The 121,896-nt window shown below is 39.0% G+C and overlaps 1 protein-coding gene across 3 annotated transcripts; it reads left to right on the top strand.

Annotated features, from left to right (window-relative positions):
- The first annotated feature begins 20,529 nt into the window (after positions 1–20,529).
- Positions 20,530–121,464, top strand: BICC1 (BicC family RNA binding protein 1). 3 transcript variants are annotated; one of them, XM_051800212.1, is made up of 21 exons: positions 20,530–20,601; positions 55,389–55,435; positions 70,473–70,542; positions 96,663–96,742; positions 97,908–98,066; positions 99,010–99,063; positions 100,047–100,241; positions 101,055–101,306; positions 102,928–103,059; positions 104,202–104,388; positions 105,789–105,947; positions 106,339–106,535; positions 106,825–106,966; positions 107,654–107,810; positions 109,209–109,374; positions 110,693–110,732; positions 111,395–111,549; positions 113,798–113,951; positions 116,503–116,663; positions 118,363–118,462; positions 119,923–121,464. In XM_051800212.1, exons 3-21 carry the CDS (start codon positions 70,476–70,478, stop codon positions 120,051–120,053), a joined length of 2,688 nt encoding a protein of 895 aa, XP_051656172.1. In that variant the 5' UTR covers positions 20,530–20,601; positions 55,389–55,435; positions 70,473–70,475; the 3' UTR covers positions 120,054–121,464. The 3 variants fall into 3 exon arrangements, with proteins under 3 accessions (XP_051656172.1, XP_051656170.1, XP_051656171.1); XM_051800210.1 differs by lacking the exon at positions 20,530–20,601 and adding an exon at positions 21,747–22,106; XM_051800211.1 differs by lacking the exon at positions 20,530–20,601 and adding an exon at positions 22,133–22,906.
- The last annotated feature ends 432 nt before the right edge of the window (positions 121,465–121,896 follow it).

Raw genomic sequence — 121,896 nt, forward strand, 5'->3', positions numbered from 1 at the left:
ACTCAGCCGTTCTTTTCTTTCAAAGCTGTTTGGCACCTTTAAAATTTTTTCTCTTCCCATTTGACTAGTCCTTGCCTATTGCAGTCTGACCATAAAATTTCCCAAGCCACATTTACCTACTTTCTTGTCTTCACGCTTTCAGCAGTCCTTGCTCAAGTTCCTTCAGTTGAGTCTGTCCTAAGCTGTCACCAGCTCTTCCCATCTGCTCCCCCCATCCTTGCTGAGTCTGAGTCACCCCAGAAGTGCAGACAGATCTCTTCATGGAGAACATCTCAAAAGCAATGCTTTGCTCTTGTGGATCATTAAATGTAAGTTGTCAACATTGTTATCAGGCCAAAGTATTTTTTCTGGTGTTCAGCAGTGGGTCCCAGCTTTTTTGTGTGCTTCCAGCTAATGTATCTCATCCTGTCACAGCCAAGATCGAAGGCCATGCACCTCTTCCCAATTTTTACAGAATTTCTACCACTCTCTCCACATGGGAAGTGGGGATCAGGATACCAAAAGCAGAGCAGACAAAACAGGTTTCATTACACATCCACTTCCCCTGCGGGTTCAGCCTCACAAATGCAAACTGGCACTGGTGAAATGAGGTGCTGGTGTCTGAAGCAGTGAAATAATAGAGCACAAGCTAAAGTCTGCCATTGTGCATGGCTCTTGGCCATATAGCAGTACAGAGAGAGGCTCTTCAGCATCACCTTCCAGGGTTTCACACAACTGCTACTGATACAAACTTGGAAATATAACCTAACAACAGTAATAATTGCTTTTTAAATTTATACACTTTGAAAGATGCTGCTGCCTAAAACCAGTGTAGAGGTTTCTGACACTGGGTTCAAGGACTGATGACATTTACGAGTTAATATTTAACTGACAACAAGAATAATCTATTTTGTCATTCCTTTTCTCTCCTGTATTTAACAGCCCATTTATTCATTCATTCCCTATTACTTCGAGTTTCCTAACAAATGTAAATACCCTTCAAATTGAATCTGGAAGGTTTTTAAGAAATTTTTCCCCATTTGCCCACATTGAGGGATGCACTCACAGCTTTAAGGAATTTTTTTTTCCCCCAGTTTCATCTTCGTATCTTTGCATGGTTATTTCTGTCTAATGCTTTCCTGCTTGGAAAACTCCCTTCTAGCTTAAGCAACATGTTAAGATAGTTCTGCTATTTTGGCCCCAGGTGCTGGAGGGAAATTCTTCTCATGGTTTGCTTTCAGACACAGAGTTGATGTTGGTTTAGATGTACACCCAGCACCCTCATTCTGGGCTCCATTATTATTAGCTGTTGGGTTTCGTGGGTAGAATTTAGGAACCACGAACACTGCAGTTAAACATCTTGGGCACATGTGGCTTTGCACAAGGCTTAAAATCTAATTTTGAAAGTCAAATAATATTAGCACTGACAGCAAGTCCAAGCCAATGGCCCCAAAATGCCAAAGGCTTTCAGGTGCTCTTAGAGCAACTGAAGCTCTCTGGTATTTAGAGAAAAAATGGATGACTTGGTAGCTGAGTAGTCATTCAGCAAAATAACCCACCCAGGCAAAACAAAATAGATGGTGTCTTTACGGATCAAGATGAACAAAAGATGCACAGCTGCTCATGAGTGTTACCTCTCCTGCACACGCTGGATTGAGAAATCAACAGCATAACAAAGCACAAACAGGGCAATGTGCTGCTCTTGCACAACAACAGGTATTTCCTAGGCAAGTCTGTCAAGGAATTTAAACAACAGCATCATAAAGAGCAGCTAAATTTACTAGAAGAGGCAAACAACAAGTACGTCTTGATCCTGCCTTGCATTCTTCCGCACAGAAACACGGTGTAATTCAAGGATGAGCCCAGAGGACACTGGGCTAACAACCACCCCTGCATGAGCCACTGTCGCTCCAGCATCCCCGGGATGCTGCCGGGAGCTGGCCGAGCATCCCAGGCAGCACATGGAATGCTGCGCTGCCGCCAGGTCTGCGGGCACGAGAGGGCACTGTCAGGCTGGATGAGAAGTGGGAAGAACTGACTTGATAAGGCTTATCAGGAGGAAATATTTCAGCAGATTTAACAAGTCGAGCATCTTTTTGATAATATTATGAGGCAGAATGGATGGAAGGAAAGTCCAAGGAGCTTACGTTTTATTTTCTTTTAGCCTTTCAAATCTTCCAAGTTTGAGGGGTTTTCATTTAAAATTACAGTGCAGAAAAAGTGACAGCCAAGGAACAATAAAAGGTAGGTACTTGCTGAAAGGACTGCATCAGCAGTGCTCCCACTGAGATGTTCAACACTGCCACTACTGATGGGACTAAAGCAGCTATAAAACAGAAAAATACTGTGGTGCTGAAGACAGTTACAGATTTCACAAAGTTAAAGTGGGGAGTGTTAGTTCAGGCACAAACTGCCCAGCAAGCTGTGATCCCCATGACAAGACCCTGTCCTCTCCTGTAGTGCCCTTATCCTGAGGGAGATTCTCTGCAATATTACTTCCCTGTCTCACCAGTTTAGAGATTCACCCCCTACCACAGCTGGATGTCCCATCTATGTATACTCTGGGGCATGGGACACAGCACAGTTTGACAGGGACTTGTTCCTTGGGGAACTTGGTCACTGACCTTGTAGCCCCTATGAGAGAGGAAGACAGGGACTAAGAGCCATCCCTAGAAAACTGCATCCCCTGACCTATGCTGCTTTTGCACTGAGGAAGGTTCTCTGGAATTCTGCTTCTCTACCTCAGATTTAAAAAAGCATTTGAACAAGGACAGCCTTGCCAGGGGGTAAGCACCAGAGGTTGCTGGGGTTTTTAGCAGGTATTGGTGTCAGTGACACAGGAAGCGCTTTGAGAAGGTGACCCAGGAGCTCAGTTTCAGAAGGTTTTTGTCAGACTCCTATGGTAATTTGCTCTGAAAGCAGAACCCAGTAGGAAGAGACCACGAGATGCCAGGGTGAAAGCAGAAGAAAACCATGAAGAATCAGAAGGTAATGAGGTTAAAATTGAGTTTGTTAGAAGCTTTCAAGGAAATAAAGGGCCCAAATTTGGCACCGAGCTCCCATTTTTGCAAGTCACCTACTCAGGAAGACTTTTTGCTTGGACAGACATTTCTCCAGAATGACCTTCATTTTCAGAAGGGCTCTGCAGGAGCCCTGATAAGGGCTGCCAGTGGGATACATCAGTCCTGGCTCTTCCTGCAGCATTTTCCAGGCACCAGCACCACAGTAGTAACTGATACCAATAATTTTTTCATTCTCTTCCCAGCAGCAAGAAGATTGTTCTTGACTGAGCTTCACTGCTGATTAATTTGTCTGACAGTCACTGCCAGCACATAAGCCCGCTAAACCCCCAGTATTCCTGTAGCTTGACTCACACAAATAGGAGAACTCAGCATGTTGTCTGTCCCAAACCTATGGTCCTAAGGAAATACCCAATCTGAGTCTCCTTTAGAGGCCTCTGAAAATAACCACATAGAGCACACTGTCAAGGTAATGTGCTGTTAGAGCTGGATCTCACATATAACAGATCCACTACATAAAAAACACCACAAAACCAAAGCAGGGGCTTGAGGCAAATAGTCAAAGTCTGGCTGTCCTGCTTTCCACTTTCCTCAGGGAAACATAGTTCAAAATCAGCCTAGCAACACTCAAAGTGGATCTACACAGCACAGCTGAGGTGGTACCACTTTTGAGGAAAATCACTGAGTTTAAAGACAGAAAGTACCAGTGTGGGGTCCCACACTTTTTGTGAAGGCAGGAGATGGCTTTAAAGATATTAAATGCATCCTTCTGTGACCTTATCTGACTCACCTAAGGCCACAGACATCACTAGAGAGCTTAAGGTCAGCTATTTGAGCTTCTCTCAGGTACAGGAGTGCAGAAAAAGATTTCCTGACGTGTCTCAATGGAGAGTTTCACAGATATACCTCTCAAACAGCTGAGGAGTACAGCTCACAACTTGTCTGGTTTCCTGGGCCTCACTAGTGAGGTAAGAAAGATTCAAGAAATGGATTGTTTAAAATATGCTGTCTGGTTGGAAAAGTTTTTGAATTCAACACTTCTCCTTGCAAATAACTGATAACACTGTATCACCTTAAGTAAATCTATAAGATTTATAGGTGGGAATCTATAAGGCCTCTTTTTGAAACCATCTTCATTTTAATAGATTTGTGCTCCAAATAATATATGTTGCACAGTGGTAGCTGCAGATATCAAGTTATCCCTGAACAATGTGTTAGCAGTGCTCTGGGCACTACTAGGGAAGGGAGCTAAAGCTCTCTCCACATACTCACCCAGACACACACATAAGACTCCTTAACAAATCTATGCTTTCAAATTGAACTTTTCTTGGAAGAAGTTTACCATGAGCAGGGACTGGATAAACTTGCCATAAAACATAAACATTGATACATTTCAGAAATAAAACAATCACAAAGACTGAAAAGAGTGGATGGGTCAGAGCTGTGTTTCCCACAATTTCAGGAGTTACAACATGCCCAGCACTGTTGATTCTCACTGTGTTTCCAGAACATTTGCAGCACTGTGATAAGGTTAGTAGAGTAGGACAAGCAGAACTATTACCATTCACTGCACTGGTGACAAGGGCTCATCTCCTAATGCTTCACACACTGAACCCCTATAATCACAGACTGAATTCCCTCTTTCCTTTTTCCATTCTTGATACATAGAAAGCAGTCATAAGCATGAACTACTTGACTTAACAGTATCTTAATGTTATGACTTGGGGCCAGTTTCATGACTTCTAAGCATTTGGAGTTGACAGTACTCATGACTGTAGCTTGTCAGCTGCAGATCATGAGGGACCATGAAAGAAAGAACAGTTTGCTTACAGTGACAATGAGGAAGCATCAAGATGCTTACTGGACATGGTGGAAAGTTTTAGCTTGGAGGACTCTTTGGCTTTTTTCACATAGAAGAGTCCCAACCCAAGAGGGAACCAACATTAAGCACTACAGTTGGTGATTAGTGCCTTTGAGGACAGACATCCACCCACAGAGAAGGATTCTTTTCTCCATCTACAACTCAAAGGACACACTGGGCTGACCTAACAAAAAGTTAAAATACTTCTATTCAAGCAGTTAGTTTCATAAGTGGGCCAAAACCTCTGGCTTTATTATGTGGTACAGTCCTCAAAGCCAGATTTTCAAAAGCATGTAGTGCCAGTTTCTCAGCTCAGACTGAGAACCCACAAATTGGCCAGACCATCAGCAGTGCTTTGCACATATTATCTCCTATTGGGACAAAATCCTTCCAAATCTGCCCATAACTCAGTGAAACCACAACAGTTACATCTGCAAACAATTTGGGCCACAATATTTTCTTCCCTGGTCATATTTATGCAAAGGAAAAAAGTGTTACTTTTACAGTGACTGTATTACCCTTGTCATTCACATGTACTGATGCTCAGCTTTTCTAGAACACCTGGGAGAAAGCAGCAAGGTGTTTCATTTGGGTTTTTTTCCCCTCCAGAAATAGAATATAATTACTTCACCTACAAAGAAGTAGTCAACTCTAACTCCGAAATAGAACTATTCTATAACTAAAGAGGAAATAATTCACTTTGAAATGAAATTTCTCTGTAAGTGATATCACAACTCCTACTCATGCAAATGGCTTTTGTTTGCAAGGGTAGTTATTCTTGATGAAAGGACTCAACAATGGAATTTAAAGGTGACTCAGAACATGAAAAAACTAAGTCTAGTTCTAAACAGGACATTAGAGTGGAAATCTTCAGTTCACTTTGTGTTGGGCACAGTCAGTTCTGACTAGAATAGCTGACAATTACATTATTCAATAGCCTTTTGAGCCTCAGAAATTGGCAGCAAACCTAATATTTCAGCTATTTGGATAAAACTGTTCCTTGTCTCTAGGGTATTGCTGTTTATTTGCCTCAACCCTAGTAATTCCTTCTTAACAGGTATTCAGGAAATGTGTGATAGCAGAATTGATCAGTCAAAGCATACCAAACATTCTTTTCCAGAGGATTGTGAAATAGTTCATTTAAGTAGTTCTTATGCAACATCCCTTTGGCCACACTGTCCCTCCCACCAGCTTCTTATAAGAACCATGGAATCACATCTCTTATTGTCCCACTACAGCTTCTTTCTCTACAGACTTGAGCAAAATATTCACATACACTTTTACGTCATTTAAAGCAGGAAGATACCTTCCCCACCCACTCTCCAAGGAAAGTATGTAAATTGTCATAGCAAGGCCCAGTGACATCCAATAGTAAAACTGTAAGCATGCTCATGTCCCACTGCTAAGGGAAATTTAAAGGTAAGTAAATGGAATTATAAAAATAGTCTAAAGACCAAATCTTAAGAAGGAAACCTGAAAGAATTAATTATAGCCTTCAGACAGGAAGGAGCCAGATCCCTGTGTTTAAGGGTTACTTGGGCAGGTAAAGAGACTGGCTTGCAGTCAGCTCCTGAGGACCTCTCCTGACTTTGTAGGGTTTCTGGCTCTGTTTGGGGTGGCAGACTCTTTCCCCTTGCACCAAACCCTCACCTGCTGCAGGGGGGTTCCTTCACACATCCCCCAGCACACCACCTGCCCCGTGGGGTGGATTCACTGTAGTGTCACCAGCTGTGCACACTCAGAGGCTCTGAAAAGGATGCAAAATGAGGGGCATTACTGCCACCTATCCATACTGCATTTCCCACATTCAGAGAGGCATCTCTCCATTTCCTGGAAGTCAGGCAGGACCATCAGATTGCAACACTGTGGCAAGAACACAAGGGGAAAAAAAAAAAAAAAAACAAACACAAAGCTAGGATCCCTATTTGAATTTTGTATTCCCAAGAGAAAGGGTGAACAGCATTTGGCCTTTTGGGAAATTATGGGTTACTGTCAGAACACAGCTTTGATTTAAGTTCTAGTTGGTTTGGTTCAGGCTTGTGTCCAAACCTTCTAAAAAACAGTTCAGTTAGAACACTTAAAGGAAGTAGTATAGGGTTTACAGCACTTTTTCCTTTAACAGTGAAATGTTTTGACTGGAAGCAATTTCAGTCAGGAGTCTTTTTTTTATTGTATGCATATTCAGGCCACAGGACTGACCCTGATGGGCTTAAGTGCAGTAATAAATGTTCTGGACACCCATTGTTTATTCCCACTTTAAAGTAACTGAAGAATTTTTACCATTAGGTGGCACCAGAGAATATTTGAACATTAACAGGAAGGACCTCTGCGATCTGGGATAGTCTTAGAGCTGATGTAACCACCAAATTAAAAAATAGTCATCTTCACTCTGCATATGAGCTCTTTAATTACTTGACAACAAGTGATACACAGCTCATTAGAAGGCAAGTTACAACTAAATCCATGATTTCTTAATTAGTAAGTGTTTTTTATTCTTAATCACACGTAAGTATTTAATGTGGAATTGAGATACAGTTTGGTTTAACTGAGATGAATGGCTTTGTAGTGTTTTATTTGTCTTACTGAAAAGAAAAATATATCTCTGTCCAGACAATTCCAAATGTGGGCTGTTAAAAAGAACCCTTTCAAGAGTTCTTGTGCATATCTGGTACAAATCCAGCTAGGTCTATGAATAATTTACCAGCTAATGAGCTCTTTTCTGTTTATGAAATAATACTCTTAAGAATAATAAGGCAGGACATAAGCAGTAGCCATATGTTTCTTCTCAAATTCCAGCCAGACAAATGACTTGAAAATTGCTGTTGCAAGAACTTCTAAAGCATATGGCTAAGTACAGGGAATTTGTTAACTTCTTGTGTCAGATCCAAGAGTTTCCAATTATCAACAAAAGATGGCATACCAACCCAATTACTCCTGATATATTCCAGTCAAGACAGATTCCAAGTAACCATAGCTGTGTGGGTGTATGTGGTTTGAAATAACAGGAATCACTGCAAATTTAGTGTAAATAAAAAAAGTAGGCCTACAGATCACATCCAGACAAATGTGTCCCAGTGTGCCAAATGTACTTTCAACAGGAAGCAGGAATTCTTAGGCATTCTACCAGCCCTGATTTCAAGCCACCATAAACTATTAGAGGTACGTTTACTTTCCAGCACTACAGAGAATTCCTGCAACAGCTTCTTTCATTTGTCAGAGGGGAAAATAAATACATGTGTCCTACATAAGAAAAATGAACCAAATAATTTTTCCTTTTTTTAAAATTATTAATTGCAGGTTACTTTTTAAGGCAACATCTTTGTCATGCTGGGCAAACATGAGGCTACAATTAACAGTCAGGACACTGGTACATCATGTACATTACTGACACACCTGACTAAGCAGCTGAGTCTGGTCTCAGGTTCTTACTCACGGCAGTGCTTAGCCCCAGACCCTGTGGACACAATGGCTTTTCATACTGTGCCTTCACCAAAGAATCTCCAGCCATTCTACTGGACAGAGCAATGGAAAAATAATTATATATTCAGAACAATGAACCAGAACTCATAAAACATCTAAGGACGAACCATGAGGAATGCATTTGTAGGCTAAAAAAATATTTCATATTCATACTGCAAAATTTATTCCATCATCTTGAGGGCTATATAAACTGTCAAGGATTATTCCCACTGTAGTAGGTCAGTGTGTCAACCCAGGTCAATGACAGCAAATTCTTCACTAAGTATTTTTCTGAGTTAATTTTTGTTTTAATCACACATCTCACAAGGAAGATAAAGGTCCACAGGTCGCTTCGTGCTGCATTTATGTTTGAATTCAGCATGTTGAAAGTTACGGCTTTGGTCCTTCATATTTAGCTTCCAACAACTCTGACTGCTCAAGGTTTAAGCCGTGGGTGGTAGTAAAACACACTAAAAGACAATTATCCATAGGCAAGCCAGTGACTGAGATGTTTGCCTTTTGGTCAGCCACAGCCCCGCAGGCACTTCTCAGACCCAGGTTCTCTTGGGTCACGTTGCTCAATCCCTCACCAGAGCAGAATTCTCTTACTACAGGACAGACCTCTTCCTTGCTCTGGTGAGAGTAATGCCTGACTAAAGCCTACTGGAATATCCCTGACAGGCCACTTGCTGAGGAAAAAGCCTGAAAGAAATCATGCCACTGGTGAAGGGAGAACAAAGAGCCCTGCAAAGCAGCAGTACTTGGGACAGTAGTGCAAAAAGCAGCCAGGGTTTTTTTTTATCTAAACACCTGATCTAATTAATGCATCATGAGAGAAAACAAGAGGTGAAAAATGACATTTTGTACCTGCCTAAATTTCTTTAGCTACAGTAGGAAGATTCAAAAAACCTCAAAGTCACTCTGAAATTTGCTATCTCCATGCATTCCAAGTGTAGATGACTGATGTATTTCTCCCAAACGCAAGATTAAAACTAAACTGTTGTTCCTTATCAGAGCAAATAATACCTGGCACTGTTCATAGGCATTTCCAATATTAACCCACCTGTAAACCAAAGAAAACATTTTCTCATAGCTCAGGAATCACAGTGCCATGGCAGCTCATTTCTAAAACACAGGAATGTTGCTTGTGAAACATAACCTGGTCTGAGCACATGGAGGTTTTCAATGATTAGCTATTGTTTTATCAGCTCCATGACAGAAAAGGATGAATTTTCACCAGGATGTTAATGGTATCTAACTGGCAATGCTTCCTCACCACCAGAATAAATATTAGCAGTGAATGTTTTCCTAAGTATCCTTATACCTTTTTTTCCTACTAAAATGTGGAAAAAGCATTCTAAAGTCTGTGCCACAAATCAAAACACCCACTTCTAAGTCAGCAACAATCCACCTGCCAAAACACTAGTCTCTGCTGCACATTAGGTTCCCCTTGTCAAACTTGGGCTCTCTCAGGCCTGCAATAACAGCAGTCAAATACAGATTTCTATCTTCTCCTTTTCATGTTACTTTTGGGGATTTCTCCCTGAAGTGCATTGTTTTACATGCCTCAGTTTGAAGTATGTGACTCCCTTCCAGCAGCATTTCAGTAGACACATGAATTCAATCACATAATTAAGCCACTGGTGGATTGTCTGTTGTACTGTATTTCTGGAGTGTTTCTGTGTATAATAATCCTTTCCATATATAATGATCATCCATCTTTCATTTTCTCTGACCCCAAGCCCTGTATGCCCTTTACCACTCCAGCACTGTTCAGTTTGTTACACAAAATGGGCTCAGGTACAGATTGGTTAGGTGAGCTTCATTTAGCACACAGCTTCCCTACAGAAGCCCTTGGACTGCAATATTACATGTAATAAATGAAAGCCCTCATCTCCCTGCTTTCTTACATCACTCTCCAAAATCAAAATGCTCTTCCTTAACTCCAGGTTCTTCTCAGACATGATGATTTTGTACAAGGGCACTGCTCTTGTTAGTTGAAATCACTGCTGTACCTCTCCAAATTGATTTAGTTCAATGGTCTCAGCCAGTGGTTTCGTACTACATATCAAAAGATTTGTCTCTCAAATATCCCAACAGTCAGATAAGACACACTTGGCCCATTTTAGTACAAAATGCAAAACATTCTTAGAGCAAAATGTGCAAAACTCCCACAACTATTTAGGTTAATAATTAAAAGGCCTTCCCCTAGGGTTAACCAAGTCAAGTTAGTTATTCATCTCACTTAAAAGTGCACATACTAGGACAAAAAAAAAAAAAAGAAGACTTTTTATTTTGCATTTCATCCATGCATAGCTGTGTATTATAACCACATGCAGAAGTGCACTATGCTTCCAGAGAAGTAAAGTATACTTTGGCATTTGTGACAGAGTGCAGCAAGCCACATACCTTGAAGCCATCCAAGCCTCTCAGATTGCTACAGAAGACATACCTGCATATCTCAAACTGCCCTGGTGACTGCACCAGTTTAAACACTATGGCATTCACAGAGAGTACATGCAAGCTGTACATATAACAATACATTTAAACAGTTACTTGCAATTCATTCCTCCTGTGTATACCTTTATACTTTATACCTGTGCTGGTAGTCCTAGCCACTTACTTCTCCAAACAATACTTGAAAAGCAAATTTGTTTTCATCCAAATATTGCTCATAGCTTTGCAGAAAGACTAAACCATAGGAGAAGGTAAGAAGGAGGGAAAACATTTCCAGGGGGCACAAAGAAATTAGGTGCTTGATTCCAATTGTAAATAAATCTAAGCTGACTGCCTAATTACATTGGTTTCCAAGAATCTTTTATTTAATGTATTCACCTGTACCAACTAAATCCATAAAGACAATAACTTAAACAGACTCCAACTTAGCATTTTAGATAATATACTCATCTCTTTTGCTGACAAAAAATTGCTTAGAAAAAAAAAACAACAACCAAAAAACAAGGCTCATGTGGTCAGTCTTACAAAAGATGACTACTTGATACCAGCCAACTGTAACATGTAGCTTCAGGAGAGAGACTAGTCACTGCCTTCATTAAGCAATAAACAGTGTTTTCATGACAAAACTAACTCTGCCCCCATGCCCCCATCTATAGGAATCAAACAACAACAAGAGAAAAGTAGCAGCTCCAGCTACAAAAAAAATACCAGTGTGCAAAACCAAATCCAAGGCAAAAAAATATGGGAGTCTGGAAGAATAATCAAAGATGATATCAGGACAAATAATTAGTAAGTGATTTTTTAAACTACTAGGACAAAGAAAGGCCACATTTGCCAAAAATACATTATGGCTTCAGTCAGCAGATGTAGCACATAATTATAGTAAGATAAGCCTTCAGCAAATTTCCACATAGCAACCTCATAAATAAACTAGAAAATTGTGTTCTGGACTAAGTGTCTAGAATGGGAATATACAACAGTTTGAAAGGTAAATTAAAAAAAACAAACAACCTTTAGTGTGTTTCACAAAAGAAAATATACTCACAGGCTGAATTAAGGTCATCAAACCCAGTCCCATGGTCAAAGCAGGGCCTATGAGATCAGGTTACTCACATCCTTACCAAGTTCTAATATCTTCAACAACACAAATCCCACCCTCCTGTGCAATGTTGCAGTAAGTGACCACCCTTAAGGTGATCATGTTCTAAATAAAATCCACTCAGGACTGTGACCACTACCCCCATCCTGTTATCAGCTGACTGCTTTTTTTTAAAAAAAAAAAAACAACAACAATGGCCATCCATCAGGCAGCCCTGCTATCTTCAGCCACTGGAGATTGTGCTGAGGGCAACACCAATTGTTCTGGAAAAACACCACTAAAAATAACTGTTTGAGTTTGGAAATCAATACTATCTTATGGCTTCGCTATTTTCCAGATGATTCTAAACTGACATAGAACTTCCTGGAATCTCGGGCTTTCCTCTTTGTAGTCCATTCATGCAGTAAAATAGCAAGCATTCCTACACAGTTAGTCTTGCTAACAACTGCATTTAGACATATTTTTGTTTAGAGCAATACAAAACATTTGCCCAGAAATAGTAACATTTTAAAAATCAGCACATTAGCAAATTGAGACTTATGTATTCATTAGGCAAACTGAAGAATGTACTTCCTGGTATTGCCAAAGAGCATTCATTACACTAAGATCTCTGGATCAAATCTTTATCTGTTACATGTGCAAAGTCATTTACTGTAACATGTCTGTGTGAAAATGTCCAAGAGCAAAATGGATGCCTGCATGTCCACTGAAGTTCTTGGCCATTTGCAATCACTAACCTGACAAAACACTATTACAGACTTGTTTTAGGAATGTAATTCAGTCATTTCAGTACTTCCTGTCTCTGCCTCTGTGGGCTAGTAAACTTGACTTCAACAGTTTGGTTATATTAACCTAGCTTTCCTTCCCATTACTATGATGTTTTTCTTTCTTCTGAGTACTATGAGTCATTTCCTTAAATCTTTGCTGGTTTGGCTGCAGCCTTTAGGATAGTAGGAACTGCCAATGCTCCTCTTCCACTTCTGGTTTTAATTCCACTGTGTGCTAGAACCACTTCTCTGCTACAGTGAAATTACCTAAGGTATTTTTGTTGAAATAATTAGATTTTCACCTGATGCAAATCATTCAAGTTCAGTTGTCAGCATATGTCAGCATATCCTGAGCCCCGTGTTCTGTTACCATTCTGATAAAGCCCTGTAGATGACAGGTTGTTTCTCCTGTTCAGAAATGTGGCTATCCCACTTCATTCTTTCATCCCTCCATTTGAACTGAGGGAACAAATGGAAAGAAGTCTTGATGCCTGATTATATAAAGTCCTCTGATGCATTTTGATGGCTCAGGGAATCCTCTATGTATTCCTAAGACCTGGGCAGAGAAAAACACCAAAAAAAAGGAAGAATATCAATACATGACATATTTGTTCTCCTGAAAGTGAACAATTTCTTCTGTTCATCTATTTCACTACAAGAACACACACAGAACTCCAGCCAATTCTTAAAAAATATATCCAGATGGAGAACACAGGTTTCCTGAGAGATAAAGCTCAAGATGATAGGTCCAGAAAAGACCAGGTAAAGGTGGTTTGTATCATCTCCAAACCACTTGGGCTCAAGACTCTTACCCCTACTAAAATGGTGCTTGTTGATAGAGGACTTCAGAAGACTTCATAAAAGTATAAGATACCAAATGACATTCTACAGTAAGTGTCTGCTTCACTGAAATGCAACAAAAGAGGAAAAGAATGACTGCTGAAATTACATCTGTATAAGACCAATATACTGATAAATTGGGCACTCTGGCCTCTAGGAACCTTCCCACTGGCACCAAGGGGAATAGTCCACATTTCCATTATCACAGGACCCAGCTGTAGTTACAAAGCCAGGGTGATCCTTCTCTTCCTCTCCCATTTACTCACGGCTGGGTTTGTCTCAGACAGAAACACACTGGAAAAACTAAGGTTACTCTCTTCCCAGTCAGGGCCCATGTTTAATATGCACATTAAAGTGAACTAGTTTTACCAAAAATTTAATCACAAAATAGCTTCTTGCCCTTGGTAGACACAACACTCCAAAAAGTAAGAAATCTTCCCCTCTCTCACTCCTAAATTGGATATTGAAATTATCAAATTACACAGCATTTCATCAAGTATGAGATCTGAAAGGAAACATGGCTGTTCTCCCACATCCTTACAATGTAATTTGTACAACTTAGCTACTGCTTTACACATAACTATACTTGACACTCAGAGATGCATTATGCTGGATTTAAGCTAACAGCTAGACAAATGGGGAATAAAAAGTATTGAGCAATGTGGTCTCCTAAATATTCTGCCTGCTCAGAATTACTATAGCAAAACCAAGTTTCTGTAGTGCAGAAACAAATCGTGCAAGAGAAAGATTATTTCCACTACCACCTTCCTTGGGCTTATGATGAGACAGCCCCCATGCCTCTCCCTGAGCACCTGGCATGTCTTCTCATAGGGAGAGGACAAGACTCTTCCTCTCACAGCCAGTTCTGTGTTAAAGTTCATGGACCTTTTATCTTCCTTCCTTTACCAGAGGTCATGTGTTTATTGTGTCTTTGAAAACAGCACAGAAAGTTCTTCAGATATCGTGTGGAACCAAAAACATCTAAGTTATTAAAAGTGTTAGGGGAAAATGGAATAAAAACTACAATGAGATCTCCTCAAGAGTAATTTTTTTTTCCTGTGTACTTCTATGGCACAAAGAAATATCAGATCTGCCCAACTCAACACATTCTCTTGGATAAAACCAATTCTTAAATTTCTAAAGGAAAAGTAAAGTAAAATCTCATTTTTTAAAATGACTTCTCATTACCTATATTTTGTTCAGTTACTTATACCTACTTAAAATAGACATCAGTGTTACTTTGGCAATAAATTATTGAAAGTTATGAAATAGCAGCATTTGACACTAGAGGAATAAGTGACTACACAAAGCAAAGGATATTGGAGAAACAGTTGACTGGCATTCAGATTGCAGCTCACAAGGTTCTTCTTTCTGATACCATGTCTCTATCATTTTGTGTTCCATGAAGCCTGACCTAAAATTCAGTATAGCCCTACTAACACCACCCCTAACCTTTCAGTCACAATTAGACAGTGTAAGTCTGCAGTACTACCCACTTGGAGCTGGGCTCCTTTCCAGAAATAGAGGACAGTCAGCTGATAAAGGGAATTTCTATAACAAGAGGGAAGTTTCTACCAGGCAGTAGCAAGGGCAGGACAACCCAGGAATGTGGGACAACAGCACATCACCCATCCTGAGGTAATCCCACCCTATCTCAATAGATCAGGAAGATGCTGATAACAAAGATGACCCACTGTGGTCCCTTCCAACCTCACCCATTCTGTGATTCTGCAACCCTACCAAGAGCCTCACACATAAGTCAATGCCAAACCATTAAGAACCATCCAGGGAGCCCATGAAGTAACAACAAGAAGCAGGACAGGAACAGAAACCACCTATCTTCAACACACCCCCAACATCCAACCAAGGCAGGGACAGAACAGAAGACTGAACCTCAGGGCAGCTCAAACCAGAAGTGACTGCTCAGGGCCAGGCTTAAATAGAGCTCCTGGGCCCAGGGGTGGGGTCTGTAAGTGGGGCCCCAGTGGGGCTGATCAGGGAAATTAAAGCCTATTAGCACTGAGAGCCCTGGCAGTGCAGGAGGGGTTACTGAGGGATGAGAGATGAGGGAAATAAAAACAAGTGTGTTTTAATTGCTAAATATACACAGGTGCTTTCTACAGCATAGTGACTCACAAGGTGCAAACAATTTTATAGTAATGAAATCAAGTATTAGACTTGTACGAAACAAAGCAAAACAAGAAGTCCTCCAATCCCACTTTTCTGTTTAATTTCTGATAGGTACCCATTGGTTGATCTCAGCAGCTGATAGCCTTCACTACTGAAGTGGCAATGCATTAATTACACCAGCCATTTCATGCAATATGAAAGCTTTGAGTGACTGAAGGTGCCTGTGCAGTGTAAAGGAGATTTTTTTCTTAGTTGAGACACTACTATAATAACTTAGTAAATCTTATTCACTAAGACAAACGGAAGAACAGATTTTTGAAATTAATCATTGTTGAATGCAGCATTTTAGCTATGCAGGATGCTAAGAATATACACTATATGTACCAATAATAGCAAATTAAAAACAAAATTAGAATATTTCTAATGAAGAAGGTTGATCCATTTAAAACCTGACTCCAAAAAGCACTTTTACCTATCTGTAATTTTATTTCCATTAGTTTAGGAATATAGAGGAAAACTCCTTAAGTGTATATTTGATTTAAATTGAAATACTAACTCACCTCAGCTCTAAACTTACATCAGAATTTATTTCAGATACCCTCTCCTTCAATAAAGACACTTTTCCTGTTTGCCATTTTAAATTTATTTGAATGAAATGGAAAGAATGAGAAATACCTAAAAATCATCTGTGAAGATTACAGTGGGGACATGGGCCTTTCAGAACTGGAATAATTTTTTTTTTTTTAGCCCAGGACAGTTTTTTCCAATGGCTTCTAAAGAAGAGAGAGCCTTTCTCGCTCTTTAGTAAGGAAGGAACATGGTTATCAATTTCATGATTTAGTATTTAGGTTACAAAGCAACTTTTCCTAATTGACAGACACATGGTGCAGTTCCTTTGACAGCAATGTAGGACATTACCTGACATGACAAAGATATTGCCAATGTAGGATTGTTGTTTTCAGTCTTTTAGGTTCTTTATAGTGCCATCTTCAATTCTAATTCATGTTGTTATTTATTAATTACTCCTCTTACAAATCAGGCAATATCAATATTTTTTAATAATTGGTAATATTTAAATCTCTCTTTATAGCTCTTTTCTAATTAGGTTTAGAATGTGAATTTATCACTTTGCTTCTGAGAGCCAAAAGAGACAGGCTGCACTCTTGCCAGAAAATGCCAGCGCAACTTCCAAGAGTGAAAATTCCTGGACTTCTGAGCCTCATACATTTGTTTCTAATTCTCCTAACATTTCAGCAAAGACAAGGTTCACACAGTCCATCTGTTGAAAAGTCTCCCAGAGATTAAGATGTTTAAAACTGCATGGCTATAATAAATAAGAGTGTATATATAAGGTTACACAGCACACTGAATGTTACCAAATGTTAACACCTTGTGTGTGATCAGCCAGACTTTTAAACAGAGATCCAATGGTTTTCTGTCAGGTTCACCAAGGCTGTATTTATTTCCCTGCTCATTCTCAAAACCATTAATGGCTTCCTTTAGAATTCTTTGGTGATGGGTGAGGTACCAGAAAACTGAAAAAGGTCAAATATAGTGACAAGTCTGTAAAAATGGCAGGAGAGGAACCAATAAATTGTAGCCTAGTCCATTTAACTTCATCTCCTGAGGGAAAAAAAAAAGTACAACACACATTGGGACAGGTGACTGGAATGGATAACCTAATAACAAGATACACAGCCAGTACAGATATGACAAGAATAAATCCTATCAGACTAATGTGCTACTATAGCAGACCAGGAATGGCTGCAGACAGGGAAGTAGCAGCAGAGGCCATACTTCAGGACTCCAGCAAACTTTAAACCCTATTTCCTGTAACATTCCCATAAAATATAGCAGAAATTGTCAGTCCATGACGTAATAAAGGTGAATAAGCATCTCCACACAGGGTTGTTATGACTATTTCACTGTGAAAATGGAAGGGTGTATAAAAATAGACAGATATTCTATTCTGGGCCCATATCTGTTCTGTGTTTCATTGATGATTGAAACTCCATGGAAAGAGTTTGTTGGAGACCAATGAGAAACAGGAGCTCTGAGAATGAGCTGAAAGCCTTAGGAGTGACTAGAATAATGAACAGAAAACTTAAGGGTTGATCAATACATGATAAAAGTATACACAAGCATAAAAGTTTGACAGAAAGAAGAAATAATCCATTCACTGTGTCCATGGTGGACAGGACAAGAACTAATGGTGTTAAGTTGCAGGAAGAATAATTCAAGTTACTTATTAAAGGGAAATAGTATTTCTGATCATAAGTGAAGCACAGGAATTTCCTAGAGAGGTCATGGAGACCTCATAATCAGACATTGTAAAGGAGTGGATAAACAAATATCTATGAGGAATGAACTCAGCACAGTTAGGAGATGAACTAGATGAACTTTTTGTGATCTCTTTCAGTCTTTTTTTATGGTTCCATGAGCCAGTATAGCTAAAAAGATGTTTAAGAATCTCTCTGCTCTTATGGTTAGGAAAAGAAATTATCTTGGGAATTTCTAAGGGTGGAAAAGTTTTTATAACAGCTATGGAGGATGTTTTATTTATTTGCTGCTGGGCCTTAAGTGCACAGTACTTTAGTACACAGTAGGCCACATTATATTATTCTGAGAAATTTAAGTTAATGGGACTCACTTGGGGAATATGGCATAACATCATGAAAGACAAAATATTATGGGCTCTTTCTTCTGCAAAATAGATGAATGCAATAAAGCCTTTCAAAACACCACCAGCATTAATTTTCACCAGCAATAAACCTCTCCCAAATAACGAAAATCAAATTCAGCACTTTGTCTAGAAAAGCATTTCTGGATACAACAGATGATTAAATACCCCATGTGCCTCCTTCTCTTTCCTCACCCTCATCTTGCAGCTTTCTGAACTGGCCTTTTAGCACATGGCTCCCACCTCAGAAAACTACAGAGAAGAGCACTTTGCTCATAAGGGTGCTGAGAAGCGGCTAAATTCAAGATCAAGAATAATAAATAAAGGCAAGCTCTGGAATTCAGACCGTGCTGTATTAATGATAAATTACACGGCACTACCATTCCATTTATAGGTAAATTCTACCTCTTGGGCTCAGGGAGTGCAGGCACATCCAGCCATCAGCTCCAAGCGTTGGCAGCAGCCCTAAGGTAGCCCCAAAGAGGTCTAATGGTGCTCTCTGCATGGTGACTGTCACTTCTTGTCCCCAGGGCCGAGGGCAGACCCACATCCTTTGCAGGAGACACCCTGTACTGCTCTCTATTTGGGGGCTTCGTGCAGTCCCAAAGAGACATGACTCCTTACAGTAGATCGACCAACTAATGGATCTCCTTTAGCTTGACAGCGGTTTTTTCACCCCAATAAATAAGATACAATAGACTCCGCAGATAGGCCGAGTAAGAGAATAAAATGCTCTCCTATTCAGTTATGCTTTTCCTGAGATTTGCAGATATTATGTGTGTGTGAGGTGAGGAAAAGGGACAGGATGAAAAAAAGAGGGAGAGAACATAGGAAAACAGACATGGTGCACCAAAATGAGAAAGATCCTGTTATTCTTTTCTTTGATCAAACTATTGGCCACAAAGAAATGGCCAATGTAAATTATATATGCCAAAGTCAACTTCAGCTGCTGTTCTTTATAGCCATTTGATCTTGTATCTGCCAACTTTTACCCATTTCCCCAATTTTATCCATATTTTATATTATATAGCCATTAAAAATGTGGTTTTCTACTTAATTCAAGTTTTCTGAGTAGCAGACATTGTATTCTTTCCTGCAATATATTAGATAAATAAAATGTCATTTATGCAACAGAAGTAATATTCTACTGAATATATGCTATCACTAATAACACCTAATCACCGAAACTTTTTAAACCATTTATATGGATTTAAATAAGAAATCAGAGTTTACTTCTTATTTTTAAGCTAAAACCACACCATGAAAGGGTCATTTTCAACGAATAAAAACAAAACTGTGGGCATTGTTATTTTTTTAAGAAGTCTTTGATTTATTATATTGTTTATATAGCTGCTGAAAAAAAATGGCTGCTGAGTTCAACCATAGCTAATTGATGAGAAAAAAGGTTTCTGTGGCAATATTACAGGAACTGATAAAATGCAAGGAAAGAGACCTCCTGGACCTCCTACACTGAGAATCTCTCACTAGTTTATGAGTGGAAAATACATAAATAATTATTTTGCTCGGAGGTGCTAAGCACCTGTAGCTGTCATGGACTGTAATTGGTGCTGTCAACACTCATAACTTCCAAACATTTGGATTGTGCGACTCATGGTCCTGGCATCTAGAAGACAGACAGCTCCAGCTGGTGCTGATCTGAGGTGAGGCAGCACACTTCACTGGATTTCAGGTTGTTTTGATAATGGACAATGTTCACTTTCCCATTTACAGAAAAAAAAAAAAAGAAAAGAAAAAAAAAAGGTGGTTGATATTTGTAAACTTTGGAACTGGGAAGGACTTTCACTCTTTCCTGGACTGTCCTACACACCTAAAGTGATATGTCACAATAAGCAAACTACTGAGAGAAAGGAAGATTGCACTGTTTTCATGACATATATTCATATTTTGTTCTAGTGTTTTTGACTTCAGATATTTTATTTCCCATGGTCATGAAAAGTATCAGAGGATCTTGTGAACAGTATGTTGCCTGCAAACTGCTGGCTACCATCCACAAAGGCTTTGAAACCACAAAGAGAATTAAATACTACAATTAAATTCTAGATGTCTCCACTGAGAAAGCCTCCCCGAGTGCACACAATGTTCGGAAATGGAACCGTGGGCGTTGTGGAATTCATACTGTCATGGAACTAAGTGGGAAATACGTGAAGACTCCATAAGCCAACCTCTGAACCTGTGTCAAAATGACTGCATGTTGAAATGGGACATGACACAGCTCCCATCTACCTGGAGTATCAGCATATCCCCTGATGGATTTTAACATCGTCCTTCAAGGTGGTGATAAATGTGAGGTGAGTTCACCATCACACCAGCTGTAATTTCTGTCTTGCTTTCCAGGGTGTGTATAGCAACGTGTTTTGGCCATCATAACTGCATGGATGCCCAAGTTCTGGAGAAGACAGACAACAGGCATCTGCAGTACTGCAAGTGAGGTGTGATGCTTTCAGGGTGGGATACCTTGTTGGGGTTCCAGGATCATCTTCTAGCAGACTGCTTTTCCACTGGAAAACAGCCATCAAAACAGAAAGCTTTTGTGGGAGCGTGTGACTGGCAGGGTAACTTCTTTTGTCAGAAAGGATTTCTCAGATTCAGGAGAAACAAGCTGGCTGACACCAGACAGACCCAAAGAGGTGTGAACTCTTCACCCTCGTCTCCCTGCTTCGGGCAGTCACCCTCGGGCAGCGATCGCTCTCCCGGGCAGTGTCCGGGTGCCGGAGCAGTGGAACAGCACTCAGGCCGGTGCGGCAGCTGGTGCTGATGTTTCCTCTACACTAGTGCGCGTTTCTGGGCTTAATCTGTTTGCCAAGTGCTATGAACTGCGCCGGTGTAAAATCCAGCCCCGGGCTTCTGGGTGCGGACTAATGTAGTTCGCTGGAAGGTGAGGGATGCCTAACCCAGCCTTTTGCGGTGCAGCACAAGGCACTTGGCCGTCATGAGGCTTCGAGTAGCGACCCGAGAGCCAGGTCCCTCCCCGTCGGGAGGGGATGTGCGAGCAGCAGCAGCTACAGCGTCTCCGGGACCTGCGGCAAAGCTCGGGCTCGCTCGTCCTCGCTGCCCACACCGTGGGTCGGCTTTGGGTTCGGTGTTACTCGGCACCGCCACCCGCCCGTCCTCCGCGCGATCGCTGCTGACCCTCGCTCGGGCGAGGGCTGGGAGCGGGGTTGGGTGCGGGGGACCGGCGGTAGCCGCGACCCCGGCCCGGCCACCCCGGGGCGGGGCGGTGCCGCTGGGGGCGGTGGCATCTCCCCTCCCTGCCCCTCCCTTCCCCTGTCCCTCCCCGCCCTCCTCCGGGGCCGCGGCGCTGCCCCTCCTGCCGGGGATATCCCCGGCCCCTCCCCGGCGGGCGGCGGCCCAATGGAGGTGGGGATGCTGTGCGGGCTGCGGGCGGGCTGGGGGCGCCGCCGAGCCGCGGACGCCGCCGGCCCGGGGCCGCGCACACTCGGCGGGGAGCCGGGGGCAGGGGCGGGCGGCGCCGGGGCTCGGGCGGGCGGCGGCGGCTGGGATGAGCCGGCGGCGCGGCTGTGGGGGCAGATAGCGACCCGCGGGGACGCGGCCGAGTGGGGCTCGGAGCGGCGGCGGCCGCCCGGCAGCGCCATGGCCGCGCAGCGCGACCCGCTGAGCGGGTACCTGCAGCAGCCGCTCTCCGACCCGGGCTCCAACAGCGAGCGCAGCGCCGACTCGCCCGCGCCCGGCTCCGAGGAGGACTCGGCCGGCCCGGCGCGGGCCCTGCACAGCCCCGAGTGGGGCGAGGAGCGATTCCGGGTGGACAGGAAGAAACTGGAGGCCATGCTCCAAGGTGAGGCGGGGAGCGGTGGCGGCGGTGCCCCGGGGGAGTCCGGGAGGGACACGAGGGGGCCCCGCACCCTCCGTGCCGTGTCCTGCCTCCCCCATCCCCGCCGGGGCGGGTCCGCCTCCTGTCACCCCTCCGGGCGCGGGACGCGGCCCTGGCTCGGCGGGAGCCCGCGGGCCGGTCCCGGCTCCGGGCGCTGTCGTGGCCAGGAGGAGGCGGCTCCTCGGCCCCCCATCCCCGGAGCGGAGCGGCTCCGTCCCCCCGGGTGTCCGGACGCCGCTCGGGGCCGGGCCTGGCCGGCGGCGCGGGTGGTGCCGCTGCCCGGCCCCGCCGGGGCTGCGGGTCGGAGGGTCCCGGTCTCTTCGAATTCCTTCTGTAAAAACGTAACATCCCGCTCGGGCAGGGCGGTTCGGGCTCTCGGCTTTCGAGGAACAGCTGCGTAGCGGGAAAAGACCTGTTGGAGCCGGGTGTCCTGGCCGGAGGAGCGGGGACGGCTCCGCAGAGCTTGACAGCGGCCGCCGCTGCCGCAGGACCGGCTCGGCCCTTGGCTCCGCTTTGTGGCTTTTTGTTTTTAGAAGTATTTTTTTCTTTCCTTGAGGCTGCATATTTTGTCCCAGTATGTTTTGAATTATCTGACTCTCAGTGAAAGTTACGTAGGCAACTTTTGACAAAACAAGAGTGGGCAGTTGCTGGTTTTGTTGCTAGAGCAGATAAATAGGTTTGAATCAGTTGCGGATGCTGCGAAGTGGGGTAATTCCCCCGGAGTGTTCCCTGCTGTCTGACCTCAGGAGCCCGTGAGAACGGAGGTGAGTTTCAGGTCTTGCAGTGTCAAATCTCAGGGTATGTTTGGATCAACAAGGAAAGGTGATGGTGATTTAAAGAAGGTGCACTTTCCTTTGGAACTGCTGTTTTGTAAACATTTAGTGTTACACTAACATGGTAACTCACGTATTTATGTATATTTCCAAAACAAATAAACCCTTGACAAATATTTCACTGGCGTGACACATGAAAGGCATTTCAGTCACTTACTGGAAGCTTTAGGTGCTCCTTCCTGAGCATCCCCTGCCAGGGCACCTGCCCTCCTCCTTCCAGCGGTGAGAGGCTGTGGGAGCCAGCTGGGGAACAGGGGCTGGTGAGTTGGGTTGGTCGCTGAAGAGCTGCGGTTTGACTTGGTGACTACAATGATTGGAATTTTTTTAATTGAGATTCTCTCTCCTGGGGGCGTGTTAATCTTTAATCAGCTAATACTTTAGCACTAGTAGAAAAAAAATCTCATTATGTAATGCAATAAAGAGAAAGGAATTTGGAGAAACAGAGCAGCATCAACTATTTATAAAGATGCGCTCATCAAAACTGTCCTAAAACCAAAACCACACGGGTATTTCTGTGTAAGAAGTGGTAGAAAAGGGTCAAAAGTTAGAGTTCTGTAAGAAGATGAAGGTTGCTTTAACTTTTTTTTCTAGTAGCTGAATAAATTTCCATTATCTCATCCCACACACAGTCCTTTCTTCTACTGCCTGGGGTAATAAGCATGCAGGGGTAAACAAAGCTCCCAAGCAGAATCCAAATACTCTATAGGTTGTGTCACCCAGCAGTAGCCAGTGTCAAAATGTGAGATTTTCTTTGCTCCTTTTAAAAATTTTATCTTACCTTTATAAGAGTGTAGTAAAAAGTCTATGATTGTTAGAGCACAGCAAGTAAATGCAAACAGATTGCTGTCTGCTTTTTGGAGAGAGGTTGCTGTATGTCCAGTCTAGAACACACGTGCTTCAGGTGATGGTTGGAGGAGTTTTTGCATCAGACAGTTATCCTTGTTGTGAAGGAAAGTTTATTTTGGACTCTGTAATAAGTGTTTTTGTGTGCAAACCTAAATTGCCTGGCTTATTGGTAATGAAAAACTGCTTATTAGGAAACATGAGGCAAACATAGTAGTTCTTTCTGTCAGAAAACTGAACTGTTTGTTAAACATTATCACTTTCTTGCAGTTTCCTCTCCGTACTTTACAAGTATTTATCTCATCTCTTGACTTCTTCCCAGATAGGTTTTAGTTATCCTTTTCTTGTACAATACTTCAAGCTCAAAATAGTGCTGCCAGGGAAAGAACGTCTTGAAGCCTGATCTGTGAGTGGTACCCAGAAATTCATAGTCAGTTATGGTGCCAATGACAAGCCAAACTTGATTGTATTTTTTAACTTCTCCCACCCCCTGTTCTCTTTTCTTTCTTTCTTTTTTTTTTTGTGTCCATCTTTTGGGAGTTGAAACTTTGACTCACCCTCATAGGAAAGGGACAATGGAAAGGAAGCAGTGTGCCATCTCCAGAAACTAATTTTTGTTAGGGAATTTGTAGGGTTGCATTCCCTATGGTTTCTAATACTAGAGCCTTCACTGGAAGCTCTTAAAAATGTATCGTGGAATAGAAACATGTCTGTAGTCCAAGCGGTGATGACCAGATTTCTTATTTCCAAAAGTTAGCCAATTTTTTTGCCTTTTACTTTTTTTAAATTCAGGCTGGTGTAAATACAGCTTCTTGGGTTCATATTAGATGCTTTACCAGCTACTAGAAAGCCTGTTTACATCTATGAAAGTTACTTTTTCAGTGATTAAAAAAACTATGATTTCTTCTAGTGATCACCACAGCTCTCTTATATTATGGAGGGGTGAGAACACATTGTCTTTAGTTCAGTTATCTTTAAAGCCAAATTTGAAACAGCATCTGTTGAAGAAACCTATCAGGAAATGTTCTCACTCTTGCTTGGGGTGCCTTGTTTTTTTTTTACTCATCAACATCTGTTGTTTACTGTGCTAATCATGAAATGCAAAAAACTATCGGGGAGGAAGGATATTAAGCAGCTCAGTTTTGGGCTTGGTGCTTCTGTTACTTTGTGGTTGCATTGCTGAATTTTATATGTGTTTCTGCTGTGCTTGTTTTCATCTTTCCTACCCTTGATAGTTTGTGGATGTTTTCCTGTTGGAGAAAGCTGATTTCAGGGAGACTCAGCTGGGCATAGCAGACTCCATGGCTCATGGGGGGGCTGGGACACAGAGTATCTGGAGTAAGTGCTGTAGGGTGACCCTGGGTAGCTCTCTTTCAAAGGAGAGGTGATGCAACAAGTTTGCTACAGTTGTATCTAAAGAAGAAGTCAAATCTGAATGGATGTGTCAGAAAATCTTGATTTGAGGGTGCTTCTGCTACTTTTTTTTTCCAGTTTGAAATAATTGTTTTAGTATATTTGCTGTTCTGTTTGGAATATCAGGAAAGGCAAAAGCTGTGGTAAAAACCTTGAAAATAAGAACGATTTTTTTTCTTGTGTCCAACTACTGTGTATGACTGTTTTATTACTTGCACAGAGATGTCTGGAATAGTGTTCCATAAGCAGATCTCAGTCTTTATAGTGGGGTGTAAGCTATCTTATGCTGCATGTCTTTATCAGAGTTTATTGGTGAACAGATCTTTTTAGAGTAACTTTTTTTTTTTTAAGCAAAATTGAGTAAAACAGATCAGGTGGTCTTCCCAGCAGTGACAGAAGATAGTATTTCATAGCAGTGCTATTAATTATAGCTGCTCTGCACAAATTCTGGTAAATGCTCAGGTGACTTAATATTGTGGGATGAATTACTTAGTGCATGTTTAAATGCCTGTTACCATAGCAGCTGAGTATTATTATAAAAATGCAAAACACTAAACTTAGGAAAGCTGCTCAAAAAGTAGAATCTAACAGCAAATGTTGCAGCAATCCGTAGGCTTAGACAAGTTGGCCATGAACACTGAAAAAAAAAAAAACAAACAAAAAAAAGCAACACCTTTTTTGCTTCCATGGTGTGTCTTATCCTTGGTTATAAAGTGTTATACCAGTTTTGCATTTCAAATAATTCTTTTTCTATGTCATGTTCTTGAACAGACATTGGAGGGGGTTTTTTTATGTGATGTGTGTACAGCACATGCTTAAATACTTTGTGACTTTGTAATTCACTATCACGCGATAGCAGTTTGGTATAAAAACAGATCCATGCTGTTTTTTAATAAGAGTCTAAATCTAGCAGCGGTGTGTGTACCATATTATATATGGCTCTTTCATTAAAAAAAACCAAACTGTGCCAGCTAAAATTCTGTTTTTCTTTGTTCTGTTTTGGATTTTTTTTATGCATCATCTTTCATTTTGAGGATTCGTTGGGGTAGTATTAGGGATCTAAACTTTATGGGTTGTGGTTTTTTGTTCTGTGTCTTTGTTGTTTGGGGTTGATTCTTTTCCCCTTGTGAGGTAATTCAGAATTTACCCGACTGACTGTTGATAAACATATGAAGAAAAGCACAGACCTATCTGCCCAGGAAACTGAAGAGCACTCGGCACCACAAGCACCCTGTTTGCTCATTTCACAGAGCAGGTTGTGTTGCTACCAAGTGGGCACCTTGGAAAACAGCAGTGGATTTAGTACTGACTGTCATTAGTTATGGAGTAGGCCAGAATAATAGGAATCATGTCAATCTTAATTTGCACAATGTAGACTTGACTTCTATAAATACTAAGGGATCACTTATTATTTTTCAGGCAGTAAGGATGAAAGCAGTGTGACTCAAATTCAGTGAGAGCAGTCAGTACAAGCAGCTCTTTGGGCTGTCTTTGTATAGCTCTCTGTCCTGCCACTGCAGTGCTGGGTGAGCACTTCCCTGTCCTGGTCCCTCAGTTTTTGTGCTCTTTGCCTGTCGTGGGGAGTTAGGGAAAAAAACCTCAACTAGTAATTTTCCACCAAAACAAGTCCTTTTTTTCTTAGGGGGAAGTGACATAAATACTTAGATCATTTTTTTGCACAGTTTAATCTAGGTGCAGCTTACTGTAAATCTACTGGAAATCAATTGTTAATTTATTTGCCTAAAGGTCACCCCTGAGGCCATTGTCCCATCTTAAGACTGTACCTGTGCAGTGCCTGCTTCTGATGCCTGAGTGATAACCAGCTTTTGTTTGCTGAGCCATCAGGCGAAACTTGTATTTAAACAAGTGTATTTTCCCTACTTAATGCATAACTCTGTTGGAAAGTGTACTTCAGTACTTTTCATAGTTTTCTCCACTAGTTTGTTCCATCTACAGAGAATGATAAATCCATGTGTGACAGGCAAAGTTTGAGGGAAGTGGAAGGGGGAAGAAAAACACTTTTATTCAAATGTACTAAAGAAGACAGATATTCTAGGAAACCCAGGCCTCTGCTGAGTGTTAAAAAACAATAGTTTTATTAGAGGCTAAACCCTGGATATATGACTTTTGAGCAAGTTAGCTGCCTAATAGGCCATTGTAATGGTCCTGACTGTGATGGTTTCTGTGTAGGGAGGGCAAGCTCAGTGTTAAATTTATATTGGGTTTTTATGTTTAAATGGCTAAGCAGGAGTTGCTGCTATTCCTCTGGCTTATTTTTGTGTGTGTGTGTGTGTGTGTGTGTGTGATGGTGACAGAAATTTATACAATAAAACTGAATGTACTGTTGTCCTTCAAATAATTCGTGTACCTTGCTTGCAGCTGAAGTTAAAAATACTCAAGGTGCTGTTGATTTACAGTCCTGTTTACAGCTCCCATGTTGGATCCCTGTTGGATCTTCAAGGGTTATGAACTATGTCTTGTCTTTGACCAGATTTGTACTGAAATACCTTCTCAGACTCTTTATTTTAGTAGGTCCTAACCACAGTTTCTTTTCCTAGTGGAAGAAAATGTGGGTTTTTTCTACTAAGTTGTGAGATTTCTCTTGGTGGTTTTATTATTTTTTGTTCCCTGCAATGTATCAGCATAACCTATACAAGGACGTAGTTGTGGGGAAATTGGAACCTTCCTAATAGTATTTACTTTTGGTCTTTAACTTACATCTAGCAGGAAAAAAAATTCCAAGTTCTTTGTCAAGCTTTCAAATCCCTAAAGTGCTGAATAGTCTATTTCTACAAAAAATAAATACATTAAATGAATTTGTGTGACTTGTAGCTTAAAAATGTTCTTGCATTCCATTGTTAACAATTGTAATAATACCACTTTCTCAAGTTTCAGTGTTTTTTAAGTAGTACAACGGACTATCATGGTTTGGCATGGACTGCTAAGTTAAGTATTGCTGGCTTGCACATTCCTGTTGGTTATATTGTAATCTTTACCTCCGTTGGAAAATATGTCCTATTTTGAGTACTTATTTCAGACTCTTGCTTCTATGCCTTGTCAAACAATGAAACATGCTGGTTTTCTTTAATTTCAAACTTCTGTGTTGAAGAACCAATGGCTTTTTTCAATTTAACATCTTTACAGTAGTATCCCTTACTGTGGTGACTTTCATGAACTTTGAGCTTAAAATCTAATATGACTAGACACGAGTTGGAGTTCAGCTACAAAAAATACACACAATTAATAAGCTATCTGAAGGGATGAGCTCTTGATTTAAGGATTTCTTCTTTAAGATACTGCCTATTAATCAGTGGTATTTCCTAAAATAATTTTGACTTTAGCAATTCATTCTTTGAACACAGCTGCAACTTTTGTTCAGTATCTGTTTTTGTTTGATGGGGCTTTCTTTCTGTGGCTCAGACCAGTGTGACTGTATTGCATGGGGCAATGTAGCTCTTCACATTCTGGTGACTTTTATAGCTGATTGATGTAAAGATGTCTACAGTGATATCCTCTTTACTGGAATGGGAATACATAATTTTCAAATAACTTTTTCCGTGTTAAAGGCTTATTGACGTTGTGAGGGAATGCTCAGGAGTGATAGTGTTATCTCTATCTATACAGTCTAAGTAATCTGAGTATTCAACAACTTCTTGTGTGAAAATGTAGGTTTTGGATATGGGTGGAAAAACTCTTGTCTCTGCAGGAAAAGATGGGTGTGATGGATGGGGGTTGAAAGCAAATACATAAGAGAACACTAGGTGTCTGAATAAATCAGATAATAATATTGCCTGGTAGCATAACTTTGCTTTTTCTGTGGCAAACCAGATTTTGTGAAGAGAGGTTGATGGGCATGTAGCAACTGCCCTGTCCTAGTTATTATCCTGCTGTGCAGCTCTCCTGTAATCGAGACCAAGGCACGGGATAGGCATGTGCCTGAAGGACAGCTACACAGGAAGCTCCCGTACCTTTACTGGGAAACCCAGCTGAGTGGGTGCATCCCTGAAATCCCTGAGGGCAATGCAGACAGGTGAAAGTGCAGGGCTGTGATCTCCCTGAAGGTGAGGATGTGTGGTGGGATTCAGTGATTGGATATAAGCTCCTTGGGAGGCACAGGCTGGGATGCTGAGGAGGAGGTGTTGCCTTTTTGTGTGAGACAGGCAAGATTGCACGGAGCTCTGCCTTGGAGCAGACCATCATTTGTGTGTGTCAGAGGATATAAGCAGACGGAGCCAGACTCTTCTCAGTGGTACTTAATGACAAGACAAGAAGCAAAGTTTCATTTTATGATTTTTCCTCTTTTTTTTCTGAAAGGAGACAATCCATAAAATTTGGAGACTTGTCGATTCTGCAGTGTTCAGTACTGAAGTGAGGTCACTCATGTCTTTTGGAGACCAAAGGAATCAAAGGATTCTTAGCAAGGCTTAATATTAACTTGCTGGTTGAGATCTTACTGAGGCACCAGGGTTCACTTATGGGAATGGGATAAAGTATTTGGATGTTCAGTGGCCAAGCAGTGGGAGCTGGCTGTGGGCTGGAGTGGCCTCGCTGCTTCAAGGGGTGTAGTTCATGGACTCCAAGCTATGGATTACTCTGCATCCTGCTGAGCTTTGCCTTCTTGCTGATGGCATGTGAGCAAGTTGTGAAAACAGGACTTGGTAATGCAGCTTGGATTGGAGCACAGTCCTGTTATCTCTATTGCTTGGATTCTGTTGTGTAAACCACAGAAATTCTTGTTGCTTAGTACCCTTCCTGGAAGTGCCTTTCTTGCACATGTGAGCCTTAGCAAACAGGAGATAGATTATTCCTTAGGTTTTTTTCATTTCAGGGGTGAAAGGCTTCTAAAACATCTTTATAAATATATCACTTGTGATCAGAAAGACAGACAATAATAGATGTTGCATGTAAAAGGTATGAGATTTCCACTCACTCTGACAGCCTTCCACATGGCCAGCTGCCAGCAGCTGTGTCTCGAATTTGGCATCTCGAGATCAACGGTTTATAAATGCTGTGCAGTAAAGCTCCTTTTTTATTGCTTAGCTTGTTTGTTTGTTTTTGGTTTTTTTTAATTGCCCAGGCTAACATGCCCTAGAACTTTAATGATCAGATTTTGACCCATCCTGTTGGAGGCTCTGAGCTTTTGGGGCACACTGGGGTCACTTGAGGAGGTGGCTTTCCAGGACACTCACACAATCTACGATCAGCTGAAGATTTTCTGAAGGCATAATTAGTGCCTGATAAGCGATGGCTGTGCGTGCAGTTAAATGTTTTGGCTGTTACCTTCTCTAGAGGGGCTCAGATGCAGCCTGGTAGTAATGTTACTGGACTACAAGGAATATCCTCTGTTGAGCTGCTTTGAGACCTCAAATAAATTGCTTTTTTATTTTCCCTCCATCTGATTTGACTGCTAAGCCTTTTCCCAAAGGCAGGGAGCTGGTCACTGTAGTTGGTGCCAGACACAAGGCAGCCTCATTCCCTGTTCCAATGCAATTCCAGGATTTACCTGGTGTGTAAAGGTTGCAATAAAAAATACTCCTTATATATAAAACTTGGTAAACTTCTATAGAGAAGCTTTTCCTCAAATATTAACTCAAGAAAATAATGAGTCCCCATTCCTCTTCTGGCTTTTTGCCTGTTGGGAACATGTGTAGATGCAAGTGAGGAATGAGCCATCCATTTTCCATTTACTAAACTTCCCTGCAGGCCAGGCCTGGGAGGCTTGGTTCCATTTTCCACTAAAACTATGTGATATGAATCAGGTCTGTAAGAACTGTTTTCTAGGAAAAATAAGCAGCAATCTTTGTGCTTATGTGGTTATTGTCAGGCTTGCAGTGTGTGAATACTGAAGAATGTTTGTTATACTGTGGCTTTTATAGGTACTTTCCTCCCCCCCCCATCCCATAGAAAGGTTTTTCTGATTTGTTTGTTTTCCTGTGGGCCTTCCCAACACTTTATTTAAGAAGCTGCAGAATGATGCATTTTTTAGGTCTTTTGGTCCTTCTCTAAAGCTTTTTGACTTGCAGAGATAACTTTTATTTGTAGGAATTATAATGCCACGGAATGTTTCAGCTCTAGCTGTTACAATATTACAGAGGTTTTGAAAGCAAAAAATTGTGAATCAAAATGAGTGCCAAGGAAAGAAAAAATGAAATGTCATTCCAGATCATTCAAGTGACATATATGCATATTTGAAATACGTACTTAAAAAGATTGAGCTGTGTATTTTCTCACTTGGTGCAAAGTATGTGTCAAAGCTTGAATGATTGACTGTACTTCTGATGAGATGACAAGCAGAACAAAACCAAAATACCATTGTGTTGCTTGTGGAGCAGGTCAGATCAGGGCTTTGTCTGATTAAACTTCAGTCTTGGAAAGGAATCATGCTATATTTCCTTGTGAGGAAAACTTGTAACACTTTTATAATGAAGCGTAGCTAAATGGTTTATGGTATAACACATCTGAAAACTGGTATTGAGCCAAGTAAATTTGGCCTGAAAGAAGCCATGTTAATAGATAATTGGAGGGAGAAGTTGGTATTACTAACAATTTATCCTGTTTTTTTGAAGTGTTGTTTTGGGCTACTGAAACATATGATATACATATGGGATTTTTTTCTTCATTTAATAAGCACATAAGCGAGTGGTCTGTTTTATGATCTGCCTGCCCTATTGTTATCTCACACAATCACAGAATGGGTCAGGTTGGAAGGGACCACAGCAGGTCATCTGGTCCCACCTCCCTGCTGCAGCAGGGTCATCCCAGAGCACACAGCACACTTCTGGATTGTGTCCAGAAGTTCTTGAATATCTCCAGTGAGGGAGACTCCACAGCCTCTCTGGGCAATCTGTTCCAGTGCTCAGTCACTGCACAGTAAAGAAGCTCTTCCTCGTGTTCAGGTGGAACTTCCTGTGCATCATTTTCTGCCTGTTGTCTCTCGTTCTATCTTGCCATTTAAAGCTTTAAAATTTTTGATTGTATTGCTAGTCTAAAGTTTCATGGTGAGGTTACTAGATATTCCAAAGTTTTAAATATATTTTTACGTCTTCCTTTTTTGTTTGTAAATATTTTTTAGCTCTACCAGGTAGAGCTAAAAGTATCACATGTAGGTGATGCTTTTTTCTATTTTAAGGAAACTTTGGTTTTGGGAATCTGTGTTGTCTTTCTGAATTAATGGTTTAAAACTAACCTCTAAGTCTTTTTCCCTGTTGCCAATGACTTTGTATGAATGAAGGGCTTTGATTATGTCTATTTTTATTGGCTCTGTTCTGTTCAGACTATGCCTGCAATAAATTTATGGCAGTTGAATATACGAGATTGGTAATTTAAGACTAAGCATCTTGAGAGAGGTAAAAAATGAAATCCACAATTCCAAAACAAATATTAGGTCAATTATAAGTGATGCAGTGAAACACTTTATATGTTAAAGGAAGCTTTAGTAGATTGATGCCTTCTGAAGATATTCCCTGGGACCTTTATGGTGAGATATTTGTGTTACTTGAGGGTGTGTAAGCTGGGATTCAGTGAACTGTTTGCAGAGTAATTAAACCAGGAGCTTTGTTGTAAGGTAGTTCCTGTGCAGAGAGCTACAGAGCCACGGTGAGTGAAAGGTTAACCACTTGCTGAAAAGAAAGTAGTTAAAATAATCTGTGTTTAAAATCATATCTGTGTGTGTAATACATAGATTTAAATAAAAATGTACATATGTATTTGTGTGTAATTGAAATGGATACATTTGCATGCCATCCTTGCTGTGATATGGAAATACTTTTTTTCATCTTGATCTGCTTCAAGGAATATGAGACTTGGTCTCACTTCTTCTGAATGTGTGAGTGCATCCATGGGTGAGAAGTGCTGTAGAATGGTGGAATATTAAATTACATTAGATGACCTCTGTTTATATGCCGTTGGAGCAGTTAAAATAGCATTGATTTAAAGAGTCTGGATGTGGAATACATTTTTTTAAAATACTGTTTTATACAGTGGAAAAGAATCTTAGTATGTCTTTACTTTTTTAGTAAAACAAACATAAGTGCTGTTTTTCCTTAGTAAATTTACTTCCGGAGTGTGTGTAAAATAACGGATAAGAGAGAATATGTTTCTAATCTGTTCCATGTGCAGAAACAGTGAATAAATCTGATCAAATCTTTTTAGTCCTTTATAAGCAATTCCTTTTTGAAATAGGAACATGTTCTGCGGAATTTCTCTGTGTGGAAGACGTTTCCACCGTCAGAACGCAGAATATGTGGCTCCTCAGTATGTGTGACATTTTTTAACGCACTAAACAACTGAACATGCAAGGATGTTTTCTGGGTTGCTTAGCAGCAGTCAGGTTTTTTCCTTTAAGTGGTCTTCGGTGACATCTTTAGATTGTTCAGAGACTTGGCAGAAATAAAGTCATTCCAGTGTTTGAAACATGAGGAATCGTTTAAGCCGTGGAAAAAAAAAAAGTAGGGTTGGCTCATTGTAAAGTTTTGTTTATATTTAAACATTTACAGAACTTTATATTCTGTGTTGTTGTAAATGTTTAGGGAAAGTGAGTGTAGAAGAATATTCTGCTGGATTTTAAGTGCAGCTTTAGGTGTTTCCCACCTGAAAGACACAAACTTTGGCTAAAGATCAATTGAAAAGTTTTTTTTCAATTGATGTACTTGCTGTTGGAAGTATATTTTCTGTATTTATGTAGACAGCTGAGGGTTAGTGGTGTTATGAGTTGAGAATGTAATAAAAAATTAAAATATAAATATACTTCTTTTCTGTATAGGACATCAATTGCATCTATGCAAGAATGCGTGGCTCTCCTGTGTCACTGCAGAGCTTCTGTTGGCACTTCCACTTGGGAATAGCCAGCAGAGAGTTGGAGATTAGATTTAATAAGGTGTTAAAGAATTAAGTGCTGTCAGCTTCGTGCTGCAGCTCCCTGCTGCCTGAGGGTCCTTTTGGTGTCTCTCTTCCCTGCTGCCTTCTTTCACATGAGTCAAAGGGGTGTTTGTCCTCCAGGTGGAGTAGTGGCTTGGTCTGGCAGGAACCACAAACGTGCCCAGGACGGAGCCAGGCGTGGGAGAAGAGTGGCTGAGTTAAAGGAAAGATTTACACAACTGCCCGTGCAGGTTCGCCAGAGCAGGGACTCGCTGGGAGGGTGTCAAGGCCAAGTTTTTCAGACAGATAGGAAATATTTTTTAAGCGGGAAATCTCGGGACCCAAGAGGCAAAGGGAGACGTGACTAAGAGGGTTATAAGAGTCCAGTAGCTTTGGATGTGAACAGGAAGGATCTCCCCGTACATCGCACGGCAGCCAGACGGGCTGCTCGGAGAGGAGCTGCTTCTGTGCAGCCACTCTTCTGCTCTCTCTTTTGTTTGTGCTGTTTTATGGGAGGAGAGGAGGAGAAACCACTCACCAGCTCTGTTCTGCCTCCTTCCAGCAGTGTGATGGATCAGGATCAACTGGAGCCCACTCGGCATTTTTGCAGCTGCTCCACAGACTTGAGGCTGTGAGAGCAGGCTCGGGGCAGGCACAGGAGCTGGGAACCCACAGGGGCTGGGTGAACATTCAAATGTTTTCCTTCCTCTCCTGACCTGCCTCTCCAGATGGAATAGATCGTTGGTGAACACTTACATCTGAGTGTAGGCTTTGGTGTAGATGCTTTCCTACCTACCCAGGCCTGCCATCTCTCCATGTGGGGTGAGGAGGAGGGAGATGCAGTGCATGTCTCAGAAGAGCTACTGCTTTACTGGCAAGGTGGTTGGGACTCCAATGCATTTTGTTTGCTGCAATAAAGCAAACTCAGATGCCTCAGTGCATGTTGACTTCCGTGTTAAAAGATGGAAACCAGAAGAGCTGGTGCTCGTGAGCCAGTCAGCAAGGATTTGCTTTGTTCTACTCGGAAAAGAAAAGCCACAGCCATAAAATAAATTTTACAGTCTTTTAGATAACACTAGGGGTTTTAGGAGTGTAGTTTTGAGTACAGCTGAATATTTGCTTTGTAAGCTATTGGCATTGTGCACTTTTATTCATCATTTTAATGTCTTGCCAATGATTAAAAATATAAATTGGGAGACTATACGTATTTGTTAGGTAGATCAGTTTTACCTGGTAGTGTGAAGGTAATGGTAAACTTATAGATGGAGCTTCTTATTCTGAAACACTTTAAAGTGCTTAGTATTCAGCATTTTGTTTGTAATTTAACCTGTCTTACATCTTTTTAATAATCAAAGGAGTAAGAATGTGTTCTTAATAATGTAAAAGTAATTTTATATCCTGCAAAGGAGTTTAACATCAGCACAAGTGAAAACATGGTACTCCCTTCTACTTATAAAAAAAAATAAATCTTTGTGTTCTCTTGTGGTTCCCAGGTGATGTCGTCTTCTCAAACATTCTGCTCCTGAGCTGTAAGTCTTTAGTTCAGGTTTAGAAATGCAGCATCAATTTCTCTTTTGAAGTAATTTATGAGTTAAACCTAATTGAATTTAAAGGGATAATATTCCAAAATGTTTGAGAAGTAGAGATGAAGAGGCTGCTTAGGAGGAAAATTGCCTTTTTAGGCAATTCAAGTAACTCTTAATTTAATTTTTTTTTACTATGCTTGAAGGACTCTTGTTGGTGCTTCTGTAAATACCAGGTACTGCTGCAGATGGGTCACAGATCTGCTCCCTTTGCTCAAATACAGACTGGTTTTTGATTTTTCTGGCAGGAGTTGATTAATTACTGCCAAGTAGAGATTGAAAATGGACTGAACACCCACACTGAACACCTCAGGGGCTGATGCTTGAGCTACCTTCCTGGTGCTGTTTCTTTAGCAATGTAAGAATAGTTTTCTTTGCTGGAGAAAACTCTCTGATTTATGATCAAGTGGGTTCATGCAGACACAGTGAGAGCTGGCAAATATTTCACTGTGATAGCTTAGGTGACAGAAGCAAATTTGCTTTTTTTTCGAAAACCAATTTTTTCTTCTGACACCTTAAATCTGGTGATTATTTTTCATCAAGTTACAGAAAAGAGTTGTATCAATTCCTGCAAATTGGTTTTGCCAAGGTTGTGGGTTCGTAGTAGCCAAGCAGTCTCATGATTTCAGGGTAGCAACTTAGAGAGCTGAAAAGTATTTTATGGTTAAAGCCAGTTGAGTGCTAACAGGAACCCCAAATTCAACCAAAATCAAAATAGAAGAAAAAAAACATAAACAGGAAATGTTGCTGGTTTTGGCAGTCTTAATAGTAATGGCTTATGAACTCTAGAAATGGAGTACACCATCCAGACTTTCACCTCTGTTAATTCTAGGTGTGTTTTTTTTATTATACAGGGTTGAGATATGTAGAGACTTTCAGAGTCTACTGAGTTTCCTGGATTTTTATTCTGACCATTGCAATGTCCCTTCCTCTATGTCAAGACAACTTTGGGAGCTTTGTGTCTATGGAAAAAGAATAAAATATGAGCTCACATGCTTGTCCTTACAGAACAATCTGCTGGTCTCCATACGACTGAATTAGTCCTAATTGTGTGCAATGCCCCATTGTTTTTAGTAATGTGCCAAACAAAAAGCAAACAATAGCCAAATTCTGTTTTAAGGGGACAGTTCAAATAGTTGAAATAGCACTGGTAAAAAAACAGCATGAAGGAGGAGGCTTAAAAACATAAATTAAGTGCTAAAGTCATTGTTGGCACAAGAGAAAACACAGCACTGTCAGGTTTATCTCAAGAACAGTCAGTTGAAAAAATGATTTTTCTCAGATAATGGAACTGTGTGAAGCTTGAAGACTGTAGGTGCATCTGATGGGTTGTACTCGTGTTATTGTAATAAATTGTATGCAGTTGATAGTTATACTTTTGTACTATCTTGAGCTCAGGAATAAATTGTATTGATAATAAGTATTATCTTTGGAATAAAGGGAGTATGTATTTATGATTTTTTTTTTGTTAGAATATCTGGATTTTAATATTAGGAGATGATGTTTTGAATCTTGGGTTTGTGTTTTTGTGAGTATGTGGACTTTTTTCAACTGTAAAAACAGACTTGGCATAAAAATCACTCACAGTCTCTGCTAACTGAGGAACTTGGAAAATTCTTAGGGATTAATTGCAACTCTAGGAAGACCCAGTTAAATAAAGTCAATAGTAGAAGGCTTTCCTTAATACTTATCATGTGTGGGTAGGGCTCTGTTTGCCATTTTTCTGGATGAGGCATAATGTAGTTTATTCTAAGTGGACACTTCCACTTCAGGGAGGATTTTCCTGAACTGAAAATGCACATTTTGTGTGGTGTGACAGCAGAGCTGGACTTCCCTCTGGGGGTCCCGTTCTTATCCTTTCTCAATGTATTTCTGAAATGAGGCCAACTTTAAAATTTCAAAAAGCCAATTCTTGTGGAAATACCTCATGTCTGGAAGTGGAAGCTTCCAGTATGATACACTGCCAGAGCCTTCTCAGAAATGCAACTTAGTTTTATTAACCCTCCTCTTCAAGTGCAGTTTTCTGCAGCCGTGAGATACTGTTCACTCTGCTTAAAGACTCCTGAAACATGAACTTTCCAAACATTCAGCAGAGGAACCAGAGCAGCAAGTCCCCAAGTTTCCCTTTCTGCTGAGTTTTAAAGCTGATCAATTCTAACTGCATGGAGAATGCACTTTTTCTGTTGGCTGGGTTGCACTGCACGAAGCTATAGTTCACGTTGTGGAACATCTTGAAGTCTATATTATTGTAATGGAAGAAGAATGTTAGGAATCTTTTGTGGACAATTTTTTTTTTTTTTTTCAGCAGAGCTTTTTGTATCCTTGGATCACAAAGAGCAAAGGCTTTGTAACTTTTCTGTTCCTTAGTAGTAGGCATTTTCTGATTCGAGGGCTCCATGATCAACCCTCTCTCAGGAAAATAATTGTTGGGTTGACAATTTTTGATAATATACATAACCATAAATTTTCAGTTTTCAGCTTTATTTTGTTTTTATTTTTCTCCTGGATGGCTTTGTGGCTTTATCCAGCATTACTCCAGGCTTTGCATAGTTCTTGCAAACCTGTGGGAATACTAACCTGGCTTTTTCCATCCTGAGTTCCTGTGTGTGAATAAAAAGGCTGAAATAGAGGTCAAGGACTCAGTATATTGAGAACAACACAATTTAAGAGTTTGGTCAGTGGAAGGTTTTTTTCTTAAATTATAAGAGGAAGGAGCATTAGAGGTTACTTGGGGTTTATTATATATAATTTTTTTGTTTGTTGTATGTTTTTTTAACTTGCAATTTAACTTGCAGAACTTCCCAGCAGTGTAAATCTCACCCAACATGTGAAAGACATCTCTTGTTAGTGCTTGATAAAGCCTAGAAGAAGTAATGGGGGACTTGAAAAATTTCAGGTGTTTCTGTGATTGGGATACTTGTCTGTATGAATTGCAATTTGCTGTTGAAAAATTATATGGCTTGAAATAATCATCAGAAAGAGAGGCTGACTTAGTGTGTTCACCTTGTACATAAATGCATACTTTTTAATGAGGTGGTTTTGTTGCTGTTATTAACTGCTTATAATTTTCCTGTATTATTCCCTTAATACAGATTTTGATGGAGAATGAAAACCTAAAGCAATTTTGTTCTTAACTGGATCTGATTAAGACTTTGCTGCACTTTTTTAATTTTTGTTTTTAAAATGAACTGCTAACTGGTGTTTAGGAGAAACAGTAGCCAAATGCAAGCACATGAGGAGTATTGACCAATCTGTGCCCCGGGGTGGTGGTGGTGGTGGTGGTGATTGTTTTTCACTGAAATACAGAGCTGAGATCCCCTTGACTGTCAAGTGGCATTATATTTTTACTCTCCAGCAAAAATGAGTGCTCGAGGCTTGGTTTATTGTTAGTTCTGCTGAACGTAAAGCACTCAAATAGTTCCTTTTGGTGGCTATTGCAAACACACATACGGTCACTTTTTTTTTTAATTGATGGGCAACTTGTCTCTTTCATGGAAACCTGACCCCAGTACCTTCATATTTATGTCTGGGAATGCTGGCTTTGAGCTACTTTAGCCTGCTCTCAAGTGGACTGTATTTCCTTAAGGAGGTTTGCAGTCCAGAGACCTTTGTCTGCTTGAAACAAAACTGTTGTTGAGTTAGAAATTGTATTCATATAGTGGTTTTGTTTTCCCACATATCAACTTAGATATGTTTAAAGTAAGTTGAAAGTAGTCTAGTCGTATAACTGAATTGAAAATAGCTTATAGGAATATGCTTACTTGTGTTTTACATCATATAAATCAAACACAGCTAAGTACTTTACAGAAGCAAATGTGGTTCCATAAAAAAAGGAGTTCTTTTTCTCCTATTACATATCTTTATGATTTCTAGCTAGAATTATTCTCAAGAGTAATCTCTTCTAGTGTTCCCTGGTTATGGATTTTGGATAATATTTTTCCTCTTGCAAGGCTCACTTGATACTTGAGTTGATGGTTTACAGTAGTTATTTCTTGGTCTATTTTAAAAGAACTTCATCAACATCGTTGCATGTTTCCTGTAGTTTGCAGTCTAACTTATCTGCTGCCATAGCAATCTAATCTTTGTCTTCTTGAATAACACTTTTTAATATTTTTTTTGTCCCAAAACTGGCTGTGGTTTTGGTTTTATTCGCTATTCAGTCCTGAGAGTGACATTATGCCCCTTGGTTAGAAAATATATCTTAAAATTGACAAGTGTACTATGTCAGCTCAGCTTCAACAGATCTGGATATGTGCATTCATTATGTCAGTTAATTATGACTACTCCAAAGAACACAAATTGGTAGGTAACAGTGCAAATAGTAGACTTGATTTTTCTATTTGGTTCGCTGACATTCCTTCCAGATTACTAAGATTTCCTTGTCACTTAAAAAGTGAGTGTTTTGGCAAAAGCTTTATGTAAGCAATGAAACACATGGGCAATATTTATAAAAACTGGGATATTTTGCAAGTACATGTTGAGAGATGTTACACAACGTTTAGACCATAGTGCTTTTTATGAATAGGTAGTAATTTCATTCTGTGTTTGGTGATACAAAAGTGGAAATTCTTTATTTGTTACCTTGTGACTTAAAATCTGCTCAGTGATTTTGTGGTGTATTGCAGGTTGACTTCGAGTATTTTTAGAGGAGTAGGGCGTTATGCTGCCCGAGTAAAGAGGCACTTACCACGGTACTTGAGGCAAATATGCATACAAAAGCAAATGTAAATATAGACTTTAGGAGCACTGTTTATGCTGGTAAGTGCCATGTTGGGATATGCTAAATGCTTGCTATGATGCTTGCTAACATTTCCGTTTATTAGATGTGCCCTACCCTGAGCAGCAGACACTTAAAAATTGGCCATTGGAAATATTAATTCACATCTGAGATAATTTATAGATGTGCAGTATGAGGTATTAACTTTCAGCTACAGACCAGGTTTGGACTAACTTCCTTATTTGTTCTGTGTATAACTTTATTACTGTGTAAATACTGAAAAAGGAGTTCATAGTTGACATAATACAGAAGAAAAAAAACTTTGACGTGAACTTCTACGGAAAGGATCCAAATTGAGTGATACTGAGCAAAAATGGTAAAAAAAAATAGTTCTGAAAACCGGATTACATTAAATCAGCTGCAGTAACATCTTGCTACTTGATCCTGTTTTTGTTTGCAAAAATACGATATTTCTTCAGCTAAAGCCTCCACGCAGGAACTGGAGGCACAAATGGGCCAAACATTAGTTCCTTAGTTGTTATTGTTTGTTTTTCTAGATTTTGGCAGAAATTGTACATTCTTTGTTTTAATTTTTTGCTTCCCCGCACTTGACATTTTATATCTTAAGTTTACGAGTTTCTTTCCAGTTTATTTTGCATGAACTTACTGGGTTTTGGTATTGTATCAGTTCTTCTAAGCAGGACTTCCCTGAGTCTTGTAAGTGGAAAAGAGGAGCTTAATTCCAGACATAGTCAAGGCTTCTAGATAAATGAGTTGGTAACTCAACCTCAGTTGTCTAACCACTAAACAATGCTTTCTTGTTTGCTTGTGGTCATTAATTTAGCTTAAGCATTTCCTGCACTGTATCACAAGATTGTGTAAATGGGGTTTTGTAGAGTTTTCCTGGCTTATATATTTCTTGTAAACAACAGTTGTAGAAATAGCTTCGAGTCCATAAAAATACAAATTAGCTTGCAGGGGGCGAGATACTGGTCTTGGAGATCGTACAGGGTAGGCAGTGATTTGCTTGTGTGCGAAAAGAAAGGGAATCTTAGGACTTGAGTAACATATTTTGGGCCTGTTTGTGTGGGCAACATAACTCCAACTCTCCACTTCCTTAAACGCCTCACTCAGTTTGGTGGGGTTTGAATAAAAGGTTCACAAAGGCCGGCTTTCACATCTGGGTACGCACACTCCTAAGTGATGTTTATTTAGAGTTAGTCAGATGCCCCGTAGCAGTTTTGGGATAGGTTTGAGCAGTCAAAGCGACTACTAGAGGTTCCACCCCTCTGCGGGTCGCTTCCTGAATGCTGAAAAGTGCCAATGGAGATCACTCACTGCTGCAAGTGTAGAGGTTCAGAGGTGTTGTCGGGACTATACAGCCCCTCGGGAGCATTTCGGCTCCCTTAAGGCAGGACCTTGTCTCTAGGAGGTGGGAATCACAAGGAATCCAATGGTTAATACAGCTGGCTTTCTAAAGACCCATTTGCTGGGAGCCTTGGGGTGGGGGGAGCTTTGCATTTCTACACTTCTCCCACGTAGCCAGAATACATAGTTTGGAAACCAAGAAAAACTAACTTGAGCGTGTTGCTCTGTATGAAAACCTGGCCCAAAAATACATATGGGATTTGATGGCTGAGCTATAAAGTTGGTGATAATCTTTATTCCTATAGCATGCTCATATATTTTATTTTAAGTACTGCAAAATTTACATCCTTGACTAATTTTGTTTTCCTGAGATCAGCCCAAAGTTGGGAGGAGTCCCCATGTGAAGATGGCTAACAATCTAGATCAGTGCTTGAAGGTGAATGGGGCAGTTAAATCTTCTCATCCGTGTGCAGTTTTAGTGATGTGTGCTTCCAGCATGTCTGTGTTTAATTTCAGAAAGGGCTTTGGGATCTTTGAGGGACAAATCTCAATAGCATTGAGGTATTTGAATAAATATCCCTGTACATTCTGCCAGAGTTTGGTTTGGTCTTTAACCCTTAGGTGACTAACTTAAGGCCTCTTTCTACTGACTCTGTAATACATAGCATGAGCTCAGCTTCATAATGCCTGAGCCATCCTGCATTTTTGGGAGGCATTTGTTTCCAAGGCATTCTGGAAAGCCCGGTGGATTTATAGCACCTTCAGCTGAGCAGTTCTCAATGAATTGGTTATGAATACGTGACTTTGCTACTTGTTTGTGTAACTTGAAATTCTGCTTTTCTATGCCACCTTACACTTGGTTTGGCAAGAATACTTAAGTTTTCTGAAACAGTACTTAGCAAACTGAGTACAGTTTGCAACTGGTTAGTTTTTTCCACAATGAAAAAAAAGATTTACCTTCCTGTCATTCAGCTCTTCATTCACTGTAGAGAAAATGATGTTGTAGGTTTTCCCTAGTATTGATGAAAAATGAATTAGAAATAGGTGGTGAAAGAATGTAATTATTGTTTAGCTGAACTTTACCAACTTCAATGATCTGATACCATTCAGTGAATTTTTGATAGAAGATTATTTAATTTGGGAAATAGATTGGTAATAAAAAGATGTGCTGCCAGGGTTAGTGCAGAATTTCTTGTGGAGCTGCATCTTTTTGTCCAGAAGACTTTCTCCTAGTGCCAACTCAGAGCACTGTTTTTCTGGATACATGCATTGACTATGACTCAGTCCAGTACTGTTTATATCTGTAGTGCTGACTCAGTGAAGAAGCAGGTAGGATTTCCCAAATGGAATAACTTAGCTTAGGAGATAAAATTAATGTAATTGTTTTAATTTGTTGTTGATTAACACTCTGAAACCAGAATGCTTTTGCTTATCTTAAGCTAGCTGTCTTCTTTTCTGCTGAACAGTCCACAACTCTAAAGTAAAATCTAATAGATTATCCTTGACAGCTGATGCAGCCCACATCTCCTAATGTGGCATGGTTTGAGCTGGTATGGATGCTAGGCTTCTGCAATGTAAACCAGTGCAGGCTTTTATCTTACTGTAAACTGTGTCTAGAAAACGCTAATTATACAACTTGACGTCCTTTATTCGCTCTGAGTGCGTATGTTTTTATTTATATGCATGCACATAAATGGAATAATTTAATGCTTTGGCAGCTGTATATAGCAGTTGTGTTTTTTAACATGGAAACTGTTCATAAGAAAAAATCATGTAGATGTTGAAAATATGGACATAAAACCAGCTGTGAAAATAAAACTTGTTCACCTTTACCAGAAGGGTCTAGACTTCTGTTGTGCTTTGATCTTCTTACCTAAACAATTACTTCATTTCCTTAGCTTTTTAAAAGCAGAAAGATCTTGGTGTTGTGAGTAAACTTTAGTTTGGCAAAGTAACTTATATTGCTGTGGTTTTGTGCTGATACATAATTGGATTCCTTGCCTAGCTAATAATGTGTGGAAAAATGGGCGACAAATTGGCACACACTTAGCTGTGGTGATACACAGCTCTAAACTTGATGTAGGATAAGTTTATTTCCTCTGCTTCCACCCTTTGGGGAGATCCATCCCACTCTCTCTTACACATCTGCTTTGCGACTTCCCCAGGGATGTTGTTTACACAGAACTGTGTTTGTTCTTGACTGAAACAGATGAACTCGTTCCCTTCAAACATTATCTGTGGTGATATCTAAGAATAATCTAAACTCGGACAATTTTTTTCTGTCTTTAAAGCTATGAAAGGTAGAAATTGAGATTTGCAGTGTATTTCTGTAAATTGAGTTGTGTGTTAAAATGTGATTTTTACTCTTTTCTTCCTTTTTTTTAATTAGCTGACTGCTTCAGTGCCTTGCTCTAGTGCTTCTGCCTGTACTTATTTAAATCTACTAATATCTTATGCTTTTTTTTCTTGGCTTTTTAAACTTTTTGTCCTTTGCTACTTGTTATGTATATATTTTGATAGCTAGAAGAACTTATTTTCATCATATTGTAGTATGATGGGTTAAAGGAAAAAATGATGCCATGCAGTCTGGGTGTATGGATTTGCAAGTGTGGCCGTTTTCATTTGAGGTGTTTGCAGCTGTGGAGATGTGCAGAAGCAGGAGCACAGATGCCTAGAAAAGGGTCTGCAACATGTGTCCTTTAAAAACTCTGAGGCTGTTGTTTTTTTTATTCTGATAAAAAGACTGAAATGGAAAGAAAGTGAGTTTTGGACAGAAGAAGGGAACTGTTTGTGTTTTGTTATCCAAATATTCCAATTGCATCCAGGAAGATGGAGAGTGTGGGGTTGGTTGACTTTTGCAAAAGGAAGAGGCTTCTTAATTCCCAGTAATGTTTTTTGTCCCCGTTGAGTGTACTTCAGAATCTTGTTCAGCATGATGGGGCCAGATACACAGTGTCTCTTGGAAAAGGCCTCGTGGCTCAGTGTGTAACCTGCATTGCAACAGCCTTAAACTGGTTTCCTGTATAAAGCTTTGTCTTTGACTTAGTCTTGGCTTCTCTCCTGCAACTCCACATCTGTGAATGACTCATAATAAGCAGGGCCATCAGAAAAATATTGTGTACATTTTTATCTAAATCTGTAGGGCTTTTGTTTCTAATTTTTTTACAGCCTTGCTACATTCTTCCTTCCCCTGTAATGGATCACACAGTATCTGTACACACATACCTGACAACAAAAGTGGTTGTGCATTGAAAGTTGAACCCTAAACAAATGGAAAGAATATCCCCAGCGATCAGCCTGCTGAGAGCAGAGCTTTTGTGGTTGGCAGGTATCCTCTGTCAGCCCCTGGGGCACTTCTGAGATTATGGTTTTCTTTCCTCCTGTAAACAGCAAGTTCTGTTAAATGGGTGCTCTGGCCTGGGGGGCAGAGTTGGATCTGTCAGGCACTGGCAGCAATTGAGGTTCTGCCTCCTGAGGCACTCTAGGGCTTTATTTTGAGCCTTCACAGCATCCACTGACTCAAGAAGGCAGTCCTGCTGCAGAGCTTGTTAGAAAAATGCCAAGCTAAGCTTTACATCTCTTACTTCTCCTACCCTCACGTGAATGCTCTGGCTGATTTCCAGGTGTGTGACAGCACAGGGAGAGCTCAGTCAGCTGTCCTGTCCCCTTTGGGGTGTTGACAGTGCTGGACTGAAGGGAAGGGACAAAATGCTGGAGCCTCAGAGCTGGATCCTTGTCTCACTAAACACCTTCCTAGGGAACAACAGCCCCCAGATTTAGAGCAGGTGATGTGCATGGCAGCTCGTGCACTAATAATGATGGAGGAGTCAACTGAGGTAGGCAAGGTGAAAGTGGGGCTGGGATGGCTGCACCCTCCCACAGTGTTTTGATCTCTTCCCTTGGGTCAGAGAGGAAGACTACAGTAGTGGAAAACTTGGTTGCTGGCATGAATATTCATAAATTCTATTGCTGTGAGGAGAAATATTTTATAACAGCAGTGGGTTGTATGGGATATTGGTGAGGTTTTCCTCCAGCTACCAGAGCTGCCCTTTTCCAGCTGTCTCCTCCAAAACTACCACTCCTTGGATCATGGGTCAGGGGATTTGATGACATCTAAGCTCTGTTTAATGAGGGAGAGTGCTCTTGCTGACTTCATGGCTGGCTGCAGGCTGCTGCTGTCAGTTCCTCACTGCAAAGGGTTTGGAACAAATTAATACAACATGAAAATTGTTTCTGGCCAGCCTATCATTTTGGCCACAGGCTTCTAAGTTTCCTGGGAAATTGAAATGCAGAAAGTCATGTTTGAAGGAAGGGACACAATTAACTAAGTCTGTGAATAAAGTAATACAAGCTAAACCACATCATCTTTCCTTTACACTTCTCAGTAGAGGTGACACTTTTTGGATGTCATTCTGACTCCAGTTTGCATCTTTCTGGACAGCAGCTTGGCCATGGAGTATAGGAAGGTTGAAGTCATGGATGCTTTATTCTTATATATTTAGGTAGCAAAAATGCTTTATGAACATGAAAAGCATAGACTCAATCTCGCTCCTTTTTAATACTGTATCCAATATATTTTCAATGATGTTTTTCCCAAAACTGGGGAAGGTACTGAGGTGAGCTACAGTGCATGAGTGTCCTTAATAGGACTCATGCTAAAAACCATGGATCTTAACAAAACTGTCTCATTGTAATTGTCAGAAACTAGTAATAGGGTGTTCAACTCAGCGGCTACAATATTTAGTTGTGAGAAAGCTGTGTTCATCCATTGATTAAAATGGAAGAAAAATGTTGCTTGTGATCAAAAATCCGGAGATAATAATATGGGAATTGTTTGGTGAAAAGTTATCAAAAGTTAGGTCTCTGTTTTTAAAAGGAAACCTTAGCCCACATCGACTAGGTTCTCTAGCTTTATATGGTACATCTAGAACTTTAAAATTTATTTAAATCTTGGTGCTAAAACAAGAAATAATTCAAGTTATGATTTTGAGTTGATGAATTCTTACTGTAATGCACAAACTGTTGTTCAGGTTTCAGAAAAATATCCAGTACTTTTTATGAGCAGCGGCCCTCTAATTGGGATGCCCTGTCTTCAATTTTTTTCTTTCTTTGAATTCTCATCTCCTTTCCCACCATGTGGCATCTGAGTACACTTTTGGCCTTGATATTCTCCTTTTACGGTACCAGTAAAGTGGTTATAAACCTGAAATGGAAAATTTGTGTTAGTTTGAGACACTATATGTTTTCAAGGAAATACTAAGTCAAGTTGTGCTTTGCTTGGTTTTGTTTTTCATGTTAGACTTTATTAGGTAAGGAATTTCCAACAAGCCTTCTGCTGATTCCAGAAGCAGGGCCATTGATTTAATCTCTGTTGGTCATGGAAATCAAGAATTCAGAAGAACTTTTTAAAGAAAGATGTAGGATATGATCTTGGAGATATTTTCCAACTTGAGGGGTTGTATGGCTGATAAATAGTGACTTCCAAAGAGGCTCTTTTCTCACTTGTTCATGATTGAGCAGCCAAGTACTCTAAAGGAGAAGAGGTTCTGGTTTCAACCGAGGTTTTAACAGTGAAAGGTGAGAATGGGCTCTAGAAATGCCAGCTTCAAACTGAAGAAGTTGAGGAAAGCTTGGATGGAGGAACAGGAGGTTGAAAACTTTGTGTAGGAACATGGGCTGGCATATCTACCCTGGGAAACAGCAAAGGGCCTCCAGTGCCTCTGAAGGATGACGTGGGAGACTTCCAGGAATATTTTACCCAGTTATAGAGATGGAGTGTTTGTGGCTTTAGTAGTGAACAAGTGTCAGTCTGAGGCAGCTGACAGAGCAGTTTTAATCAGGTAACACAGTGCTGACAGCTACTCAGTATTCCTGGATTTGTTTTCAAGAGTAGCTGGCAGGAAGCAAAGCAGTTACTTTATTATGTTTGCTAAAATCCTAAATCTTGTGCTGTGCACTCGCCTGTGCTCCATGTCACATAATTGTTCTGTGGTTGTGTAGATTAGCTAAACCCATGTGTGCCTTTGAAAGGAGAGATTTCTAACAAGGAAAATGGGGCTCCCAAAGCAACCCCAGCTTCACAACCTGCGTTCAAGCTGTGACTTGTCTCTAAAAATGAATAAACAAACAGACTTTCTCTATGCAGAGCCTTGGCAGACAGCTTTTTCCCTAGAGATAGATTTGTTTTGCAAAAGTAGAAAAATGTGTTAGTTATCTAAAATTTACAGTTGTTATGTGTTAGATTATTGGTTCTAGATAGACTTTCATAGTTATGCAACTCTAAAAATATTGATGATGGAGTGGCCAAGGCAAGTAGCCTTCTGGATAACGCAATGTTTTTTTCTTTTTTCCTTTTTTCTTTTTTTTTCCCCCTTTATGCTATTAGTCACCAAATCTGTCAGTTCGTGCTAATACTACAAGCAAATCTCTAGGAATATTTGTTCAAAATTAACGTCTTTTTGGTCTTTTTTTTTTTTCTTACATTCTTATTTGACAACTTAGGCAGAGGTAGTGAAAGAGAGCCCAGTTTATTTTAAGTTTTCCCTTTTTCTCTGTGTTGCTGTTCTCTTTATTCATCACAAAAGATGGATGGGTGAAACTTCATGAGTTCTGGTTGTATAATTGGTTTGAATCATTTGCCAACAATCTTAATTTTTAATATCAACAATTTAGTTTTAATACAGTATGCAGGGGAATAAAAGGCTATTGAAAAGTAAATACTCTAATAAGTGAATGTGCCTGATAATATAGTGCTCATGATTCTGTATTGTAGAGTAAATCTGGCCTTCAGGGCAGGATGAAGAAAAGGGATGTCTTACCTGTCTGTGCTTACAAGCACATTCAGGTGACATAGACCTTGACCAAGAAAACCTCATCCAGCTAGAAAGTAGCCCAAAAAGAGGTCGGAGACACTGGACTTCCAAGGGGGTATTTCAAAAGCAGGGTAAAAGTATCCTGTGCTCAGTCTGCTTTTTTCCCAGCACTGTTTTGTCTGCCAGAAGTTACAGCACATCTGGCCTCTCTATGGATAACTCAGCAGTTGGATATTGAGTTCCTCCTAACAGGAGATAGAGTGGAACCCACCCAAAAATGTCCAGATATTAAACAGTCTATTGTCGTTTACCAAGCATGCTGAAATTCTTCCAATTCTTCTTTGGCTGCTCTACGAAGAGCAAAAATGCTCCCTTATAAATGTTGTAAGTTCATTTCATGGGTATGTTTTTGTTTGCATTGTTTGTAAATTTTTTCCCTGACTTCTAATAAGAGGTGATGCTTATTTTCACCTTCAGCCCAAGAGTCTTTTTGTCACAGAATATGTAGACATTGGGTAGTTTGGGTAATATTCCAGACACCATGTAGCTCCTGGCCTTCTCATTAGTGTTTGTCATCATGCTGTGTGAACAGGTATGTTTTGCACTTTTCTTGGTTGTTGAATGTTCTGGTAACTCCTCAAGAATCTTGGTCTCCCTTTGCTCAGCCCCCTTTCCTGACCCCTCCAGTTGACTCTGACCTGTCTGTGGTGAACATCTTCAAAACATAAAGGTTGCTCTTTGTATGAGTTTAAGAAAGTCTTAATGTCTGTGTTTCTTTCATTGTCTCTGAAAAACTTGGACATATCTATGAAGCCTGAAATACTGAGATTGCTATGTGTTATAGTTACTTAATGAAGTTTACTATAATCAGTAGTAAAGTCAAAAGAATAGGTAATCTTATTGAAAAGCCAATTATTAGCCTTGAATTCTATTTTTTATGCAGTCTTCTTGTTTGTTTGGGCCCTGTTACTTCTCTTGCCAGACCTGTTCATTTTAGCTGAGCTGTCTGACTTCTTAGTTTCTAAGCTGAAAACTGGAAGTGAGACTGGCTTTGCAGTTACAAGAAAAGTGGAAAATCATTTTGTTTGGATTTCAGCAAATTCAATTTAAGGTCAGATTTTTCTATTTTTCTCTTTAACAATGTGTGCTCTATCTTTTTATTCCTAAAGGCATATTTTCAGCAATTTGGTTTAACTCTGTGGTCGTGGGGGTGGAATTCTTTATCTTGGCTTGATATAAGCAAGCTTTCAGAGTATGTGTGGAATAGTGTCTGCCTTCATGCACAGGAAAACATAATCTTCTTGTCAGGTGGTTTCTGCTTCGATGAAAGAAGTTTTTGGTTGTGTTTCTTTGTGTCTAATAACAGCTTGGTTACTTTGAAGAGAGAGCTCAGGTTTTTGATAAGAATAACTGTCCATTTAATTTACAAATTAATACTAAATAAAAAAATCGACCTGGTTGCATAGCTGGTGTGTTTCCATGGCAGTTTCAGAAAAAGATCAAGCCTAATTAACATGAGGACAGTGTTGACATAAGTGTTATGAATTCTTTCTCATTCAGTGGACAGGAAAAGTAAATTGAGTACTTACCTTCAGGTATATTATTCTAGAGTTTCTTGCTAAAATTAAAATAATATCTCATTATCTGTCCTGTTAAAGAGTATTTTGATGCAAGGAACGATTTTGTTTTATTGTAGCTGAGACCTGAAAAGCAGAGCATCCTTTTTTTTGTTCTCTTTTAAAAATGTGGTCTTTCAATGCACACAGAGGAGGAAGTTTTGACACTAAATCAACATAACCAACAAATATTATATTGAGCTTTGCATAACAGGAGTTTGGAAAATAAGACACAAAGCTGATGTGTGAGATCAACAAACTAATGATAATACACTGATTAAGTCAAGTCTCTAAATGAATTTTGGGTTCAGTTCATGTAAAATATGATCTGTATTGTAATAGTTTTTTAAATTATAAAATAACATTTGAACTGAAAGTTCAAATTCATTTTCCATGTGAACTTAGAAGAAATTACAATTGGGCTTTTTTATGACTTGGTGATTAAGTAGACAAATGGTGTACTTCATGGGTACCATAACAGTTAACACCTGTTTCAACTGTTTCATATTTGTATTGGATGGAACCTCAGCAATCCAATATGTCTTGAAAAGTAAAAACCTCATATAAAATATTTCATGGTATGGAAGAAATTATAATAAACAGAGTGTAGCTTAAAATATAAAATGCTTATTATGCACATTTACATAGGTTTCATCTGGATTTCTGAAACCCATGTTACAATTTTGTGTAAAAGTAATCCCAGTTTTTGTGAAGGTTGGTTAAGTAATTATTCAATACCATGAAATAAATACTGTCTCTAAGAAAACAATATTTCCTGAATTGCAGAGGTTGGCAGAAATGAATCAATTTGCCAGTCAGAAGTCAAGTACACTTGCATTAATTAATGTTTGGTCTGTGGTTTCTTTCAAATCTGGTTTGGGGACAGGGACCACTGGCAGAAGGGTGGAGTGATCTCCTAAGGCAGGTGACCAGGCATGGCTTTCCAGGGCTCCTGTGGGAACCTTGTCAAAGCACTGGTACCTTCCTGTTTCTCATTAGGGACTCTGAGCAGTTGTCCTTGTGCACATTTGTTTGAGTTCAGGGAGTACTTCCATTGACTTGGTAGTACTTTTGCTGTGGAATGAGCTGTTAGAAAGTTAACTGCTCTTCTCTGATTTTTTTGCCTCGTGTTTGTGGTCCCTGGTCCTGCAGGCAGATGAGCCTGTGGTTCTGGAGAAGACTTAAGAAAAACCATGACTTCATCTGTTGCTTCTGAATTTGTGGTTGCCTGAGCACCTTCAGCTGCCAGAGCTGCCAGTTGAGGGACCCCAAAGACCTCCACCCCTCTGCCCTTCCCAGCTCAGTAAGACGGGGGGCTCTTCCAGTAATGCTATTTTTTCTGCTAAATATGAAGCTAGACCTGGTGGCTGCACAGGAAGCTCTGCCATCACATGAAGGAGAGCAGCAAGGGCTTTGGCTTTTGATTGATGAGAGTGTTCTTATAAAACTAAAGTTTGTCTTGTCTTCTGCGAGTAACTGCTTGGACCTGCCTCTTTAAGCATTCTCACAGTGGCTGAGGATAGTGGGGCTCTAGTGACCTGCATCTCTAGGAAGAAAGCTTGAAAAGCAGTTTTTAATAGTTATTTGAAGTGGAATTTGGCAAGCCATTAGATAACTGTATTTGTTGGCATAATATTTCCTGGGTTAGGGTTAGTGATGGTTTAACTTGTCATTAGTGTCACTTCTTAGCGTTGTTTGTTACTGGTCTGGTATTTTGACATCATTAATTTTGAGAATCATTAATTTAATTTAAAAAGTCAGAAAATGTGAGACTTTGTCTATTAAAATCTGAAAGCTTATTTCAAATTTGAGATGGGCTGTGTTGTGCCTTCCGTGGCAGCACAGGTACAGCACTGCTGGTGCCCTCAGCCTCCTACAAAAGGCTTGTTCTCTTGGGTGTTTCAGAACTAGGAAACTTAATGTTTTTGAAGAAAGCTTGATTTCATAATAAAATTTAATTACTATTAGTAAGATTACTAAAATAATCTGCCAGAGTGCATCCATCAGATGTAAATTTCAGGAGCTTCTCAATATAGTATTTCAAAGATAAAGTTTATTTTCAGAGTCAGGGTTAATGCTCTCAATATTTGTTTAGAAAGAAGTTGATCTTGGGATGTGATGACCTAGCAGACTTTTTTTCCTAAACACAAATTAAAGTTTGCTTTTATCTCAGTTTATCTGATTTGAGGTAAACCTCAATGGCTTACTAAATTGCAGCTGCTTGCAGTGAGCACTGTAAATGGTTTGTGCTCTTAATGACTTCTGCATAATTTTCATAACCCTGGAATGATCCTCTTGCTCATTTCCCTGCAAAAGATGCTGGCTTTGTCCTGTTGAACAAAATCTATTTAGCCTCTCAATTATAAAAGAAATGGATAACCTTCCCCTTGTTTTTGGCTACTCTTACTGTTTTCAGAAGTGCTAGAACTGCCTTTGCCCATTTTGGAGAGGAAGAAAGGCTTTTTCACACACCTCTTGGAAGCTTTCTTAAATAGAGGTACTTAGTTTGGGAATAAACATAGATGAAAATGTATGTAATTGTGGGTAACATCACAATTCATAAACTATTGATGAAATTTAAATTTTCTTAACTGTAATTTCTCCTCAGAAAAATAGGAAATTTTAGGAAGCAAAATGGAAGAGTAAATAGATATAGTTGGTGCAAAGAATTTCAGGAAGAGGAAGGGGGGCAAAAGGAGGCAATAGCTGGAAAATAGCTAACCTAAAAGGAAACATATTGCTTCACGTATTTCATCTTCAAATTTTAGACATTTTTTCCTTTTATAGTGAAATATATGGCTCTAAGTATAACTCAGTTTAAGACATAGTTCTGAGCACTTTATTGTTCAGTGCACGATGGAGATGGCAACGACTGGATCACCTTAATATAGAAAAACAGCCAAATGAAGAATGATCACAGTGATACCTCTTCATGCATTACATCAGGCTGCATCTTGGATAGGAAGTGAAAAAACTGCAACATATTGCAGCATATACATCTCTTATGTGAAGAACTGCTTTGAGGCACAGACCTTCAACTTCACTCTTTCCAAAACCTCCAAACAGTCTTCCCTGCCTTTTCACAGGGATCATGAGACCTTACAAATGGATTATCAGAAAGTATCTTATGTGTTGAAGGGTATCTTTATAGCATGATGTAACAACTAAACCCACTGGTTATTAACTAAAGATGTTTCTAAAGTGCCATTTGCTCCAGCTTCACTACTGTCTGTACTGTTGTGGGGTTTTTTCCATGAAGCGAGTTTAAGATGTTTGCATTCCCTCTTCTTGCTTTGTCTGTGCTTGTTGGCTTCTATCAGTTGTACCATCAGTTGTTGTTGGGGCTGAGCTGTAAATCAAGTCACCAGGATGATTCAGATTAAAAATAAACCTACAATAAAAAGCTTGGAATTCACTTTGTCAGCATTCTACTTAAATGCCCTGCAGAGCATCACTGCTATTATCTAAGCCATCTCTTGTTTGTATTCAGTTTAGAAATCATGCATTTGCAGCTGGAACAAAAATCTGTCTATTCCCAAAACTGCAACTTCAGCCTCACATCTGTCATGTTCTCATCTCCAGTTTATCTCCTGTACCCTCTGATTAAAAGCATCTTGGTCCCATTTCACTTTGTCATGACCATGACAACTTGGAAGTGGTGTGGTTCCCAAAAGCTTTTCATGGCTATTCCTGAGTTAATGGAAAACTTATAAAGCAACATGTATTCATGAAGTGGCTGCTTCAAGAAAGTTGGGGTTTTTCTGCTCGTATTGGCAGCTTGTAAATCTGAAAAACTGAAATCTTCCCTGATTGTTTTCTCTGCTTCCAGGAAACCTTGTTCTGCTGAAACATGCACCGCTTCTCTCATGCAGGCACTTCAGGGTTTTGAAGGAGAAGAGGGCGTTATTTTGTCAGACTTGTGGAATTGAGGAGTCTGGAATTGCTCTGCAGCAAGATGACTGTGGGCAGGCTTCATTTGCTGCCTCTGCTCTGGCTCCACTTGAGTTAAATAATGTGAACTTCTGAACTGTACTAGATCAAACTTCCTAGTGTGCACTTCCTCCATGGTATTTAAGTGTTGTTATTGATATTTTGAGAAGCCTGTTTCAAATGTAGTGGCACTGCTTTTCCTCTGGGGTAGGAAAAGTCATCTCATGCCTCTAGCCTGTGTCTGCTTGCTTGCATTTGTTATTAAATTGTGTTAGTTGAGTTAACATTAGCTTAAGAGTTTGGAGTCGCTTGTATAATTGAAGAGTGGGGAGAACTAAGGGATGTAAACTTAGTTTTGAAGCCAGTGGTGGGGTGAGCTAGAGGTTTGGTTTGTACATGAGAAATACAGCAAAATCATGATGATGATAAGCTTCTTCAGTAGTTCAGTACTCTGTTTGGAGACATCCTTTTCTCCAGGGAAAAGGAAATTATCCTGTGCACAATCAGTTTGAGCTGCTGTATTTGGAATTGGGTTGCAACACAGATAAGCTACAACATAAGCTGTGTGCAAACTGTTGTATTGTCTTAAGTGCAATCATGTACATTAACTAAATTTACAATTAGGGGTTTAAATACATGTGGGAGATAATCCAAGCCCTAACCCAGGTCTTGCTCTTGAAATCACTAAATATTGCAATAGCTTCCTGTGAGCTTCCAAGCCATGTTGTACAACAATGTTTTGTCCTGCTGTTGAGGGGTGAGCACAATACTGAGCAGCACTAAGTGTTTAGATTTTTTGGCACTTTCTCAGTCTCAATAAACCAAATGGCAGTAGCTCTATACTTCAATATAAAAAATAGCACAGTAGAGGAAAAGGGTTTTTTTTTAATATGATTTTTTTGTCTTGTTTTGATTCTAGTTTTTGATCTTGATATAGTAAGTCATGTGCCCTCCCAGCTGTCTTTTGATCCCACTGTTAGAATTGCGTGGCAAAGTATGTAGTGTGACTGAATTGTTATACTTACACCATGTGTACTTTCCAACTAAAATATCTGTTGGTGTGTTAGACTTCTAGTATGCAAATGCAAACATCTGTTTGGACTCAGCAAGTGACTTGCAAAAGGTTGACCTGGTTCTTAGTCAGTTGTTGACAAATGTTTATTGCATGGGAAAAAAATTACCCAGAGTAGCATGTACTCATTGAGAATTTCTATATATAAGCCTGTAAACTTTCTCCTATGTATTTAGTGACCAGATCCTGCTTTTGTTTTACAGCTGCTGCAGAGGGCAAAGGGAAAAGTGGGGAAGACTTTTTTCAGAAGGTAAGAATTTTCATTCTATGACAGCAGCTGACTAGAGGAGAAATTATACTCATTGCTCATTCACGAGATCAACTAATTAGACTTCCCGTGCACTTTCTACTTATTAATCAAATTTTGAAAAACGTTTGTCATTTAAAGCGTCTACTATCCACCAGCCATGCATGGGATTGATGAGAAATAGGTTCTTTGGTGTATGGTACTGTCATGCATGCACAAAAATTTCTTAATAATTTAACAATGTTAACAGTTCTTTAACTGACAGTGTTAAAATATATATAATGAAATTTTGTTCTGCTTAATAGCAGGGGGTTAATCCAGAAGATGTTGTGAGGTGGTCTTAAAGATTTTCTGTCTGTGGATAAATGCTGCATCCTGTTATTGAAAAACTTACTTGCAACCTCTTGAGATATTGTCGAAAGTAAATATTTGGTTGAGAAATGCAAAGGCCTTTTAAGAAAGAAAGGCACAGTCCACAAAGTGATTCAATGAAGTTTGTGGTTAGACAGAGACACGGAAGGACTGAAAAAAGAAGTCCTGCAGCAACTAAACTACAAAGAGAAACATGGTCAAGAGTAATGACTTAGAAATAACTTCTACAAAGCAGCATGGCATTGGTTTGTTGCTATTTGGTTTTTTGGGGTTTTTTTTTCAAGAATAGTGTGCAAAATATTATTAACCAATTGTTCATGAAGATCTGCATACTGTAGGCTATTAAAAACAATGAGCTGGTTTATCTCTCTGTACTACAGAGAAGACTAAATTTTGATGCTTTATATTGAAGGGTATTGAAACTCCTTTTTGATTTGTAGTCCGTTAAAGTAATTTGCTGTACTTTTCATGTTTTCCTTATATTTATAAGTGGTACTTCCCAAAGGTCTCTTTAGATGTGGAATACTTTATCCTTCATATGGTTGTCAGATGCTTTGATGAAGGCTGTTGGGGAGAAGTATGTATACTGCCAAAATGTTTGTTTTAGGAAGAATTTTGTAGGAGTCTTCAGATTTATGTTGCTCTTGACTGACAATGATTGTTATTTTTCCAAATGTGGTGCTTGTGCTTAACTGTCTAATATTAGTGTGCCCAGAGGAAAATGTGTCAGTAGTTCTTCCTTAGGATTTTATCAAAATGCATGGTTTCTCACTGAAACAAAGCTAAGCCATAGCAGTGTGCTTCCTTCTACACATTGTTCATTTAACCACAGTGTTTTTTCTCACTTATATAAATCTGCTCGCAATTCTTGAAGCTGTGGATGAAAAACTCCCTCTGCGTGGGATTGAGTGTGTTTTATATTTTATATGTGTATGTGGATGCCTGGTTATTTACTGTAGTTATGATGTACCTTACTTATGTAGTTATTAGTGTAATAGCAAAAAATACTGTTTTGAATTCCACAGGAAAGCAAAATGTGCCAAACTTCAAGTATTTGAATAAAAGAGTGCACTACTTATCCATGTTGGTAATGCAATGACTGTCTTGGCATTAATATCTTGTCATATTTATGCATAGATATTATATAGGCACAGTGTGGGTGCTGCCATAGGTTCAAGCTGCTTCATTTTGACTGGCCACCTTCTTAGTCTCATCAACTCAATAGTGCAGATTTCTGAGGTTTCTAAGTACATATACACAATAGTACAGCTAATAAAACCAGATGGAAACTATCTTCTTTGAGTTTTCTTTTGTTGGAAGAAATCTTTGGACAGTTGCTCATAGCTTACTCACCGTCTCTGTCTGTGCAATTTCCTTTAATCAGACCTGAACTTTTTCCTTTCTCATGTGAAGTGAATAAGGCAGAGTATCCGGAGGTAAAATGGAGAACCTTTTCATGTGTTTCAGGTTGTGTAGTGAGGAAGAGAGTGATTTGTAGCATTAGAAACACCTTGCAAACTAAGGCAGCAAGATACTTTCAGAAACTTGATATGAATTTGAAGCTATAGCAAATACTATTTTTTTTTAAAGCAGTTTTGAAAATGAGACTTCAGGACATTATTGGCAGGCTTTTGAGTGGAGCAGGGAGGGGGGGAGAAGTGCAGCATTCAAGAGACATCAAGAACTTGGGGCTATAATTTGCATGAATAATGCAAAAAATATTATTTAGTATTTTCTGATGAACTACCCTCAGTGCACTGGAGTTAACTCTTGAGTGGAAGTGCTGTGAGAAGTGAAACAAGTTTTCATATGAATGTTGAAATGACAGGTAACGAGGCAAAGGTTTGAGAAGGTGTCAAGACACGCAGAGCAAGAGGGAGGAGAGAGGAGGCTGGTACTGGAGGGAGTGGAACAGTGGTGGCTGCTGGCAGATGGCTCTGGAAGTGGCTGCTGGTCTTGCTCTGTGACTGGTCAGTGGAGAACAGTGCTCAGTTCTTAATTAGCTGGTCCTTGGGAGGAACAGAAGTTGCTCATGTGCTCTCTGAAGTCAGGCACTCAGCCTGGACTGTTAACCTATGCAGAGTGTGCCCTGATGAATCTCTCAGGCTTTTAAAGGAAGTTAATACAAGGCTTTGGTGCTAAGTAGTCTTTTCCTGATCTTTAAACATGAGAAGGCAGAATTACTTTGGATTTTCATAATCAAGCAGACTGTCGGTGGATGTGAACTGCTCCTATCAACTATTAACTTTCAGAGTTTAATAATAACAATTCAGATGTCAAAATGCATTATTTCACTGAGCATTTTAACAGAAACAAGCACATCTAATGCAGTTGTTGGTGGAGTTACAGAATAAATCCCAGTTCTTGGCTACAAGGGCCAAATTCAGCTAATATTTCTGCCCTGTCGTGTGATGAAGTGCCCCTTCCTCTGCTCCTGAACGGAAGTCAAAAGTAGATTAATGTTTTTTGGTAGTGTCATTTTAAAAAAAACTGAGAATTTTATCGCACTTTCTTCTAATATTTCTAAGTTTTAGTTTTGCTTCAAATGTGGGAAAACCTGACATCATCTAATCCAGATTTTGCAAAAACCACTGGGGAGCTGCTAATAATTTAGCAGGAAATAAGTAAATAATGGGATAGTTTTCTCTCTAGAGCTCTTGGATCTGCAGTTCAGTGACATGTAATCTTAAATAAATATGGATTGGTTTGCTGTTGTGTTACATACTATTTATGTAAAAAATCCTTGTGGACCTTGCTCTCTAAATGGTTGTTCTAATTTATTCTGTGAGAAGAATACATAATATGAAGTTATTACTTGTTCTTGATCCAAAGCCCATTTTCATATGATGGTGGATTTTTTCCATTAAGTTCCATAACATCTGGTTCACGCCTCATAGGCAAGAAATGCTTTTTCCCAGACAAAGCCAGGACGTGGTTCCAAGGAACATATAACTTATGTAGCACTATAGATAAGCATGGCACTCTTATATAAAATGTAAGAAGGTGGTGAGCCTCTGCCCTGAAGAGTTCATAATCCAAAACAGATGGGGGTTGGCCATGTGGACAGAGAGGAATTTAATGCATCATTTTGGTTTGCTTTTAGCTCCTGCATCATCGAGGTTTTGGTGTTTTCCCTCTAAACACTTGGCAGTCTTAGTGCTGATGGTAAACTTTCATTCTGAAATTTCTCAGGACAAGAGCCCACCTTGGGCTTTCTCCTGGGACTATCAGCAGTAGGGGGGTGATAGGTGAAGGCTGTGGGTTCAGTAGAGTCTGGGTGGAGTTCTTGGGCTGGTGTGGGACTGCATGTGCAGAAAGTGGTGACTGGAAATGATGCACACCTGGTGCTCTGCTCAAGTGCTTGACTCTGGGTCAGATTTAAGCTCTGCAGCTCAGGATAATTCGGTGTGTACGTGTTAGTCGTGGGCTTCTGGAGTGCTCCTGAAGGGGCTCCTCAACTCTTGCTTTCCTGGCTTTCAGGAGTCCATTTGCAGAGCTTGATTGTGTGGGAAGGACAATATCCTGCCAGCCAGCTGTAACCTGTGGGGTTTACCATTTCTGAGTGTTTGAGGTTATTTTACCTTTCATGTATTGAATTTCTTTTTTTTTTTAATCAATTAGAAATGGTGTTTGCATGCATTTACCCAGCTGCAGATACTTGGGGGTTTTAAGATATCTCTGGATTTAGGCAAAAGCTGTGTTTAAATGCTCATGCTTCTCTTGACTGCAGACTCTGTTATTCCCTGAAGGGGATGTAAACGTGCTTGGAAATATGAAGTTGCAATTGGACAAATGTTACATGTGTGTACCAAAATATCTTCTGTTAATTATTGGGAGCTCAGGAGTATAAAGAAAGATTAGGAGGTTTTTGGTTTGGTTTGGTTTTTTTTCTCCCTTCCTGTCCTTGCTTGTAACATGTTTAAACTGTAGCTTCTAATTTTATTAAATAACTAGCACCTTAAGAGATACTGAGGCCGTTTTGGAAGTGCAGTGTGGTGAAACCATCCTTTAAAACCAGTTGATCTTTCAGTACAGATATTTGGAAACAGTAAAAGATTAAAAAAACCCAACCAACCAACCAAAGATAAAAAACCCTGCAATTATTTGAAGATGTGAAAAATAGGTATGTCTAACTGCATCTTGAATCATGTTTCTGTTAAGTTCTTCTATATGCTGTAGCTACTAGTGAGTGTGCATTACCTTTTATTTGTTTAGGAAGCTCTAGGAACTGCCTCAAATCCTGTTTGCTTATCTGAGACTGTGAAAAAACTTGGTTTGCAACATCCTGTATTTTCTCTTGTGTCTTTCAAAAATATATGTTGTGTTGATCTGGGGCAAACCTAAAACTTTTGTAGAATTCTTATATGTGACTATATTGATACAGTATTGATGTATACGTGAATACTTCTGTAAGTATAGCCAGTATATTCTGATACAAATAAATTTAGCTCAAAAAAGTTACTTTTCTGTTTGCAGTAGGTCAGGCTAAAAGCCTATCAGTCTTCCCCTTTAATCTCTGAACATGAAACATATCTAGAGCTTCCAATGCGAGTGGCTTAGGGCATTTTCAGACATTAAAAATATTAATCATTGACCTGAGACTGAGATGTCTCAAGCTAATTATTATCCATGTTCAGCAGTGAGTTCTGAAGGGTTTTCCATGTGTCTTCATCCATGACTTTTCTCAAACTGCCTATTTATAGCTACAGTTTCCCTGAGGCCATATTCCCATTTCTGATGGCAACCGCTCAGCTATCGGTTTCTTCCCGTGTTATTTATCTTGCTGGTGAGACATAATGAGTCCATGGTGATTTTATTGTCATTGTGGGTCTTGTCTCCGTTTCAACCACAGGACCAATTTTGAACTAAGGAAACTGGTTCCACTCATTCCCCTTTTTCTGGGTAGAAATCAGTCTGTGCATTAGCGTTAAAATAACCTCCTGATGTAGAGTTTGGCTCGTGGCATGTGACAAGGATATATTAAGGCCATACTTTTCCAGAATTGGCTGGAAACACCCGGCTTTGCTGGGCTGGGATGGGAACACTGGCATGCACTTCTAATTTATAGGGAGCTTCCTCTCATTTAGCTTCCTGGGAAGAGGAAATGACTGCTGGGAGAGGGTGGCGTGGATTAGAGGGCTGCAAGAATGTCAGTGGCAGTCAGCATTTGCAGGAAGTTTTGGGATTGAGAAGTTTGTCTCTCCTTTGGCAAAACCACACCCAGTGGGAAGGAGACTGTTTAGGTTGGATCACTTTCTCTACAAAGGTAAATCTAGAATGCTTACTTAACTTCTTGCTTAGTTCAGGCAGAGCTGAGTGGTAGGAAGGCTTCATTTTTGTGGGAAGCTCATTCATCATGTCTTTGGTATAGGGACTGTTCTGTCAAGGCAGTGGAGTAATTATAAGGGGTTTTTATTTCATTTAATGTCTTGTTTCTTCTGTGCTGCTTCTGATACAATGGGCACCATCTTGAGAGTTGACCTGTAATATGAAAGTGTTCTCTGATGGGCCTCATCCTTGGAGTGCTCAGTGCAGGTAGAAGTCTTAAAACAACAACCGTCCTTGACAAGTTGCTTGTGAATAATTTCCCGGGCCAGAAATAGTGGAGATTTTGATCCCATACTGTTATGCTGAGTGGCTCTTTATATATCACTGCTTGGAGCTTGAGTTCCAAGTGAATCAGAGTTTTAGGTGATAAAGTTCAATTTTATGCCACTTTATTGCTATACTTAACACTTTGTGCAAGATCTCTTGCATTGTGCAGCAACAGAGGAGGAGTGATTTGTCACCACAGTCTCAATTGAGATGTTTAATGCTTTTCATTCTGGGAATTAAACTCTCCCTTATAACAGAGGAGGGATTTCAGTCCTCGGAAATGCTTGTACTCTTTCCCTTGAGGGGAAAAAAAAAAAGAAAAAATAAAAGAAGAAAAAGGAGATGAAGATGAGTATGAGAATGATACAACTTAAGAATATACACTAGGTTTCTGATTTGCAGGGAGGAGACTTGCTGATCCTGCTTTTGGAGAGGAGAGTTGGATGCATCTTGGTGTTTCTAACTGTGTTCTGTGGGGGCCTCATTTTTAAGTAATACTTTTTTTCTTTTTTTTTCTTTTTTTTTTTTAGAATTTCCCCTTTTTCCTACTGTTGTGTAGAATTCATAAGTGCTGTACACACAGATACATTTATAGCTAATTTTTTTGCATGCTTGAATAAGCCTTTTACATTTTTTACTATACTTTAAGTCACTTATTTAAAATAAAAGTATTACCCCTGGCCTTTGGCTAATATTTCCATTGAGGGTAAACAAAACTTTCAGGTCAAAGAAAGGAAGGGGTATAATTTTTCTCCCCAGGTAAGGGCATGTGATTCATAGTTTTGTTCTCACTTAACCCTATTTGCTGTATTTGTAAATAAAGTACAAAGTTCTGTAAATATTTTTGTTGCAGAAGGTTCACTTAATGCAGTTTTGGGCAGCAACAATACTGCAATATTTGCTTTAAGAAGACCCATGTTTTAAGAATGATCCTTCTCAGTTTGTTTCAGGTGAAGTGATTAAAAAGAGATGCAGTGTGTGTGTGTGCATACATGCACGTGTTCTCATCCCTTCTAGGCTTAAAATCCCTTGCTGGAAAAGAAACAATATAAATTCCAAAGCCATGTCCACACAGGACAATTCCCTCCTTTGGGATTTAGAGCTTTCATGTACAACCTGGAAGTCTGAGTTGTAAAACTGATGTATTTTACTCTGCTGCCTTTATTGCTTTTATACATAATTTGTTCATCAGTTTTTTGAAGTATTATCAGCTGATAGACATTGATCAAAACTATGAATAAATACATAAATACGTCGTCTATGATGTCAGCCTTGTCCTCTGATTTTAGCTTTACTAACTCTTCATCGTGCACATGCTTGCCTTAGCTCTTGGTGAAGTCTTTAGGAATAGTTGTGAATGTCATGTGCAGATGGCAAATTTGAGTCAGTCTGGGCTAGGATATAGTCCTTGACAACAAACAGCCTGTTTGCTGCTTGGTGGAAGTTTCAAAGTCTGTAAATGCAGACCACAAAATTGTTGGTCATGAGAAGCTGGAGGGAAGCATGTTGGTGTTTTGCTTAGCTTGACATGAAGCTGTGTAGCAGTGTGCAAATGGGAAACAGGCAAGTTTGCCTTCTGTTCCCTTTTAATACATCAGTCTAGATTAGCTGGAAAATTGAAAACCACTTTAATGCTTTTTTGATCAAGTTATTTTAGCATTTAGTGAAAACTTGAAATAAAAATCAGTTTAACGAAGATGGACAAGTGAGCATGTGAAGATCAATTTCCTGCAGTACTGAAACAAATGACTTGGAGTGGAAGCATGAACAAAAACATGGCAGTACTGAACTTTATCCATATTCCATAGGGTAGTGTCTGAAGTAGTTTAAATATTTTTCAAGACTGGTGAAATTAGGGAAGGAGGACTGGCCAAGTGGTCGTCACCCACAGATACTTTTCTAAAAATGGGTTTGGGGTTTCTGGCTGCTGGAATATAAAATAGGAAAATCATGTGCCCCTATCCTACAGGATACATGTGCACTCATGCCCCTGCAGTTGGGAAGGTACTGTTGTTGTAATGCTCCTTTCTGTACGGACACAACTGGAGCTTGATCCATGTCCTCCCTATGTGTTGGTTCGTTGTGTATTTTAAGCAGTTTACACATAGATGTATATTATTAGTACTGACAATCTAAATTAAGAGCAATTTTATTAAGGAATTTTCTGTGTTTTATGGTTTAATTCTGGCTGTGATTCCACTCTGCAAAGGAGATGTTTTTTCTGCCACACAGGAGCACAAATTGCAAACTCTGGATGGTGTTGTAGTCTGGAATGTGTGGGAGTCTGGGGGCCATTGTCACTGTTCCTGCTCAGGAACAGCCTCTCACCCTTACCTGCAGAAAAGTGGTGATAATACCTTCTTTTTAAAGAATTAGTTTGGACAAATATTGAATTCTAGTTGGGATAACAAGGCTTGGAATGTGAATCTATTGCTGTATCCAAAATGTTGGCCAGGCTTCCACAAGAGCTACATATTTGCCCCAAGCTTTGGGCTGAGTTTTGTCATCTCCTTTAACTTGTTTCATCCCTCATATTTCCCTGCCAAACCCAGTAGTCCTTAATGCTGTACCTCTGATGTGCCCTGGCTCCCTCTGGCCTCGCTGGTTGTGGAGGCTGCGTTCCCACTGGCAGTTCCTGGGGAACTTCACGCAACTCCTTTTTGTGTCTTGTTCTTCCTTCCCACCCTTGTTCTTCCCTTGCTTTCTCCTCCCCCCAACACCAAAAAAAAAACCAAAACAACAAACCATTAAGTATAAAACGTCTTCTGGTTCCAGCTACACCCATTGCTCTGTTCTTGCTGCCAAAAGTCATGCTCAGGGATTAGTCATCCTCTCGGGTTCTGCTGCATCACCTCTTCTGCATTGGAAGAAGAAAAAAATAAGTATCAGCTTATGTAGAATTTTACTTGTCTACTGTGACTCTTCAGCTCAGGTCTTCTCCTGCTCACATGGAAATATATTTTTCTTTAATTTTCATGCAAATTATATTCCATGGTTCAAATAAACTATAAAAATAAGCTTGTTTACACAGCTGTAAATGCATACAAACTGAGGGGGCTAATCCAACTTCTCTCACAGCAGAAGATGCAAGATGAAGATTTAAAGTCTCTGAAGCCAGGTATTCAGAGACTGGCAAAATTTGTGTGTATGTGTGCTTATTAGGCATCCTGAGGCCTGATTTGAAAATTATCACATACTCATTGATTTGGCTAATACTAAATTAGATTGAACATGTAATGATTTTATTTTCTGAAATGCTAATTTACATGTAATAATTCTTAATGAGTGAAATCTTCAATAATGAATTTAGGCACTTATTTTTGGAGGAGAGTTAGTAAATTGGATAACTAATCCCTTTGCTTGTTACTCTTGTCTTGTCAATTAGGAGCAGATTTTGCGTCAAAACTGTGACTATATTTATGTTGAACTGATTTTTGTCTGTGTCTCTTCCTTCTTAGACAGAAAAATATTTTTGTTGTCCAAATTAAAATTGCTGATCTACTGGAACTTGAAACCTCTACATATTCTTTGCACAGCCCTAGTTTCCATTATGGTTCATAAAGCTGTGTTCAGCAAGCAAGTTTGTGCTGTTCCTATTCTGTTTGATTTAAAAATACTTGTTGAGTTGCCCTTCACTTTTTGCGGCTTTTGTCCCATTAATACTCCATGTTTATGGAAACATTTTTGAAAGGCCATTATCATGGTACAGGTTTTTTTTTTTTTTTTTACTATTTGTATTCCTGTGCTTATTCTTTTTTTTTCCCTGCTGTCTTGTACAATAACTCTCATCTTTGTCTCCTATAAAACTGATGGAACAAGTTTTTGTATCTGGCAAAAATGGCTTTCCAAGATGGGGCAATGAGGATGGATACAGTGATGTAACAAATCAATGATCACCTTCCCTTCAGCAGCTATGGAGTGTTGATTGGGTACAAGTTACCCTACACAGAGTTAGTTAGCTATGGTCATCTCTAAAGAATTGCTGTGTTTTCTTTAACCTGATGGAGATTCAGTTTCAAAACAAAATGACCAAACATCTCCTGACAGAATTTCTGTTCTCATATGAACAGCACTTTTCCAGTCCTCTCTGGCCCTCCCTGTCCTTGTCCTGCCCTCACACGTGGGATTTTCTCCACTGCAGCGATTTGTAACTGAACATAGTTACACTGGGAAGCACTTGTTCCCTAGGGATACCTGTTGTGGGTTGTTTATGGCTCCAAGTGCTTTATAGTTCTTGTCTTTTGTTAGTGAGAAAAGCGAAATTTGTATGTAATAATTCTCTAGAGGTGCTGCTCCAAGGTATGCTTATGAAATATAAATGAACAGGGTCTATCTTGCATTTCTAGTCCCTCCCCAATATCTGCCTGATGGAGAGCTCAATCCCTGCAATTTTGGTTTTTTTGAGGGGAGGGAGGGCTGTTGATGTAGCTCAACCATCTACATTTTATCTCATTCTTCAATGAATTTCCAATTCATTCCTCTTCCCCTTTACTTTTTCCTTTGACTCGTTGCACTAGCATTGCATCAGGCTTTTTTCAATTTTAAACTTCATGCTGTTTGGAAAAATAGCTGCTTCTTTGGTCAGTCCTTTTTTGTCTTGCTAGAATATGATTTTATATTGAGAAATGCTCTCTGTGAGATGCATAAATGCAGGGTTGAGAATGGCATAAGCATGACTAAAGGTAGTTCAGAATGTAGTTTAGGCCCTGTCTTGACTGTATGCTCTGTGGTAACTTTTTTGTCTGCACACAGAGGCAGTTCCTGAGTAAAAACCAAGATCTAGAAGGATGGAATTATTTGTCCCTATATTCTTCTTTGCTTTATCACTTAACCTGCTGAAGGAGGAAGACCTGCCTACAGTACCCCAGAGGTGTAGGTTCCCTTTCAAAAGGGCTGTTGAAAGAAGCACTGCTTAGTTCCCTATTTCTCATCCATTGCTGTGTTTTATGCTGTCCCAGAGACCATGGTTTTTATTTTCGTGTACGTGATCACCTGTAGTTATTGAGCTTAATTTTCTTTTGTATAATTTACTGAACTGGTCTGCTAAATACTTCATGCAAGATGTTCAGCTGTCAGCATTTGTCAGCAGGCTCATGGGCAGGGTTTGCTGACAGGAAATGGAGTCTGAAATACTCCAAGTAGCACAGAATTTAGGTCCTCCCTCAGGATTTCCATTGTTTGGCAGTAGAAAATAAGGCACCTCTGCAGCTCTGCAAATGTTTAAGTGTAAATGTCTAGTGCCATTGATGATGATGTTCTAAATCTGGTGTTTCTGTTTGTTTTCAACCTGCACAGAGGAAAAATGTAGGCAAACTTGGAAGAAAAGAAACTTCTTAAAAATAAGACATAGGCAGAGAAATAAAAAACAACCAGTGGGCATACAATTTGATTACTTTCTAGGGTTTTTAATTGCATGAAAAATTCAAAGTATCTAAAAAACCCCCTATTGCATATTTAAAATAAATATATATTCTTCCATATGGATTAAGATAAACATGTACCTGTTCTGAAGATGTAATTTAAGTGGTTATAAGATTTTAAACATCTGTACTTATTCATTGTCCAAGTATTCTGGGTATTGAAATGGTGTATGCATCTTCTGTTGTATCAAGCAAGGTTAAACTGAACAAGCTAATTGCCCTGAAAGAGAAGGTTTTTCCATTGATGAAATACAAACTGGATTTTTTTTTATTTTTTTTTTTGCCAGTTACATTTGCCTTTTTGAGGGTTCCTTTTGTCATTCCAGTTGGAATGAGATGCTTGTTGAGCTAAAGTTGAGAAAAAAATGGCAGGTTCCCACTACTAGATGCAGGTTGCTGTCTGATCCTTTTTTTTTCCCCACTGTGAATAAGAACTGAGGCAGAAAAGGCTAAGATGCACAAATCCCAAAGGTGGGAAGGTCAAAAATAGGTGATTTACCAACAGTAACTATAAACAATAGTACTTAGATTTAATGTGTCTTTTTTAAATGAAGAAAGGTCTGTTAGATATGTTGTTCTTGTTCATCTACTGCCTGTAAAATACTTCCTTTGAATTCTGAAATGCTTTTGGGCTTTGGGGGAGTTTTGGTTGGTTGTTTTTTTGCATTCAGGGCATTCCAGTTTCTATCCAGAATCAGCTAAAAAAATACATCATAAGAAACAATAATTTCTTGCTGTCTTAATGTAAAAACTCCCCAAAGTGCTTAAACTATAAACTATTCAAGCTGGAATACAAGGAAGCCAAAAGCTTGTCTTCCAGCTGCCTTGCAACTAGACTTTTTTTTTTTTTTCCTTGAAGGCCCAATAATTTGCAACTAGGGCCAGTTTTGTCAGGGTCAGGGTGCAGCCTTACTTGTTCTGTTGGTGTCTTCCAGTGTCTTGTCACCTTCTGTTTGTTCTTCACTGAGAACAGCTTATGTAATTCTGCTCCTAAACACTGCAATTTCTCTGGGGGGAAGGGAAGGAAAGGAACTTGAAGAAAGACAATTTCTTAGGGTTTCCCTCATTTTAAGAAGGAGCCTGAGATTATTTACTAGGGGGATTAAGTCTTGCTGCCAAATATGCCTGTTTCCTTTGGTCAGTTGATCCATCAAGGTGAAGCAAGTACAGGTTAGTGCTCACCCCATCACTTATTTTATATGAAAATAAGGGAAGCCTAAGCAGAGATGTAGTTCTGCAGAGATGATGAACTCTGAGTCATCCCCAGGCTGAATTTTCTTTACATGTTATGTAACTAAAGTAGTTATACAACTGGAATGCATGTATTACAGCTATAGCACTTGTGAGTTGTCTTGTTCATTTGATAACTGCTGTTATCAGGTCATGTGGCATAACACCAAGTTTATGAAACTGTTCCCATTGCAACATGCAGTTGAGGTTTTCATGGAATGATTCCAAATTTGTTTCAGAGGGAAAAAAAATAAATCTTGGCACTTAAAAGTGCCTGGGTTGGAATGGTAAAAACAGAACAAAAAGTTGATGCAGTTTTCAACATGATCTTCACTTTCAAGTTTAACTGCTCTAGTAAAAACTTGGTTCCTTGTTATCTAGAGCTTTGTGATGCTCCTGCTGTTGCAATAAATACAATACTTAATAAATATTATAATAGTTTAAAAAGCAAGCAGTATAGTTGAATTTGTTCTTAAAGGTTCCTATTAAAGCCCTGATTTATCATAAAGGTTACAGCTTGGAATTGAAAGCCAACACACACTCTGAACATTTTGATACTTCAGTAAATGCTCTTACTTAAAATGCAGCCAGATTTTTTTTTTTTTGCTTGTCTAAAACAGGAGATAAATTTGTCTTTGTAGTGACCAGACTGAGTTGCCTTTTTGGTCTAATGTGGTAATTTTTAGCATTGCTTTCTCCAAAGAGCTTAAGGATATTAGGTGGCCAAATCTCAGTGGCTGCCAGTCAGACTACTTTTCCTTTGAAGATTTCATATGCCTCTCTCTCATATGTCCTCAGAATGTGCATCTCTGAAGTTGTGGGCTTTCATTTCATTTTATTTTAGTTTAGCATCAGAAATGGGGAGGATTTAATTTCTTTAAGATAGAAGTCTTTATTGACTGATGGGATCTAACACTTGCCTTGAATGACATTCATTCCTCTTCTGTCTCCTCTCTTGTGGTTCCTTTTATGTTGGATCTTCTTTAACTCAGTCCTGCGCCATTCTTTGTTTTAGCATCTCTCTTCTCCTTTTAGCTAATGCCTTCCAATTTTCTGTGTATTTTGTTGCCTTTTGCACAACTGAGAGTAATCCTGGCCCAAAGCCTTCTGTCAGAGACAAGTGAATTCTTTGAAACAGCTTTTTTAACATCTGGATTGAAAAATTGGGAAAAGTATATGTATGTTGCTGATGAATTTCACTCTCCTGGAAGTGTTTTATTTCAGCTGTAACTTATTATCCCATAGTTGCTGAAACCAAAAATATAGTATAATGAAGTCTGGCTGACACTTTCAGTTTTTCCACATGGCGTACTAATCTGGAAGTTGTTGTGATGTCCTGGGGGTTTGGATGTAGAAGATAAGAATTAACTGTTAGAGAAACCTGCCTTAGTTCTGAATTTTACTGTTACGGAAAATTTACTGGTATTCTAACTGTTTTCTTTATGCATTAGTATTTGTCTGGGAAGTGTTTTTTCTAATTATTTTGACATTTTAATTGTTTTCATTATCTCATGGTGAGAGGTATGATCTCACCATGCTTGATGATGACATCACAATATAAAAGAGAAGGTATTTAGTCTCTGTAGACATGCCCAGAGCTTCTTAGAGCTGGATTTCAATTCATGTACACGAAGTCTTTGGTGTCCTGCAGTTCCTTTTCTTGTCTCACCACTAGAAGGGTTTGTGAAGCACTGTAACTCTGACAGAATGAAATTTCAGTATAATATGCCCATAATAGGGTGGTGAACTTCACTGAAACCAGGCAGCAACAGAATAAGTCGACTCTGAGCCAAATGACTGCATGGCTCTCAAAGTAGGAGAGAGTGTGTGTGTGTGAAGGGTTTTTCCTTGTTGGCTGGTTAGAGATGTACAGAAGGTTGTACACTGTGTCATAATAAATGCTGTCAAATGTCTACTCTGACCAGCTAAACTAAGTAGTAAAAATTGTGAAGTCTGGGTAAGCTCATAAAGAAAAGCTGCTTTTGGGTAAAGGTGAGGCAAACTGATATATTTTGACCTATGGAGGCCCAAAGGACTCAATTTAAATTTGATAGGCTTTACTTATAAACTATGTTAAGATAACCAAAGAAAATTTTTTGTTGAATTGTAAAGGTTTGAATTTCTCTCTGAGATGGACGTGGAGATGCTGTAGGTAGTAGTGCTCATTTGAACTTCATGGAAACTGCTGAGCATCTTGGGTTTGCTCTCTGGAATTCTTTGGAGTGATCAGAACTCAACCCTGTTTATTAACAGACAAAAATTCTCAAGGAAACCAGAAATATAGTTAATGGCTTGTGCTATTTATAAGTAATAATCGCCAACAAACTTAAAAATGGTGAAGATCTTTTTTTAAAAAGCAACTTATAACTTTGTAGAAGAACAATAAAAACTTAATTTTGCATAACTGCTTTCTGTTTTAACAGATTATGGAAGAAACAAATACACAGATTGCTTGGCCATCCAAATTGAAGATTGGAGCAAAATCGAAAAAAGGTATTTTATCTTGTTCTTTTTATGGGGTGGGAGGAGTTGTTAGAGTAGTAAAACCACAGAATAAAGAAATTTATTTTTAGAGTCACTTTTATCAGTACTGGAAACCTGAAATATTTTCATTTCAGTCTGTTTTTCATAGAAATTTCATGTTGATGTTATCTTGGCTTTATGTAGGTATTTGATATACAAACCCATTCTAAGGAGTTTGCAGTTCTATGAGTACCTTATTATCAATACTGTTGTATTTAGTGTATTTAGCATGTGCTAAATATAGAATTATAAAAATAAAAGAATTAAAATAGAATTATACAGCTTTCTGCTGTATAATTCTGCATCTAATTGGAGCAGCTTCCTTATTTTACAGCAACTAAAGTCAGTCTTTCTGGTAACATTGCAAATGAACGGGTGTTCTGTGGGGTTTTTTGTTTGTTGCTGTGGAGTACAGAGATGTGTGTTGGTCAAGCCCAGCAGAACAATAAATACTCATTGTGTCCTTGCAGAGACAGCCTGCATGCTTTTTCGGTTTCTTTAGGAAACCTGAGCTGGAGCTGTTTCCAAGGAATGACCAGTATTATGTGTTTTAAACCATGCCTCTTTTGGAAGTCCAGCCTGTTAGTGTGAACTAAATACACAGTCTGGGACATCTCCTTTGGAAATGAGCTGCCTTGTTCTGTTCTTAAGGAATCATAGCTGTGACTGAATGAAAGGAATGCTTCATTTCTCTTCTCCATGAAAAAATGAAATTGGGGTGATTTTTAACATTGGCTGTATTTCTGTTCAGGATGATACACATTAAACCCCAAGAAAGTGGAGATCAAATGATTTCTCTGTACCTTATATTTAGAATGTCTAGGTGGAGACGTGGGCTAATAACCTTTGTAAATGAAGGTCTTATGGGAAGAAAAATGATCTCTTTAGAAAGGTGCAGGATTAATAACATTTTTATGGTGTAAAGTGAGATTCAGTCTCTGATGTACTTTGCCACATGGTATTAAAGTCCAAATTGATTTAATTCTTTTTCCCCCACTTGCATGGAAAAAAATCTCACTTAAGCAGGGAAAATGGGGAAGGAATTCAGACTGGAAAAAATGAAGATGTTATGTATGCATTAATGTGTGGAAGTAACATTTGTAGTCAGTTCAAACCTGTGTTCTGCCTGTGGTGTTCTGCACACTCTACCTGAGGTGCTGTGAATTGATGCACAGCTAAAGCTCCCCAGGGAACAGAGGCATGAGAGTTTGTTTTTCTTCTGAGGGGAGAAAAGAAGAAGTAAAGCAGTACCTGCACCTTTTTTTTCCCTAAATTTAAGTGAACCTACTTCTGAAGATGAAAGGTGGATGAAAGGCCATGAAAAGAGGGGTAAGAAAGGTGTCTGTCTACGTTGTTTTTTTTATTGGTACTTTGAGATGCAGCTTTTTAAGTAGATTAATTTGTGAATTTATTAGTGATCTCAAGTAGAAGATAATGTGGTGAAGCTCTCTCAGTATATGGAATGAATTTGGATACCAAGGGAAATAAAACAGCTAGAAGTTATGAACTGATAATAAAACTGAAAATTGAAGGAAGGGAACACATAATACAGCTGGGCATACTGAGTGTATCTCAGTGGGAATGATTATCCTGGAAAGTCTTTATGCCAAGAGAAACTTCAGATAATGATGGGCTGCAAACTACACAGTTTAGCAATATGCTCTACTATTAAAAAAGGTGTTTCAGATGCCTATGGATTTCAGGGTGACTCCAGAGTTAAGACTTGTACTCTCTGGCTATCTTTGGTCTGCTAAATTGTGTATATATACACCTAAGATAATAAATTACAGTGTGTGCACAAAGAACCCCTTAACCTAAAGGTTTCTATTTCTTGTGAAATAAAATGTAGTTTACATGTTCTGTTAACACTTGGTACCAATTGTTTGCAATTCTGTAACTTTCCATTTGCAGCTACAGCAGCTGTTTATATAGGGGAAAATATTCCAAGTGTTTAACATACTCTAGCTTCACTTAATGGCATTTTGTGATTGAGAGGAGAGTCTGCAGCAAATAACTGGCTGTTATTTGTCCCCTCCAGGGACTTGAACTCAGAACATGCTTTTTCCCTGTCTTGGGCTGGGAGCTGAGTGCCTGAGTCATCCAGCAAGGGAGAAGCTTGCAGGGATGGATGGACAGCCTTGTACCCCAGCCATGTGCTGTCCTCTGTCATAATCAAGTGATAGCAGATTTTTAATACAGTTTTGCAGCTTCACTTTCTGGGTGTGTGTGTGTGTTGTGGCCTTCGGTCATTCGCAGCTCTCCTCCCAGTATAGGGGAAAAACAATAATGAGGAAAACACATCTAGTTTTGCTTTTGTTTCTGTGATATTGTTCAGTCTGTCATGAAACACTCGGGGCTTAATGTGTTGCTTTTCTCACTGCTGTTGACAGGTTTTTTTATTTGACACCACTGATGACAAATCAATAAGGACAGACTACATGTTTTCTTTTGAATGGAAACACAAAGGTATTGAAATTGCAGACAAGGTGTAAGGTTCAGCAAGGATGTAAAGTTCTGCAAAAGACCCAGAATCCTCTTGTGATCTTGTAGAAAAAAATGCTATGATGAAACTGGAGCACTAAGAGTAGATGACCTATAAGTTGTCAAATTGTTTTGTTTCTTTGTTTAATTATGGATTACAACTTTTAAATTGATGATTGCAAAAAGCAATATATTAAGTATCATAGTGGTAATTCATTAATTTACACTTGATAAATATTTTCTGATTTTTTTTTTTAATTGCAAAAGACTAGTGTCTGGATTTAACAAATACAAAATTTAAAATTTTGCCAATTAAAATTTGTCATTTAATGTGAAATTTCTGAAATAGGTCTTTGCAAAGATAGAATTTAAAAATAAACCACCAAACAATTATCTACTCTCAACAGTTTCATAAGAACCAAACAGGAATTTCCTGGTTTTAATGAACACCATATGCTACAGTCTTGCTCCAGTGATGAGGGGTGAGGAGGGTTAAAGTATTTTGAAATAAATGTTTACAAAACACAAGCAGATATAAATCTTCCAGTAGCATCTTAAAGCAAACCATTTGTTCAGGTTGACAAAGAAATCCCATAACATTAAGATTTAGAGAGGGAAGTGAACAATTTAAAGCTTTTTATGAGTGATTCCTGTCCATCAGTAATGAAAGAATGGGCACTGGCACGTTTTGCTCTGCTTTGCACTGGAGCTGTGGAGTTCAGGGTGTACCAAAACCTCCTGTTCTGGAGGTTTGAGGTCTTCTGTAGTGAAATGAGTTAAAGATCAAACTGAGACAGTAACTTCTGCTCTCAACAGACCTTTTCACTCTGTTATAGTTACTGTTCCTTAGGAATGCTGTTAATTGTCTTTTAAAGATTTATTCAGTGGTATTAAAGTATCAGTAGATTGCCAAATCCTAAGTGGTCAGATGCTGTAGTTCCACAAACTCTTTCCAGACAGACATAAGCTAATGTGTGTGTTTTTTTTCCCCCCTCTCCATTCCCAGAATACTGACCTGTCCTGTTCTTCTAGTCCAGCCCTTTCTGCTGTGCTGTCACTAGTGCTTATATTGCCACATGGGGGGACTAGGTTGGCTTAAAACTAAGCATGGGTAATTTTTTATTATTGAAGAGGGAGAGTTCCTTGTGCATTTACCTCAACCCTCCCTGTATCCTCAGCCTGTTTCACCATGTCTGTATGAACCTGTAATGCTGAATGCACTGGGAGCAGGTGAACATCTTATTACTCACCAGCGGTGCCTTTGATGGTAATTTAAGGTGTTCTTTAGGAAATGGGTCAATGAGAGTTCATATTTCACTCATATTCCTGACTACATTTTATTTTTAAATCCATGTGTCCCAGCATAAGAATCACATCAGCTCCTGAAAACTTAGTGGCTCTAGGCAGGAAGTCATCCAGGGAGTTGGAGCAGGGAGAGATATTCTGAGAAGTTAAAGCTGTAAAGGCAAATGCAAAGTAAATTGAACTTACAGAGCAGGGATAACTCTGGGGTTTCTTTTACCATTTGCTTTTAAAGAGGACTTCTCATGCTCTTTTTCATTTGCTTTTATTCCCATATTTTCCCTCCTCTTCCATTTTCTTCAGATTAGTCTCCAGCTCTTTATTGATGTCATATCTTAACTTATTTCTTTTCCTTCTCTTTTGAGCTGCTCTTATTTTATTTCACCTTTCATTTGCCATTTCTGGTTTTTAGGGGGCTTATATTGCTTTTTCTTTGTTTTTGTTTTTCCTCTTATTAATGATGCATTTTTGGTTGGTTAGTGAAAATCTAGTCCATGTTTGGTGTCTTTACTTTTTCCTCACCTGATTTTTCCTTTTACTCACTCTTTCATCGTTTCTTAATATCTTTTTAAATTTTAAAAACTTGTTTCTGTTGTCAAAGCATTAACTACCTGCTATTTTTCATTAGCAAATCTCAAACTCAAGTCAAGTACGTAGCATGTGAAATTTATATCCAAGGAGAATAGCAGGAGGAAACACAGTGGTACTAAAGACATTGGAAAGAAGGCAGCAATAATTAGAACTGGGCACTGCTGACATTCATCGCCTGGCAATTTAGTTTCACACTTTTTCTGTAAATTTTGCCTTTTGCAACTTATCTTGCAAACAGATTCCACTATTTTATTCTTTGCATCTTAAATTGCAAAGGTAATATGCACAATGCAGTTAGCAGCTGTAATACCACATTTGAGGCAATTAACTCTACAGAGAGACTTCAACCAAATTAGTAAAATATCACTCCCATTTATTGGAGTGTCGTTTAGCACTTTGAGCATTATGATAAAAGCTAGAGGCTGACTTTTTTTTTTTAATTTTTGTTTAAATAGAAATGTCACTGCATGATGAACTCAAGGCCAAACTTGGATGCAAGTTACTGCCTTAGATATCAAGAGTAAGCTAAAATGTTTGTTGCTTCAGACCTCTAAATCAACTTTCAGTTGTTTCCTGGTATTGTAATAAAAGCTGAAGTTCATATTTCCAGATGAAATAGGGAGGGAGAGAAGAAAGAACTGCAGCGTCAGGCTGTGCAACCTTATTAAAGTGTGCAAATACAGTGCCAGGTTATTTCCTCTTTTGCCACAGGTTTTCTGATAAATCTCAAATCTGATTTTATGCTTTTCAGATAGTGTATTTTTTCTCTCTTCAGACATACTTAGTTTTCCCAATTCAGTTTATCAGCACAATCTTTTTTTGAAAAGGGTGCAGACTGTTTTCAGTGCTGAATCTCTCTCAGTAAGATGTACAGTGGGTTACCATATGAGCAGTTCAGTGTTGTGCTCGCCAGCTTAGTGTCCCCTGTGCAGGCACTTCATCACTTACACACGTGTCCCACGGAGAGATTACATCATTTCTTAAAACATAAGTGCATCCCTGTTATGCAGCATTGCTCTTGGCATTGGAGCTGGTCTAACTCCCACATCTGTGCAAAGGAGAGACTGCTTCTCCCACACTGAAATATCAGTGAAACACAGTGCAAAAAAGCCTGTGGGTAACACCTCAAATTGTTTGCTTCAGTATATTAATGGATGCAAGTATGACTTTGTCAATGCTCAGTGTTCAAACCCAATATTTTATTATAAAATATCAGTGATAATGGAAGAATTAATAATCTTGCACAGCATTATTTTATAGGAGTTGTGTGAGCTTTAAACAGTGCTGTAACCTCTTCTGGTTTGTCTGGAGGGCTCTAGATTCCCCCTCCCCCCAAAAAAAAAAAAAACAGCCAACAAAAACCCACAACCCTAAACCTCACCAAACCAAAACACCCCTAAGCAAAGCAATGGACTCAATGAGGCAGCAGTTGAGAAACTTTGAGTAGAATAAAAGTGCCTGTGTGGCATAAAGTGGTTTTGGACTCTTGCTTCAGGAGATTCTGTCTCATTGCATTGATGATGTTTTGTAATAAATGCAAAGCTTAAAGAAATGAATAGATTTGTCTGCTTTCAATTATCTCTGGGATTGCTGAAAAACTCAAAGGGCTTTGGTCTGTGCTACTAAACTTTAAGTTAGTTACATACTTAATTTTCTTCTAAGTACCAGGTGGCTTGGTGTACTTCAGAGGCTGGCATGTTTGCAAAGTGCAGTTATATAACCTGAAATGTTCCCCAAGAAATTGGCCAAGTCTGAGTTTAGTCAAACAAGAATAAAAGTCACTAAAAATTGCGTGATAGTTTAGGCCATTTGCTTCTTTGTTATGGATAACTCCTAAATAGAAAATGCTATGCTCTATATGTGTGTGTGTTCATATCTTCACTGAAAGGGTGGTTAAGCCTTGGAACAGGGAAGTCCCATCCTTGGAAGTGTTCAGAAAACACGTAAATGTGGCACTTGGTGCTGTGGTTTAGTTCACAAGGTGGTGTTCAGTCAAAGGTTGGACTGGATGATCTTGGAGGTCTTTTCCAAGTATAATGATTCTATTGATTCTCTATAGAATAATGACTGTTAGGATTGCTTTATTTTTAAAATCTTCTGTGTTTTTATTTTCTGAGTCTTTACATATCCATATTATCCCTGCTTAATATAGTTGCAGCTGTAACACAGCTTTTTAGTTCTCTGTTTTCCTTAAATGACTTCATTATGCTGGGCTCAAGAGATTAGCTTTTTTTCCCTTTTTCACAATGCATATATATTATGTCTGATTTTAATTTTGTTAAAAAGTAATTTGGAACTAGCTCTACTGTGGAAAAAACTGCAGTTATTGGCAGCCCAGCATCTTTTAATTATCCTTGCTGAGCTCCAAGATCTTTGCCTTCTCATTTTGATTGTAACCATAGAGGTGTAGTTTCTTGTTAGTTTGGATTTCTAGATCAGAAAAAAATCTACCTCAAGAAACCAAAAACTCACTGCAAAAAAAGGCAAATAAACCCCACAACATCTCTACAACCCAGAACCCAGTAAAGGGATATGCAAACCCACTGATTCAAACAGCAAGAGTTCTTCTATAATAAACTCTGTCCTTGAGTGTTGCTTTCAGTAATGGTTACATTATCAATAATGGTACAATATCACAAAACCATTTCTGAAAGTGTTCATAGAAGTGAATGAAAAAGAAATTGCTTGTTTTTATGGCCTTTATTTGTTTGCAGGGGGAGAAGGTGTTGTGGTTTTTTTGTGGGGGTGTTGTTGTTGTTACGTTTTTTGTTTTGGTGGGGGTTTTTTAGTTCATGTATAAAATGTTTTAAAAAATGACCAGATAAGAAAATCAAACCTATTTTGGTTCTGTGTTAAACTTGAGTTGATCCTGTCAGGTTAACCTGGCTATGTGTGCTGTTTGTGAAAATGAGGGAGTATAATATCAGCTTTTGTATTTGAATTACTGAATTCAAGCTCAGCAAGGATAATTAATTAATGCCGTGTTTGTTTTCCAAAGAAGTTAAAGGTTGTATATTTTTCAGAGATGGTTGAAGTTGCATGGAAAGATTTACTTACAAAGGCTACTTTTCCTTATTACACCTGATAGGATCTTAAGTCTTTGAATATAAAAGTGAATTCTGCTACTTTTGTAACAAGTATGCCCATGTAAATTATGTGATAAAAATATTTGTTTTGCAAGTCCTCTTATAGTTTCACTCACTTATAAAATTGCAATCTCTTCATTCATAGCCATATATAACCTCTAAAACTGCGTAAAAATAATGTGGTGAATAATGCAAAACAGAGCTTTGTGTGCTGGAATTGCTTATTATGCTTCCCAGTACTTATCTGTGTCACTGATTTATCAATCTTAAAGAAAAATACCCTTTACCATAAGTTACTGTAAAAGGAATGGATAGTTTGTGTTTCTGTAAATGCAGTAATGCACTGAGTTTTATTTTGCACATAAGTCTTAAATGCTGAGTCAGCCCCACCTGAGAACATCACAGAGCATCACAGAACTATCAAATGGTTCAGGCTTGTTAATAAAACATGTAATGGTAGTTTTTTGTAGTTTTGATCAACTCCTGCTCTTGACCTACTTTCATCTCTGTGTGATGTTTTTAGTAACAATAATTAGAAAAAAAAAACAAAACAAACAACCAAAAAACCAAAACAAACTGATAGAATGGAAGAGAGTGAATGTGGGATGTATCAACTAATTTTTCCCTACCTTTAAATTCAGTGCTATGAATAGCCACTTAATTGGCTTAGAGCCTGAAGCTCCAATTAAAAAAAGATGGTGGGGAAAATTAATCAGGTCCTTGGAGACCTGCAGTGGTTCGTGGAATTTTTTTATGAACTTAAGCTTCTCTTCCACTAAGATGTTTTTGAAAATTGTGCCAACTGTCCTGCAAGGCTGGACCCTGACTCTTGATAGGAACCGAAACCTATGGAGTGATGTCCTTTCCTGAACAACCACAGCCTGTAATGTGGTCTTTAACTAAGGATGCAGAGTGATGCAGAAAAGTGTGTTCTGAAGTGCCTCGATGCTTAAGCACTTACAAACAGAGGTAACTTCTGTATTGGTTCATGATCAGGTTTTAATTTGTTTACTCAGCAGTGATTTCAGTGTGCAGATCAATGGAAATGTAGGCTCCAATTGCCCAGAAAGCAATGTACTGTACACCAGCTGGGACTGTGCCAGCAGTTCCATTGCTGCTGCTGGTCCAAGGATGGGTTCAGGCTCTCATGGGGCTGTTGGGTACCTTCCCTCATTGGTGTGGATCCCCACCTTTCCAGGTGAGGAAATAGTGCCCTGTGAGTTAACTGATCCAGTAAGGTGAGTGGAGGTGATGATTTGAAGCCTCTGCTCTGGGCACCTGTTCCCTCAGGAGAGGAGCTCTTCACCTGCCTGCACAGAGGGCAGCAGAAAGATGAGCCTTTGAAGTCACTTCATGTGTCTTTCCCAATCTCTAAGTGGAAACAGGATCCTAGTGCATCAGCTTGAGACAACCTCTTGTAACAGCAGTAGACACAGTAGTTTTTGATCACAAACCCCTAGGACAACTTTATCCCATAAGTTGTGAGCAACCATTAAGGTGCACTTTGTGCATTTTCCAAGCACGCGGGGAGGCAAGGGTAGTAACTGCTTTTGTTGGAAACAAAATCAGGGGAGACAGAACTGTTTTCAGAGCTGGTAAACAGCACAGTTGTGGTCTTATCTCCCTTGCCTTGCTGCGTGCCTAGGGTCTGTGCCTCTGCCTCCATAGCTACCTGCTAGGCAGCCCAGCCCTGCAGCCTGGCGTGCCCTCATGTCCAGCCCACAGACAGAGGGGGCATTTGGGGCCACTGGTCTATTGAACCCAGGGCTCTTTTGTCAGCAGAATTTTTCCTAAAGCTGTTTGGTTTTGGTTCCCAAGGTATAAACTTGTAGGTCTGACTTCGTACCAGCTCAGTAAAGGTTTTCTCAAAAATCTTGGCATTTAGATTCCTTTTCCTTGTTGGTGCCCATGACAACAGAACCATTGGTTTGGGTATTCTGTGTCAGCTCTCTCTGTGGGCAGCAAAATTCCTTTGCAGCTTTTATTTGACCTCACTAAGACCAGGAAAAAAGATTCACCCTGTTATGCAATTGTCCAGCTGATAACTGTGTATATAAGTAGATTTTTTAAAAAGAATTTTGCTCATATCTTAGAAGTAGCTGAATTGCGCATGTGTTTCTGCAATGGAATTGAAAGTTACTCATGCCAGGAGATAAATGGTGCTCTGTAATGTTTCTTGAAAATGCTGACAGGATTTGGGGGATGGGAAGATAAGAAATTCTCTGCAGTTGCTTCATAAAATAAAATTTCAGTCAGATCTGGTACAAGATCTAGTAAACTGAGTTTTTTGTGTTCCTTACAATGGCATTAAACTTATTTTTGTGCTTGACCTTTCTACAGCAAAAGTATTGCTATTTTGCATTTTCCCATAGGTAAAAATTCATTAACTTGATAAATGGGACATCTTATATACCTTTTTTTTTTTTTTAAATCATACAATGTAGGTGAAACAAAATTGAATAGTTAAATAATCTGTAATACAGTATAGCTTTGTTAGCAAAGTTGTTTAAAGATGGAGAAGTACTTGCTTGATTATTTTATGCCTTTCTCTAATTATGATGGATTCTAATTTGTGTCCTCTGAATTGCTTAAAACTGGTTTATCTGACTTGATCTTGGGCTGTGGTAAATCAAATATGCGTTTTCAAAGGAAATAAGATGGTGAAAATTCGTAATATCCTGCATCATCATCACTGGCAATTATCAGAATATGGAAGATACTGGTCAAATCCTTAACTGACACAGAAATTATCTCAGTCTGTCAGGCATTAGAGCACAGCTCTGGCTGGAGTCATCTGCTTGTAATGCTGTGTGTTATCTACTTGTTAGCTTGTAGTTCTCCTTTTTTTTTCTTTAGAGAAGGGATTGTTCATCCTCTTTAGTATTCTCCATAAGAGAAGATGAACTCCTGGTTTCAAATGTCCATAGTACCTTTTCGTTGTTTTGTTTATCACCGTGTACTTTTTCCTGGGTTTATTTGGAGAAGTGTTGAGAAAGATCAAGTGTCATGTTTCACCATTCTTTAAATATAATGTACTCCTGTTTCTATGTGTTTAAATCACAATGGTTTGAAGGTTTCAAGGGATGTTGAGAAGTCCTTGATTCCAATCTAATGTTATTGCATGCAAACATATGGCACTAACACGAAAAACTGAGTGTGCCAATTTAAACACATCAGTTAGACATTAAGCATTGGTCAGGGAATGGAGCTGATGTGTTAGGTTAGTAAAAATCATTTCAATTTTTGTTTTGATTTGCAACTAAAATGACTTGAGTGGAGGAGACCAGAACCCTCCAGCTTTCAAAAGCTCAGAGAAACTCAGATGCGCAGCAGAAATCTACTTCGGGGTCTTGTCACAGCTTGGAGGGGAAAAAAATTCATATGCCCACAGATATTACTGGGGAGAACAATACCTTGAAGGAATAATACCTGATGTGTGATGTTCTGTAACTGACAAAAAAAATTGTAGCGTTTTTAGAGTTTCTTGATACAGTGTTTCTGTAGGTGCCTTCCAAAGACCAGTCTCACCCGGAGAGAGACAGTGTCTCACCTGGTGCCTCAAGCTTCCCTGTGGGCAGTAGCACTCGCAGGAGGGGCTGGGGACTGCATTCCTCTCTCCAAACCTGTGCAAATCCTATAAACTGTCTAGAATTGCGGTGTTATGTGAGTGTTATCCTATCTCTGCAAATCTCACATTATAAATGAAATTCGGGGGGGGGGGTTGTAGTTGCTTTGGTTTCAAGCATTCTTTATACTTTGTAGTCTAAATATAGATTGAGTCTGTGCCAAAGATCGAGTGCAAACATACAAAACCATCATTGATAGAAGTTCTAGTATCTTTAATTACTTCCTCTGGAAACTGTAATTTGAATCATATGATATTTTGGAGTAGCAGTAGGAGGGAATATCTGAAAAAATAGCTATAATTTAAGCTTTTCATCTCTACAAACTTAACTTTGTATGAACTGTGCTAGTCATTTCATTCCTCGATTATTTGGCAAGACCAACATTTCCTGTAAAGCAGGTCAGATCTAAAAAGAACAAAATCTAGGGCATAACTAGTGTTCCTGTGACTTTTTTTTCCCCCCCCCCCAGATTTCTAGCACTTAGAAAATGTTATTTTATGGCAAATGTTTGTTGATAACTGGTAGTTGTGGCTGTGTGGCAGCACTGGAGCTGTGGGATTGGTTTAGTTTAACTGGTGAGACCAACACCATCTGGCAGTGTTCATCGACCCAGGACTGTTGGCAAATGTGTACTCCCTGTATTAACTCCTGTCAAAGGAAAAGGCAAACGAGCTCTTTTTAATGGGAGGAAAGCTGTGGGAAAGGAAAAAGTTGGAAATGAAGTGAAATGGGGGAAGTGAGAGACACAGAAAGGAAATGAGAGGCTGTGAACAAAGTGAGGGCAGTTGGAAAGAGGTAGATCTGGTTCAGCAAAGGAATGGCAGGAAACATGAGATTAGAGTGGGTGTCTTAAAGAAATGAGGATTTTGAAGGATTAGAATAAGGAGTTAATGACAAAGATGGTGTAAAGACAGTGGGAAGACAAGTAGGAGGTGGAAAGAGGAAGATGTCACAGCAGAACCGGGTGAAAATGTGTCCAATAAAAAGTGGAGAGGAGGATTCCAGCCCTGGGCTCATAGGTGTTCATGAACTTCAAATATGTATCCTAGTCTTGGAAGTTACACACAAGGTTCTTCCTTGATGAATATCCTGGGTGAAAGCTGGTAAACACTGCTGTATTGATGTACATGTCCATTCCTGTCCTAGAGCAGTGATTAAATACCTAACATGTCACTTTTCTCACCTAATGTTTTTGTGCATCTTCCATAAAGATGCAAATTTTTATGACTGTGATTGCAATTTGTTAGACATTTAACAGATGTCTTTTTTCTTGTATCAAAACATAAGTATGATTTAAAATATCGGGAATGTAAAAACATTAGTTTCTTGGCCATGGGATTTGAGGATATTGGCAATTTCTACTAAAAAAAAATCACAAAACAGAATCAGAATGTGTGCAAGTAAACCAAAACAGCAATAAAAAGGATTAATATTGAGTGCAACTTTCATCCAGCTTATTGGATTTGTGTCCAGTGCAATGCCAAATAATGTAAACTCACTGATTTTGCAACACTGGAGGAGAGCAATAGCCAAGAAACTAAGCTGAGAAAATGTTGGGTTCCACGGAAATGTTTTGTGAAACTTGCTTAAAATACTCGAATGCCCAACAGCTCTCACTGGGATTTCTAGGGGGAAATTTGTATTTCTGTGAAGCCGTACATGTGCAAAATGCATCCCCGGGTATAGTTCTCCTCTCCCGTTTCTCTCGCAGTGAGTGCAGTGAGCAGCTGAGCTCATGTTAGCTCTTCTGCCTCTGGGTACTGCCATGTGGAGGATTACAGAGGTGAATTGACTTGCTTACAGATGTGCATTGGGTCACTTCAAAGAAATCTGAACAGTCAGAAGGAGTGTTCGCTCTTTGTGAGTGGAAAGTATCCACAGAAAGTAGCTGCTTGGGTGCAGTATTTGTTGGTTTGTTTTCTGCTTGCAGGAGATTTGTCTGAAACTGAAGAATAAGTCCGGTGACTTTCTATCCTCAGAATGATTGAAATGTAGCATCTTTGTTTCTGTTAGATATTGGGTTGCCCAGAGGAGCTGTAGATGCCCCATCCCTGGAAATGCTCAAGACCAGGCTGGGTGGGACTTTGAACAACCTGATTAGTGCAAAGTGTCCCTGCCCATGGCAGGGAATTGAAACGAGATGATCTGTAAGGTTCCTTCCAGCCTAAATCATTCTGTGATGTTCTCAGGCTCTGTCCCATGCTGTGCAGCTTTTTCATTGAATGTTAATTCATGGGATAGTAGGTATTTATAAAATTTGTAAGTGGCATCGAGTTGACAGAACACAATTTACGCTCAAAACAAACTGAAGGAACAATGGAAAATGAGTAACAACTCAGTAATGGCAACTCAATACAGGCTGCTTGGAGAAGAAACCTCAGGTGCACAGTATTCAAGGGGTTTAAACTTCGTGGTGTACGACAGAGGAAACAGGCACTGCAGTGTGATGCTGTATCTGAGAATAAAGCAAACTGGGTTGTAAATAATATATAGAAATATCTATCTTGTGCAACTTAGTACTGCTGAGGTTTCATCTGTGAAATCATAGCAGTTACCCGTTCTGATTCTCAGTTTGGAGACAATCCAGGGGAAAGCAAAGGAGATACTTGAAAACACAAATTGGGAAGAGTTTAAAAAAAATGTAATGTTATATATATACTAGCAAAAAGGCTATGTGAGTGTAGGAAAAAGGTGATTGCTATCAGTGTCTGTTTAGGTCAGGATTAAACACAAACATTTGTCTTAGAGATTCCTCTTGAAGGACAAAGATAATTATTGCAGTAAGTTGCATAGGCTTTGGAGTCCCTACTAGTGGAGATTTTTCAGGACAGATTAAATAGTTATCAACAGTGCTCTAATGTACTAGATCCTGCCACAAAGGTGCCTTAAATGATCACCTGTAATAGCTTAGTCCTTCACTTCTGAGACTTCTTTAAAAAAGAACTGATTCAGATGCTTACTGAGGGATGCTGCAAGAAGAAATCCCTTTAGAAAAACCACAGTGGTGCACATGGGTACATGGGTGCACTAGGGAGAGGAGCAGACTTTTGGATTCTGTAAGTAAAGATGGAGTTGATTCCAGAGTGAGGGGTTTGGAAGAAAAAATAAACCCCAAAAAATTACTATAGAGAAGGCCACTTGTAGCGTGAATTATCGGTAAAATGCCAGACAAAGATAAAAAAGCTTATGACAAAATTGGTTATGCTTTTAATCAGCTGACTCATTATATTAAAGATTATTACTTAGCTGTATAAGTAGTATATCAGTCCAAAGGAAGACATTTTAAGAAACTCACTGTTTCCTTTTTTTTTTTTCTTTTCCCCCAATCTACAATGGCACACAGGGATATTTTTTGCATATTTTCTGCTTCTTTCTCTTTTGTTATTTTCGTAAACAAAACTTTAACCCCACTCATTGCCAACATCAGCAGCAGCTGAAAATGAACATCTGGTAACTTAGATTTGAGTCCCCAAATTGCAGTTCCTTTATCTGTGTCTGCAAGTGGTGTCCTTTGCTGTTCTGTTCTCATCTGTGGGCAAGAGCTGGGGGGCGAGTCAGTGCTGAGGCAGAGTGTGTGGGGGGGTGCACATTCCTCACAGGTGAGACTCTGCAGAATATTTTACCTTTTTTTTTTTTTTTTTTTTTTTTTTTTGGGTTTAAGTTCCTGCCACAAACTCAACCATGTGTAGTTGTATTATTTCACAACCAGTGCTCTCCCATTAGCAGTGCCTGGGTGTTTAAAGGCAAGAGGTGAATGCTGTGGTGTCCCAGCCAGTTTTGCCAGTGGATAGCAGGGGACCCGGGTTTGTATCTTCTAGTCTAGTTCTTTTTATAACTTACCATGAGTGACAATATTTGCTTATTTTGGCACCAGAAATGCATGCACGCAAATTATCCAGTCTTTGCTGAGTGGCTGCTCCCCTTAGGGTGAGATGCAAAGCTGGAAAAATTCTGCTGTTTTTTGTGTTTAGGATGTTTGGCTTGTGAATATATTGAGGGAAAGAATCTTTGTAGTTTTAATAGTTCTCTATGTAGTCACCTTAGGTACTCACTGCTAAGCTTCCTAATTAACCTACAGACTACCTATTGCAGTTTAATGATTGCTTACCCTAACACAAGTTTGTAAATGGCAAATATTTTCTGTAATGTGTTACTGAGGCAATCAATCCATAATTGACTTATATTTAAAGTGAGTCTCTTGCTGACATTGTGTTTATTGTTTGGAATGCCAGATTAATTACAACATGTATTGCAGTTGCAGTATTATGAGCTCCATCTGTTTTTTATTAACTTTCTCTGTAAATGAGAAACTGTCAATGTGTACTGTTTCTTATGTTCTGAAGAAAAATTCCCCCAAACCCTATAATTGTGTACTTTAAAAATTAAAGAACCGTTGTGTTCAGATCCCAAGTTCACTTATTTCTTTTGTTTCTGGAGCAGCTGACCCAGGCAGAGATGACTCCTCCCTGTTTTGCAATAAATAAATGGACAGAAGAGACCATCCCAGGGCATTTGAAACTTGGCCACAGGAGTTCGTGTTGAATCCCTTGGATCTGAGCAGTTAGACACGCACAGATCCACAGCAGCCCTTGTGCCAGCAGCTGGCAGCAAATCCTTCATTTACTGGAGTTATTTACACGAGCCACTTCAGAAACCAGACCCATCCATTAATTCTCCCCCTTAGCGTGCAGTGTAGGTGACAACCAAGAAAGCTTTTAAAGTCACATTTGCCTGAGCCTTTTATCTTGTTTGTTGTTGCCTTGTCAATTTTTCTGTGCTCCGGGGTGTGTGTGAGCCCACTATAGCCATGAGTGCTGTTTCTGCAGGGAACTGTAAAATCATTAATTTGTATTGTCTCAGGGGAAGATAAAATACATTTATGGTGACACTGGTGAGTATTTTAAGGAAACGAATTCTGAGTAGCACAGGAGCCAGCAGATGTGCATTGTATTTCTAAGTACACTTATGAAAGAGTGATTTGAACTTGGTTCATTTCTGTAGGAAGTGTATGAACAAGATTTTTGAGCTTTTCTGTGTTTGATCAGGACTTGCTGTGCTTTCTGTGAAGAACAGCAGTTTGCTTATACTTGGGCAGATAAGGGAGAGGCAAAATACAAACACAGTTGTAATATGAAGGGAATTATCAAGGGGCTTAACATCCAGTCAGAGGGCTTGGCAGTAACTGCAATAAAAACTGAAATTTCAAGCTCTGGAATGCAGTAATACAAACTCTTATTGCTGTAATTGTACTTGAGAGTACAAATTTGTCACAGTCTTTCAACGAAAACTGCAATTAGTCGATGTATTGATTTGGATTTTTAGGAGCTTCTAGCCATTAGCAGATACCTTGCAATCAGCTCTGCACTGCATTTATATGCAAACTGGAGAGTGAGATAGTGTTTTGCTCTGATTCTCATCTTTCTATTTAAACTCAATTTTTGGGACACGAAAAGCAATTTTTCAGAATGATTGCTGAAACTCACCTCACAGAGATGCTCTGCAGGTGATTAATTTCCCAGAGGGGAGTTTTGCTCTTGGTCTAATACTGTGGAGAGAGTGATGGGCAGAAGTGATGCAGAAAAAATTCATCTGAGAACAGCTCAGGAATGATTTCCTGATTTAAAAGGCAACACTGGACATCTTTCAGGTGTTTCGTGGTTTTTTGTTTGTTTCTTTCTTTTGTCAGCATATCACAAAGAAATTACCCTTGCAGGGAAACTGTGTGGGCAGAGTTGTTTACTTGCTATGAACCCTTCCCTAAAAACAAAAGCAAAGCTTTTTGAGTAGGTCACTGTCCTTTAGGAGTTGAAGGTTCTCTTCCGAGGTCAGCTGCAATCTGTGAGTCTTGCTGGAGAAAACAGTGTAATATCTGTGAATAAGAATAACCTTTTTCATGTAAGATATACAACTGTTACAGTGTCATATGAATATTGCCAAGAAATGGTGAATTATTACATGCTTAAAATATGTGATTCAGTATTCACTTAAGAAATTGTTTGTATAAAACCATCTAGAAGGTTTTAATAGTTAGAAATAGTTGTCACCAAAGGGCCAGTCTTTTGGTTGATTAGGTGCATCACAAGTGGGTTTAGAAGGAAGATAGAAACACTACTTCCCCTATCTGCCTGTTTGCTTTTTTTCTTCCTGGAGACTACAGCCTGCACAGCAGTGATGCATGGGAAAAGCTAGTACATTGCCATACTGGCTGTAAAAAATTATTCACCTTGTGCTTTTAAAAAAAATAATAAAAGAAATAATCTTGTTCAATGAATGGCAGAAACTAGTTGATAACAAACATAGCAATTTTCGAGTCAAATTTCATACACTTAATATTATTGTAACTTTAAATACACATTGATATTTCACATTTCAAGCCCAAAATGTAGAGATGGAATGCATGTGGCAATGACCTTTGTATCTCAGTGAAAATGACTGCCCTCTTGTAACTTCACAAAAAGAGCTAAGGGGGATATTCTTCGTTAGTACCTACCTGTTGTAAGCAATGTAATTTTTATCTGGTACGTGGAAATTAAAAATAGGTAGTGAATATGATCTGCCTGTATTAGAATTCCCCTTCATAAGAGCCTAGTAAGCCATTAAATCAATATTACTGTGGAGTGTTAGACTAGGGTTTTACTGAATTGTCACTGCTGTAAGAAAACCTCTGTGTTGTGCTGCTGTGAGTCCTTGTCATGCCTGTCTGTCACATCTCTGTGCCCTGGCACCCCCCAGGTGCAGATACTTGGTCACTAGGGTTTATGAGCAATAAGGCCTTTCTACATACACAGGTCTTGCTTTTATTATAAAGTAAGAAAAAGTAAGTACAGTCAATAATGTCCTCGAGATGAGTAATAAAAGTTCTGTTAGAGCTCACAGTGCATGATCTGGTAATGCCTTGCTGTGACTTGAAATATGACTGGTTGTCATGTACTTTGTGTAGCTGTTGCTACTTGGTTGGCTCTCAAGAAGACTGTTCAGGTGCTTCTTTATTGGACTTTTAATTTTTCTCTTTATTTAGAAGTAACAAAACACACAAACGTAAATCCCTACCTGTTCATCAGGCATATGGTTGAAACAATCCCTGAAAGCATAATAATCCAGGAGAGAACTTTTCTGGGGAAATTCATTTCACAGTGTGATATTAAAGCAGAGAAAGTAATAAAGCATTTGTGATGACCAAAAATATTATATTAACTGTCTCTGTCTTTAGTCACCAGATGTCTGATGTCCTGTTGAGAACCAGCTGTTTCTATATTTCTGATAACATTTCATTTCACCCTGTTCTCAAGAGGACAGTTCTGTTTGTCCTGTTCACCCAGGTGTGTGTAGTGCATTAGTCTTCACTGCAGACTCGCTGCATCCTCCTGGCCCAGCCCCAGAATTGATGCTTCCCAGTGGCTCTATCAAAATCAGCTCACACAGTGCAGTCAGTTGGAGCAATAAGACATTAAAAGGTCCAGCAATCAGGGAGCAGGAAGGTGCAAAGGGAGTGTAGTTGGCTTTGGAAGTGGGAGCACTGCAAACAAGGTTGAGCCTGAGGTGTGCATTTATGCTCACAAGTCAGATGATGGAGTTTATTTAGCAAAACACAGTCACAATGACTTTTTTGAGTGTGTTGGGGTAAAAAACTAAAATTATCTCATGGCTTATGCATCAAAATGGTAATCCTGAGTATGAGTTTGTGTGCAGTGAAGATATAATGCTGTTATTTTTGATAGGAATGTTGTGGGTTATCTATGTCATCTCTCAAGTTTATCTTATAATACTATAGCTATTTTCTTCCCTTTATTTCTTATTTTCTTTCTCAGGGATTGTGATTCTGTGTCTGTGCTTTGAGATACAATAGCAACAGACATTTAAGTAATGAAGTGTGAATTCATTGGTTCCATTCTGAAGAAAACAAGATATAAAAGACTTTGTGTCCTGCTGAGAGATTGCCTTACTTTTTTGGGTGGCTGCTTAGGCTAAAGGCTGGAGAGCTACTGCCCAAGAAGCAACAGAATTGCAGCATGGTGTCTGCCTTTTGGTGGCTAACTGCATTTACAAAATGTCCCTAATGCCTTTTTTAGAAAAAGTAAAATAAGGAATTTAAGCTAATTGTGGTGGTAAGAAACTGAAATTGTGTAACTCAAATGGGGTCTCTGGGTGACTACAATTAATTCATTCTTATCTCTTCTTTTCAGGTTTTCTTCTTCTCCACCTTGGCCTTCCCTTCAAATCTGGTCACTTTTCTATGATGTGTTACTGTAAATTGCCATAAGATCTGTTACCTCTTCCTTGTCTTACCTCTTTGCTTATGCTTTAAGAGAAGTCTTTTCAACTTCTGTCACTGGTCCCGAAATCCAGTCATCAGTAGTTTATTTCTCCAAACATAGGTGCAGGTAATCTGTTTTTTTAAAGCTTATCTGATGTTTCTGGCTAATTTTCGCTTAATTCTGGGCATTCTGAAGATGAATTTTCAGTGTTCTGCTGGGCTGTTTCAAAGCCACTAAGAGACCCAAATGCGGGCTTCAGCTCTGATTTAATGTACAAGTGCATCTCATTTCATTTGTGATGGTACATCAAACATATTTCACTTTAAGGAGCCATTTTATGTGAAGTAGCCCGTTGCAGATTTTGAAGTTTCCTTTTGAGCTGCACTGAAATCTTTGAGAAACAAGATTCTTTGCTCTGCTCTGCCAGAGGTTGCACAGCATTTCTTCGTGTTTCTGTGTGAGTAAGGTCAGACTTTACTCAGTCTCTGCATTGTGAATATCTGTGTATGTCTGCCTGTGTATGTAAATGTGTTTTAAGTGCAATACTATAAATGGTGGAGAGGAGGGAGAGAGGGATTGTAGGCTTCACATCACACAGTTGTGGCAGGGCAGGGTTGAAAAGCAATGCTCTCCTAGTTAATGCTTCTCGGGTGATTGAAGAACAGCAACCAAACTGTAAAAGGTCTGAAGGGGTTGTGTGTGAACTGCTTTCCCTGGAGCTGTGGCAGGAGCAGTGCAACAAGTATTTACTTTTTCTCAGCCTCCTTCTCATGTTCTAAGTTGAGCAAAAATTCTTCTAAAGATGGTTTGGAGTTAGATGCCAGTAAGTGGGAAAGTTAAGAGTCAAAAAGTTCTGAGAAGACAAAGAGTCTTTCAAGTGTGTGTGCACATATAGGCAGCAGCTCTTCCCAGGGACATTTCATAATCAGTTGTTTGTCCACAACAAACAGATCCCCTAGAATGCCCAGAGCCTCAGGATTTGTCTGCTCTGAAGACACTATTAATTGCTTGCAGCCCTTGTTGAGTTCCATGATGCTTTGGGTTGGCTTTTGATTGTGCCCAAGTTCACCAGTTGAAATCTCGTTCAGACACGATGATGCTGAAGTCTAATTTCAACTAAAAAAAAAAAAAGACAATCCCAAATGAAAAAAACAAAACCATGTTTTTGAGTGATATCTGAGGATACTCAGCAGCCTGCAGTAGGAAATGATTCACTGTGTTCTGCCTTAATACATGAGTACCTTTTTTCTTCTGTGGTTTAGATCCTAGGAGATGAAGTAAGTGCACTGAGGGGCATTGGAGAGAGGGTGAGAGTTCTTTTAAACTGATAAGCCAACAGCAACAAGTGCCCAAGTGATGAATTTACTTTATTGTTCTATCAAGTTACTTTGCATGTACTCGTGAGCATTTGCTGAATGCTTTTAGCCTTAGTGTTTCTTCTCCATGGCAATAGTTTGAGCCTGTATTAAGTCTGTCTTGGCTATTACCGATCCATCTAGTTGGGTCAGTGAATATCTACTTCTGCAACTTGTACACACAATATTTCCTAATTTATTTAAAAGCTTTAAATGAATTGTTTCAATTCAATTACCCTTTTCCCCCCATATTAACAGGAAACCTTACTTGACCTTGACCTTTTCGCTTAATTCACTTGTTTTATAGGCCTATGTTTCATCTTCTTGTTGTAGGGTGATTAATGTACTTGCCCTTTCAGATGAGAAACTACCATCTTCCCTGCGTTCACTCTACTTTCTCTTTTTATTTTAACTTCTCATATAGCTTAATGTGTTTTTGCTGGTAATTTTGGGGTAGATATTTTCCTAACTTGTCCGTTAAAAATGCTGGGTCTCTTTGTTTTTGTTTGAATGGCTCAAGTTCAGTAATACTCTTGGACTATTCAGATCCTAATCAACCACTTATTAAGAATGACTGTCATCTGCCCTGGTGTTGCCCAGTTGTCTGGCTATTTTTAGAGTGGTGGTATTTGTGACTTAAGTAAAGGCTGTTCATCCTGTAAACAAGCTGGATGCATAGCTGTGGTCTGAAGAGCTCGCCCAGACATTAAATGTAAGGTCTGAATTGCAGGAGGGCCCTACACAGTTAAATGGCTTAATTATTTGAAATCCTTCTCGCCTGGCAAAAGTTAGTGTAGATGCATTTGCACTGGTACAAACATGTTTTTGCTTGGAGGGGTTTTATTTTGTTTACTGGAGCTTTGCACACAATAGTAGCATGAAAGCTGGAGGCTTGCTGGTATAGCCTTGGACAAAGAGACTGAAGAGGGGAAACCCTGCCAAAGTGTGGAGTGAGGAATTTGAGGATAGGAGCAATAAAAGACCACTTGAAGGCAGGAGTCTGGCAAAATGAAGGCTGTTGAGAAGAATTTCCATCATTTTCTGTTGTGTAACTTTAGCTTTCTATTCTATGTAAATATTTCTTTATTCTGGAGAAGGGGGGGGGGAATTTCTTAATGTTTTCTTTTCCTTTTTTAAGGAAAAATATATTGCCCTTTGAAATTGAGAAGATAAATTACTATACAATTTTTAAGACTTTGCAAGACACTAATAATGTTGTTTCTTAGGAGCCAAAATCTCTTCCAGTGTCTGATACTACACTTGTATTTAAAGCATTAGAGCCCAGAGTTCTGTGTTTACAAACGTTTTGCAGAACTTTGGTGTCTCATTTCTTTAGTCCAAGTAGGCACCAATTTTTTGCTCTATCTCTAGGCTTATATAAAATATACTTCCAGTTTATTCAGAAGCTTAAAAAAAAGGAGGTGGATTTTTTTTTCCCCCAGTAAAAATAGGTATCAAACCCTGTGTTCCTCAGGGATGGAGAATGTCACCTAGACACAAGTGGCATTCTTGTGGCCCCAGTCACAGCAAGAGCCAGTTCCATGGGAATTGGTTGGCCTTGTTCAGTGGGTGTTTTCATCCCAGTTGGGGCTGTGTGCAAGTGCTGTGGCCACTTGGATCAGTGTAGATACTGACTGGAGGGTGAGTTTATGCTTATCTGTACTGTCAGTACTAGACAAGCATCATACTTGTTACACTTTTACACCTGACAATCCTCTTCAGGCTTTTGAGAGTGCCATTTATAATTTTTGGGACTTGGACAGTGTATTGCTGCTGTCACTGTAGGTATTTCAAATACTAAATGTAGAGCTTTATCCGACAAACATTTTTGTCTTAGTACTAAGATGAGGTAGCATTTTTTTTCTAAATTAAATGCAACTTAATCCTTGGAATCGACAGTTGTATCTGGGAAATAGGTGGCAGGGAAATATTTTTTATGTTCAGACCTGCCTACTGTAAATACAGTAGCAGACAGATGTCACTTGTCAAATGGAAGTACTAAACACCTCAAGTTTGTGGTGACAAGCAATAATAAATTGTCTAGAACCCTTCTTAATCTATTTGGCTCCTTACTGGTGGCAACAGCTTCAGAAAACATTTGGAAAGCTAAAGTCAACTGTTTTAACTATTCCTTTGTATTGATGCACAAAGACCTTACACAGTCATTTCATTCCTACTTAGAAATCCTGACAACAATCTTCAGATACTCTCTGGTTTTGGACTTTTCCCCAGAATAGTTCAGATGAAGTAGAAAGCTGAAATGGAAGGTGAATGCAGGTTCCATTAGGGACTGGTTTTCTGTAAGACATTTGAGGTCAAATGCGGTGTGATCTGCACTGGACTGCACTGCAAGAAGTTTGGGAGAACCTTTCCTTTTGCTTATCTCTTGGTAAATCTGCCTGTGCTGTAGTGTTTACAAACAGAAACACAAAGTCCTTTTCTTTGAAAATAAAAAACTTGACCAGAAAAAAAAAACAGGCAGCTTCTCTAGCTTATTTTTCGTAATGCTTAGTCAAAAGAAAGTGTTTAGGGTTGAGTTTATTAAAAGAGTTGCATAATGATAGGTGATTTGATTGGCATAGATGGACCTTCATTGGAAGACACTCTTGAAAACTGGGTTCTTTGATCTCAGGGGGGGAAAAAGGGTAGAATGGGAACCAGTGAACCTAAATGTCAGAGATCAGGCACAAATCCAGGAGGCTGAAACTGATAAACCATTAGTTTTCCACATTTTTCAGAGCAACTGCAAAGCAAACAAGCTAATTGATTCCATAGGTATATTAAGAAATTTAGTTTCTTTAATACTCAGAAAATCAGGTTATATGATCTAATTGTCTCTCTAAATTTTTAATCAATTCCTGAAATGATCTGTTTGTTGATTTAGTGTTATTTGGGTACCTGTGGGTTTTCCTGCAGATCATACATATTTTCAATGTACTTTCAACTCCTGCAAAGCCAGTTCAAAGGCTTGAAAAATCTTCTAGTTACAAGTAACTCTTCTCAGGCAAAATCCAAAGATGAAGGTGTATCTAAATTGTATTTCCCTGAAGGAAAGAATGAACAAGTCTCAAAGAAAGAATTTCTTTTACTTAAAACTGAGCTACTTCATATCCATTACCAACCACTGTGTCATTGAGAAGTCATGTAAGGAGAGGGTACTTAAGACCAATTTTGAAAGATCTGGTAGCATATTTTAGAATTGTCACTGGCATCAGTGGATGCTTTTTTGCCTTGTGGGTGGTTCTTTGGTTTTATTTTTAAAGGGAGTAATTGAGCTTTTTTTCATCTGAAAGGAACAAAGAATAAGTGTAGAAATACAGGATTATTTTTTTCTGAAGTTGTCAGTATCAACAGAAAAGAGGTGTCCAACTGAGGTGGAAAATAAAAAATAGGTATTTTAAAATGTATTTTCACCCATGGCTAAACAGATAGTATTATGGAATGGTTGTAATGTTCTTTGGTACTAATAGGATGCCAGGCTTGATTTCAGATATTTTTCATATTTATAACCAAATGTGTATTAAAATATAATGGTTGCAAGTATGTGAAAATCAGTTCCAAGGGGGTGGTGGTCTGGTCTTTTCTTTTTCCTAGTTGCATCTAAAGAGCACTTGGAGCACACACAGTGTGCCAGGATCTGCTTCTGGGAATTTCTGACTGTGACATCCACTTCAAATATCATTCACAGCTTAAACACATTAGAACCAGATGGCTTACTGTCAACTTAAAAAAAAAGAAAAGAAAATTTGCCTTTAGGATTATTTTGTTGGGTTTTTGTTTTACTTTGCTCCACTGTTTGAAAAGGCTGAAGCAGCAGATTTTTGAAGCTTCTGTAGGTTCTGTGTGCGTACCATGTTTTTGTGACTACAGTTTTTCCATTTTTAAAAATAAAATATGTTTCTCAGAACTCAAAATGCTGCATTTTTCTTGACTTTCACGAAACTTGGCAGTGAATCCTGTGTTCCTTCAGTGTTTCTCCATCCCTGGCTGAATGTGCTCAGAACTTCCCAGTGGTGAAGACTAGAGGCTTTTTTTTTATTGTTGGAATGTAAAGAGTATCCAGGCAAAGCTTAAACAGTTTCAACTTTCAATTCAATAGAACAGGTTTACAATCTAGAGCTGTATTATTTGGCATTTCTTCAGTAGGGAAGCGATTTCAATTATTGAGATGATGGGAAGAGCAGAGTTGTTGTACTACAGCTATGTTTTCTCCTGCCATTGAGTATATATTTACTTTCAAATTCCCTAAGATGCATGTATCTGCCTGCATAATACATTAGATTAATTCATGAGTCAGAAGAGGATTGAGAATTATTTTTTTTCTGAGAATAGTCCATTGCATCTCAGGAGAAAACCCCCTGTTAGATTGCAAAAGGACAGGACTCAAGAACAGGGGAAAGAGGCATCACCTGCAATTTTATGTCCTTGTTTCTAATAATTAGAAAGGTGGGTGGTAGTTGACCATTTTTTTTTGTTTTGTTTGTTTTTTTTTTTTAATTGAACCTTCATTTCATGTTTTGACAGTAATTGTACATTGTGGCACTTTATGCTTCTGGACACCAGATGGTGCTGCTAAACTGGCTAATGTGGAATTTTCACACTTTTTTGCATAACTGATACTTGATTTACTTTCAAAGTCAGGTCTGTACTTTCCAACCAGGTATATTCCAGGATGCAGAACTGTTCCTGATAGCTCAGCCCAAAACCTGCTGTTTAAGGGCAGTGGTCTGAAAATCACCATGTAAACCAAGTGGGTTACAGAATCAATATTTTAGATCTCCCTGGCCAAAACTTGCCATCAGCTGGAGTTCCTCCTGGGAATATAGCTTAGTAACAAATCTTAATTTATGTACTTGACACTTCAGAGATTTGATTTATTAAATTGTCATTTAAATTTGATAACTGCAATCAGAAAACTTCGGGTGGAGGCACCTTCTAGTGCCAGGTTAAAACTGCAAAGGATAGTTCTAGAGACTAATTAAATATAATGAAGTGATGGGAGGGTTTGAGTTTGGTGGGGCTTTCCTTAGACATTATCTGTGTTAAGCTTGAGAAAGGCTGCCAAAAAAGCTGTTGTTATTTGTTTGAGAAGACACAATGGCTTAGCTATATAGTTGTACTGCAGACAATATTTATAATACTGTGATGTACATTTGGCATTTGATTTCTATTAATTTTCATTTGGTTATCGTGTTTGATAAATTCATCTGGTAATCCTAATTGTGGGGCTGAAGGGATGGAACAAGACACTTGTTTTTTAGCTGAATCCCAAATGTTGGTGGTGCAGTTTTATCACCGAACCGTAAATAATGGGTTCAGATTTATTTAGGCAGGGAGGAAATTTTTTTATAGATTTTACTGTATTTTTCTTAAAAGTTCTTATTTCTTTTATAGATCCCCATATCAAAGTTTCTGGAAAAAAGGAAAATGTTAAAGAAGCAAAAGAGAAAATCATGTCTGTCTTGGACACAAAAGTAAGAAAACTTATTTAGAATGACTCCTTAACCCCTAATTTTGTGGTGACATTGATCTCTTTAACAGGCACATTGAAAAGGGAAGATATTTATGGGCACTTTGAAGCAAAGTCTCCAATATATGTCCTACAGATGTTGATATTGTTGTGTACCCACATATTTAAACATTCTGCAAGAAACTACTTGCTTAAAGCAGCTTTTCCATATCTGAAGTATATAGAAATAATATTGCCAGCTATATGACTAAAAGCATACATGGTTTGTTCACTGGATTGGGTTTTTTACTGTAAAATCTGAAATAAGGCTTCACTGCAAACAGTAGGTTATGCAACCACTTCAGAGAACCTAGAATTTTGTTTCTGTTTGAAATTCAATTTTAGGTGCGTTCATGCAGTTTTATTTCTAATGGTTACTGTATTCTTACACTCTGAAACATTAGGACCAGAATATCTAAAACATCTAGATCTTGGCCAGGGGTCTCTTTATGTTCATCAGATCTTATTTTCTTGCAGTAGCAAGTCTTTTGGGGCAGTAGGTATGGCTCCTGTGTAGTTGTATGGTGACTTTCTGATCCTCTGAACACATTGCCAAAAGGAACACTCCAGTGACAAGCACTATTTTTTGAACAACTATTAATATTATTATGGACTTTTAATAATATAGCTTTTAAGAACAGCTGTAGGCAGTGTTTGTGTATTTCAAAAATTCCTGTACCAGGAAAATTTGTTTGTTACAGGAGGGAAAAACACTTGCTTTGTCCCATGGCCTTGATTTGTAAAGTCTTCATCATGGGATCCTGTCAGATCAGACAGGGGTGTGTGACTGCAACTGAAAGGACACAGAATTAAGAGAAATTAGAATGGACTGCAAAAGGACATTTAAGTCACAGTTGATAAAAACTTGGGTGCATTTTAAAATCCTTAGACATTTTTTGAAGATGCATTTTTTTTGGTATTTATTTCCGTGTTATTTCCTCGCTGGGAAGAAAATGTGGCAAGTTTAGCATCCAACTATGATCCACATTAAAAATGTCCCTGAGTAGAAGCTAAGGCATGGCAAAAGTACTTTGGAAATACAATTTTGAATCTCATTCTTGAAGTTACATTGCTCTTAAAAACTCAGGTTTTGCTGTGAACAGGTCTAATCGTGGGTGCTTGATTTCCAGAGCAATCGGGTAACCTTGAAGATGGATGTTTCACATACAGAACATTCTCATGTGATAGGTAAAGGTGGCAATAATATTAAAAAGGTGATGGAGGAAACAGGATGTCATATCCATTTTCCAGACTCAAATAGGAACAACCAAGCAGAGAAAAGCAACCAAGTAAGTATTGTTTAATACTGAGCTCATTTGTATTGTAATTCCTGAGAGTATGAAACATTTCTAAACTTCTTTCGTCAATTTGGGTTTTTTGGGGATAGTGAGTTCCTGTTCAGAGAATTAGATTTTTGGTATTTACACTCCGTGGAAAGCACAGGGCTTCCTAAGTGAGCAAATCTTTAAAAACAGATTGAAACAATTTGTGATGGCTCATGAATCACTTTAATTTTTCTAAGCGGAAATTACTTTGTGCTTACAGAAGTCAACAACTTGGTGTCAATGGTAGAGAAGCAGTATGAAAAGATCTGTATTTTTTTTTCCCATTCAACACCCGACTTATTCAGCATATTGATTAATTTCTTGGTGCTTTTTGCTTATGGTGTAACTTGGTTGAAGACTAAATTGTGTGGCGAGCTACCAAAAGTGAATGTCCTATTGCAAGAGTTCAACTTCGTTAGATTAAGTCATTGAACCTGAATTGTACATCATTTCTAGTGCAAATATTGCTGAAATGTTTACTTTCAAGTCCCTCATCACTGTACTTAAAATTCCCTCTTGTGCATCCTGAGCAAAATACAGTCATTTCAAAACATTCAAGAAAACCTACTGTTGTTGAAAATTAGCACTGAACACATGTATACAGTAGTAATTCCATTACTTGACCCAAACCACTGTATTGTTTGATGTATCCATTTTTTTCCTAGTTGCTTAAACCTATGTAATGCAAGATGCTATAACATGTGTAGATCATTTTTTTAAAAAACCTGGTTATAGTTTTCAGCTAGTGTTTAGAGAACACTGGTGTCACCAGGTTTGAAATAAGTGATTATTTTTTTTATTTATTTCTAGATTTCTTTTTGTAAGGGGAATACTGATAACTGAATAACTTTTCCAATGTCTCAGTCGAAAATGTGACGCAATGTTTTCTCTCACCTTGCTCTTCCAGGTGTCTATTGCTGGACAGCCAGCTGGAGTGGAGTCTGCAAGAGTTAGAATTCGGGTAATAGTCTATTTTAGAATAGTGTTCCCTTGAAAAACACCTGAAAGGGAAAAAAAGTATAGATTTGAGGACCATAGGGTTGTCTGGCTCTGTCTTATGACAGCAGAAACGTAGGAACAAATGTGAGTATCCATGTGAGTGATATGCAAAGGGTATTATAAAAGTGATCACCTTCTGGCTAGATTTTTAACTAGCAGGTGGGTCTTGAACACAAAGTCTACAGGATAAACAAGATGTAAATTATTACACACTGTGTTGAAAATTACATCTTAACTTACCCACCACAGGTGACCTGTAGAAGCTTGGGCATCCAATGTCAAACTATGACTTAGGAAAGGCAATTGCTGCTTCTTAAATTTTAACCATTTTCATGTGTAATTTATGTAAATAATTTGGTGGAATTCAGCCATTTTCCACTCATGGCAATTTTCTATCCTTTCCTTCTAGTTTTGTGTGTTTTGGCATGGATAATTATAAGTTGAATAAATTATGAACAGTCCCTCACAGTTGTTTAGTGAGATTTGTCTCTTACACAACCTTGGTCTTAAAAATCATGAAAGAAGCTGATATTTCCTTAGCTTTGTAGCTGACTTCAGACTTCCAGTTAATCCATGACAGAAAGGAGACTTCTCTAGCAAGTTTTACAAATATTGACCTGTTTGTAGATCTGCATAGATAAGTAAGAGAATCTGTTTGGCTTTCTTGTTGTTATGTAATTGCAAATGCTTCTGCTATTTTGAATTAAAAAACCCAAACAAACAAAAAGCAACAAAGGCTATGCAAGAAAACCCCACTCTAGTGTCCCTGGAAAAATTGGTGCCATTTTGCAACTGATGATATATTTTTATCAATGAACTCCGGGCAGGGGATATATTATGGCAGTTTAATCATCACTGACCAACACATGATTGAGGAATAAAGTTGTTATAGTTTTAATGAGTATGATTTTGGTTTTCAATATTTGGTCTTCAATGTTGTTGTAGGAGCTGCTTCCATTGGTACTCATGTTTGAATTGCCTATTGCTGGAATTCTTCAACCCATCCCAGATCCTAATTCTCCGACAATTCAGCATATATGTCAGACATATAATATTTCAGTTTCCTTTAAACAACGCTCTCGAATGTATGGTGCTACAGTCATTGTCAGAGGGTCACAAAATAACACTAGTGCTGTGAAGGTAATGTGTCTTCTTAGTTCATAATGTAGATACCTAAGAAGTGTATTGGTTTAAAAATGCACAGAAAGTAGTTTTAAGTTTAGGATTTAGCGTTGTTTATGATAAGCTTTTAATCTGGTTTTCATCTCTTGCACGCTGTTCAGGTTTCCAGCAATGCTGGAATATGTACTGATCTTACCCATCTTTTAATTTAAAGAAACCCCAAACAAAAACCAGAGAACACACCTCCCATCTTAAATTCTTCGTGCTTAGCTCTTCTCAACATACACTCAAATAGATAACCTTGAAAGTTGCCTGAACAGTCAATAAAACTGATCTTGCAAAACAAGCACTGGGAGATGTGAATTTGACAGTCAAGGAAAGGAACTGCCATGAGCCTGTTTATCTTAATAAAATAGTGTTCTTGTGAAGAACTGGCAGTATGAGAGATTGATATGGTCCCAGATGGGTGTCCCTCAAGCCAGTAGGAACATCTTAGACCAAAACTGAAAGACAAATTTTGCATGTAACCTTACCCAAATAAATCTCTGTCGACTTTCTTATTGCCGTGTGTGGCCACAGAAGGTCTGTTGAGACCAAACCATGTGACATTGTCTTACTGCCTTTTTCAGAAGCAGTGAAATGCTGCACTTGGTCATCAAATGGGAGTTAGTGGGTAGAGTTTAGTCCATTTATTACCCTTAACAAATCAATCGTGGTTTTAAACCAAACAGTATTTTCTTTACCTTGCCTGACAAGTGCATGACAAGTAAGGAAGCACTCTGAGCCTGTGAGCATTATTTCACCAGTTTCCTTCATTTCCCCCCACCTCAGGAAGGAACAGCCATGCTCTTGGAACACCTGGCTGGGAGCCTGGCCTCTGCAATCCCTGTGAGCACACAGCTGGACATCGCAGCACAGCATCATCTCTTTATGATGGGTCGGAATGGCAGCAACATCAAACATATCATGCAGAGGACTGGTGCTCAGATCCACTTCCCTGACCCCAGTAACCCACAGAAGAAATCCACTGTCTACCTCCAGGGCACAATTGAGGCTGTCTGTCTTGCCAGGCAATATCTCATGGTAAATACTTTTCAGTGAGACTTGCACAAAAAAGCTGCCAGATTATAGAAGATATGCTCATTTGGCACGTGTTTATGACTCAAGTTGTAAGTTAGCCTTAGAGGGGGAGGATTGCTGCTCACACTGCAAAAAGCTGATTCAGTTGAGTGCTCTATTTTTGTCAGTGTTTGCAGTTATCTAAAATATTTGTAATCTCTGGTAACATGATTTGAAAAATGACCTTGGTAATATAAATGCATCATAAGCAATTTAAATTTATGATAACGATATGCTTCGGAGTAGAGGCAGATTTTTGGAGTGTTCTGTTGGTGTTGGATGATGGGTTGTGTTTTGTTTTGCCAACCTGCCTTTTCTGTGTTTGTCAGGTAAGTAGGTTTCTTTGGAGAGGAAATGTCAGGAATTTCTTAGTTCCCACGTAGGCAAGTTTTCAATGCAATTGGGAAAGCATAGGAAATAATTACTCCAACTTTTTTTACAATAATATTTTGAAAATCCAAGTATGAAATGCTCCCAGCAGTTCTGTTACTGTTAAATCCTTGATTATTGACTTTAGTGTTTTTAGATGGACTATATCTATAATTATTCTTTTCAGACCAGTTCATATTGTGGTGTTAAGCTGTGCTTGTCAGTCTTCCTGTGGTCAAAATATTTAGGATGCCTTGCTTTAATTTTCCTGAAGTTAAAATTGCTTTAATTGAGGTTTTGGTAGTACTATGCAACTATAGGTGGTACTGTCGAGAAATGCTATTTAATATTAAATTATACTGAACAAGTGATCTGCAGACTAAACACACCAATTTGCTGCTTTTCATTCTGAAGCCAAAGCAGGAAACTGATTCATTAAGACCATTTCCTTGACTGTATCTTACTGTGGATTTTTCCCTGACACATGTGATACTATTAATTGTGAACCTAAATTCACCAGAAGTAGGATTTGCTTTTTACTGACTTTTTACCCTCTATTTTTGTGATTTTATGAGAAGTAGCAATCTGATAATTTCTAGATATCATGTGACAATTCAGTTTTTCGTTGTTTCATTGGTCTGGGCCTTTTTTAGGGATTTTTTTTTTAACTCCATAAGGTTTTAGTACTGGAAGTGTGTTACAGATGTCATCCACATCACTAGAAAATATTTATCCAGCTGACCTGGGACAGGGGAAGAGAAAGGTAAAAGCTAAGACTTAGGCATTGGTGATTTACAGAGAAGTTTTTTAGAACGAGACATTTCAGTGTGAGGCCTCCTATCAATTCCTGACAGGACTTTTTTCTAATTTAATAAGTAGTAGTGGTTTCTGAATTTGAATTCCCTGGACACCTCTAAGTCTGTATAAATAACTAATCAAGGTGCATATGTGCTGATTGGAATGCCAAATATTTAACAAATCATTTCACCCTTAAAGTACCAAACTGTTCAGACTCCCAGGGCAGAAAAACACACCTGTGTTCTTGCATACAAGGAAACGGCTCTCCTTAAAATTTCATACTTGCTTTTTTTTCCCTGAACTTCTGGTATCATGATGTGTAAACGTTACAATGTCTATATTTCAGTTTATTGCTAACATTTGCATGGGAAAAGGGTCAGTTATAAGTGTTGGGAATTTTTTGTGCCTTTCTTTTCAGGGTTGCCTTCCTCTTGTGCTCATGTTTGATATGAAGGAAGAAATCGAAGTAGAACCCCAGTTTATAACACAGCTAATGGAGCAGTTAGACGTCTTCATAAGCATTAAACCTAAACCAAAGCAACCAAGCAAGGTTTGTGCAAAGCTAATATATCCCTTTTAGGCTGTCGTGGCAACTTTATAGAGCTGATAAGTTGACATGTGTGCTCTTCCTCTCTAACTTAATGGATCATAAACTTGTAAAAGGCATATATATTTTGTGCTTGAAATACCAGTTTAAATGATCCAGCAGCTCTGCTTTATGGTAATTTGACTTTCATTAAATGTTTGATAATACAGAAGTTAGCTTTTGCATGGAATATACTGATAAAGGAAATGAATTACGAGGAGACAAATTGTATCTGACTAGAACTTCTCTTGACTGTTTTTTAAAGAAATTCGTCTAAAATTGCAGCTTCCCCACACAGTCACAGTGTTCTTTAGCAATTAGAATTAAACAAAAATAAAAAAAATATTGTGACTAGAAGAAATGTTGCTGTTACATGCAAGATATTGGAAAGAGTCACGAAAAGCAGAAATACAAAATACTTCTAAAAAAGAGGTGTTCATTGTAAAATATTCCAGTGTCTATGGGTAAAGGACTCTGCAGTTGTCTGTGTGGTTGTATATAATGCCATAGCAGGCAAAACCTTGAAATATTAAGTGATCATTCCACTGTGTCAGTAGGTAAGCTTCCCTGTGTAGGGATATATAAAATCAATACAAAGAAACACCCTGTAGAGCATGTACAAGAAACAATGGGGGTTTTTTGCAATATAATTTTCCAGGTATCTATTACTTTATTCTCAGACAGCTAAGAATTGAATAGCTGAATTTAATGTGAACAACTTTTCTTGTCCACTTCAAGGTATAGACCGCAGGTAAAAGAGAAGATAAGATTTTAATTATTGATTCACTCATCTAGATCTTGGGGCACTTAACATTTGGTGTGCTAAATAGCACCAAGGTACAGTAATAATTAATTTTCTTAAGACAAGGAGTCTTCCATCATTCTCATTGCAAGTGCACATGAAATCCCTAAACTCACTGTCAAGGCCACTGGATTTGAGTAGCTGGTAATGGATGTTAGCTCATGCTGTCTCACAGGGCTGTTATTGATGGCCATGGAGAAGTATTAAGAAGAGTTATCTGTGTTGCAGATCCACCTTATGAAACTGCATTACTCACTTATTTTCCTTTTCTGTTGTTTTTCGTTGTTGTTTTCCTCCCCTACAGTCTGTGATTGTAAAAAGCGTTGAACGAAATGCCTTAAATATGTACGAGGCACGGAAATGTCTCTTGGGACTTGAAAGTAGTGGAGTCACCGTAGCATCAAGCCCCTCTACTGTCTCTTGCCCTGTTGGTCTGTCTTGTCCTGGTTTGGATATTTTGTCCTCAGCAGGACTTGGACTCACTGGGCTCGGTATGCATTTTTTTATATTTATATTTTTATGTTTTTAATACATATCTATTTGTTTGAAACTTATTCATTTGTACTAGAAAAAGGGACCAGATGCGTGTTTTGCATAAGAAGTCGTGTTAAGGCATTAGAGAATTCCAGCAGCATCTGGCCTTTCAAGGGATTGTTGTTATAAAACTTCCTCCAAGGCTTTCGTAATCAGGTGTGTGACTCATCCCTGCAGGAAAAAAAAATCTCTGGAAGTACTCAAACCACTCAGCTGAAAGTGAAAGGGAGGGAAATACAGGTGAGGTAGGATGTGGCTTTTACCATGTCTTTGGCAATGTGATGTCTCAAGCTGCCCTGAATTTGTGTAGGTGCTGAAGCCTGTCACCAGTACATGGAATTTAACACAGCTAACAGCACACTTCAGTTCTGGCTGTATTTCACTGTAATGGAGGGATACACGAGCTTCTAGTTTAGACCTTGCTTATTGGTATGTAATTCAGGACAGAAATGTGTAAGCTTCCTGTCTTAATGTAATTTTATAGAAGCAGATCATAGTCCAGGCTGGAATTACTGTTTTATTTTCAAGCTTTGTATCAGAAAGCCAAGCAGTCCCAGAAGAATTTTGTGACAAACCTTGACACTGGTTCATGAAACTGAGTTCTCGTGTCACCTCTGTGCTCCCTCGTGACCTGCCACCCAGGAGTGCTGTGTGGTTCCATGTCCCAGGCTGCCCTGGGGTCACACAGGGGCAAGTGTTTGTGCCCTTTGACAGTGGGTGTTAATGCTGCTTTTGTGACTGTTCCTGTCATGCCTGCACTTTGGGGGGTTGGGGTTTTTACCTTTTTAGTGTAGTGCTGAATTTATAAATCTTCTAACGTGAAGAGCTGGTTTGAGGGAATGCTTTGGCAGTAAGCAATGCGTCTGGGGGGTGGTTTGCAGTCAGCATTGAAGATGCAAAAAGGAATTGAATAGTCCTTAGTGTAGAAGTGGTGATTCATTCATAGGAGCTTCTGAGGAAAGGGTTATTGTCTGAAATGAAAGGAAGGTGGTGTAGTACAGTTGCTTTCTTGTGTGATGCTGCTTTGAAGCAAACCATCAGAAGCAATAGAGAGGATACAAAGGGATGGTGGGGCTGAGAAGCAACTGGTGCAGACTGTTATGACAAGAGTTAGGGTCCAGTAAAAGGACATAGAAGATGCTGCAATTCTTCTTGGATATATGATTCCAAGTTCAAGAACAGGCATTCTTAGTGTGCTCTGTGCACCAAATGAACAGCAGGGTTATTGTTAAAATTAGTTTGTGAAACATGTGCTGGTGCAATTTAGTGGGTGTTTGTTTGTTTTCAATTGGTACTTCTGTGAAAAATCATTTTCTGCAGGTCTTATCTAAATATTCACTTGCATAATTTTTTGCAGGCCTTTTAGGTCCAACAACTCTGTCAGTCAACACCTCAACTGCTCCAAACTCTCTTTTGAATGCCCTTAACAGCTCTGTGAGCCCCTTGCAGAGTCCAAGTTCAGGCACTCCTAGTCCCACGTTATGGGCAACATCTCTTGCTAACACAAACACCACAGGTTGGTGCAAGTTTAATGTGAATTACGTGATCTGTGCAACACTAAGTCATCAGAGTGACAATTGATGAGTCCAGAATATTTCATTCTTTGGAACCTTAATTCCTACATTTATCTTAACATGGATGGATGAATAAATATGCAAAATTAAAGTTATAACTTAATATAAACTTATGGCATGCAGTCCCATGCGATGTTTTCATCTGTTTTATAAAAAACAACTAAGGTAACCTATCCAGTAATGGGTAGATAAAGCAATTTTTTTTGGCATGTAATTCTAGTGGAAACCTTTTAGTAATGTATCACAGCTACATAAAGATCTGTATAAAGTAGTATAATGCCTGAGAAAATTAAATGAGAAACTTAATCAGAACATAACCAAATTTTGTTCCAGGTTTTTCTGCTATTCCACACCTAATGATACCATCTACTGCCCAAGCAACCTTAACTAGTATTCTGTTGTCTGGAGTGCCTAATTATAGTCAAAACACTCCATCTCCACCACCAGGCTTGACTCCTGTCGAAGTCCACGTTAACGGCATGCAATCAGAGAGTAAAAAAGGCTCACCTTCTTTAAATGGTCATGTAAAGGTAGGTGATGTCTCTGGAGAACCAGATCTCTTTGTAATAGACCTCTGCTAAGGAAAGCTGAAAGAGAAAACTATCCATGTTAGTAGTTCTTAAAGCTTTTCAGTTTATAAATATAACAGCAGCATTTTCAAATATGACTGAAAAGATTGACGAATAGAACATTCAAACGTATTGTTCTCCTGTACCGGCGATGGGTTTCTTTTTCTCCTGCACAGATAGAAAAGGGAAATTGCTTCAGTATTTCCTTAAGCATACAAGTCACTTTAGGGATTTTTGACAATCGTTTCAGGCCTCAAATATCAAGTATGCTGCACTGTCTGCCACATCGCTGGGGGAAAATGTGTTGAGCGCGAACCACAGTGATCCGGTGAGACAAACGAGTGCTCATGGTGCCTCAGAACAAGGAGCTGCCAAGTCAAACAGTGAAGAAGGTAAGATTTTGCACAGTCTGTGTGCAGTTTATGAAACAAAAGCATAAAGGTATTCCCTGTGCATTGGTTTTGCAACCACATTACAGGAAAACAATCCTGGATCTCCCAGATTCCTTGTCAAAGAAAGTAAATAGAAGTAGTAAGTGAGATGTGCTGTTGATACACCTTAAATAACCTAATGCAGTTGTAACATTTCACACATTCCCTAAGAACAGAGGGAAATAACCCACAAGGATTTTAGTTTTCTTTTTGCAGCAGCTTAACTGCCTTGCTTAAAACGATCTCTCGTGGTTTGAAATGATGTTTTATGTTTGCTTTTTAACAGAGGGAAACAATTAATGCCTTTGAGAACGTTATTGCAGAAAATTGTGTAGAACACACAGATTTGTTCAGAATGCTTAGTCACTTCTAGTTGTCAGTCTTCACATTTAATACTAATCAATTTTACTTAAAATAAGTATCTTAAAAAAGAGAATGCTTAGTGTGTCTACTATATACGTGAATGCCAAGACCTTTTCTGTACATTTGAACTTACATACCTGACTTCTTAACCTTAACCAAGAAGACCAGAACAGTTCTGTGAGGAGGAAGAGCAGATTTTGTCCCATAGTTGTCATTCCTTCAGTAAGTTCACTAGAGCATAAAAGGGTTGTTGTTGTTTAACTCTTCTTTTTATTGGTCCTGTAGGTTGCAATGATGCTTTTGTAGAAGTGGGCATGCCAAGAAGTCCTTCCCATTCAGCAAATACCAGTGATCTGAAGCAGATGATGAGCTCTTCAAAGCAGGCCTGTGCCAAGAGGCAAACGGTTGAGTTACTGCAAGGCACCAAAAACTCTCACTTACAGTAAGTTGAGTGTATAAATACAGATTAATGGGACTTTCGCAATACAAAATTACTTAATATGTTTTTATACATGGAAGGAGTGGTTCACTTGTAAGATACTCAAAGAACTGATTTAATTTGGCTTGGATTTTTAATCACATCAGATGTTATTATAGCCCCCAGTTTGTCTGATAACTGCAGACTTTTTGTACATCGTAAGTATTTTTGTTAAAAAAAAAATAAATGTCTTTCTTCTCTCACAAAAGAGTAGGGATTTTTGTCAGAGGAACTTGCATTACCTGTTTCTAAAGGATATATTTTTTTGCACTTTCCTTTTTCGTTGAGTGCTTTGAGAATAGCTCCTAACTGACAGCTTTTTCCTTTTGTGTGTACCTGAGGCTGTTTGCTTCTTAGAAAAGCAATATTCAGGGCATAAGAGTACGTTCTCAAACACTTGTTTCAGTGTTTGGTTGGGTTGTTGTTTTTTTTTTAATGAGACAGCAGTGGGAAAGGCTCTTTTGAGTCATAATATGTCTTGGCAACACAGGTTTTGTTCTTCATGCAATGTTTTTGTCTGATGTACTTGTGTTTTCACTATTTCTTTGGGAACTGTTTATCACCGCTCTTTTGAGACGCATATTTTCTTTTGCTTCATTTATTTACACTGTTAAAGCTGTGATATGTATTTCATTAACTCTGCTCTCTTAGTTTAGAAATCCAAGAATTCCTGCTAACCAGATTCACTTGTTTGTATGTCAGTCAGTTGTTTGTATGCCTTGTTCTTTTTGTCGAGGACACAATGCTCACAGTGTCCCTAGGGCATATTTTCGGGGTAGTAGTTTACAGCTTCTACAACACGATCACTTTGCTTTGATTAAGACATCACTGTTCTAGAGTAGCCTGAAATATGGCTGATTTTTTTAAGAAAAAAAAGTAGATTGCATTAGGAGGTAAGGTAGGCATGTAGGACTGCAATTCTTGAAGGCATGTAGGACTGCAGGTATTGAAACTTTAAAAGCAAGTCGGACCTATGTTAAGTTTCTTAGTCCCTTGTTATGCAATCTCTATTCTACAACTACCTGTTAGGATCTAATAGGTAACATAGATAGGATCTATGTGTTAGAACTACCCTATAACTACCTGTTAGAACTGCTGGCCTGAGCAAGGCATTCAATAATTCCAGATACCAGACAGCTCAGAATTGGTAATATAGGAAGGAGCAATACATGCTTTCTTTCACCAACAAATAGGTACAGGAGAGCTGAAACTTTTGGAAGTATTGCTAAAAGATGTTTGTATACTGACACGTCTTGAATTTTATTGCCAGACTTCTCAGGGTAAAGCTCGATTACCAAAACTGCATTGCATGTTCACTGCTTGTAAAAGGATCAGTGAGTTACCAGTGCCTTTCCCCCGCAGCACTGCAGAGAGGCTGCTCTCGGACGCAGAGTTAAGTGCCTCCGAGGGCCCCGTGGCTGATAAGAAGGCTCCTGGCAGTGAACGGGCAGCAGAGCGAGCAGCGGCCGCCCAGCAGAACTCCGAGCGAGCACGTCTGGCCCCGCAGCCCTCCTATGTCAATATGCAGGTACGTTCTCCCTGAGCACAGCCAATTCCAGCTTAAAACCTTGATCATCGCTGAGTGAACTTACCACGGAATGCACGGGGACTGGAGACTGAATTGTCATTAGCATTTCAGTAAAAGCATTCACAGCCAAGTCATTAACTCCTTTGAGCGAAGAGTGGGCTGTCAACGAAAATTCTTGGAAACAGAAAAGCTCTTGTGCTTCTGTTGAATAATAAAAATTTAGGTACAGAAAAATTGGGTGGCTATATTAGTCTACATAAGCATCATTTGCCTTTTAGAAATCTTATATTGTTGCTTTGAGAGAATTACATCTGCAGGAGATGTTTTACAACTTTCCATAAGCAGTGTCAACACAATTTTTTTATAGCTTCAGGTTTTATATATGGGACTTAATTACAATGGTTTTGCTAATACAAATGTGAATCTGTACATATACTCCTTTTTCTTTTCTCTTGTACTGTTCCTATCTGCTAAACTACAGCCTACTACTATAAATATTATTGCAAATCTCTCCTAGGAGGGAGGGAGCCCCCTTTGACTACTTTGTAAGGCAGTAGTAACGGGGTAGTTTTCAGTATAGATCTATCAGTGTAGGCATAACCAGACTGTGAGGAGTAGTGGAACAAGATGAAGGTTAGTATTTTGCAGCTCTTTTCCTTAGTTATTCCCCTAAATATTTTTAGTAGAGAATGTAACACTTCAGGCTAATACTGTAGTTTTATGTGTTTAGGCTTGCCAACTTGTAATTCAATCAATTGTAGCTTGTTTGATATGGGGTATTTAAACTTCACATTTTCCATTGTCATGGGTAGTACAGATACAAGGTTTTTTAAAATTCTCTCAACACTGAAGTTCTTTCCCTTTCACAAGATGAGTGTGTGGAAGAGACCTAAACTTGAAAGATTATTAAAAATAACCATGATGCCTAGATTTGCTAAGATATATTTTATCTTTTTGGTACTGTTGGGGAATGTTTTAAATGCTGAGTACGGATGGTTAAGGAAGAGAAAGTATGCTTGAAAAAATGTCTTATTAAAAACAAATTAAAGAAAAAGTCTGCCTAAGCAGTTTGTAAATATTGCTAGACCCTCACTCAAATGGATACTGGATAGTTATTTAAAATCTTTGTTTCTGTGAACACTTTAAGTAACTAAGGCTCTAATTGGACTTTCATCAAATTATTGTGCAGTACTTCAGGTTTCTCCTAGATATATTCACTGGCCACTCTAAAAACCTTTGTTTTCACAAAGAGATGAGTACTGGAGTGACATTTAACTAGAATGGCAATTAAGCTATCTTCTGCATGTTTAATTTTTAGGCATTTGACTATGAACAGAAGAAACTACTGGCAACCAAAGGTACGTGCACAAACAGTGACTTCTGAAAAGTTTGTTAGTACATGGATGAAATGATTTTTCTGAAGTTTCAGTTTTGTAATTTGATTTTTAATCAAATCTGAAACTGGTAGCAAAACACTTGTCTATTAGTTCTATGTTCCAAAAGATTTTTAATACCAATATAGCATAAAATACAATATGAACAGAACAGCTTGCAGATGGAATATGTAAGTATATCCATATGCAAATGATCCATATTGTCTTCAGAGTGCTCATAACTGTAATACTTGACTTTATTTGGATGCAAATTAAACTTTGAGATGTTTGTCATATTGGCTAAATGGCTACTTACTTCAGGGATGAATTAAGTTACAAAATTGATAAGGGACTTAACCATATCTTTGACCTTGTTAAAAAAAAAAACACCACCAAAAGAAAACCAGAAGTTCCTCTTTTTGAAACAGATATGATTCTTTTGACCTCCATGCAGCCCTCTGGGGCTTAACTATCTTCTGACAGAGTAAATTGCCTTAAGGAAGGGCAGGATTCAAACTGTGTAGCAAGTGGAGGTGTTTGGAGTTTACTGTTTGAGCTGCAGTTGTTACCATTCATGACTGCAGGATTATCCTCTCAGTACCTCCACGAAGGCTGAGATTTACTGATTTGTCTCTGTATTTTTTCAGCTATGTTAAAGAAGCCAGTTGTAACAGAAGTGAGAACTCCAACAAATACATGGAGTGGTTTGGGGTTCTCTAAATCCATGCCTGCAGAAACTATCAAGGAACTAAGAAGAGCAAATCATGTATCGTACAAGCCATCCATGACAACTACATATGAGGTATAAAAAAGTATATTGTAAGGGAAGTTTACTTTTAGTAAGTGATACAGTTATTTCTCTTGAGAAATGTCTATAACTTCTGTAAAAAGAAGTCTTGCAGATAAGATTTTTAATGTTCTGAATATATTTTATGGTGAAAAATGCTTCTTACATAAATATTAAGGCATATGGAATACGTTCAGCCCAACACACACAGTTATATCTGTTTTATAGATCTTATAGAAGTCACAAAGCATAGAAGTCTGCTTAAAATATATTTGTTTAAAGAAACTTAAAACAACTTATGGGGCCAAATATCTCAGTTGTTGCAGACAAGCAGCAGAAATTTGGTAACCTAATGAAAACAGTGTATACATAGCAGATAAACTATATAATGTGAATCACTGCATGGTGGAGCAGAACATCAGAACAAGAAATGTCTGCAGCTCATCTTATGTTGACAGAGCTGTAGAACTATAACAGCTTTCTCGATTTGCACTGTTCAGTGGCCCAGAAAGTTCCCAGGCAGAAGGCAGCCAGAGTCCAGCAAGCCTCTTCAGAGTCCCAGCATGGGAATCTTGCAGGAAATTTGTTCTTTTCTTTCCAAAGGCATTCTGAAGTTGATTTTTAGTGTGTTTCCTTGCTGGAATCTTTCCCAACTTCCGTATTACACACCTTTTTCAGTCCTACTTATATAAAATGTAAATGGTATGTTTATGCAGCTTTTCTCTAGAGTATACCTAGCTTTTGATGCAAAAGAAATATTCAACCATGATAATGTGCTGTGGTGTTCTCCAGCTGACATGCCAACTTTTTGAGTCATTCTGCTTGGATACACATAATGCAGTAGGAGCTAGGGGAGAGAAAAGGTACAGCCAGAATTTCTGGTTATTTATTTTATTTTTTGGTTGAACTGTGGTGGGGTTTTTCCACAAACCATGATGTCTAAAGTCTCTAAGTGGGTCTGTCATTCCAACCAAGAACACTGTGTCTCAGTCACTTGGAATCTGCCCATGAGCAGACCACAGACCACGGCAGCTCTCTCCAGTGAAGCGATACCATGTTAGGACTCCAGTTACCATTGTTTGGGATGAGCTATTGTGGAAACATCTGGGGAGGCTGAAAATCTTGGATTCCTTGTAGTATCCTCCTCTACTTAGCAGTTTTCAACACCATTTGTATTGGAGACTGTGCCACCACACTTCCAATGCATGTGCACCTTTGAGAGTCATGTGCTGAAGCCTTTGAGGAGATGAAGTTTTAATTTGTAAAATAAGCTCACCAAACATATTTCATCTTTGCTGTGGTATTTTACTGTGCATTCAGTTTTCCAGAAACATTGGATGACATCTTTTTTTAACTTGACAACTCTTAGACATCATTGTGATCTCATGTAAGGTAGAGGCCCTGTCTCTTCTTGCTCTTCTCTAAGACTTGAAGTCAATCCTTACCTTCCTTCTTTTCTGTAGCCATACTAACTCTAGCTCACACCTTCCTAATTTTTACCAATGATAAGGAGCTTTTGCCTTGTTTCTTCAGTGCTGTCAATTTTACTGAATAGTATAAACGATTGCTGTGTCCTAAGTGATATTTTTCAATTGCAATTTGGTGTAAGTGTATAGAATGAAATTGTTCATTTCCACAATTTTTTGGCTCATGTAAATGTGTAGTATCAATGTCAGTCTCTTTTGTGTATGTCCCCACCGAATACTGTTACCTTATTTTGGAACATTCTCACCCACAGCGATAAGAGATCATGAGTAGTATTTTACAGGAATATGAAATCTATTAAAAACAAACAAAGAAACAAAAACAAACAAAAAACTTCCTACAAACAAAACTGCAAATTCACAGGCCATTGCAGAATTGTTGTAATATTGTGTACTATAGGCACTTATCTTCAGATAAATGTTCTGTTATGTACTCTTCCCCGTGAAGGGATGTAGTCAATAGACTGCTTTGTCTAGAATTTGTGTGGGAATTTGATACCATGGAATGTTTTGGAAACAGACTTGGAAATACCGAGCAATTTATTTTGAATCATGGTCTTTAAATAACTCCTGCTTCAAAACTGTAAACTGTGTATGTTTTAAGCACACCTGCTGTTTTCGTGTCCAGTTTGCAATTATTTGACTATTGATCAACTGCCAAAAGAATGTTTGCAAGCATTTTTTTTTTTTTTTTAAATAACTGAGCTGTTTCAAAGAAAACATCTGAGTCGCAATGAAACCTCTGTTTTCTGCCCAAATTTTCCTTCTGTGATTTGCAGGGTTCATCGATGTCTCTGTCCCGGTCCAGCAGTCGGGAGCACCTGGGAAGTGGCAGTGAATCTGATAACTGGAGAGACCGTAATGGGCTGGGACCCTCTGCTCATGATTTTGTCTCCTCAATTGGCAGCCCCAAACGGAAACAAAACAAATCAGGTTAATAAACTCTTTAATACCTGATTTTAAAAAAAATCATATTGATATCAATTAATATTTATTGTAATATAAATGTATCCTGACATCACTAGGGATTTAAATTACTGACACCTGACAACTTTGGTTTTTTTTTTTTTTACAATTTGCAATGTCAAAGCATATGCAAGGTAGTGTAACATGATATACAAATAATGGTTCAAAAGGCAAACTTAAGGAAATTTTATAAATGCCAGACATTCTTGCTGGAAAGCTCTTTGCTGTCATGGAAGCAGTTTTTCAAGGTGTTCTGAAACCAGATCTTTATAAAAGCTTATTTCTAGACTGCTATTGTTCTGCTATGTTACCAATGCAACAACAGCCAGGTCTTTATTGGGCTACTTGCTCACTGAAGGAGTCATCATCTGTGCTAATATTGAATTTTAAAGCATGATTCTCTTCATGGGAATCAAATTTACTAGAGCATGTAGTGACAGGACAAGGGGGAATGACTTCAAACAGAAAGAGTAGATTTAGATTGGATATTATGAAAAAATCCATTGCTGTGAGGGTGGTGAGGCCCTGGCACAGGTTGCCCAGAGAAGCTGTGGCTGCCCCATCCCTGGAAGTGTCCAAGGCCAGGTTGGACAGGGCTTGGAGCAACCTGGGCTGGTGGAAGGTGTCCCTGCCCATGGCAGAGGCATTGGAATGAGATGATCTTTAAGGCCCCTTCCAACCCAGGCCATTCTGTGAAAAGAAACCTGTCCGTGTTTTGGGCATGGCCTAGCATGTGAATTTAAACACTGGTTTCCGTGGATACAGGCTGTACCTCTGGTAATTACTTTTTAAACAATATTTGAAATTTACAAATTAAAATATTGTATTTTAGTTCAACACTTAGAAACTTCATTTCATTTTTTAAGTAACTTAATAGATGCTTTTTTGAAAGAAAGAAAAGTGGAGGTAGAAAATACTAGTCCATACTACTGATCTGCATTATGAGGAAATAAGTACTGTGGCTGATTTTACTCTCTTTTGTTGCATTTTTCTTTTAAAAACCTAAATCCCAGATTAAATTCCAAGTACACAGAAAATAAAATTTGGGCATTCTAGGAAAGGATATCTTCAAATACAGAAAATACACCGGAAGTGGAGGAAATTGTTCTACAGCAGCTGCAGCTTTCCCAGAGAATGGAAGGTGTAGAGGAAGGATAAAAGAAACATCTATGAGTTGGCTGGACAAGTGTAGTTACCTTAATGTATAGGTGCTGCAGGACTAAAATGTATGACTTCATTGACACAATTGCACAGTTGTGTTGAGTTTCTTCTTTATTTTTTAAGATAATGCTTCCTAACTGCAGTAAGAAGGATCGTGAATTTCTGTTTGGGTATTTTCAGTGTTACTTTTCTCTGATAGTGAAGAAATCAAGGCACCACCTTTTAAAGTCTAAAAACTCAATTTAGTTATTGCTTCACTTGTCAAAGCTAACACTCACATTTTCAACATTGAACAGTCTACTGTATTTTAAAATTCTTTTCCAAAATGGAGCTGAGTTAGACAGAAATTCTCCAAGCTCCATAAATCCAATCCCAAATGCTTCTAACTAGTTTGTGCCCAGAAAAATAAGAAATTTAGCACAGCTAGTGGTGAAAAATGGCGATTTTTCACATCCCATTGGCATTCTGTAGTGAAGGCCATAGCAGAAGTCTCCGGGGAAATCTTAATTTTGCTTACCTGGGAAAATACCCTTTACCTGCCACAAGCTGCTTATGCTTTCACTGTTTTTCTTCCCGTGTCAGTAGGGAGGGAGGGAACACTCCCAGTGGCTCCACTTACACATATGCTTGATAGCATGGGAGCTATCCTGTTCTTACACAGCATGAGGAAAAATAATTAGGAACTATGTGATTCTATACTATCAGTATGCACACATGCAGGAAAGGGATTCACTGCCAAACCAGGTTTCTGCGTTTTTTTTAAGAAACTCATTGTGGAAACTTTTCAAAGCTATTATCTTTTGGGAATGTAATTTAAAGTTGTGTAGGGAGTGGATTTCCAGTTTTAGTATTTTATAAACTATGGCATTCATATTTTTGTCTGCATTGTAGTAAAATAATGGCCACATCGTATTTCTTTTATCAAGAATAGCTCCAGTGTGGTTTTTTCCCCATCCAGACCAAAAAGTGTTGGTTGCATTTGTGTGCAATGATGTTTTCCAAAATAGTCATTGGGGAAAGGAGGAGAGGGCTTAAGAGGAGGAAAAGCCGTGGGGTCTTGCAGCTCTTTCCATGACTTTCTGGCTTGTATCCATGTGATACATAATGTGATCCAGTTCCCATAATGTGATTTTATCGTTTAAAATGTTTACCCAAATGTCTTTCTATAGAAAACAAACATTGGAACTTAATGAACAAAAAAATTGCTTTATGGTGTTCATTCTCTTAGACCACTGAGAAGCTTTCTTTTCTTTTCTGAAAAATAAAGATTTAAGTATTTTGTAATTTTAATGACCTAGCTGATAGAAAAGTGTGCCCTTCTGTGAAGTGTCTAAAAAATGCACTTCTTCCCTTTCAGCTGAGCACTATCTCAGTAGCAGCAATTACATGGACTGCATTTCCTCGCTGACAGGAAGCAATGGCTGTAACCTGAACAGTTTGTTTAAGGGATCTGACCTGCCTGAGCTCTTCAGTAAGCTTGGTTTGGGCAAATACACGGACGTATTCCAACAGCAAGAGGTCAGTGTTCCTTTGAAAGACATCTTTGTGTTAGTAGGATTTGTTCCAGCAGCAGTTGTTCTGTCTCTTGACCAAAGCCACTGGGAACTCTCACTTTGTGGCAGAATTTTCATGGGCTGTTCTTTCCAAGTGTTCCATACACCTTGCAGGTTCCAGATAGTGAGCCTGGACACGAGTACTATGTTGTCCTGCACCTTTGATTTATACTTACTAAAGATTTGTCAACTTACAGTTGACTTCCTTTGATCCACTCCCAACAGGGAGATATGGTCAGTCAACTGTGTGAGATTTCCACCTCCACTCCAGCTAATCTTTTATTCCAAGTATTCCTTATCCGTAGAGTGCTGTATAGGTAGAGTCCACTTGGTTGTCTGCAGGTGGTTTATTCTGCTGCCAGATTTGACTGTGTCACAAAAGTACAATGGGCCCAGCTGCAAGACTTACAGGCATGGAGCTCCTGAGCTTGTCCCAAAAGCACTGTAGTTGTAAATGGGAAGTTTTATGTGCCACACTGCTGGAATTGGGTGTACTAGGGTGGAGGTGTCCATGTGGGTTTTGTCAGTATCCCATGTGGTACAGGGGAAGGACCACAGCTGGATTTGGCACCTTCATGTATGTCCACTTTGTGTCTTCAGCAGCACACATCACGTCTGCACACACCAAGGATGCATTCAAGTGTGTACTGCACTGTTAAAGGGTAGTCAGGAGGCAAACTTGTACCGTCTCCCGTGCCCTAAGTCACTCCTGTACGTGCACTCTGAGTGCCCTGAAGTGCAGTGCTGCTGGCTCAGCCTGGGGACAGCTGCATCTGCTGCATTTCGTGCCTTCATTCATTGTCTCTCTCTCTAATCATGCTGCTTAAGTCATGTGGGGTCAATCCCCAATCTGAATTAGTAAATCCAGCTGTGCCTCAATTCTATGTACAGCTCTTCAGGTTTATCTCCTCTGTATGTTCCTCTGAATGTTCCATAATACCCATATTATCCAGTCTCTTAATCCTTTCCTGTTATTTTAGCCACTCTCCTAAAAAGGAGAGAGAGCTGCATTGGTTTCTGATACTAAGGGTGGTTTTTGCTTCACAGCTGGGTTTTTGCTGTGGTTTTTCTTATCTCAAGAGGTGCTGATGAGGTGCGAGAGGAGCCAAGTAGTTTGACCAGGGTGAAAACTAAACAATTTTCTACTGTTTCTGTGAATTGCACTGGGAAAAGAAATACCACAAACATCCATTGTTGCACACGCTGTTGAATGCTCGGTGCTTGAACTCAAATGTGTCACCAGGAGTTGAGCAATCCTCCTGTGCTAACCTGGTATAATCTGAAGCACCTACTGTATCTACAGACATAGATACCTGGCATGTACACTGTTCCCAAGCGTGTTGTAGTGGTTTTGGTAAATACTCAAAATCTCAAGATTTGCAAATAAATAAGACTAATTGATCTTCTGTGATTTTTCTAAAACTGCTTACTTTTCAGTTTCTCCTCTGTCAGAAATGTAGCAAATTGAGCAGCTGTGTGAAGAAGCCATTGAAAAGCCATAATTGCTGTTTCCATGCAAGGAATAGGTTGGCTGAGTAGGAATAGAGTACCTGTACAAAGCAGTAGGGGAAAAAAAAATGAAGCTATTCTGAACCACATTTATTAATTAATACTTTTGTGTAAAAACTTGTTTTGCCTAATTTTCCTATTTCTTTTTACTCTAGATTGATCTGCAGACATTCCTTACTCTTACTGATCAAGATCTGAAAGAGTTAGGAATTACCACTTTTGGTGCCAGAAGAAAAATGCTGCTTGCAATCTCAGGTAAATAACACAAAGTATCATTTGGTTGATTTTAAGCATTGTTTGTTTGTATTCTTCTCACTCGAGTCGTGTGCTTATAGTTGGCAAAGGAGCTTGGAAGGACTAAGACACTAGTCCACAGAGGTCATAACAGCTTGCCCCTCACCTGAGGTGCTTAAAACCAGGCTTTGCTATTACCAAATAGCAGCTCAGTTGCAATAGTCCTGTACAGTTGGAGCTTGGTGAAAGTTTGTTTCACTGCAGATTGTGAAGTTTTTTGGATGCTCCAAAATCGTGGGTCCAAGAAGCTGTGGGATTACAAGCACTACAGGGTCTGAATGGCACTACCTACCAGTCACAACTTTTAGTTCCCTGTCCTCCACTTTACTGATTAGCAGGGCAATCGTCCTCCTGGGAAAAACTGCCTGCTTTTGAGGGGCTTTGAGTTTTTGGCTTTGGCTTTTTGGCAGTTTTCTATGCCACAAATGCATGGGTTTGAGAGAAACATGTAACTCTTACTTGGAATTTTTCTAACCCATTTTAACTAATAGTTGTCTTGATCCTACATGCAGAAAGAAGGCCAAATATAATTTCTTAAAATATGCTGTAGTATATAAAGCCTAACTAGATTTTTCTAATTGTGATAAATAGCATGAGGTTTCTTATTACATAGGAGTGCTGTCCTCCTTGACTAGGCAATGAATCTGTATCAGAGGAAGAGTTTCTTTCAGATGCTTCATTGTAACACTACATTATTTTCCTCCCAATTTCATCTCTTCTACCAATGCCATTAGTGAATGTTTTATTAATTTAAAATGATGCAGTAAAAAGGGCAAAAATGCAATGTACTTAGTAGCAGTCGTGAATATCTGTGTAATATTCCAGTGATTTCTATCTGTCATGAAGTTTGGTTACAAGAATAGAAAGGTGGGGAAAAAAGTATTTTGGATGAGGTTTTGCTAATACAAGATTAGTGTGCATGTTGGAATGAGAGGTGATCATCTGTTTTTTTCTGAAAGTCCTAATTAAAATATTGCTTCAGTTTTGTCTTTTAAGAATTGTGCATTAAGAAATGATCAAGATAAGCTTTTTGTCATCTCAGTTTACATTGCACGGTTGTGCTGCAGCATATACTTCTGGGAAGATTGCAGTCTTTGAGTATTCTAACAAACTTTTTAAAGTGTTTCAGCTCTGTCAACTGGTTCTAAATCAATATTGCAAAAAATTATCTACTTCACACTGTACCAGTGCCAAATAAGAATTGCACCAAATAGATGCCTGTGTCCTAGGCAACCTCTGAGCCTTAACCTGACACTGATTATCCTGTTGAACTGAATAAGTACCTCACAGATACCTTCAGTTCATATTGTTCCATCTAAAATATTTTGCTTGTTTAAACAGAAGCTTTGCGTTGCATTCGGCTCAAAATATTAAAATTTAATTTCTGATGAGAGATTTCTGCGCATGTTTGACCTTTACAGAACTGAATAAAAACCGCAGAAAGCTCTTTGATCCGTCAAACATCCGTGCCTCGTTCCTGGAAGGTGGAGCCAGTGGGAGACTGCCGCGCCAGTATCACTCGGACATTGCCAGCGTCAGCGGCCGCTGGTAGCAGGACGTTGTGGCTCTAAAAACTCAGCTGTAAAGATGGACATGGCAATCCTGTGGACAGCCTTCACTGCACACCACCCTCTGCACTTTGGGAGTTTGGGCGTCAAGGACCAAAGCGTTTTGTCTGCACAATACTGTGCCAAAAAAAAACAAAAATCAACAGAGAAAACACATTTTGTCTGTTCTCTTTCGAAACACCAAATGTGGGTTACGTTTTACTCATGTAGATTGGACAGAATTTGCAATAATAATAATATAGGGTTCTTTGTTTAGTATTTTATTACCTATAACTATAATGTATGCACTGAATTTTTTACTTTGTTGAATGAAGGAAGAATGAAGAGCTGGGATGCCAGAGAGCATAGATTTGGTTTTATCAAGATGGATTTTTCTGGTACTGCTTAAAATAATTATTGAGGTCTTTCTGCACTTTACATGTTCTGATTTCTTGTCCTGTGGAAATTTATTTCTCTCTTTCATTTCCATATCAATTTTTATATTGGCACTAATCAAATTTGTTCAGGTGTTCCTGCATTAAGTCACATCTCACTATAATGGTACTAGAATCCGGTTCTTATGCAGATTTTTTTTTTCCTCTCTCTGTCTCCCGGGTAGTTATCTGAAGAGATTGTTCCAAAATCAAGTCACTTGGTAGTGGACCAGTCCTATTATGCTCTTATGAAGCAGTGTAATGCTGCCTGCAATAATACTCACTGTAACAGATGCAATGAAAGACCAAAATGGACCTTGCAATATTAACCCTTTGCAGTCAACATATTTAACTGCTGCCTGTTACGCTAAAAGTGTTTTTAATGGTTGTCTCAAAGCAAAGGGCTATTTTTAGTACCCTGCCACTAAAGGACACTTATTTATATCAGACTTTTATTTTTAGATTCTATACACCTACAATACGTAACAGATTAAACTGATCTACTGCAGATTTATGGTAGAGAATGAAAGGCATTCATCAAACTAGAGCTCCAGGCTGTCAGTTTGATTAAACAGACAACTAATCTAATTTGACAAGACAGCACTGTTGCCATTTAATAAATGACACATATTACTTACATGACTATGCATGCAGCAATTAAGTGACCTACATAAAATAGGTGTAATAGCATCTGTTTTGTTCGATCCAGATTTGTAATTGTCAGCTGCAGAAGTGTTTCAAACTCCGGAGATGAACTATTTCTGAAACAAGTTATGTTCAACAGAAAGAGTCCATGTTATAAGTGGCTAGAGCTAACTTTTGCATTCTTATACTGTGAAAGTCTGAATGATTTGGCAATGTTATTCCTCTGTCTTGACAGATGTTGTGTTATGGGTTTATGAAGGGTTCAGATATAATGAAGGAATTCATAAAGTGCCTCTTTTTGCAATGCAATACGTAGTTTCCAAGCATTAATTGAAAAGCATTCCCATGAGAAATATTGTGAATTACCTCTACTGTAATGTACTATTTATATTCAGTGTACAAGCCTTTTGAGATGGACATAAACCACTGTCAAGTGCTCTTAACAGAAGGCATTAGAATAACATTTACAGTAGTTGGGTTTTATGCAAAAATGGGTGAGAAAGAGTTCTGACACTTTCCATGGATAATTCTTTCTTTTAAGGTGAGAATGCAAAATGACATAAAGAGAAATTTGCACACACAAAGGGAATTTAAAGAGACTTGTTACTTGAGGGCATAGATGATCAAGCAATAATATAAAGTCTTCTTGTGGTTAGCTAGAAATTGCTGCTCAGTAATCATTTCAACCATATCTACTTAATGGTGTATAACTGGGTGACTTCCCCTCTAGGTCCAGTAGCATCTTTGCCTGGTTTTACAGTGGTACTAC

The sequence above is a fragment of the Manacus candei genome, unplaced genomic scaffold, assembly GCF_025592945.1.
Source record: "Manacus candei isolate 608988 ecotype Guabito, Panama unplaced genomic scaffold, ASM2559294v1 h1tg000050l, whole genome shotgun sequence".
In the NCBI taxonomy this organism is placed as follows: Eukaryota; Metazoa; Chordata; class Aves; order Passeriformes; family Pipridae; genus Manacus; species Manacus candei.

Coding starts and splice junctions, on each gene's coding strand:
- BICC1 (XM_051800210.1), top strand. CDS start 21,905: ATGGCCGCGCAGCGCGACCCGCTGAGCGGGTACCTGCAGCAGCCGCTC. Junction 99,064..100,046: donor CTGCAAGAGTTAGAATTCGG/GTAATAGTCTAT, acceptor ATGTTGTTGTAG/GAGCTGCTTCCATTGGTACT. Junction 100,242..101,054: donor ATAACACTAGTGCTGTGAAG/GTAATGTGTCTT, acceptor CCCCCACCTCAG/GAAGGAACAGCCATGCTCTT.